Below are 141,514 nucleotides of genomic sequence, written 5' to 3' on the forward strand. Positions count from 1 at the left end.
TGTCAAAAAACAATTAGCAAGATTACTAACCTTGGATACAGTAGATCTGGTGAAGTGAAAGCCACTTTTTATTTGTTCCAGTGTTGTGTTGCTAAAGGCAGTATGCTCTGTACACGTAAACACCACGAATTTAATGTTAAAATATACTTACATCCTACCATCACATGTCATGGATATATTTATACCATTTTTTTACTAACGTCATCACAAATCTAGTATAACTACTGCGTGGGCAGTCGTGACATTTACCGAAAACTCTGCAATGTGCCAAATAAGTCATCAAAGATGTCAACACCTCCTAAACGAACATTTTCTAGCTCTCCAATATGTAACATGTAGCATGTTGTCCAGATAAGGAAAAAGTTCCTGACGGGTAAACCAATTTCAAATTCTACCGGATTCAGACTCAATGGGTAGGCTGAAGGCGATGATTAAAAGCGGAAGGCTCGTCACCTGCGCAAGCGCGGGAATTGAGTCCCACGCTAACAACACCCGCAAAGGCTCATGGGCAGACGCTTGTTTGTAAACAATGACACGCTATGGCCATATGACGCAGGCGCCGCTGACGTCTCCCCGCTTTAATATGTGAAAAAGACTTTTGATTATGGAAACCAGTAGATTAATTTGATTGCAATTTACTGTCCTAAATTTGTGATCAATAGGCCACTAGTCTGCCTGAATTCTAATTATCATTAGCATGTGATTTTTATAATACCACATGAATAGAATCTGGTTGTCCAGTCTTGAATGACAAGCAACAGCTTCCTACCCCAGTATATGTCGAACAAAGCCTATACACAATAAAATAACTATAATGTTGTACCGAATTATGAACAATTTCTTATAATGATACTTATTTTATTAATAAGAACTTATTTTAATAAGTAGGAACCATCAGTTACAGATGGAGGTCTGTATGCGCTCGAGTGCTAACATTGTGTTATTATACGTCTGTCACTGTTGCGCCATAAGTTACAGTACTGGGTATTTTCATCCTACCATATTAGGAAACGCGAATTCAAATCATGGAACGATTACGTGCTTAAGCGTTCTCTAATAATAAAAAAACATGGCTGCCTCAAGGGTTTGACCGGACCCCACACAAAGAAGTTACCTATATCTGTAAATCTGTAAAAAAAAAAAACAGTACGTGTTCGCATCAACCTCAGCTGGGCGACGGTCGACACTCTCGCTGTACTGTCTTCGGCATATTTTGCAGTATACTCGAAATAACCTCATAATGGTATTCGAAGTATTATTTCTCTGCCACAGAAGCTTTGTGTACAGAACATGTCACCTACGACATTACGGACTACCTGGGTCATGTCAAATCTTGATCAAATAGTCTAGTAGAAATACACAACTTGCTTCCCATTGGGCTTGTGCATTTAAAATCAGTCATTGTGGGAACATGCTCATTTTTAAGTACACTGGGAAGCTCGGCAACGTGCAGGCGAAAGGCAATGTATTCAAATTCAAATCCCTCGTTGTTTATGTGTTCAATCATTCATACACACTCATTTTTGTTTTTGTGGCTCATTGACTACACGATATGTCTGTTCAAACTTAATATCGTATTGTATGCCCTTTCAATAACAATGGCGGCCATGTTTGGCATTTTTCAATAATGATGAGGGCAATCAATGAGCACAACGACACGCTGACATTGGCAATATTAATATGCATCATCCAAATTGCAAATGTATCGCGAGTGACGCATTTGTGAAACTATATTCCAAATTGTGACGATTATTGTACACTCAAATCATTTGCAGCTCGTCTTTTGCATCATCCTGACCGTAAAATAACTGATTATAAACAGTTTGTGACGATCGTAATAATAAAATGATTCCTAATGCTAAAAAACATGCCTGTGATCACAATGAAATTTAAAAAAATTGTTATCAGATACGTTATATACGTAAGTAATTTGCATACAAATATATTCCCCACTTGAAAAATGGGTTTAAACAAAGAAATCTTGTTGGTGAAAATAAAAAAAACAGAAATGCACAACGTATTCGCTACCACATGGCGAACATTGCAGATCGTTAGCTCCTACTTCATGAAATGTTGATTTCAACTATAAACTGTAACTAAAACAAATGCATGTATGTAACCGAGACGGAATGGCGTGCAGATCATGCAGTAAAAACCAACAAGCTCGCCTAGTCACCTAGAATATCATTGGTATAGATACACCAAGATGGCGACCACAGAAACACTTCAATCAAGTTTTCTAGATGAACTGACGTACTACAAACACATGTAGAAATAATTTAGTTACGTGTATTGCGCTATTTACAGTAATAATTGATCAAGGGCGCATATTATAAATTATAACCAACACAATAGCTTTTTGTATCTATGACGGGAAAACACCATTGGATAATGAAAAAATAACAATAAGTTTAATATAACCTCCAAATTTTATCAATACACTGTTTTAACACTCTTGTAGGAAGGAGTAAGGGTCACAAAACTTGTGGACGATAGTTTAATGTTTTTCTTAAAACAGCAGTGTCAATAAAACTATATCTTGTTACAATAATCTTGTAACTGAAAAAAACACATTACCTGACATTTCCAAAGGTGAACATTTTCTCTCATGTGTTATTCAATGTTCATATCATTCATAGTTGAATACAACCATGACTGTCGCACACACAAAAAAAACACTTCTGTTAATAACAGTAGCACACATCAATTACTTTTACCCGCTGTTCCAAGTTCATATTACTTAGTAGACTGGAACGCCTAAGCCTTATAGCATCAGTATTGTTACAATCATCAGCATGAAGATTGAGATTACCAGTAATTAACAAATTACGAGAATACAAGCAAAATGATTCAAAGCGTGAAGAGAATTTGGTCAAAGACGAACTAAATTTTATTTTGGGCACAATGGAACAAGCGTTTCTGTACATTAACATTCTAAAAGAAAACTATAAATGGGGACAAATCATAAGACTGTTTTGTACTATACTCAATATTTTTTAGCTTTAAAGACCCTTGTGCAGCACAGCCAAACTCCCACCACAACGATCATATGATGAACATCTAATTTGTACCCATATAGAGAGAAGTGATGTGTCATCACCAGGTTTTAACCACGTTTCTGTGGCTACACAAATATCCACCTGCTTTGATTTTACTAAACTCAACTATAGAATGAGTTTTATTCCTGATAGACTGAGTGTTAAGAGTACATAAAATCAGGACAATGCTCATGTGGATAATATGATTCCTCGAGTATAGATGGAAAGTCGGCTTGATGAACAAATCGCAAGAATAGATTTCTAGCAGCCGACTGACACTTCCTGCCAAATACCTAGCCTAATATCTCTCCTGACACATTCCAAAGTCAGTTTTTTCCTGTTTGTGTCCACCATGCCCTCGTGAACAACATGTTAGCCTCATCGAATGACTTGTATGGCCTTTGAATGGGTTCTGTCTCTCGGCTCCGAAAATGTGAGTTTCGGCCAACCTGGTGAACAGTTTCTTGATAAGGCGGGTCAATACCATAATTGTGCCCTTAATTGTCTTCTAGTAGATATACGTCAACTAAACAAGATGTTATCAACAATTACATTACTTCCATGAACAATGTCACGACAGTTATTTTCAAAAAACTTGATAAAATTATAAAGAGATATTTGAAACATTTTAACAAAACTCATCTAGCTGACCAAAAAAGCATATTACACAAAACATATCAACCTTTATGTGCAATTATTATATTGTACTCAGACCTATAACAGGGTTTTATAAAGTGTTAACGAGATAACATAAACCGAGTGAGTATAGGCAAATGAACATATTTAAAAACATACGACATGGGATGGAAATTTGAAAACACGGCAGAGCGCTTTTGATGTGCTCCCCGTGTGTATCCGAAAATGAACAGTGGTAATAAAATTGCGTGGCTTTCAATGTTTGAAGTCCGTTTTACCATTGAATTCTGACGAATATTGCCACAATCCCAACCAAAATCACTAGAAGAATTGTCAGTGGACGTCGTGTTGAATGGGTCCATTTTGAATCACTGCAAATTAATATTGTCCCAACCAGTCAATAAACCCGTTATACTAATTATTTCGTTACTCACCTAGCAAATGAAAAAATGAAACCTGAACTATTCCCATTGTAAACCACAACAATCATGAACCTTAGTTAGAGCATATGGAGAAACAAAAAAAACAAAAAACGTTTGTTCATAGTCCACATTGAGAAAAAAAATGTATGCGAGTGTGTTATATAAGCTCGTATAAGCTTATCTGATCTGTAAGGTCGCATGGTAAGATTCAAACATTTACTATTTCGTATTTTAATTCCTTAAATTTATTCTATATTTGTATTCATTACTTCCACTAGATGTGCTCTGACGTCCATAAAAACTATATAAATATATCAATGACATTTGAGGGTAAGTATTTATACTTTATTATTTTGCATTCTTACGGACAAAGCGTGTTGTTGAGTAGAAGGAAGAACTGTAACAAAGACTGGAGAAGAAAGTCATTTCATTTAAGGTACTATAGCTATAGTTAGTAATTTTGTTTTATTCATAACTATCTTGTATTTGTGAGTATATAATATACCTTCCAGTGTGACTGATCTCAGGTTGCATCCATGCATGTTTTTGTCAAGGAAAATGGTGTTGATAATGAATATCGCTTTGAAGGAGAATTGTGCGTAATATATTTCGAAAAAAACTGTGGATGAGTGCATCATGTGTCATGATACAACTTTTTAAGACCCTGCAATCGAAATCTAAAAACATGTGTCATATTCATCTCTTCCACAAATGGCCACTGGGATTTCGTTGATTGAGTCACGTGATTTCGACCCTCAAAAATGGTGTCATTTTCTACTTTCATTACTTTTACTGTCCTCTGCCCTCTGCAACCATAGCATTTTTAATAGCGACAGTGATGACGGTGGGGGGGGGTCTCGAGGGACAGAGACAGAAACAAGTCATGTCGCGGTGAAAATTATTTGTTAATACATGTATTGTTGGACTATCAAACTGAAACGCACAATGTGTTGAACCTAATTTTACTTAGTTCAAAGAATTCAAGCCTTGTTTCAAGTTCATATTTTAAAAATCAAATTTCGCCTATAATTTCTATAAACTGGTAACTGCAAATGCAATAACCAGATTTCTGTTTTTGTAAGACAATCTAGTTATGCAAGATTCGAGGAGTCAAAAACATCACCCCACCTAATTAAACGTTTTTTTTTTCAAGGGACATCATATCACAAAATAAACGGGATGTACTGAACATCGTTATTTGTAATGACAAAAACGTATATACAATCGGAATGTCATGTATAATTATGAAAAAATATTTTTCATTCTTATGTTTTTCCCATCATTTCTGACAGACAAGATATCACACAGTGACCAATAAAAAAGATAATATTAATGGGAGTGGTTAAGCTGACACCTGACTTACGAATGCGTTGCTTAATTGAAATAGTTCTTATTTAGTGTTGTCATGATATTATGCAAACATTCTCTTTGAACAGGAAATGAACGCGACAAATATACGCTGAACACAAAATAAAGTTGCCTGATTGTTGAAAAACACACATATATCACAGACAATTTAAAAAAATAATTATAGTTGATTTAGGTCTTTTCCCTATGTTGAATGATTAGTATCCACAAGCAAAAACGTCGCTTATGAACATATTATTTAAAAATGTTTGTGATTAGTTTAAAAGATGAGCGTCACACCTTTCATGTCAGTAGCTGCTACTATATAGCTATATACACATCGTCAAAATGTGTTTGCCTTTTGCAAGTAGTGTCTGCCATAATGCTACGTGATATAGGATATTAAACCCATCAGTAACTTAGGTGATATTAAGACCACAGAAAATAGATAAAATATAGTAGACCCGCTGTATTCATTTTCACTGGCATATTTGCCACTGAAGATGTTAATAAACATGACTATTCATCTTATCAAAATGAATATACATTATAATTGTTACATCAACAAGATAAACGAACTGAGTACTACTCAGCGGTAACAATCGGATTCTTTCCCATTTTCTGTGGTATAATACAATAATATGGTTATAAATGTCGGCTACATCTTTTTGAAACAACATTGAAACTACTTTTCTGTGAATGTATGCGTTTGTCCTTTGAATATAGCAGAAGTCCTTGAAGGTTTTTTTTTTTTCATTATGAGAAGGGCAGTTCTGACACAGTCTTAAATAGGCAATATCACTTTGATATGTGCGTATCCTTATTATTCCACAACTTCTCCGTAGTTGTGTCCTCGAGTGTCGGCTCTATTAAAGTTCGATTGCCAGATGATTAAAAAGCGCATCTACACCCTTTTTAATGTAAGCTGCGTTGTTTACACCTTTGTCTGTGTTGCCTTGGTAACCAAGAGTTTCTACTCTATTCTGTCTGCTTAAATAAACTACATTTTCCACCAATACCCATTACCTACTTCAATACTCGACCACAATGCTTATCGTTCTCGCTTTTTTGGGTGTCGTGTCGGCAATGGTTGTTGACTGGACGGATGGTATCAAAGTTGGTTTCATTACTGATAAAGTCATAAGTAGTTTTGACTATTATACTAACTACGGTGCCATAGTTATTGCATTGGAGAGGATCGAACGTGAGAAGCTACTGCCTGGTACTTCGATACGGTACGTATGTTGAAAGTGTCGAGAATTCTTAGGAATCACTGTATATATAGCATGCGTTATACATGTATGGTAGACGTACGTCTGTGGACATAATACCAAAAGGGCAGTCGTTAACTACGCAACAACCAGTGTCGCCTCTTTGTTCTATGATTTGTGTTTCGGTGTATACTATATAGCACATCCCATCCGTCACACAAACCGATTGAGTCTACCGATACGTGTTTATTTCATGTTTCTGTTATTATCGTCTGTTGGTCATATCTCATCGCTGTTGAAAAAACATAAATTGAGTGTATCTGTGCAGTTTATTATTGCGTTTGCCAAAGATAGCTTGTATTCGCTACGGTTAGTTGTTAAGCCATATAGGTAAAAGTTCTCATTTGAAATGAGTTATATGTCGTTTACATACGCGTGCATAAGAACTCTATGAACCAGTGAGATTGAGAGTTAAACATGCGTGAACGGAAACGTTTTTCGATGTCAATAAATTTGAAAAGCGATGAAATTCAAATGCCGAAATATATATCCTTCAACGTTTATGTTATTTTTTCTGTTGCAAAATTGGCTGTGTTAATTGGCTGTGTCCGTTTCTATCGGATTATTGTGGCAATTTCTTCCAACCACACAGCGAAGACCATATACAAGTAGAGGTACTGCCAATATCAAAACCGTTTCACTTGATCCTATGCATGTTATAATTTTCTTTACGGATGCTTTATCGTAGCTCTTCACGTTTTGAGTGCATTTTTCCAAAACATATTCCGAGTATAAATTGAAAAATTTGTTCATTTTTTTAAATGAAGATTCTTGTATAACCACATTCATTTATTTATAAAGAGAAAACTGTTACAATAAAAATGCCTCAGCGCTGACAATACAGTATTGGAGTTGAAACGTTTTGAATCAAACTACGGCAGCTAACACACGCAATTGGGCGGCATAATCGTACAAGCATTTCCATTCCGTAGAGATGGCTTTGCGCATATCTCTCAGAGACATCAACTTCAAACGTTTGGCCGTGTGCTATATACATTGCTTTACATAGTTTACTTTAAATATTGTAGTACATAACTTTATAGCTCTGCATAGTGTGAATAGCTTAATACCTCGCTTTGCATAATTTTATGTGAGCACCAATAACTATTGATAAATTGTATAATTGACGAACGCTCAAACTATTTGTATTGCTTTTATAAAATGTTTCGCTGCTGTACTGACAGATCATGCCGAGTATCACAGGAAATGTTCATCAAGGAAAGAATTTTGAAGACGATCGTTGAATACAAGCATATCGATTAACAAGGGGTTTACCAGCACTCACTTCTAATTTTTAAAAACCTAATACTGTTGTTGCTAAAATATTTTATTATATTTGTGTTGATTACAATTTTAAATTCATTTCAGTAATGAACGCCCATACTCTTTGCATATGACTGGTTATCATGCTAGTAATGGGAAATGTACATTGATAGTTCCACCTTGATATCATTAATATTATTACCGTTACTGGGCTAATGTTTACATGGGTATGCTGCTTAATAGTTCAAAACACGGCCGTTGATATTGAGTCGCAATGAGGAGTCGGTAGCATACGCGTTATTCTATTGATGTATATGTGTGTGTGTAGAGGGGTGATAATACGAAGAAAAATAAAAATTGCTAGTAGACGAATAAATATATACTACTCGCTAAGTATAATAGAGTAAGGCCATTAGAAATAACTTCCCTCGTATCGTTTCTACTATTCTGCTATCAACAGAAGAGAGGCGCAAAACATGATTCAGATTTATACAGCAACTAAGTATTATTGCAACATGCGCAAGTGTATATCTGAGCGAAATAAATTGACATGATAGACGTTGTTTAATAGAGTCATCATGAGAAAGATATTGATTGGATATGTATTGCGCTGTCTGTGTCGACAACGAGTAAAATTGACTTGCTGCGGTCAAGTGATGACTAGCTGTACGCCGGGAAACTACATGAATACAACTAATACTTTTTGGAATGAAAGACGTTTATTCTATTACATTAATGTTATGATATGTGGTGTTTCTATCAGATAACAATTGAATCTACGAATGTTTTGAATTAAAGTAGAAACGTTATATAGGTCTATAGGTTCACTTAACTTGATAACTGACAGATTTGTTTTACAATCACTGGAGGTCATTCTTCATTTTACAAAGTTAACTAACTATACATGTTGTAATAAACGTGAACACGCCAAATGAATTATACTCATCTACGGCTATTGTTTTATTCGTACAACGAAACCCGTAATAACAAAAAAAACTCCCATTATGCATGTAACTTCCAAGTTATACAGTTGTTATCAATCGTCAAAACGACCATATCTTCTATGCTCCATCCGTATTTTTAAAAACTGTCGGGTAATTGTGATAAAATTACCTACCGCGCACTAACATATTGTTGCCGTTATGTTTTACTACATGTAGTTTTGCTCGAGGATGATCACAATCATTGTTCTGTTACGCTATATAAATCACGTCTACCGAGAGACGAACACAAATTGTTGATTTAGACAAGCACGCGTAATAGTACATTGAATGAATTGAGTAAAAGGAATTTTAACAGTTCTTGAAAATACGTGTCCGTAATTGTGTCAGTTCAATAACAGAAACTTCAAAGCTTAGAAAAGCTTGTATGAGCTGCGTTCAAGCTATCGGATTGTATATGTGATATTTGTATTTGTGAGCGCGTGATCAAGACATAAAGCATCATATTCATTTGTTCACTGATAATATCAAAATTCTTATGTGATTCAGTAATATATTTTTTTTTTTTACCATTACCTTATTTATGATTTGGAAACATGATTTCTAATTCAATTCGTTCATCTTTACACATGGACATGGACATAAATATAAAAATCTACAATGCGCAGAAAAGTTGAGTAAATTAGAAAAGGTGTTTCCCGCAATGCTTTACAACGTGGGGGGTTTTACAAAACAAAATAAAGAAACTGCCCGCGGATGATCTGTCATATCATTACAACAAGTCACGTCTAGCGCGTGCAAGAAAGAACACATCGATTTAGACAGCACGTGGAATAATACTTTGACTATGAAACGAGTTTAAACATTTCCAATAATAGTTGCGTTTAATGTCCGCTGTCAAACGAATACCTAATAGACACGTCACCAATTATGCCATAGGTGGCGAGACAAAAAAAACAGTATGCGCTGTGAATCGTACATATCGCGACGCAAAGCAATACAAAACAAATGAATGATTCTCTAAGTAAGATTAATTACTAAAAAATAACACCATAATGATGTTTATGTCAATCGGCGCATGCGTGGAGCGCCCTAAATCGGCAGGATGCGTACTGGTATCTGGTATCACAAGAAACAGAAATTGTCAAATTTCGTCATAAATGCGTGAAATATGGAAAAATATATGATTTATATTTGGACAAGGTATTTTGTATTTTGAAGTATGATTTTCGGCAGCTAAAAATGAGTGCATATATAGTGCAGGCTGATCAGCCGGAGAAAAAGTATTAGTGATTTTCGGGGTTTACATTACTTACTTACTTGGGCCCTTTGGCCCAGTCAGACCACTGTACTCGTCTATGAGCCTTCCCTCTCAGATCGTGCCAGCTGTTACTGATGCTCCTCATCTCTTCTTCAGTGTCCATTCTCCAGCTGTTCTTAGGCCTTCCCCTCTTTCGCTTGCCCTGTGGGTTCCAGGTCAGGGCTGTTGTGTGATGCTCGTTGGTGGCTTTCTGAGAGTGTGTCCTATCCAGGGCCATTTTCTCTTGGTAATCTGGCTTTCCACTGGTTCTTTTTCTGCTCTTGCCCACAGCACCAGGTTGCTGATCTTCTCTGACCACTTGATCTTAAAGATCCTCCTCAGACAAGTGTTAATGTTAGTGTGCTGTGTTGCCTTTGTTGTTCTCCAGATCTCAGATTTGACATTAGAGAAGATAGTAGTTGTACGTATTACACTGGACGCCCAGACATTCCTCAGCATGATGAAAGCTGCCCTTGCTTTCCCTATCCAGGCTGTAACATTCTTATCCATGCCCCCTTGTTGGTCTACCACACTTCGCAGGTATACAACAAACTTAGTCTTCTTCACGTCTCCCCCTCCAAGTGTGACTGGTGTACTGTTTGTAGTGTTGATTTTCATGAGTTCATTCTTCTTTCTATTAATATTGTCCTTTGCTGATTGACATTGTGTCCAGATGAGCTGTTTTATCCTGTATCTGGGAGAAGTGCCAGGTCATCGACAAAGTCTAGATCCTCTAGCTGTGTCAAGAGTGGCCACTGGATCCCATTGTTCGTCTTTTTCCGTAGTCTTTATGATCCTGTCAACAACCAGGAGGAAAAGAAAGGTGACAGTAAGCATTCCTGCCTTTCTCCTGTCTTCACGTCAAAACTTTCTGTCAGCTGTCCTGCTTGTTCTATCCTGCACTTCAATTACTAGTCCGGGAGCCAATTCTCAAAAGGGGCCTAGAAAATGAGTTAGTTTACCCCGTCTACTGGCAAAGGTTTTACTATTTTATCTGATAGTACTACCCTTGGGGGGTATCACCTGGGTGGCAGTAAAACTTTTAGGGTGGGCATAAGGTAGCAACAGGGTATATTATATAGGGGGCTGTATTCACAAATATACGTTTTCACAAGTTTTCTGCCGATTCTTTAAAGTCTAAATATAACACACTTATATAGTTAAACTTAAATTTTTTTCAAAATAAACTTTTATATATACAACTTCAAAATCAAATAAAAAGATAAAACTACCGGATATCAAAATGCATAAAATTTGCATACTAATTAGTTATTCATAAAACATAAGAAGACATGGAATTCTCATGGAATACATCAAAGAGGATAAAATTACAATACGTGAAAACGCATATAATTTGTATATTAATTAAAGGAAACTTAATTACCTCTTTCACGTATTTATATTTAAATTTACAATATCAACTTGAAACTTGTTTAGTTATACTATGATATTAAGTACAAATACAAAATCGTATATAAGGATAACATAAAGGTAATAAATGTGCATAGAATTTGTATACTAATTATACTAATTAGTGGAATCATAAATCTAAAGAAAACATTTGCTTTTTTTAGACGCAATTTTGCAATTATAGCATGCAAATAATATGTGTATTTTCTAAAATAAAATGTTTACATGTGTTTAAATGGGGTGATTTGGAAAATCGGAGAATAACAATATATTTAAGCAAAAAACTATCTCTATTTGACATTAAAATACCATGTAAAATCTTATGTGAATTCTTAATTACTTCGCTAACCTTTTTAGTAACACTATAATTTGCAGAATATTTGCATAATTATACTGAGTCTCAAATATAATGCAAAATGCAAATGACAACAGCTATTCTTACAATAACAAATCTGTGCACATTTAAATAAAATAATGCAGGTAGTTTCCAGCAAAATGGTAATGACAATCAGTTTACTTTAGTTAGTTTACTTATATAATTTGGAAACAATTACTCAATATCATCATTATCAATATAAACCGGTACATTGGAACAATTTCCATCACAATTGCATGCTACAGTGCATGGCAATGTAACATGTCTACAACTACACCTTCCTGTACAACCTTTGACACAATTACAAACTACAAGTTCTACAATAGTCTCTGGTGCTGGCTGTTGACACATCAGCTTTGCTACTAATCTACCCTCATCATCAACAAACCAGCCACTACCAATAGGTGAAGGTATTTGAAGTGTGAGACTCGTAGCAAACTTCCAAATGTGGCACTGGTAATTAACACGTTTAATGTTTTGTATGGCTGCACCATCTGTTGGGGGAAGTTTTGTGCTATCTAGATTTTTCTTTGTGAATAATTTGTATCTTAGCTGATTTAAATTTGAAGATTTCTCACCATAAAATAACTCAATCAACAGTTTGGCTGCATCTAAACACTCATCATCAATATGACATGGATGTGACCCAATACCATTTAAATTGTGTAACAAATTGACATTGGCTTTCAGGGCATTCAGCGCTTTTTTCTTTCCTATTCCTGCTATGCTACTTGTGGAGTCGCAACCGGATAATGCATGCAGCACTGGCAGTAGATCACATAATCTGGGACCAAGATTAGCTACGACACTATGAACAGGGATAAACCGCCTCTGCCTACCAACACCTGTATGAAACCACAATTCATTTACCATGAGAGAGGCAAAATGATAGCAACATAACACTGCAACATCCGTGTCTGGAGAAAGGAGTATCACACGCTTTTCTTCATCAAATCCATGTATAAAGTATGCACAATGTACAAAGATTCCACTGTCAGCCTCTTCATGGTCAGTATTCAGTGATGGGATCTTCTCATATCCTGTGATGGTAATCTTTATCGCTTTTCCATCATGTTTACCATGATATAATATTGTAGTATCTGTTAGGTGATGTGGAAATATTTCACACCAATCTTTGACTAGGAAGTTCAGGAGGTTTATTTTATTCTTGCTACTAGAAAGAAAGCTCTTCAGATTGGCTGGCAATTTTGTTTCTCCCACCCCCCCCCCTTTATCCGAACTTCTACAGTTTTAGATTGACTTCGTCTGTCTGTCTTGTTATAGAGTGCTTGACATCATATCTATCAGGTACGACATGAACTTCATTTGCATATTTATAGCTGTATAGTATTTGTTGTGCAAGTGCATCTGAGAGATCACCAAATGTCATATTTGTTCCCTTGGACATCATTTGAATCAGTGCTAATAAATCGATAATATATGCAGAATATTTTTCTGTTTCTGGTAGTGAATCAGTTGACTCACATTCAATTTCAAGCTCTTTCAAAAGGGTGCTTTTGCAGGTCTTTCGCAATGTGCCATCCAAATTGGCCAAGAAGAGTGGAACTGGAGCCAGTTCATAGGAGTGAATCTCTTGCAGATCGATATCCCTTTGCTCAGACACAACTACAAGCCGACTGAATATTTCCCTGTCAATATTAATGGTTTTCAGTGCTTGTTTCTCTTTGGTAAGTTTAATTGGTTTTGTTAAGCTTGAAAATGATTTGACATTAGATTTCTTCAATGGCGCCCAAAAGCTTTTAGTCCCTTCAACAAGTCTTTCCTCTATGAATGTTTTCTTCACAATCTGTCCGAGAGTCTTGGCCATGAGTAGAGATGATGATATGTTGTCTGGAGCAACAGTTCCTGTGGCAATATTAATGAGTGACAATCTATCACCATCAAACAAAAAAGTATCAAATGGATTTATCATCTTCCCAGTGATGCACTCCTGGATCATGCAAACATCTTCTTCATCTGCCTTAATACGTGATGAACCAAGTTCTTTATGAGTATGTTCTGTTGATTCTATACCACTCATGCATTTGAAGGCACTTGTAGCAGCTGCCATTATATGAGCTGTCAGGGCCCATCTATTGCGAATTTCATCTGAGCTAGACACACCAATAATACCACCTTTAGATTTTACATCTTTGTTCTGTGTTTGCTCTAATGCCATATCTGCTGCAACAGCAGTAAATGTAGATGGGGATCGGGATCTTTGAACAGCATGAAACCCATCTTCCCTGAAGGCTTTGTTAACTTCTGGAGCTGTAGTTGGCAATAACTTCATATCAGCTATGTAGACTATCCCCCACTTGAAATAATTCAGATGATCAAATGCAGCATCATATTCTATCATATCATTGAATGCTGCCAGATGCAAGGTCCAATTAGACATTCTATCCCCTCTAATGAAATCAAGAAGAAGCCACACCATGTCTATATATTCATCCCAGAAACAGAACAGAGCAGATTTCTCACACTCTGATGACTTGAATCTGGTAAATAGAGGATGTAGAGTGGAACATATGGCATGTTCCTTGTTGCAATTCGTGAAGAAGCTCTTGTTTTTTTCTGTTTCAGTTTGAGTTCGATGTCTTCATCTAAATGGCCATGATTGTCAAGCCATTGACTGAACTCTTGCCAGCGTAATCTTTCAAGGGCTTCTACTGTAAGCTTGTGTGCCCTCACACCTCTATTGTAATGGGTTCCACTTGTTATCTTGGATGCAACAGAACTTCCATAAACATCACTCTCTAACCATACATCTTTCAAACCAGATTCTGCCATCCTCTTGCCAATAACAGCAAGGAAGTTCTTGCTTGGCTTTTGCATAAAGGTCTTTATCAATTGTAATTACCGGATTTTCTTGGTGCAAATCTCTTCTGAATGTCTTCTCTAGACAAGTAAGACATGTGTACACAGTTGCCATGTCTTTCACTGATGCTGGGATCATAGGAGGAAAACCTATCCTAGTAGGTTGTAAGAATGAATTTGTTACTAGTGCATTAAATCCACTCCAACCTGGCACCATCTGTGGTTCTCTAACTACATTTACTTCAAGCATCCTTGCTGGTGTGTTTCTTGCAAAAATCCAAGCAATGTCCAGCTGACGGAAACGTTCACGTTCTTCACCACATTGAAGAAAAAAGCCCAACTTAACTTGCTTGACAATTGTTGGAATTACTTTCTTGTTCCCCAACCTGTAGTCATACAACTTTGTGGTTTTCGACTCCAGAGTTCTTTGCCTTACACGGGAAGTGGTTAGAGGCTGGTGCATAAGCTTATCTGGTGACAGAGCAAATCCTGATTGATAGAAGGCAATACTCATAACATGAACAGAATCTCTTCCACTTGGTGTATCCTGCAGGAAGTCTGCATTATCTGCAGCACTTTGAACAAATGTTCCTGGTATGATGTTACTTGGTAACACAGCTCTGTAGTAACCACCTTCATCTTCAAATGCACCAGTAACTCCAGCTGCCCAGCTTGTGTCGATTTGTTCACACTCCCAATAGTTAATACTGTGACCATGACGGTTAAGAAGAGTAATGATCTCTTTGCCATTAACCATGTTTCGCATTGCTATTCCCAATCCAACATTTTTGGGCATTTTTTTCGACCAGTTGAATAGGTAGTAACTATATCTTGAGCTATACTCAGCACATTTCTCTCCATGTTAATCTTATGTATGTCAACAGAATCTTGGCCTGTATCATCATTGTGTTGAGTAAACTGGCGCTGAGGCTGCATTAACCAGTGAAGAAACATCTTTAGCTTGTTTGGAACCTGTTCATCAGCTGTCTTCATTGTTAGATCAGAGATATTCAGAGGCTGTATTTCAATACCAGATGTGTCTTTCATTTCGCTGCGTAAAATGGCAGCTGCATGGTACAAAACCTGTGTAACAGTATCCATTCCAACACTTTCCCTGTCAGTGGGTCTGCAAGAATGTTGATAAGTTCTGCAATGTCTAAAGAGAAGCTACAAACAAGTTCACTCCTATTTTTCTGAACTTGAGGATAAAATAGAATTGCATCTTTAAATTTGTTGACAAATCGAGTTTTCAACTTCTGCGTCCTGTATTGTTGAGCTGTTTCTTTGTCCATTCCTTGTGCCACCAGGTGCTTTTGAAACATTTCTAGAAGGGTATTCATCTCAAACGCTCTGTTTTCATGGATAAGCTTTGATTCGACCTCATCAATTAAGCTTTGAAATGCAGCATCATATTCCAAGGATGTGCTAGACTTTGTAGATGATGGTACAGCTATGTATCTTCGATAGAATCCTCGATGGAATTTTGCCTCAAGTGCAACTAGATCAACACCTAATATTCTTCGAACCATAATGTCATCTTTTCTGTATTGAGCAGCATTTAAAAGCATTTTGTGGACTTGTGTTGTCAAGACCTGTGATGTTTCCCGCTCTTGTTTACATTTTGCCTGTTGACAAACTAGACAAAATGACCAATTTGTCACAGTACGTGAACTTCTGGTTTGCAACCCTATATATTTAGATGGACCATCCTGGACTTCTGAACTAGCTCCACTTAAGTGAGAGACATTTCTACTGCTTGTATAACTGGCATAGCAAGCTTTGTGCCATTTTACATTCCCCACTGAGAATCATTTATTGGAACTCTCTGGTTCAATACGTTGAAATATTTCGTCATTCCTAATTCTAGCGACTTCTAAGAACTTGGATATCGACTTAAAACTCCCACTCTGTAGTTTTTGTCCTGTTAGGTCCTTTTGGCATTTCACACATTTGCTAAACCTAGTAGATTGTCTACTTCGTTTTGCATTTAGCTTTATTCCTGGACTTGTTGTGACATCCTGGTCCATATTACTTGCTTTTGTTCTGCTCTACAGCTGCCTATAAAAATCTTGTTTATAACTTACTTGAACCTACTCTATAAAAGCCTGCAAAAATTAATACAAGGAATCTTATATGTAACTTGTACTTATAACAATAGCCAGTAATGTTTGCAAATGAATATTAAGCAATAATATGACATCTGGGTTTTACCTTTAAAAAAATCATATAGTAGCTTTGTTCGATAATTGCACTGCACCACTAATAGGGAAATCATTTTCACCTGAAAACACATGTATTACAAATCTATCATAAAATAAATATTGCATGTATACTAAACTAAATTTACCTAAATCACTACAAATGAATATGTGGTCCAATTGCCTGCTAATTGCTATCTACTTCCATAAAGAATTTTCGAAATAGAGTATCTTGTTTGATAATTACAATGGACCACTGAAGGAAATTATGTCATCTAAAACAAAAACATTACCAAAGAATTATATGATGAACAATAAAAGCATTCAAAATGTCTGCACTTGATCGATGCAATCAAGAACTTGACAAAATGTGATTGTAGACTATTGTATGTATTTATTCAATAGAACAAGATACATAACTCAAATGATATTTAAAATGCAGTTTTTAATGTGTATTTTCCCCATTTTGGGGGAAATATGCGTAGTCTGTTACCATGGTAACGACAATATTATATTTATTTTGATCGATATAAATATGCCTGCTTATGATCCTCAGTTTAACAACACACATAACCTATAATACTCAGTAACACATTAGAATCCTTGAAAAAAAAATATATTATTTAATCCGTCTTTGATAGGGATCAATGGTGGGTCATAAGAGGGTCTACAGGCCTTATGCCCACTTGGACAGTTATACTGCCACCTGTACAATAATGTGCAAGGTCCATACTACACTTTCGCACCATCAAACCTTTGCCAGTTGGCGGGGTGAACGGAAATGAATATTGGGTCGCTGGCTCCCGGACTATACATTTACATTACCAAACTAATTATATCATTTCCATTATTTTGAGCAATGGTAAGACCCTGTACCGCCCCATAAACATCCATGTATTGACGAGAGTAGATCGTCAGGTCCCTGTGACCTGTATGTACGATGCCAGTGAATTTAATTCAAACAAAGGAAACTACATCTATGTATATAAATACAAACGGATAGAGAACATTTTATTCGAGCACAAAATGTGACAATTGTCTCACTCTCAGTGATGATAAGGATGTTTAAACCCACTTTAAATATGCCACACCTGCCACATATCGCCTGACAATATGGATAGTCGAGAAAAGCGTTGACTGAAGCATTGCAAAGGACTGATTTGTTGTCGACCAGCTGCAGTACAGTGCCCTGAACAGCTATAACGGCTTATATCACAAACTACGCTGACGCAGACAATATGCAAAGCAATGAATAGCCACAAACATATAAAAAAGTCAAACACATTGCAAAAAAAACACATAGGCAAATAAATACAAAATTTCTAGAATCCTTATTTGCTCCGAGTAATCCAGAGTACAACGAGATGAATCAACGCTATAGTCCGCCATCTTTATTTTAATATTGCATGCAACCATTATCATATGGGGAAATCACCTTGGGTGGGGGATTAACACCAATGATGTTTTAAAATGTCTTGATCAATAAGAGTCTTAAATACAGGTTAACAGAAAAAAGGATGCCTAATAACCAAGCTTATTACGTGCAGAGAACATGAAATCCGTCCAAACGATCCGCGATCCGCGATCTGCACGTAATAGGCTCGGTTATTAAGCATCCTTTTTTCTGAAACCCTATGTTAATTAATTTCGATTCACGCTGTTGGATCTCCAAGTTCGTATTCACGAGTTATAATAACTTTACACTATGAAAAGTGTACTTTTAATAATCATTCATACTTAGATTACTGTCAACTCAACAAATTCTCGTTTTATTAACAGGGTTGTGCATGGGACTGGCTGTAGTGCAAAAGATACTTTGTACGCTGGAGTGGAATTTTACTACCAGGAAAATATAGATGTAATGATTGGTTCCCCTTGTTCCAGTGGTAAGTATATGTTTATATGTCATACATCGAAGTTAAATTTGCCAAGCAGCGCATATTTACATTTGCTAATTAATATCAAACTATTTGTCCTGTTTGTGGTCGTTCAGTCCATAACACTTTATCAACGGCACCTCTTATCGCTTTTTGCATCTGCAGCAACACAGCATAATATCCCAGTGTAAAAATTAGACAAAATTGTAACAATTCATAATGCACAATTTAAATCTGCCACAAATTTGACTATTGCACTAAACTCAACTAAACTTTATAAAACAGGACATAACTGAAAATTATATTTTCAATTACCTGCCTGCCAGCATGCATGCATGCAAAATGTACCAAAATGTAACAACCCGACCAGACCCATAAAATGTGAACGATAATAAGAACATTGCAGTGCAGCCAGTCATCAGCCCTCATGGTTTATCCAGACATTATACAGCAAACCACGTATTTCCTATAAAACATTATCGTGACTAACAAGGCGAAATCGTGCATAACATAAAAAAGACACTGATAAGATATAGAGGGCAGCATACAAATATAAAAATAATGTTTATCACAAAAACTCCTATAACCAAAAATTCGATATTGGAATTTACATAACATGTAAAACCAATTCCAGTAATCTAATTGGTCAATGCAAGCGGATTTTTTACACAGTGGCAAACAAGCTCAACATTCGCCAATATCTCTTCATAGATTTACACTATATATCTTGAAGCGATTTAATTCTTTAAGTAATTATATTATTTTGCATATTTCTGTTAGGTAGAAAAATGTTGCATATACTTCCAGCGTTTACTCGCTCGCTACGTTATTCATTTGAAACAAACGTATTAATGAATAAACAATCATATTGCGTAACCAGCCACCATACACACTCGCATGATTACGCTTCTGTGTTTATTGTGCAATTTAAATCTTTGAATGGGATATATAAGATAATAATACATTGTCAGTTGCTAGGAACAAATGTAAAGTACTGAACTCATTCAATAAACTGAATGTGATGAACACTTCATGAAATTTCCTGTTTATTTGTATTAGGAAACATTCCACTGGGACTTCTTACATCACAATGGAATCTACCTCACATCTCGTGGGTATCGACAAGTCCAGTTTTAGCCGACAAGACAGTGTACACAACGCTGGGAAGAACACTGGGATCCTTTAGTAAAATGGGACCGGCATTTGTTGATATCTTTCGATATTTTGGTTGGAATAGAACGGTGCGTATACGATGCAACATTGTGTTAAAGGGCCCTCATATCACGCGTGTGAGCAATTTATGTTGATAAACATTGAGCACGAATGTGAGTATTGATCTAGAGACTGAGGCTCCTTGGAATAATCGTCGATGCGTCCAATGAATTACGGAATTGAACTTTTGAAAAATCTTTTGTAATTGTAGTTGATTTGTGGAACACTACTCAAAGTCGAATGTTCGTACGGATCACATATTTCATGCATGCGTGCTACAAGTTATCAATTATACACATTCACTAGTATTTGTAAAGCATTTTTGGGTTGTATTTAAATAATATATTTCCTATCCACTTATACATTATTATTTAGAATTGTAATACAATTATGAAACTATACTGGTGAATGACATGAAATTATAAACTCGCCTTACATACGACTATTTTTAAACTTATTTTTTTAGTGTTAAAACTGTACTTCCTTTGTCTAGGTTATCCTGTCATCGGAGGATGCTGTGTGTTCGTATTCATCAGAAGCAGCAAATGGTGCCCTGATCAAAAACGGAATCAGAGTGGTTGATTATGATACGTTTACTTTGGACATTACCGACAGTGAGATGATAAGACTTTGGAAGAAAACGAAACTTGTTGGCAGAAGTGAGTATCTCATTGCGGGTTAACCAATACAGCTGTATCAGACAAAAAATGTTGGTCGTACAACGCCTTCCAGTTTCTGGTCCCCAAAACCTCGTCAAACAGGGTTGGGCTATTATAGAACGCAACCTATACAAAGACGGGTTCGGTCTGGTAGATAACGTAGCCTCTTTCACGGGTGTCTTGTAGTCAAAGGTTCCAAACAATGCGTATACTATTTTTGTTTCTTATATAGGTAGATTTGTAATGTAATTGTATATTTTATTGAATTCTTCCATCTTTGTTTTTTGTACAACAAACAGTTATCATATTCTGTGCTTCTGCCGCGTTGGAGCGTCATTTCTTACTATTGGCACATGATATCGGCATGTCAAATGGGGAGTATGTGTTCCTAAATGTTAAATTACTTGATGCTGATCAATACATCCAACCCTGGTTTGCTGGGGATGATCGGGATGGAGACGCAAGACACATATATGGGTCAGTGTTTCAGGTAAATATAAAACAATAATCTGATTGACAATAACAAATAAATAACAATGAGAGGATTGTTTTAAATATTACAAACCAAAATATTTTATTACCATAAAACATTTGGCGAAATAAAAATCGTTTTTTTTTTTGTAATTACGTCACACTGAGAGACATAAACACTTTTTTGGTTGATTCATTGTTTGCGCCTGAAATGTATTTTCCCCAGAAATGTTCTTTTTATTACTTCTCAGATTTCCTACGCTAAGCGCGATAAAGAAGAAACGTATGCGTTTATGAAGGAAGTTTTGAATAAGTCTGCCGGTAATCCAGAGAATATTACTGTTGACGCCGGTGTTGAGATATCGGTAAGAAAATATAGTTTATATATAGCCTCAATTCTGTTGACAGGCATTAGACTTAACACATAATAGTATGTAGATCAACTGTCTAAATAATTTTACAATCGGAAGTAGTTTACCGGAAAATGGCAAATTAGGTTGAAAATATTAATAGGGTAAGTTACACAGAGGGTCTATATCAAGTCGGGTGTAACGGCGTTATAAGTATTAGTGTTATAAGTATTATTACAGCGCAGTTATCTTCAAAATATACTCTTCTACCTGTATGTCAAGATTTTGTCGTGTTCAAAATATGTTACGTCGATAAGTTTTTGACAAAAGTAGTTACATATGAACACATAAGCGGTACACAAATTCCAACAATTACACAATATTTGAAAACAGTCTACACTAACAATGAAGTCGTCGCATTCGTTGACTTTCTCCAGGCTAGTCCATACAGTCCGTTCCTACACGATGCGATGATTCTGTATGCAATGGCTGCAAATAAAACCCTCGAGATGGGAGGAGATATCCGAGATGGGGAATTGATGTTTGACAACATGAAGGGTATTGTATTCAGCGGTAGGTTAACGACACGTTAGTTTTCCACCTCGTGTTATTTTATCGGTCGTCTTTAGTGTTCAGTGTCGTTGTTCATGTGATTAAAATACCCTTAGACATGTTTTCCTGTTCTTGTGAAACTTGTAGTTATGGATAAACATTACAATATGTTGAGGTCCAAACTTAAACGTAAATAAGATTTTCAAAAATCAATATTTTGACAATACAAAGCTGGGATATATCTTTTGGGGGAATCATTTCTAAGATAGTCTGCCATAGCACAAACATTGTAATGGCGTTGGGTCGATTAATTTGGCACTGGTTTATGTTCAGATTGCGTATAATTAGATTTTAGTACAGTGACATGCAAGATGAATATAGCATATGCTTCTGATCTGACCATTTTGGGTTGTAGGGAAGTCCGGTACCGTGGTGATGGATAACAATGTTGAACGGGAACCAAACTATTGGGTGAAAGATTTGAGATCCGACGGTTTTTTTGGGACCATCATGGAAGTTAGTGTCAATGTAACAGGGCAACGGGTAAGAAACCATTTGTGTGCGCGTTGTAGGCAATGAGAATTATGTATGTTGTTTTATCTAGAGTTCGTATATTGTCAGAAAATTCAGCAACACAATCTAACCATGTTTCAAACCATGCCATTAATATAGAATTGTTGAACTGTACTTAATGATTACATGTCATTGCGTTACTGTACTGGTTAAATGCATGACTATAATGTTTACAGAGCATAAACGTATTTGATGTTCCTATATGGGGGAACGAACTCACAGATCCGCCACCAGACACTCCAGTATGTGGTTTTCTTAATGAATTATGTTCACCAGATGAGATCGGTAAGATATTACTTACTTATGTTCTTTACTCGTATTAGTGTAATGGAGATTTGAATAGGTGTAAGTAAAGGCGTTGAGAGTGATGATATTTATTCAACTGCAGTCGCTCATCAATTAAATTATTGTGATTAGAGATCGCCATGTTCCTAATGAGATCGTAACACACTTCCTCTATTGTGAATTAATACAGTTCGTATACTGACTAATTAGCTCCATGGAGGTAGTTTGGCCTCTTAAATTTCATCCAACAAAACAAGACAAATGGATTATCTAGCAGATAAACACGCGCGATTACAGTACACTGATGTCACTCAACCCTTTAATGACATTTTATGTTACAGAGACGAATCTGAAAATACTCATCATTGTAGTCATCGTGATGTTTCTGGTATGTCTGGTCGTTGTGGTATCTCTCTATTACCGGTAAGTTTTCTGTTAACGTTGGATATTAATGTATACGGCTACCGATGCAGACGTGAGTCAATTTGCATCGTCTGAATTCAACAAACAGGGCCCGGAGGTCGATATTGGTAGCCTCGTCATACTATATTTGTGAATACGAATAATTATATCCGCGTGTTTTTTGGACTGTCAGTGTAATAGTCGACATTTCGCAGTCTAGTGGAATGCCCCATATATAAGATTTTGTATTCGCAAGTTTAAAAACTTAAGGTAATTACAAATGTACACGTAACAAATAAAACCAGAGAAAATGTGTCGACCATTCATAAACAATCAGTAATCAATCATTAACAAGTAGATCCCATATATACACATGTTTAGAAAGTATTCTAATAACATAATATCATTAGAGACTATATATGTGACTGACACAGAAAACCTGTTATACTAACGTGCTGTATTTGATTTATCCATGCCACGACACTGTGCGCGACATGACCATGTTTTTAAAATGATTGGCTTCATATCATCCATATACTGGATGTAATAAATTGTAGTATATGGTGTATTTTTCTTCTTTGATTAATGGTTAGTGATTGTCTTACTTACTAGATGAAATAGGGGTCCGTATTTTGTATTATATGGTGATGTGTGGTCTACTATATTTTCGAGAGCATATGGATCGATATATAATAATATTAATGCTATGGTATATTTCATTCCATGATTCAGGCGTAGGAAGTTGGAGGAAGAGCTGGCAAATACACTGTGGAAAGTTCGGTACGATGAAATCGTATTTGACAAGACTAGAAGATTTGGCAGTATGGTATGTTGTCCTAGCGCAGGATACAATTACTACATGTCTTAGCTTTCAGTTATTTGAAAATGGGTTGTAATGAGTTGTTGGGAGATACATTTGCATAATATACTGCTTTTTGACCACAATTTGCCCGACTGTCGTTTCCTGTGTATGCTGTCTTTCTTCTAAAATGATAAACCTAAAATGCAGTAAATGGAGAATAGTAAATGCGTATATGATCAAGTTTATCAAGAAGCAACATTATGGTTTCTATAAAATTGAACACAACACTGTCTTTTTTCACACTAACAACTGCCATGGGTGCAATGAAGGTGAAACAAATAATAAAATGAAATGCAACTTCAAAGGAAATCTCGAAGATTATTAAGAGAATTATGTATTATCTGTCAGGATAGCTTGTGACCGTCTTCTGTGAACTTTAATCCCGTACATACATGCATATGATCTAGGTGATATTATCTGGAGTACACTCATGCAATTCGTGCACCATCGACTTTTTCCTACAATATTTTGCTTTCACACAAATTAGCACAAACCTGGTTTGGCACCGTCTTTGATTTCGACGCATAAGCATACCGTTGGTATTGCTAGGGCAACAAAAACGCAGTTTGTTTCTCGTTTGCGTACCTAGCCCCAAAACGACCGCCTCAAACAATTTGTGACTTGATTTGATTTGAACTAGAATCTGGTAGTATTTATGCAAAATGTTTACAATGTAATGGCAAAAAACCCAAAAGTATTCAAAAGAAGCGTAAATTGTTTGAATTTTAGTATAAATACGAAGTGTAATAAATAGAAATACCTCTAAATATGATATCTAATTTCTTGTTAATATTTTGTTTAAACATGCACAAATATAAACGCCTCGCCGGCTTTCAAATTCTCATGAAACCAGAAACAAATTCATGTTATTCTTGCTTGCTTCATGCTTCTTCTTTTGGCATTGACAGGTATTTAATTATTCGTGTACTAAGACACATGCCATGTTTTTATTGCAGGCAAGTGACCTTAGCTTACAGAGTTTGAAAAGCGATAAAAGATCGCGCTCTTCACAACTAAACGTACCAAGCATTGTGACTGACCAGATCTTCACAAAAACTGGACTTTACAGAGATGCCCTAGTAGCTATAAAACGATTGAACAGAGAAAACATTGTTGTCGACCGGGAAGACTTGCTGGAAATAAAAGCTGTAAGTTATGATATTGGTGATGTCTTTGTCTCGTTGTGTCGTTGACGCTCTTCCACTGCGGTGTACCGCAGTTGTTCCAATGTAGCATTGCTTTTCTCCCATTTGGGTATTGCAGCGTACAATGATGCTCCCCGATGTGCTGTTGCAGAGTAAACACGACATGTCTAAGTCTACAGTATCTGTGCTACTGGATGACACTGAACCTCACTAAATGCCCGACAATATTCGCCGACTAAAACACATATCTGTCAATGTTAAAACCGCGGATTGTTACCACGATACGGAATCACATTGAAAATGCGCTATAGAGATCATTGGTTGCTTGATTTTTTTTCTTTTAGTTGCGTGACATGCATCATTTGAATGTTAATGCATTCATTGGAATCTGTCCAGATGAACCTAATGTATGTATACTGACACAGTATTGTCCTAAAGGAAGCTTCCAGGTAAGTTTTGAAAAGAATCGGAGATCATATTAAATGTACAATGAAAGAGATACAACGTCAACGGGTAACACGGAAGCTAATGGTTTGATGAAAAAGGAGTGCAATACGAAGAAAAAAACACACATAGCGAATTCAAAGTGCATAATTATACTGGATTTGTCTCCGTGAAACCCTCTTGTATTGTTAGCACTTACAATCTAAATCTAAATTAAATATAAAGCGTGCTTTAAATATTATTACTTTCACCTGTACGTTATAGCATTTTGCAAATATAACAAAACAGAAATATATTCAGCTTCTCATGTTTACTAAGTAAATGTAATTTTTATTATTCGTAATTTTGACGATGAGGAGCAGTTTCGAGATGTACTCTGACCGCGTTCTAATTGTAACAGGCTTGATTCAATGATATTGAACGTATGCAAATGAGGGCTTGGATGTTCGGCAGATTGTAAGTGTTTAGGGTAAATACAATGTATTTTGTTTCAGCAGTCATATTTAATATTTGTGGCTGGCCTCTGTTACTGTATTGTGATTTTAATTTCTGGAAATAACGCGATATTAAACGCGACATTTCTTTTTTGTAGGATGTTTTGCAAAACGATGACATCAAGCTTGATTGGTTGTTTAAAACATCCTTGCTGACTGACTTAGTTTCGGTGAGTCTTGTTGTAAAACCTTCTGGTGCACGCTGCGCCTAGAACAAATACAAAAATACATCAAGAGAAAACCTGAAAACAACGACATACTTCTAACCCGCTTCACGCTGTGTTGAATTTGATACAATGGATTCCCATTGCTGCCTATTTTATGCCCCTACCATCGATATTTAATTACACAGAAGCCATTTGTTTATACTCGTATATTTTTTAGGGAATGGAGTACATACACAAGTCGAGAGTTGGTTCACACGGCCGTCTAAAATCATCTAACTGTGTGATTGACAGTCGATGGGTTTTAAAAGTCACAGACTATGGATTAAATCGATTCAAAAGTCATACTCAAGATGATGGTGATTATGCTTATCATGCAGGTGAGATATAGTTCATAAAAAGTTATTTATCATTACCTTTCTTTATTTCCAAAATGCATTATTAATATAAAAATACAAGAAGCAAAACTTCGTGAGCCGCGCCGGTCAGCAACTTCTTTTCCCAAGTCCTACTTTCTCTCCAATAAAACTGTAATGTGTACCAGAGTAAGCATGATATCAGTTAATGACAGCAGCCGTTGGCATGCTCACGAGATTATCAGGGTGGTGTCCCAAAGGATAAGGCACAATTAGTAAAGAATGTATGAAATTCTTGTAATATGTAATTTCTACTTTAAACATGCAAGTTGTTGATTCTACATAATACTGCAATGTCGTGGGAATCAAACGTTCGTACGTGATGTAATTATGGAAAAACATGCCATCTCGTATGTGCTGTGCCCAAGACCAGACGAGGAGATCCATATGGGCGTTCATAAATAATGTCACTATGGTAACATTATTCATAGACTTACAAGCCTTATTTTGTGTATGTTCAAGGTACTTATTTTTTGTTTGTGTTTAACCAACTTATATCGGATCAATGATGTTACCATATCTGTATATTATATAGCTACGCAGTGTTTCCGACTACATGTATTTAGGGTTCGTACAAACCCTTCTTCATCACATGGAAATAAACCAACAAAATATCTTTTTGTCAATACAGTTGAATGAAATCTCAATTCTGTGTTTAAATGCCAGACTATGACCAAACAAGGTTGCAATGTATAACATTTCTCTTATGAGAATACCCATAATGATTAACAACACAAAGAGTATAACATTGAATCAGAAAATGCACAGAATTTGAGTTATATTAAATTTAAAAATAACAGTTCGATACGCGTTATTTGTCATCACCGCACAAAGCTGATTTGCTTAGAACTCATTTGCAAATATACTCGAAGTTCATGTCGGTTAACAGTGTCCAAGTTATCCACTTACTTTAACCGAATCTGAACAAATGTTCAGTTAATTAAATTAAAATATACATAATTTGCTTTAGAAAAGTATTTTTCAAAGTTGTCAAAGCATTAGATTATACTATGAATGACTGACTAACTTTGTAAATTGACCAGAAATGTTGTGTTCAATGACGGATAATTGAATCCGTTCAAGCCAGAAAAATTATTCAAATATTTACCAAAAATAAATTAATAAATATATTTAATTTAATTTTTCTTCCCCAGTACATGCTCAATATCCGCACTAATGTCACAAAAGTAACTAATATATAGCTAAAAAACATCCAAGGTACATATATATGGACATCAAAGCAATTGGAGTAGCGGCTTTTAAGAAAAAGTGGATAATAACATTTTAGATAACTGACTATACCTGAACAACTAAGTATCAAAGCAATTTCAAGAAGATAGAAATAGCATTTTGTTTAGAAAAAGACAAAAAATATGCGCTTAAAAGTCATCGATATTATCATGAAATAAGCAAATGTGACAGAAGTACCTCAAAACAATTGTTTCAAAACAATTGAGCTGGTAGTTCTCAAGAAATTAACAATAACGTAAGGTAGAGATGCAGGATCGTGGACACATGGGAGTGAATATTTTTTTTTGCTTTTTATTATCCAAAAAGGTTTGGCTATAGACTTTTGAAATTTTGTAGAATTGTGAATAGTGGAACATACTCATTAAACGATTTTTAAAATATAGATAACAGGTGCAAACATTATCTTTTTTGAATGCTTAGCAAGATTTAGCAAGGCTGTACATAAATAAAAAAAAACATGGTGAAAAAAGAAATGACGGGATCTCCATTTTAATTATGAGCATTAGCAAACTTCTTAATGAGTGAATTGTTATGCAAATTAGCAATTATATCAGCTTCTTTTTAGTGCACATCCAGAACTTTAAAAAAAATAGCTCCTAGACGCTTTGACCTTTTGTTTTGAAATTCTCACAAATGATTGACAATGTGTTTATCTTCAAAAAGCCGTCGGGCATTGTTTTTAGTTGAATAGTGTTACAGCAATCGTACAGACAACTAGCCTGGGTGTTAATTTATGCATACTCTTGATGTAGTGAAATTTGAGCTGCTGCCCTACAAAATTGACAACTGGTAGACAGTTTTCAAGACGGTACTTTCTTCATAGTAAACAGATGCACCCATAAACCAATTTTGACAGGAAACAGAAGCATGGTTTAGAAGCTAAATTTTGTTTAAATCACTTTTTTACAAAAAAGCACATTTCTGTGCATATTTCAAACTATAGTGTCCATAAAAATAAAATACTAACAAAACTTTAAAATTCATACAATAAGCTTTCCGAAAATATAGTTTTGTGGACAAGGGAGGTCATCTTGGTTTCCTAATAAACTAATTAAAATACCTGTCAGGTAAACTGCATCTCTACCTTAATTTTATCCAAAATACCATTTTTTGTTATTTTATTCAAAATGGCAAAAATATTCACCAAAAATAAGGAATTGAAGATATCATCACGAAATGAACAATCTGACATGATACAAAGTATAAAAGTAGTTGAGCTGGTAGTTTCAAGACGGGGTCGGAAATAGCAATATTACGTTACTGGTGACAAAATGTACTGAATTGATGTTTCACTTTTAAGAAGTAGTCTATAAAGTGTTACAGTCATCTCATCGCGTTCTTTTCAATAATAGACTTGTATACAACGCATGTGAAATACATTATTCATTTACACGTCGCTGCCCGACAACTGTAACACTTCAACGTGACTTACTCGAGAGTGAGTTTAAAGTTTGTTTTAACTTAGAATATTAATATTACATTCAATCAAATTACAGGCCTGCTGTGGACAGCACCAGAAATCTTGCGTAGCAGCCAACGTCCGCTGAATGGCACGCAGAAAGGAGACATATACAGCTTTGCTATAATCATCGGAGAAACATTGACAAGAAGTGGACCTTTCGACACACACATTCATAGTCCCAGAGGTAAAACTACATTTTGATAGGATATGTTTAAAGTGAACAACATTGTATAGAAGTTGTCCACCTGTTTATGTGGTGGAACATTGTTTTTTTCCGTTTTGCCTATTCAACAAATTAATATAGAAAGTAGTTCAAATCAATAAATTTGCTGTTCAATTGCCCTGGGTTCAATAAAGGCCAATCGCATCTGTGACGCGGACATTGGTGCTGTTGTAAATACAGATACTTGTTAATTTCTAAATAGCGACTGACTACCCAGTCAAGCAGATTTGCATATTTGAATGATATTGCTCAACTAACTGGAAAGACGGTTGAACATATGTCAGGCTATATCTTGTGGCTTGGTTTTGTGTTATTTCGTTTTCAGAAATTGTGGAATTAGTTAGTAAAGGTGGTACGCCACCCTTCCGACCAGGAACAATCGCAGCTGGCAAAAATACAAAAGAGCAATTCAGTATGATATCTTTGATGCAGAAATGCTGGGACGAAGATGAAAGTATGAGACCCACGTTCCGGGAAATTAAGACGACACTGAGTATTATAACACGTGGGAAGTAAGTTGTATCACATTCAGAAATATGTACTTCTGTTATTCCCTTTCATGATTCTACTTCGTCGTGTTTAGTAACTTTCGTGGAGACGTTAATTATGTTGATCTAGTATGGTGATGCAGTATTACTTGCTTAAGTGGTTAGTACTGATATGGTAAAAATTTGAACCTGCTCGTGGTCAGTTTATATGTTATTATTGGATTTGTTTCGTTTCGTGCGAATCTCAAAGTGTTACGGATACGTAGGGTGCTTGTTACAATGTTAATACAAGTGTGCCGCCAGTACACTTTGGACTTTATTTTATGAAGCTCAAACGCAGCAATACCTCGTTTTTATACTGTTAGAGACTGTGGTTCTTGTTTGACATATTTTACATATGTGAGCTATATTTATATAGCTTGAATAACGCATTTTTGTGAAGTATTCTTTTGATGTAAATCAGAAACGTGGAAATTGTAATTTATTCCAGACACGTTTACTTAAAAGGGATCCCATTCACACTTCAATATATAGGAATATTTTTGTTTTATATTATTATGCTAGGAATACCAATATTGTAGACAACATACTAAACATGATGGAGAAATATGCCAACAATCTTGAGGACATTGTTGAGGAAAGAACACGGATGTTGATGGAAGAAAAGAAGAAAACTGACAAATTGTTGTACAGTATGCTCCCGAGGTATATTATTATGTATAAAAAAACAATGAACTGATTTTGCTGTATCAGAATATTTTGCGAAATGACCCAGGATGATTTATGCCAAAACGGATTTTTAGTCTTGAAATATTTTATTTAGTATTTAATAATTTAAATATGAAATTTAATTTCTCTTATTATATGAAAAATGGCCTAAATTTAGACAGTCACAATTTACTCGAATGTTTTAACGATATTCGTACAATATCATATATAAACAACTTATTTAAAGCTCTATAAAGAATTTTGAAATTTTCTTTAATAATGAATGTTACGGACTTCTCGATAGCACCCGCCGAAAGTACCAATATTATAATTGTTTGGGGTTAATATTTCATAAGGTAAAATAACAGAAATTACAGAAATTTTATACAATATTACCTCAAACAGGAGCGTGGCAGATCAACTTAAACTCGGCAGAAGAGTAGATGCAGAATTATATGACCAGGTCACGATATTTTTCTCCGACATAGTTGGATTCACCCAGCTTGGCGCTGAAAGTACGCCTCTCCAGGTGAGGAATGTGATTGTCTCTTCGCAATGAAACAAAATGACGAATGTGAGCAGCATCGTGTCAGATTTTCTATGAGGTCACGAGGCGGAGTCTTCCATATAGAGCTTTGCTACAGAGCTAAGCAAAATGGTGACAATTATTGAAATTTTCCCGCTATGAACCTCGTTTTCAAACCCCCCCCCCTCCCTCTAAGAAATGCCGCTCAATCGCTTCATACTTGAAATTCGTAATTGTAAATAGGATAGGGTACAATAGTGCAAAATAATACTGTACTTTATTGCTTACGTTAACAGCTCGCAGTGCATTATGGGGGTATGCTGTAACGCTTATTTCATCTGTCTTTGATTTTTTTGATACCGTTTATTGGAGCAGGTAGTCGACTTTCTTAATGACTTGTACACCATGTTTGATGATACAATCGTCCACTTTGATGTATATAAGGTAAGCAAGCATGTAAATCTTTGTTCAATATTTGCAAGTGTTAAAATGTACCCATCTAAGACGAATTTCTATTTATAATATTCTTCTAATGAAATCAGGCACAATTACCTAACAAACTATTCTGAATATTTAAGCATCATGTCAATCAGCCTTACGCAAATAATGAAAGATCTCCACTGTAAACAATGTCCCATGATCCGATCGCATTTTTCTTGAACTGTTGCAACTCTAAATGGCATGTATCTGTAATATCTCATATTTTTCAGACGATCAAGCATTTTTTTAAACGAACGAACAAAAATATATATCATTCGTATGCAATTATTGAAAGCGCTAGATTTCTCCATAAAAGCATTTTTGATAATTTTATGACATAAACTATGCTAGCATTTAGGACACATATTTTAGAAATAAATATTCTCTCCTAATAATGAATGAATGAATATAAATATGTGCCTACTAATTTGGGGAAACGAAGTTCAATGTTAATTTTTCGTTCTTTGAAAATATGATCAAATATTAATCTCGTCTTGGAAAAATAAAATATGTAAACCAGTAGTTGGGGTGGTACAGAAACAAATCTTCCTCGCCCTCAAAGAGATCGCGGCGTCCAATATGTAGTAAACATGCATTCACTAAAATATTTTTTCAAATATGTTGGATTTTTTTCACACAGATTGAAACTATTGGTGACGCATACATGGTAGTTTCCGGCCTCCCCCAGCGAAACGGCAGGCGACACGCGGGCGAAATAGCCAACATGGCGCTAAATTTGCTATGTGAAGTAACAAAATTCAAAATTCGGCATCTTCCCGGCAGACAGTTACAGTTACGTATTGGTATACACAGCGGACCTTGTGTGGCTGGTGTTGTTGGTCTCACCATGCCACGGTTTTGTCTCTTTGGTGACACGGTCAACACGGCATCACGAATGGAGTCTTTTGGGCAAGGTAAAATAATTCATTTTGCTTTTATTAAGTTATTTTAAAGTTAATCTCATGCAAGTAAGATCGCCATCTAAAAGACAAAATGGGTCATTTATATAAATGTAACGAAGATTTTCTTTTCGCCATTGTGAAATTCTTTCGTTTTTTGGGACGACAAAAATGTATGTCCTATACATCCATAAATAATGTTCATAATTACCGATTACAAAAGAATATTACAGAAAAATAATAATTTGATATATTCTCTATATTTTTGCCTCTTATTTGTCTTGAATTAAGACTGAAAGAAGCTGAATAAAATCTATGTAGTGTGTTCATCAACTCATGTATGAACAATAACTTCAATAAATATGATTACTTGGCGAAAATACTGTATTTCCCTGCATAAAAACGAACGAATTTCACAATATCGGAAAGTTTTTATCGCAGTGTTTTATAATTTCCCAACACCAAAAAAAACGCATAATTTCTATATTGCTAGTTGGCAGGCTGTGTTGTTTTTCTCTTGAATTTGTTTTTTGTCAGTTGGTATTATAGGCACACATAAACTCTATGCATCAAATAATATCAAAGCTCTTCGGGTTTTGACTGTTTTTTTGTTTTTGTTTTTTGACAGCTCTCCGTATTCACATTAGCCCATCAACAGCCCGTGCATTAGAAGCGCTTGGTGGATACAAGATGACACCCAGAGGATCAGTCAATATTAAAGTATGACAATACATCAACTTTCCCGCACTATTAATAAAACTGCTAATAAGCTAATTGTATTGAGTGAGTTATTTGATTGGGCGCGCCAATGAGATGGCGCCACCAATCAACGTTGCTGTATCATAAATGTGAAGGTCTGGGAGCACATCACAGATTATAACAATGGCTGTGTGTAGGCTTTGCGCGTTAGCACGTTCCGAAATTTCTTATTCCAACTTTGTAAGCAAGTGAATGAAGGCGATGAAATGTCTAAATATTTTTTGCAAACTGTGTCTTGGTAAACTGACAAAACTGTCGATACTGATAACATATGGATTTGCCCGATCCGGTCTTCGTTGCAACACAGACACTAAAAGGACTTTGGTTACAATAAACACATCATTTCCCTTAAATGCTTTCTTTGATTGTCAGTGATCTCGTTCACAGAGAAAAAGCGTTCATTTCCACCATTTTAATGTTATCAAGTAATGTGTCATTTCTATCGCGAGTTCTGATTGGGTGATGCAAATGAGCCGAAGTGAATCTTATAATCTTTTGAGGCCGTGCATATATTAGAATGATACTTATTCGAATATGTTTGTTGAACTCGAATTTCACATATCATCTAGTCCGATATTCAAATACGCCAAAAAATGATCGTTCATTTCGTTTTAGGGAAAAGGGATCTTTGATACTTACTGGTTAGAAGGAGGAACTGGATTCAAAAAGACACTACCAAAATATTCAGTGTAAGTGTGATGTTTCGAGTGTTGAATATCTCTATGATATTCGCACATACCACATACAAAATCCATTTTGAAATAAATATAAGTTACGTATATTGTGAGTCTACAAACTCGATAATAAACAAATCCAGTTTTGCATTATAAGACAAAAACAGTTTGTATGATCATTTGCAGTCGTCTCAGTTTGTACATGAATCGACTGGAACGTGTAAATAAAGAGCTAACACTGCAACAACACTAATTTATAGTGTATGTTTTTTTTTATTTCAGAGAAAACAGTGCTTTATATGATAGCTCCGATGACTCGGTTAACCAGACGTAAATACATTAATGATGAATATATGAACTTTCATCTCAATTACAAAAAAAAACAAAGAAATAAATTAACCTCCATTTCATTTCGGACATCAAGAATTTTCTCATGACTCTCCCCTTAAACTGTTACCATTTGTGCACACTTTGTTGGTTGTATGTCAATTTTAAACATTTACTTTGTTATGTCAGTAAAATAGTATCTCGCCTATCAGTTATAGGTAGACAGACCAGTAAGTCTCACTTGCTGGCGGCAAAATATATTCCAGATGTAAATGGGTGATAGTAAATTAGTTCATAGCGTCGATTTTGTTTACATCTGCAGTTTGTTACCTTTGAGCAATTCAAATGCACATACTCTATTGTAACGTTCGAGTAATTAAGTTTTATACAGTTTTTACTCGCAAGCGGAGCGAGCTTATAATGATTGATTCTTGTAAATCAGATTTAATAATGTTGCTTTACTAGTTGTTTACACCTTATGTCATTGAATAAAAACAATACTTCAACCTATTTTCATTCTCCAGAAAATAATCGTCCGAGTATTGAATTTAAGATGACTAAACAAGTATTACATGTAACCCTCGGGGTATATGAACGATGTGTCCTTTATTCACTAGTTGTCACATCAGGGTGCGAAATATTCTTATACCCTTATAATTAAAATATAATGCCATTTTAGCGACGTGCGTCAAATAGAGCAAATACGTAGTCATATTATTTGGCAGCCTCCCACTGCCCAATGAAAATAATATTACATTCCTCCCTACGACAAAATACAACAACGTAAATATGTTAGACTGATTTTGTATTTAATTTAATTGATTTGCAATGTATGTCTCTTTGGTTGTATGTACAAGTTATTTATTTGGTGTTCTCAATATGAATTATTCCCCCTCCTTTTTAAGAAGCAATTCTGAATCAGTCCTCGTAATATATATTCATATTAAAATGTATACAATGATAGAGAAGTCTTCGATATCAGTGGTTCCTAGCTAAGTTCTATAAACTAATAGCAACATTAATTGTAACAGTGAAGCTCTGTGTCATATGCTACAACTACAGGCGGAAGATAATGCGCGTTTGTCAGATTTATCGACAATGTTTTCATATAGTCAATAAACGCAGCCAACATCCCAATATATTAGTGCTATATTTATTGATACATTAGATGCTATATTTTTAATACGAATTACAATACTGAAACACCAGCTCCCCCAAGGCCGACTAACAGGTTGTCCATAGATCGATAGAACATTGTGACTCTGCACATTCGAATAATTTGAAAAGTTTAGCATTAATCTTGACGAGTGCGTGTGCATGATTAAAATTACAGTATTTAATTTATCAGATATATATTTGCGTTGTGTAATACATTTAAATTGAGCAGACTTGTTGGTGTTTGCTATAGCACCAGTCTAGACAAAGCATGCCTAACTGGTGTGTGAAATCACGGTAGCGATTTTCCCGTCGACTTGTATGAGTTGACTCTAATTGGTCAAGCTCGTGCACCCACAATCCTTTTCTGTTTTGATTGGCAATCGTGCCACATTATAATACGTGCATATATATACATTCATCTTCTAATCGGGATAGCCTTAAACGTTAATCTCCTATCAGCTAATCCAGTGCGTTTTTTAACCACAACAAGATACCGCCGCCATTACTCCTATTGGTATCACCACCATCATGAACACGACAGACTCTACACCGAACTATATATTATTATATATAATGATGGGCTCAACACTCAGTTTCCTTTGCATCAATTGGATCTTCAGTATATGCCCGAAGCCGAAGGAAATAATACCACAGAGTTATAAATGGAACAACGTCGCAACCTCATTTGTACATGCATCGATAGTTGGACCGCTGACAGTGGATTGGTATTATACATATATTTGTTTTCATGAATCTAAACGTCTCCACAATGGAGAAACACGTCTTTCACTATTCACATTTCCACTGTTATTGATAAACGCACGATTCTTTCATTTATATTTAAGCTGGATGACAGCACAAAGTATATTTGCCATTCTTTCATGTATTATTGATTGCAGTCTTTTTGACTAAGTGGATATTTTGTTTACATTACACTTATCTGCGGGGTTTCCCGCATTCTTCAAAACAACATGCTTTTGAAAACAACAGAAAACATAATCAATTGCAGTTTCATGTCAACCAGCATTTCCAATTCACTAAAAATAGCCTGCTTGCCAATAATCTCTTTTTGAATACATTTTCTATTTTGAGTAAACATTCCCAACTATTTAGTATAAACAACGAATTATATATTTGTTATTATTAATTGTTTATTGCACACATTTAAATTACTACTTTTGCATATTGTTCTTCTAACGAATACAAATAAATTAGAAACATGATATGAAACTTACATAACGCATCATGAAAATACCACTTTCCAGTGATGGAAATATTAGTTAAGTTTATTAAATCCTCATTATTGAACAATAACTATGTAAATTACATGCATATATATTCACAACGACCAACTATACGAGTCTAATGTTAGGTGTTTTGTTACCAGTCTCATTTCAGATCCTAGTGTATTAGCTGATTTATACGATAGGAATTCAGCGAGAGCGGAAATGGTAATTGCATTGCTCTTAGGTACGAATTCTAATAATGTGAATGTGTGCGTTACATCTAACATATCTTATATTATTGTACATCTGTCACCGTAGCGCCTTAAGTTACAGTGTGCCGTAATTTTGCGGTATTGCACTTTATATTTTAATTCTACCTTATTAGGAATTCCAAATATGGGATGTTTAGGCGTGTAAGCGTTTTCTAAAAATACAAACAATCATGGCAGCCCCCAAGCTTTGCGTGGCATGGTGCAATGTGGCGTAGTAGTGTGGTGTGGTTTGGTGTCTAAGTAGTGTGATGTGGTCTGGTCTGGTCTGGTCTTGTGTAGTGTGGTGTGGTGTGGTGTGGTTTAGTAGTGTTGTGTAGCAGTGTTGTGCATTGTGGTCTGATCTGGTGTGGTGTAAAGTAGTGTAACTCACCATGTTTTACACTAGTATTAACTAACATTGTATAAATCAGATGTAAAATAAAAATAATACATATCCTTATATTCCTCGTTTAATTTAGATTATTATTTTATTTATCGAACTATGTCAAAGTTAAATACACACATTCCTGTTTTACCTTTTATGACTGTTTTATTTCAGGATATTTTGTTTATGACATAATCGATCACATCAGACACAAAAAGCTAGCAGATGTGTGGCCGACTATATCACATCATGTAATTGTAAGTACCATTGTATAGTACATCATTAATACGACAGTTGAAATGCACAGGTAAGGTTCCATATTGGAAACACGCCATCTAGCGTACAACATGGGTTTAATAAAACACTTTGTGTTGATGCTCATATCAGTCATCTTGACCAAGTGATTATTTACTCATACTGTTAGAATGGGTAATATCTTTTGAAAAGGTTTCATAAGCAGCGTTATAAGTATGTAATTATGAAAGCATTGACGAGATATGAACTGAGTTATCCTAATGAGCTGACTCTTAGTACGCTTTAAAATGATTATTGCACAGTGGAGCGGCACAGCGTGAGCCACGCCAGTCATGTAAAAGTTGTCAGAAAGTTGCGTGCCTTCATTTTTGTCTGGAAAGCGGACGTCGAGATGAACTTACCAAACTGGATGTACACGATCCTACTTCCGCCATAGAGAGTGACTTGGTTTGATAATCACTATATGCAATACTTTATCTGATTGGTTGACTAATTAATTTAGTTGTTTGAGATCTCACGAACGGGATCTTTCGTGAAAGTTGTTCAGATCAGTGGGTGTTCGCAGTCAGAATAATAAAGAGAATAGAGTTATAGACTTTAGCCACACAAAACTGATAAATAGCGTTTGTTTGTATAAACTCACATAGTGGTGTTTTCTCGGTGAATGTGGATATGTTATTGGATAATATTATAAAACATGAGGACATTGAGACTAGGGGGCAGCCATAGCCATTGGTTAACGTCGTGAAAAGATAGAAAATGAATATGGCACAAAGAAGCTACAAAATTGGTTACATAAACATGACATAAGCTTTTTATTTGGTAGACATATATTCTCACAGTATAAATCAGGTCACGATGAAATCCCCATGAAAGACACTTGTAAATCATGTGTTTTAAAAATAGCGCGACGTATGTCGGGAAACATGTTTTTTTTTAAATGCTGACTAGGCTGGTTGCAAATTCACCGGTGGAAACAATAAATGGCTTTTAATATTTTTGACATATTTAGTGTTTCGAATTAAGATGAAGCTGTATGTATTCTACTACATAGTAATCGTAAAAGCCCCAGTTCTTCAATCAGTTATCCAACCTACTTATACTAGAGTACTTGGACCACACATAGGCTATATGATTGTCATAGACGTTTCTGCAGGATGCCATCACATATATTCACCCATTATAATGTTATGTGCTCATATTTCCATACAGCCACGAAGTGAGAAAGACGACAATGCTATTGTGTAATATCTAAGCCTGTCACTCCCATTTCAAATACAAAATGACACAAATGGTGTAGTTTCGAGTTTCTACAAATGATATCTTCAGTAAAAGAGCCGACATCTTTTGAAACTATCTTATTTTGGACATGCATCTATTTTTATTTTGTTATAGATTGTTTTTGACGTGTTGGTTAACATTCAGAAAAAATAAAGCATTTTATCATTTATCAACAGGCACTCTGGGGTCAAGGAACGTTTCTTTTTCTGGTGAAGAAAGCTATCTACTATCAGATCATTGGTTCGACGAGTGAGATGAGCAGCATATTTTTGCACAGTCGACAGTTTTTTCAGATGTGTGGCATTCCGTCCAACAATAGTTATTACAAGGCAAACGCCGTCATTAACATTATAATGGCATTCGTATTCAGAATACTGTCAGTATCCTACATGGTAGGATGGCTAGTTGTGAATTACGATGATTTGCCATATTTTGCTATTTTCATGATGACAGTAGTTGTAGGTTTTCTGTTACTTTTCAATATTTTACTCGTCAAAAGACTGCTTATGAGGGACATTTTCAATGCTGAATGGTTTGGTGATAAAAAAGATAAACACTTGTAGGTGCATGATTGAACCTAACATTACACATATGAAAACAAACATGGAAATTCACGTAAATGTTTTTCACAATCATAATTTTGAACTTGAATCACGTTTAGTATACATGAAAATGTCTATGTCCACTCATGACAAATTTGCATAGTTCATGTCTACTAGTGCAAAACCAGAGCAGATTTGTTCAATATACGTTGTTGGTATCATTGTAATATAAAAACAATGCCTTATTTTACCTTGTGGTATTATAAACAATGTTTGTGTCAGACCATTATTTTGTGGTTATCGTAATAAACAAACTGATTTGAAAAAAAAAAGTTCTTATTTATTACACTTTTTGTTAAATAGTTTCCATTCACTGTGATCTATTCTGAGTTGCTTTTCTGCAAGCGTCGACAGTAATATACGACATCATGTTGTCTTCAAAACCGTCATCTTGAGCTATCCGCTATCTGACACTTTTGTATAATGACGTCAGCATTAAAGCACTATCAACATTATCAGAATAGATTTTTTCGGAATCATTTATATCTATAGATATTTCTTTGGGAATATATACAATTTAATTAATCTAGAGAGACGTTTTCCCTAATTACGTAAACAATACAGTAACAATACAGTAACGAAGTGCTTTGGTGAAGTCGAACTGACGTAGATTGGCGAACGCAGTGTTGTTCTTAGCAATAACTGTGCTTGGTTGTGTAGTCCTTTGTCATTCTTGGCATTATTTGTCATTGACGGTTACAGATCAAAAATAGGCGTCGTAAACGGTGGTCAATTTATCCAAATATGTCGACGTAAGATTTGTCGCCAGAGGCCTAGAGTTCTATTTATAGAAATCGGCGTTTACTCATTGGTGGGCGAAATAGGATAAATCATCTCACTACATCATAGATGTTTATATCCAAAGTTGACATGAATTATACTAATGAATAATACTAATGAAGGTGACACATTTGATAAACTGTTATGTCTCCTGGGAAATGAAAGAATTGAATTTAAATTAAAATTTAATTATTAATAAATTATTTAAATTTATTTTAAATAAACAAATCGTTGGTGATCGTAATGTGTGAAGAACACATTGCTCGTTTAAATAATACTACGTGATACACGGCATTATAAGTTAATTACATGTCTAGAAAGGGAGGAAACTGTTCATCCTTTTTTAATCGAATTAAATTCAAGTAAGGTGGACGTTTACATCCACTCAATCAATATTCACTATCGGATCATCGACGTTATCATGGAAATCACTGTCGTTGTGACTGTTTTCCCTGAAACAAAGAAAAAAATAGTCGTGGTTTGTTTATCATTACAATCATATTACATATATCACTTCGAACAAGATAGGTGTTTTAATGTGAGTATAACAGGGATATTTAAATATAAAATTCGAGTTGTCATACTTACGATGAATATTTGGGTAGTGCCTTGTCAAACCCAGTTCTTCCTTCCAGCCAGTACGTTTTTGTAATCCCCTTCCCCTGAAAAATAATGAACGGTCTTTTATTCATTAAACGTGATACTGCTATAATCAAGCCCTATATTTAGGGGAATTTAAGTGAAAAACAACCTGACTTTGAAATAGAGTGAAGTGAGTATTTCATGGGCGTGAGCTTTTAACTTAATTTAATCACTGATTGTCGTTATCCAGTGCCAAAACGTTCTATAATAATGGCAGCGGGGACGCATTTAGTTGACTGGCAACGCGGTGGCCAATATTACACTTACACTTAAAAGAGGGGCCTTCACAGTTCGGCTGGTAATTAGTAATCCTGTTGTGTATTCTCATTGATCGTTTCATTCAGATCGCAGATTACGGTACTGAAACGTCGCAGCGAATATAAAACTATTTATGTTTTCACCAATGTGTACTATAATCTAACAACCCCGGGGCATATTATAAGACAATTAGACGACAGATTATTTGATAGTTATGTTAATGGGTGTTTAACGGATGAGACGTTTGGTGAACAACATGATGACTACAAGTTACTTGCGCCCAATATAGCATTCACAATAGATGCTGGGAACCGGTGGACCGAATGAGTATCGTAATCGCGGAGTAGTGAAATATATGTTAACATACTTTGATATTGACTGATCCCCTGGGTGTCATCTTGTATCCACCAAGCACTTCTAATGCATGGGCTGTTGATGGGCTAATGTGAATACGGCGAGCTATCATTTGGAAAAGAAAGTCAGTAAAAAAACACGAACATTTTAAATAAATAAATAAATAACAACTTCAAAATAACTTGATAATGGCAAATGGCGTGTTCGTTACCTTGCCCTAAAGACTCCATTCGAGATGCCGTGTTGACCGTGTCACCAAAGAGACAAAACCGTGGCATAATGAGACCAACAACACCAGCCACACAAGGTCCGCTGTGTATACCAATACGTAACTGTAGCTCTCTGCCGGGAAGATGCCGAATTTTGAATGTGATTACTTCACTAAGCAAAGTTAGCGCCATGTTGGCTATTTCGCATACGTGTCGTTTGCCGTTTCGGTTAGGAAGACCGGAAACTACCATGTATGCGTCGCCGATAGTTTCAACCTGTGTAAAAAGATACAAATATCAGAACAAGATTGAAAAGATTTTCAAATATACACCGAAACTTCGTTAGAAAGAAGAAAAACATGCGACACGTTTTCGCTAGGGTTTTTAATTCAATACGTGTTTTGAACGCTCTGTCAGAAGATATAATAAAAAAAATATTATTTGAAAAGCATAAACAAGTCACGTCTCTTGGATCTCACTCTAAACGAGATCTCAGCGGCCAGTAATCGCGTCTTAGTTGTATTGACCATTTACACGCCGAAGCCATCTTCCACAAAATATACCATCATCGCTTTCTTTCAACAACTCATTAAATACAATCAAGGGTATACAATAATACGTCAACATTTTGTTTCAGGTATTTTGGGGTGAGATAATGAATATTGTTTCATCCAATTTTTTACATGGGCACATGACATATACTTGTTAGCTTTTTTGAACAATAATTGAGCACTATTATTTTGTTTGAATAGAAATTCCACGTATCTGTCTAACTAATCATTCCTATATTACAGTGTTGATTCCGATATATAACGAACGATATATTGACATATATTCAACGTAAATTTCGCTGCAAATCATGTAATACAGTGCCTTTCCAGGCAGTTTCATGCGTTCAGATGTTCATTCCGAATTACGACCTTCGAATTCCTCACATTTATTAGTTGATTATACTATTGATATACTAAGATATGATTGGTGAGAAAGGTCCTCTATGTTAGTTGTATCTCACACATTTCGTCATTCAATTTTGTCTTATTTTCATTACAAGACTTTGTTTTATGAAACAATAATTAAACATCGTGTGTGACGATGAGGGCGTTCTACTTAAATTTTCTTATAGATTTACCAGTTTTTCTATCTGAGGGCGCACTTCATCTCTGCAGCCATTTTATGTATCTCTTGTGAAGTGTCGTTCCCATACAATTCTTTTTAATTTACTGGTTTCCCCATGCTATCTGATGTTGTTTTCTACAAAATTTGTGTTCGGTAAGCTTATTGATTCTATTGGTTTTAGTTTTTTCACAAAACTAACATATTTTTCGAATTACAAAACTTTGTTTACATTGTCGTATTTTACAATACCGTCTGCTTGATAAAAAAACTTTTTACGATTTTTGGCTATATTTTCCGAAAGAAAAATGTTCTTACACTTTTTTTTCAAATATTGAGTGTATAGTCACTCAAGTTTTATTTGTCATTTTTATCTTAATATTGTAGTCAAGATATTTACACTACCTTTTTATTTCTATGACAGGAGTGGTTTGAATATTATTTCCTTATGACATATTGTGATTTATTTCTAGTCTGTGTCCTGTCAGGGTGAGTTTTTATTGTACATTGCGTACTTAATACTATATTATACTGTTATTATACTTGTATAGACATCCAGTTTAGTTTACTCTTTCAGTATATCTTGTCTGACACAACATTTGTACATTTATTTGTATTTTTATTGTATTTACATATATTTACATTTATATATACATATATACACGGGTTTTGTTTTGTTTGCTTTTATATATGTAGAATCCTGGAATAAAGAATGCAATACATGTGATGTGTATTTTCCTACATCACACATGATCGCATGGATATAATAATATAATATATAACAAATTCAGAAACAAAAACGTCCCTTGACCTAATTTAGAATGCTGGCTTACCTTGTAGACATCAAAGTTGACGATTGTGTCATCAAACATGGTGTACAAGTCATTGAGAAAGTCGACTACCTGCTCCAATTAAACGCCACCATAAAAGTAATTGAACATGAAATAAGAATACTCCGTATTAAAGTTACTGCATGCTGTTCTAACAATAACATAAATACTATACATCTGTTACTGTGTCGTCATAAAACATCGTGCTACAATATTTCCCTATTGCATTGAGTATCTGAATCATATCATATTGGGATTTCCAAATTCAAAATATGGAACGATTACGCGGCATGACGGATATTTTTTTTGAAAATAAACGTTCAGAGCAAGAAAGCTCCACTAATGTTCACCATCTTGCTCAGTTCTGGGCATCCTACACCAAGCGTTTGGATCAGAAAGATGCATAACAAAGATACTGCAAAGTACTAGTATGTACTTAGAGGATCACGTGAACATTCGCTACGCGCCTGTTATACTCTTGCAGTATGCCTTCGAGCTTAATTTGCGGCATCATCGCAATAACCTTAATTTATATCTGTCAACAATTGTATTGCCAAAAAAGCAACAATTCAAAAAATAAACAATGATGTGGTGCATAATTTGGTAACTAATATATATATATATATATATATATATATATATATATATATATATATATATATATATATATTATATATATACCATTACTAGTTACCGGCCTCTTGTTGCTTGATACGCCATGACACTTGAGATGAAAACTGGTTAAATAAAAATGTTGTCGCTCATACGCGCAATTTTGTTCTGTTGCCTTCTACTGCATATCTCACCTGAAGAGGCGTGCTTTCAGCACTTAGCTGGGTGAATCCAACGATGTCGGAGAAGAATATTGTGACCAGGTCATATAATTCTGCATCTACTCTTCTGCCGAGTTTAAGTTGATCTGCCACGCTCCTGTTTGAGGTAATATTGCATAAGTTTTCTGTAATTTCTGTTGTTTTACCTTATGAACAATTAGCCCTGAACGCCGCACATCTTGGTATGTTCTGTCAGCGGAGCGGGTAGGGGAGTTAGTTAAATTCATTATTAAGTGGAATTTCAAAATGCGTTTTTTCAATAGAAATAAGTTGTTATTGAATGTCAACAGGATTAACATTGAGGGTTATTAGACGAATTTATGTGTATACCTTGGGAGCATACTGTACAACAATTTGTCAGTTTTCTTCTTTTCGTCTATCAGCATCTGTGTTCTTTCCTCAACAATATCCTCAAGATTGTTGGCATATTTCTCCATCATGTTTAGTATGTTGTCCATAATATCGGTATTCCTAGTATAATAATATAAAAAATAAAATTTACATATAGAATACGTTAAATAACCAGCATTCATGATTTAAATCAAATGAGTATTCTCACAAATCGCCAAGCTGAAATTTGGTAACTCCGGAGGGTAAGAAACCAAGAACCGTAGTTTAAGAAGGATCGAACCACTACGTCGTCGGCACAAATCACTGATTGCATCATCATTGTTATGCTTATTTTATTTATATTTAACGTCTTCACGTAGGTTGTTTTACACAATGAAGTTAAAACATTCCGGAGACGTTTATCACCAATATAACTTTATTTAAATAAAATAATACTTGCTTCCCACGTGCAATGCTTTGCAGTGTCGTCTTAATTTTCCGAAACGATGGTCTCATATATTCATCCTCGTCCCAGCATTTTTGCATCAAAGATATCATACTCAATTGATCTTGTGTATTTTCGCCAGGTACAGTTATATCAGGTCGGAAGGGGTTTCTACTACCTTTACGAACTAATTCCACAATGTCTAAAAATGAAATAACAGAAACCATGCCACACATTTGTATTGACGTTATGAGCCAAAATATACAGTTTTGTTCTCAATACACCTTTTTAGTTAGATGCGCCCTCAATATCGTGCGAATATAAAACTCTGTTTGACCGCCTAGTCGCTAACAAATCCCGAAAAACAGTATTTGCATGTACGAAGAGACATATATGTCGATTTGAACAGCGTTCACGCCATGGTGTTGACCCTGGGACAATTGAACAGAAAATTTCTTACTACTCAGTATATTGTTGAATATGCAACAAATTGCTGTTCTTCGTAAAACCATTGAGAAAACTGTATAACGAGGATTGCCTTGGACGGGACTGGGTTTTAAGGAGTAATTACAAAGCTCTGTCATTGTTTAGCACCGCGAAACAAATCAGTAATAAACAAATTATTGGCTAATTAGATTTATTTTGATTATCGTATATCATGTACTGGATCCGTTGCACCCTCATTGTCACAATATATCTTTATCAAATGTAGTTTTACCTTTGTGATTATGATTTTCCGTATCGAAAGGTCCACTTCTGGTCAATGTTTCTCTGATAATTATAGCAAAGCTGTATACGTCGCCTTTCTGCGTGCCGTTCAGTGGACGTTGACTGATACGTAAGATTTCTGGTGCAGTCCACAGCTGGCCTGCAATTTTAATACAATAAAAGTGATATCTATAGATAACATGTGTATATAAAGAGTATGGAAATCAATATACCCCAAGAGTTTGAAAGAGAGCAATTCTGGTCAATGGGCGCCGCCATTTTGTTTTTATTTAAGAAATTATGTGAAGCGAAACGACTCATTCATGATAAAACATCTTCTGACAACGGATTTTAGATAGTGTTTAGAGTCATTTTGATCAGCGACGAAAAACGAATCGTGCTTGGCGCCATCTTGAATCCCGCTCAACGCGTGAATTAATACCCCGATTTCCGCAGTTCACGCATTCAACGTTCTATGGTTACGTTAGTTATACTTCTATTGGGTCAATGAACTGCTCGGCTGTGCTTGCCCGCCGGGCATTGCCTACTATGTAATAATATTCAAAGTTAAAACAAACTTCAAATTTACTCCCACGTGAGTCAAATAAAGTGACGCATTAGTACTACTTCTCAACGTAATATGTTAATGGTGCTTCACATTATTTTGTGTGATGCTATCCTGAATCCCGCTCAACTCACGCGTGAAATAATTATTTTACTCCCGCAGTTCAACGGATCTGGTTGCACGGGTGATCTGACCCAAGGAATGTTAGAAATTATTTTAACGCCAAAACATTTATCGATATGACTATTGCTTTTTTTTTTAGTTTTTTGTTTTTTCGTTTGTTTGTCGTCAATAAGATGTAATGCTTGGTGAGTAAACATAATTCAAAACGAACGTTATTAGAATTTGTAAATGCGCCCAACAGAAAAGTATAGGATACGCTGAACTGTTTGGGTTAAGACCATTGCATTACAAATATAACCACACCCATATTTTAGAAACTATGCTCATTTTTGCAAAACCACACCCAAATCATAACTCGATATTGAAACAATCACTCTATGGGAATGTTCAGACAACAGTGTAACAATTTGTGTTCCCGTATATCGATATTTACATAATTGTTTGAACTAATGTTAATTAAAATACAAACATATTGCGAAATATTTGTTAAAATAGCTCACCTGTAAAATAAGCATAATCGCCATTATCCTGAGTTTCGTTTTTAAATCGATTTAAACCATAGTCGGTGACTTTCAAAATCCAGTGACTGTCAATCACACAGTTAGATGATTTCAAACGGCCATGGGAACCAATTGTCGACTTATGTAAGTACTCCATTCCCTAAATATTTTACATAGAAAACACTCTAACTGTATAATTATATATTAATGAGAGTAAGATAAAATTAACCGGATATTCCCGTTGTATGAAATTTACCTTATAGACCACATGCCTGGCAGCGCATCACTTTAAAATCGCTTCAAATGATTGATGCTTTGATACGCACCTAAATATATTTCCCTAATAGTGATTACGATTGAATAGACACTTAGGTTTGAACAGAAGACTTCAACAATAAAACTCACCGAAACTAGGTCAGTCAGAAAAGATGTTTTAAACAACCAATCAAGCTTCATGTCATCGTTATGCAAAACATTCTACAAACAATATTAGGTTATTATCGTGTATCATTCGTTAACGAATGCAATTTGATGGGAAGCTTGGTTTAGAATGAATAAGATTGCCACACAGCACTGTTATGCAGTCACAAATATGTAGCTTCTAAAACTAAAAAAACATGAACACTAGAATCATATATAATCAAATCTGTTACAATGAGAACGTAGTCAAAAGCATTTATAACCGATTTTCAACATCAAAATTAGGAATATTATAAATAATACATAAAAAAGATATCCACGAAAACTTGCGAGCTTGTGAAGTATATTAATGAAGAAGAGACAGTTTGATAATTGGAGGTGCATCATCTAAGACATAGGCGGAATGTTATTTAATGATGACACCGTGGCCAATTGCGGACACCGAAGAAGCGGGTACGTTAACGTTCTACACTTATTGTTTAAACGGGTTTCAGGCAAACATACATTTTAAAGGTGAAGTCATCTTCGCCAGCCAGGGAACGTTTGTTTCGGGTCACCCTCAAAACTAACCCTTGGCATATTGAACCACTACAGTGTGTATTTGAATAGGCGCCTTTAACGACAGCCGATCTTGTATCAACCTACAGTAGAGCGAATTGTTTTAACAGGCGACCCAAGCGGAATAGATTACGCAGTCTTTCAAGATAAAAGCCTCATCGATCACCAAAACAATGCAATTGAAGCATTACTAGTATATACATTGTTGGCCATCAACAACATTTTCAAGACGTTTCATAATGGAGTAACAATTCCACCATACCCATATTTAGAATAACTCCCTTCTTTCTCGGTAAATCTGAAAAGCAATCGATCCAAATTGTTGCTTCTTTAACGAACATGTAACCTGTTCACATACTCCTGACAGTATATTCTGATCGTTGAATGAGCGTGTACATACAAGTAACCACGTGTCGTTCGCAGTTATTATTTTTCTTATTCACGCAAGTAACTAGATATTGACCGCGTCTATTACATGACATTGATATCCTACTTCATGTACTCTGTCGACAGCTATGTAATTTTCTACGTAATTTATGATCTGTTGCTGCGCCCGTAATAAATAGATTGTCAGGTTCATATCTTGGATTGGTTTTATAGCTTGACATTTCACTGTAGTTGTCGTGACTATTTATATATTGGTCAACGATGTTGTGCAGCATATCTCTCAGATAGAGCTTTATTATTTTCGTAGTGTATGATTCGACCACTAGTTCAATTTTGACCGATTACGGTCTGCGTTCATGCGATTGTACCAAATATTTTGCCCCTGCTTTATATTTTAAAAAAAGCCGAATTAAATTACACATTTTTTGTGTAGGACCATCTTGCGTTTCTATTTTCTGGATTTTTTATAGGACGCATTTGTATCCCCGTAAAAACCCAGTGTTTTATTTTGAAAATGTATATTTGTGTGTGTTTACAATGTACTTAATGTTCACCAAAAACATTTCCAAACACTAATGTTTTGATAAAAATACAGATGTTTTATAAAATAATACATGTTTTCTCAATTTAAACTGCGTGCTTTTAATTAAAACAATGAGTTTTCATGATGATTTACAATGTATTATAGTATACATTTATTTTATCTGAGTTATTAATTTTTATAGAAAGGCGTTCTGTGTAAACACTAACCTGGAGGCTTCCTTTTGGACAATACCGTGTTAATATACATATATTAGGTGCATCTGGGCAGATTCCAATGAATGGATTCACATTCGAATTATGCATGTCACGCAACTAGAGAAAAAAAAACAATGATTTAACTGACAATATGCAAACTGTGTGGTGGTGTTATGATGCTATTATCATTGCACAAATTAGTATATTGTTAGTTTACGTCATATTCTCTGGAATAACGTACTTGTGACTCCGCAAAAATGTGTAACATTAAAAGATATGCGGCCAGCCATAAATGATTGATGGTGATGTTCAGTGTCACCCAGCAACGCATATACTGTAGAATATTGTATGTCATATTTGATAAACAACAATGTGATTTTAATTCCTTAACATTTCCGAATTGTAAAAAACGTTGCATTGCTGGTTTAGCAACACAGAGTGGGTCAATCACAATAACACGGTGGTAAAAACGAAACAATACAATGATAAAACCACAACAACACAGGGGAAGAACCAAAACTGTACAACACAATGGAAGAATCATAGCAACATGATGAGGACAGCAATTCACAATGGGCAGCCAAAATAAGGCAACTGTAACGTACAGTGGGAGCGCCGGAGTATGACTAGCACAACACCATGCCTGGCAACCGAAATACACTATAGTGGACAACTGCAATGTACACAAAAAAACAAAGAAAAGTGGAACAACGACAGTGAAACAGTGTGGCATTTACTGTTACCATGATCATAAACTTACATCTTTCATTTCCCGCAAGGCTTCCCGATCGATAACAATACGTTCTCTGTTCAGTCGTTTTATGGCTACCTGTTCATTTCTATAAAGTCCAGTTTGTGTAAAAATCTGTTCGGCTGCTATGCCGTGTCCGTTTGGTAAAGTACGTGAGCTAAGTTCACTTATCTGCAATAACATACATAGCATAGCCTGAAACACATGAATAAATAAATATCTGGCAATACTAAAGTTGCATGAATAAGCAATGAATCGAATAAGACTCGGTGAAACATGATATATTTGATATATTTGAACCTGCACACATGTTCAATACCTGAAATCTACGACACGCATAGTGGTCGTAGTCTACGCTAAGACAACATACCCCACTGTCGAAACTTCTGATGCTGTTGAATACAATTTCCTCATACCGAACTTTCCACAGTGTATTTGCAAGCTCTTCCTCTAGCTTTCTACGTCTGAATCATAAAATGAAATAGCAAATACGATAGTATAAATTCTTCTGTGCACATAAGTCATTACACTTGCATTTTTATAAGATATATGTTTAGGATACTTTCGAAACATGTGTATTCAGAATTACAGACATATAACCACGTGACGTCATTTTGTGTCATACTGAGCGTGATCCAATATAGTACGTGGTTACAAACATTTGTGGCATCTATAAGTATAATAAATGATGGTCTTTATGATAGCAATGCGATCTTGTTGGATTCACATAACTTACCGGTAATAAAGAGATAGCACAAGTAACAGACATACCAGAAACATTACAATGACTACAATGATGAATATTATCAGTTTCGTCTCTGTAACATAAAATATTAAAATTCAAAAAACATAACATTAAAGAGTCAAGTGACATCATGATACCGTAATCGCGTGTGTTTACATTGGTAGATAATGCTTTTCTCTTGAAATGTCTTTGTTGAATTTCATGTAAGACGCCCTACTACCTACGCATGTGAACTGGCACACAGAGATATGTTGGACAGGATAATTAAAGTGTGCTACGATTGTGATTGGAAGGTAGGAAATGTTCGTATAGACAACTATTTGTTGGTATAGTCATTCAGCATTATAGAGTATAGTAATCTCAAATAAATAAAGTACTTTTACTGATGCACAAAAGCTGTTACCTACACTCATTTACATTGCAGATAAACTAATACGAGTAATATGTTGAATAACATAAGTAATATCCTACCTGTCTCATCTAGCGGACATAACTCATTAACAAAACCGCATAATGGAGTGTCTGGTGGTGTATCTATTTGTTCGTTTCCCCATATAGGAGCATCGAATACATTCATGCTCTGCGAGAATAAAATAAACATTTAACTAGTTGCATTTCTGCTCGGAGTTTATGAATTCGACAATTCTGAGTTAATGAGACGGTTTGGAACGTTGGTTAGAATGCAAAATGGAAACCGTTAGTTTTGTCATTCCATCTCCGGAAGTAATGGTCTACATTGTTGAAAATAATTGCAAGCCAGTGCAACATAATTGAACGACATTTTTTGGATACAACTTGCATGACAACTTGGCTATTGTCCCTTGCCCGTTGTCCTGCTGCATTTACACTAACTTCCATGATGGTTACAAAATAACCGTCGGATCTCAAATCTTTCACCCAATAGTTTGGCTCCCGTTCAACATTGTCATCCATCATCACGGTACCGGACATCCCTACAACAAAGATGATCAAATTAGATACTCTGCCTGTTTACAATCACTGTACACAAATGGTTGGTATAATTATATATAAACTGAACACAAACCACGCGCCCATGGTCACTCGTCGCAATTGACTCGCCTAACTACACCAAATGAAGAAATGTGACTCTTCTAGCTACACTATTTAATCTGATTATAAATGACCCGAAATATTGAGACAGACATAAATGAGTCGAATGAACTTACACCATCACAATTTCTGAGCTTAAAAATGATTCCCTCACAGGATAATGTACACTAGCTATGTATTGCCAAAATAAGTATATTTGTGGGACATGTCTAATCGAACTTTAACATATGTAATGGTTATTCATAAGAACAGGAAATATGCCTACGTGTATTGTAATCAGTATGACAAAGACAGGTAACACTAAAGACGACGGATAAATGGTAGACGACTAACGAGTCGTTAACCTACCGCTGAATACAGTACCCTTCATGTTGTCAAACATCAATTCTCCATCTCGGATATCTCCTCCCATCTCGAGGGTTTTATTTGCAGCCATTGCATACAGAATCATCGCATCATGTAGGAACGGACTGTATGGACTAGCCTGTAGAAAGTCAACGAATACGACGACTTCATTGTTAGTGTACACGGTTTTCAATTATGGCGTAGTCGTTTGTAGTTGTAATTCGTGTACCGCTTATGTGTTCATATGTAACTACTTTTGTTAAAATGAATTCCACTCTGCAGATAATGAATTATAAACTTTGACGTAACTTATTGTGAACATGACAGAAACTTGACCCACAGGTACAAAAGTATATTTTGAGACAAAGAAATTGAGAATACATTTATACGGCTTTGATAACTGCACTGTATTATGAGGTTATTGAGAGGATACCTCAAAGTATGCACGAAGCCAGTACAGCGCGGCGTACTGTCTGAGTGACCTCAGATTGTAACATTATTCATACAATTGATCTACATTACCGTAATAGCTATTCTTCAACATTTCGCAGCCACCTGACGGCTTTGGTAGGTGTATAACGTCTGTCAACAGAACTGAAGCAGTACTATAATTTCTTACCGATATTTCAACACCAGCGTCAACAGTAATATTCTCTGGATTACCGGCAGACTTATTCAAAACTTCCTTCATAAACGCATACGTCTCTTCTTTGTCGCTCTTTGTCTGGGAAATCTGAGAAGTAATACAACGAAAATTCCTGAAGACAATTTCAGGCACAAATAATGAATCACCAAGAAGGATTCATGTTATTTTAGTTTCTTTTTTTAATGATATTAGCATAATATGATTGTGCGTTATACATATCGCAGTACACAAGCATAGGTACATGTACCAGTGCAGTTTTTGGATTTCATCTAGTCAGGGTTTACTTATCACGAGCTGACATTTTCCGCATTCACCTGTCGTGGCGCATCTTCATTTGCATAGGTTTTATTATATACCCTGTAAAAAAATGTTAATGACAGTGTCTAAGTCGCAACACCCAGATGTTATACATACTATTCCTTGCTGCATTCCAAATACGACGAAAACTAATATATCTGTGAGCTATGATTGCAATACGTTTGTTTTGGGAAAAAACGTGGATGATTGTTCGTATCAATGTCGACATAGTACATCTTCTTGTTGCACTTCTGTGGGTGTCACTCACTATCAACCTCTGGAGCCAGTACATGCATGATAAACAGTCTTGTAACCTTGGTATAGTTAATTATTATAGATGCTGCTAATTGGAACAGTATGACTATTGGTAACAGACTAGATATGGAACATACTAGTATTGTACTTAAAATTTATCTTAACAGGTCATTCCAGTTTGTATTTACAGGCTGCTTGCTGATTTAAATAGCTACAGTTGACTTTGACCTTTTCACTGCATTTCAGACATTGGACACTGCATTGAAAAATGTTTCGAAAGTACTTGTACTCGATCAGTGCACTGTTAACCAGTTTTTTTTTTTCATGATATTTATCATACTCTGTATGTACACTGTTTTGGTATTTTATCTCGTAAATATATTTCTTGAATATTTCAAGACAATGTCTGGTACATGAAGATTAATTTGAACATTTTGAACGGGAACTGTGTATTTTTCAATGACTGCGATTGTCCACGCTGTGATATGGTATTTGATATTGTTATTTTATACCATGTTTTAGTTTTCGAATCCGATTTACAGAAATTTGACTACCTCTGTTATTTAAGCAAGTGCTGATATTCAACCTGAATTAAAGTACTCTCCATTTATGCAATATGCACCAGCTTCTTATTGTATACTCAAAATACTGAAAAATCTTTCGACTTTACCAGTAAATAAACTGAAAAGTTCATTAAAAGTCTATAATCATACTGAGTTTCCCACCTTTCATTTTTGCCTTAGCACCTGTAGTTAACAGTTTAACATTTCCCTGGTAATAAATTCACTTCCACAAAAATTTGTTGGTTCTCAAATAAATGTCAAACTAACTTTATTATAAATCCCCAAGAAAATCCGTAGTGTTAATTCACTCTCAAGCTGGAATTCTGGCGGCAATTGATGCATCATAATGACCATGTTTGCTGATAAACACGATAAACGTGATAATCGTGATCGCGTGATAAGATTATTAATCGTCTGGTGTTCACGAATAATAACTTTTTATTGTTTCAACATATTTCTGTAAGGAGTTTTATACGTCTAGAAATTCCCCGAATATTTTGTTTAATGCGAGCGAACGAATTAGGTCCTTATCAGTCGATATCTTGCCGCTCTAGCGATGAATAATCGTCCACGCGTATTCATCAGCCTATACACTCAGCGGATGAGTTTTTTACTATGTTTTGACGACTTAAGTTTTTCTCTTTTAGTTGCTTCCTCGAACTCAATTACCATACCAAGTATGTTTTTGTTTTCGACTGCTAAATGTACAATTTTTTCAATCTTACCAGTAAATCGTCGACGTCGTCGATAACCCTTATCTTGAATGAACAAATTGACAGAATACAGTGCCAGTGCCAGTGATTCGTAATTGTCTAAATGTATTGAAACCCCGCTATTGCCATCCTGGAGCGAAGTGGAGAATCAATGCCTGTCGTTATCTTAGAGATGGCACCTAACTATTTATCATTCAATGTGCCAGCTCATGATCAATGTGACGCAATTAAACAATTGAATATGTCAAGGAAAATGATTTGGGTTCGCCGAATGTATTATGGTACTAACGTTTTTGGTTTGTAATTTTCGAAACAATATTGTTCAATTGTTTTGTCAATCAGATTATTGTGTTATACTTGCCTGAAACACTGACCCATATATGTGTCTTGCTTCTTCGTCCCTATCATCCTCAGCAAACCAGGGTTGGATGTCTTCATCCGCGTCTAGTAATTTAACATTTAGAAACACATACTCCCCATTTGACATGCCGATATCATGTGCCAATAGTAAGAGATGACGCTCCAATGTGGCAAAAGCACAGAATATGATAACTGTTTGTTGTGCAAAAAACAAAGACAGAACAATTCAATAAAATATACAATTACATAAACGCATAACCACGAAGGTTGTGTTTGAACTTTGACGAGTTTATGTGGTCAAGAGAATGGCAGGCGTTGTACGACCAACAGTCTGATAAACTTCTATTGGTTAACCCGTCATAAGTACTTACTTCTGCCATGAAGTTTAGTTTTTTCCCAAATTCGTATCATCTCATTGTCGGTAATATTCAGATGAAGCGTATCATAGTCATCCACTTTGATTCCGTTCTCGCTCAGGGCATCATTGACTGCATCTGATGAATACGAACACACAGCATCCTCGGATGACAGGATAACCTAAATATAAGAGATATAGTTTTAATCCTAACAACAAAAACTTAAGTTTAAAAATAGTCGTAACGTAAGTAAGGTGAATCTAAAACTCCATATCAGTTAACTTATCACCTTTACTGTTACAGTTTTATCAGCAAAGGTTTACCATTGCATTTCAATTGTAATTACATGATTCGGGGAATATATGCTAATTCGAAATGCATCACTCACAGATCCAAATCCACCAAATAATTATTAGGATTCGGTACACATTAGATTGAACCAAAAGTGCGTTATGAATAAGAATCCCCCCGCTCCACATATGCGTTTTTTATTGACTCGATCAGTAAACGAAATTACGGATCGAATGCGAGTGATGAGTGTTTGAAAATCGCTTCAAAAAACATCCTCGATGATGTCTAGGCATGTTTGATAATCATATTAATTGTATTCCCTTGATATAGACAATAAACTCAACGAATACCCATACACATTACAGTGGGCCACCCAATGTTGGTTCTCTCATATTTTGTCGTCACACCGGAATTTTGCACATGCGTGACACGACGACCACCGTCTTTTAATCGTCGTATACCTACCGTTCTATTCCAACCAAAATAACGAAAGATTTCAACAAATGCCGGACCCATTTTACTGAAAGATCCCAGTGTTCTTCCCAGCGTTGTGTACACTGTCTTGTCAGCTAAAACTGGACTTGTCGATGTCCACGAGATGTGAGGTAGATTCCATTGTGATGTAAGTAGAGCCAGTGGAATAGTTCCTAATAAATAAATATATATGCATAATATCTCATAAGTTACCCTAGCATATATAATTGTTCTAAGAATATATTTCAAAATAACCTGTTTGTAATTTACTAGTTTTCGGTCATCGCACGATGCAGCAATTAGCCATTTTCGTTGTGTGTTTATGTGAATAGTGATGAATTAATTTAATACATATAATACAGATATTGGTGCACGAAGTGTACACCCAAAACGCCATTGTATTCAGTGTGAATTTGGATGATTTACTATTATTTTCATAACTATTCATTCCGGTATGTCATTTCCGTCTACAGATATCTAGAGATATTGTTCTCGAGAAAAAAAAGAACTGACAATGTAACGCTGTACTATTTCCGGCTATTCTGCAATATACAGTTGGCTTTATAGTCCAGTCAATTTATGGTTTGACCCATCACAAATTGCCACAGAAATAATTTCTTCACAATACATTCCGAGGAGGTGCGTAGATTGACATACTAAAAGTCTAGGAAAATCTAGGCTTCCAAAATATACCTAATTTGCATATATTCAAAATGGCCGTTTGGTACAATTTTACAACATGGAAAATATAACTATTAGGACAAATCTTTAATTCTAGCCGACATTTTTCAGATATTCAAGTTGATGCGATATGGTTTAGTGTGTGTGAATGTATGTAATTGTGAAACATTTGATTGAATAACAACCATTTAACTAAATCCAATATGGCTGTCAAAATAGTATCATTTAAATGTGCAACCTCGAGCGGCCCCTCAGAGTCTGTTCCCTGTATTGACTTCGTTAGCCACGCCATGGGTTGAGGGGGAACATCGATCCTAGTGACCTGATGTTCAACCCCCACCCCACCCCAACCTCGATCCTGAAACAGTCACTCTCGGTGGAACTGTCACTTCCGGGATCCAGAGTCCTGAATTCGGTATTGCTTTGGATCCCGAAGAGTGCTGGATGTAGGGGCCGCACAGATGGTGTTGATGGGTGGACCTTGGTCCCCCACATGATAGAGGCCTATGTCCTTAGGGTAGGCCAATTTTATGCTCAACCTTTTGCACTGGATCAAGTGCTGCCTGATCGAGTGGTGTTTGAGACCGGAGCCAGCAGAGTCTCGAGTCAAATCTCGCGCCCCGAATGGATCCTTTGATTCCTCCCCGACCCGGTAACACAATTTTTTTTAAGTTCGGTGGGATGGGCAAAGGGGTGGGCGCGTTCATGAAATATTTCGACCAGTTACTCTGAAACAATCCACACACTGAGTGGCGACCCTAAACCTTCGAGTTGTGGCCAGCCCACTGGAACACCGCAAGCACTCTGAAGCATCAATGGCGAAACGCACCAGCCTCCTAGACCAGTAGACACAGCCAGTGGTGGGACACCACACGGCTAAGCGGAATATCCTGCAGTGTTATCTGGCTCTTGTGGCAGGGGCTGCCTCTGTACAGTGGAATGCGGTTTTGGCTGTTTTCACTGGCCGCACCACCGCCTCAGTTATGCAGGCTGGACCGCCCCCACCATCTTCGTTTTTGAGGATGAATGAAGCAGTCTCGATGCTTCAGGATCCCACTGACCAGTTGGTACAGGTGAGACCAGCGAGCCAGTTTGGCTTTTGCCATGGGTAAGCGGTAATGCCTCAAGCTGAGAAAATGTAACAACTGAAGTCGGCACTCAATGGCCAGAAGTAGCCAGTAACGAGAAGGGAAGAATGGCAACACGCCCCCTAGGAAGAAGGAACCAGGTGGTGGTCTTCCCCATCTTCCAGTGGGGTCACCTACCCAGCTCGCAGGGGAAGCAGGTTTGATGCTTCCTCTTGCGAGAAGGGGGAGACACATATGTTCGGCAGGAGTTGAAATCTATCGACTTATACAGGTCTCGTGGGGTCTCACCTCAGTAGGGGAGAGATCACCCTGATGTGGAACCGCCAAATTAAGACATCTCTGTCGCACTGATTGTGCTGGTTCAGAGGCAGTGTGTAACCAATCCCTGGACTCTCCAGGTGTCGAACATGGTTACAAGATTCCATTGCAATCTCCACCCCCTGGCACCAGCCCCCATTCAGGGCACTACCAGGGGACCCCACAAAGTGGGAGCAATCTGACAGGAGGTGGATAGTTTGCTTACAAAAGACGCTATACGCAGGATAGGGGACCTGGCGTTAAGTTCGGGCTTCAACTCGCAAGTATTGATGGTTCCAAAGACTACAACTGAGACTGCAAGTGGCTGTGCCCCGTTCTGGGCTTAAGCAGACTAAATCAGTATGAGCTTCTTGGAAACGCCGAGCACCATATTATTCTCTGTGCTCTGTTTCTACTGGTTATCCTCGCTAGATTTGAGCCATACTTACCCGCACATACACCCTGTGAGTCAGCGAGTGCGGGGTGCTCCCCTTCAGGTTTTGTATGGCTCCATACATATTCACATATGTGTAGAAACAGGTGGTGCTACTGTTGCACCGGTACACATTACATCGATACACATCAACGTGTACCTAGATGGCTGGTTGCTAAACAACCCAACAAGCGGTGGTTAGTCAAACAGTAAGGCTAACACCAGATTTTCTAGACCCGTTGTGCTTCCTAGTAAATCGATCCCACCCTCAGCCAACACAGTTGGTGTACCTGGCCAGGGAGTTCAACACGGAGGTGGACTTGGTATGGTCACTGCAGGCTTGTTGCCTAAACGACCTAGCCAAATGCCTAGTCAGCATTCCCTCTGTGTCCCTCTGAGAACCAATGCGGTTTGCAGGGTAGTTCCCCCAGGCTGCGTTACGCGTTAGCGAGGGATGCCTTGTCCTGGTGGCCAGCAGGGGATTCCCTTGGATCCACTCGCTACAGCTATGGCCCCTGCATTAGATTCAGGACTGCCATATTAACTGGCTCGAACTGAAAAAAGTGCGCTTAGCACTACTTCACTTTCTACCCATAGTTCAAGACCACAGAGCCTTGCTTCACACAAACAACACAGTGGTGGTCTCCTATAGCTACAAGGAGTGGGGACCAGATCCCCATCGTTGTCAGTCCCAGCGGAGCAAATTCTCCTTTGGCACCTGGAATACAATGTGGAGCTACCAACACAGACTACGTGGAAAAGAGATTCATGCCATACTTTTGTTGGCCAGACAGCTGACTTTTCATCCATCGTTTGAATGAAATGGACTTGTCCTTTCAACGATTGTTGGCTATAGGTCAGCCTTGTCACTGTCACACGCAACGTAATATTACCGTAATTGGTATAGTACAGGTGTGATGGTTCAAATACCAAAATGGCAACAGTAACATAAACACTTCCCTGGCGGCGATGATAACATACGAACACAGAGCCAACAGATGAGGTTTCAACTGGTACTGGTATTATTATACATCAAGTACAATAACGTGGTAAAACTCCACTACTAGATAACTAGGTACTTAAACTCCAATACAATTCAACGAGATCTCCGATCTGAACTCAGTGCTGAACAACTCCCCTATATATACCCCCACTGTCTATAAATAGACCATTACATCAGCATACATAATGAGTCTGGAACTTACTACAAATTTCTAGAATGTTCCATTACCTTATATTGCGTCCTACAGTGTTCTATTACCTATTCAACCAGTTTCTAAAAAATATCTAGAATATTCCATCCAGACACAGTACGGTTCTAGAACATTCTCAGTGGCACGGAAATGGTAAATAAGTCGTATGCGACAGTCACCCACCATTGAAATTCTCTGGAGACGAGGCTAGCCGGTTGTCCTACCATTAGGAGACTGTTATACTGTTTAATCAGAGGCCTAGAACCAAAACTAGGGAACCAACCAATTGGAACTTATCTGTTGTGTTGGCAGCTCCAAGCAGACTGCCCTTTGAGCCTCTCCGATCAGCACCACTCAAACTGTTGATGTGGAAAACAGTCTTCCAACTCACCCTCGCCTCAGGTAGGCGTCGGGCTGAACTTGGGGCCCTGTCTTTCTTGGACTGGTGTTTCGCCTTTATAGACAATCAATTTGTGATAAAGACACGAATCGTGTTTCTCGCCAGGAAGCAAATCCCAGGACGCGATCCACAACCGATCGTCATTTCTATAATGACTGACAAGGAGCCAGCACCTGAATTTCTATTGAGCATAGTGAGATGCAACTGCTCCACAGACTGTCGCAGTATCAGATGTACCTGCAAAAAGCACAACCTTGAATGTTCTGCAGTTTGTGGTGGATGTCGAGGATCTTGATGCACAGATGTAGTTCAGATATCTGATGAAGATAGCAATGACGATTAGCAATTACATTAATCAAACAATAAACTTTTGGACAGAATTTTAGCTATTTAATGCATTTTTTTTAAATCAAAAATATAGTTTATAGATTTGAAAATTAACGTTTAAATGGTCTATTATGTATATACATGTAGTATAGCAGATTTATAGATCAAACCAAGGTGTTTCATTCCTCTCATTTTTCTTTACCCAGGAAACCATTTATTTACATCTTTTCTGTACTGTACGATTCTGTTTAAAATTGTATTCTAGCATCTTAAACGTATTACTTATGCCACATAGAAGAGAAGCCGGAAGAAAAGTTACATTAAATATTTATATTATCGCGGCCACATTGGATTTATGCTAATTTTCCAATCAACACATTTGGCACTCTCAAACCGTCTCCGACTCAAAACAGTATCATAGCATCATGAATTTTTAAAATTACTTCATCTTGAATTAAAGTAATGTTCAAATAGTTATATTTCCATGTTGTAAAAATGTGCAAAACGACCATTTTGAATATATGCAAATTAGGTATATTTCGGAAGCCTAGATTTTCCTAGACTTTTAGTATGCCAATCTAGATACCTTTCTGAAAAGCACTGTGAAGAAATTATTTTTGTTGCAATTTTTGACGGGTTGGCCCCTCTTTTTTTGCTAGAATTACTGGACAATTAGCTTTGATTTAAAGCAATTGAAATGACACGTATACCTTTCTAGTTACTGTACTAAGTGAACATAGTTACAATGACTGAAGATTTGTGTGTATTCTTACGACGTTTGTGCTAACCACTGTTTCTTCCCGTGCGTGAACGCAATTGGGTCTATCCGATAAGGAAGCCTATAAGATTAGTTTAAATCTGAGCAAGTATCACGTGTTATCTGTACAATACTACTGTCAATTTTTAATCCAAGCGTAACATCATTCCGAAAGTGTGTGGGTGAAATTAGCATACCATACGATGACATCTTTACCATATTGGTTTGTAAAGACATGCACAGACACCATTTAGTTTTCTAAATTTTTCGCTCGTGTATAATCTCTAGTCCAGAGATGTAATAAGGATAATCCTGAGTTCGGTGGCAATGAAACCGACCTCTGTAACACTGTGTTTTTTTTTAAGACGACATTAAGCACGTGTCGTAAATAGTGTTAATCCACAAGCTGCCTAAACGATTATCGTCGTTGCATTGAAGAATGAATACTGTTTCATATTCACGTTTCTAAGGACCAGCCATTATTTCGCTTTAACTCAGTCAAAACATTGTTTAAGCCGGCTTGAGACTTACTATTTGCTTTTCAATACTGGCTTATAAAGTCAGAAGTGTGAAACGTGGCGGGTCTCAACATGTTATTTCGGCTCTGGGTTTTCTGTTTTTGTATAGCAAGTGTAGGTGTCTTAAATCGTCATCGAGTATTCCCAACTAATTTGAGGCGTATATTGCGCAAAAAACTTCTATGTTTTTTTATTAATGGAAGCATTCGTTTCAGTCTTTTGAAATATTATACTCTGTTAAAATACGAGTCGAACACCCGAAATGCATTACGCAGGCACGATGATAATCGATAATCGTGCAAAATGTTTAGATTTTCAATTTGTATTAAGTTTATATGCTATATTTTCTGTGGATTCTTCCCTCCATTAACCGAACCAAGCCGGCCTCGTAGTAAAATAACAATAACAATGACACTGAAACAATTTGTACAGGGTGCAACTTTGTCATTGATTGCTGTATCTAAACATGGCTGATTCATACCCGACAAAAGATGTTGCAATCAATTATCAATACCATCACCTGTTTCATTTGTGATTGTCGATAACACAGATTTCCGTCTACAAAACATAATTCACGTGGATAAGAAAACCTTCTACATGCGGCATAATGTTTCTATGAAGCGAGAATTTGATTTGCAACTTGATCATCTTATCCAAATTAAAACGCGGTTACATGGATCCTTAATATATATTACTGCAACGACTATGGTCGTTTGCGTCCGAGCGCAGGTGATCATTTGCCCGACGTTAAAAAGGCAATTTATCTCAATTAATATTTGTATTACATGCCTTTAATAACATAAATAACACAAGGGTTATATCTTAATGTTTAAAAGTAATTCTTTTGGTAAAAGGTGCATTTTTCATAAGCAGTAACAACATTTTTACATGCAATCGCGTTAATCGCATTTATTGATGGTGAGTGAATTTGTATGAGTCACTTTAAAACTGCCTCGATCCACCCCGGACTTATTACACTAAAGGTGTTTGCCCCGGTTCATGTCCAGGTAGTTTAGAAAATGAAATCAGGCCGAGGTGTGGTATAAATCGGGTTGCTTATGCATTTTAAAAGTGGATTGGATCAGTGGCTTATCACTGTTATTCCCACACGTGGACGTTGGGGCCTGTACGTGTTGGGTTACAAGTAGAAACAGCAAATATGTAACTATATTCGTAGTATGACGTCAATACAGACATATAGTAAAAAACGAGGAAACGTGCCCGCCAAAAAAATTGCTAAATAAAACGAATGTTATTGCTCGGGTAATTTTCTAGCTTAACTGCCTGACATTAAGATATAATAATTTTATATAATCCGACTGTATTTTTTTCAATGACGTTAGAAGAAACAAGCGCTTGCAAAGTTTTGTAATAATCCTAGCTGGAGGCGATGAATAACGCTATTCTGAGAATAATCACGTGTGTTTGATGACGTATATAGAAAGAGATTATATATTTATTACATGCATATTTCCACAGGTACAAACATGAACTGGCGGACAGTTGAAATTAGTACTATTTCTAAAATAACACATTACGTACAGTACATTTGGCAATTTGAGGATACGTCAGGATAGCGTGATCATCACATAACCAATGACAGCGTTCTGTGTGAAAAAGTACTAGTACGATCCAGTGACCGAGTATCACTAACGGGCTATCCTTGTTGGATGTGAAGGTAAAACAGATTATTATTGGTGTTACTGATTGATAGAAGAGTGATCACTCGATCGCTGGTGAAAAAAAAACTACATGTAATGTGTAAACAACTCACGCAGCGCCGTTCGCATTTCGTCTCTTCGAACGATATATTAAAACAAAGATCGCATTCAAATTGAAATCGCAAATATGTGTTTCGCAGCGCGTCTTTATCAGAGACGCCGCTTGAACGTGTGTACAAGAACAAAAGCGCCACTTAATCACTTAATGTCCGGAAAAGTCGTAAAATATAGTGATTTTCCATTTTATCACTGTAAGAAGGGCATATCATGATGAAGTTATATTCATCTTCGATTTCTTTGTCAGCGCAAAAGATACAAATTCACGACGTCAAGAATTAAAATTTGCATATAAAATCTATAGTAGTAAAGCTATAACTTAAACACCAAATAAACTGTTAATACATAGGGTGGTGGGAAAAATACAACTACTTTTTTATATTTATTGATTATTAAAATCTTCCTTAAGTTATTCCAACTTCCCGAGGTTGGGCACCATAGTGAGCACCATAGTGGCACTAACGAATTGAAGGACAACATATCACTTTTACAATGTATTTTGTAATTAAAATGTAAGATATTGTGGTAAAAAGATGCCAAATGCTCGTAAGTGATAACATGACACAACAACACACAGAACCATCGATGTACAGTAGTAAATCCTGCTTTTATTTCATGATAGGTTGAAACAACACAAGTACGTGACCATCGTAAAACACTGAAATTTGTTAGTGACGTTAAAAAGAAGATTGAAACCAAATGGGGCATTTAAGGATAGGAATTTTGGAAACAACAAAAAACAAGGACCAACGATTGACACCACGCACAGCCGGAATCGTAGTCACCACAATGACGCCCTCAATAGTTCGACAAGGAATTAAATCTTAACACAAATGAATAAAGACGACGGTAATGCAAGTTTTTCAAAACTTATTTAAGGTAGAGATGCAGTTTATTTGGCTTGCTTTTTAATTGAGTAATTAGACAATGAAGATCGTATTATATATCCAACATGTTATATATTTTCTGAAAGCTTATTATACAAACTTTGTAAAACTTGTCTTTATTTTAAATATCCAGAATGCGTTTTTGATTTTGGGTCAAAAATATGCTTTTTTGGACAAAAGTGGTTTAAAAAAAATTAGCCTAAAAACTTCAAGTCCGTTTGTGGGTAAAATTACATCACTGGATACTTTGGTATACTACTAATTCAAATGCGTCCACTCATCTCTCTAACGGCTTTCAAAGTCGCACAGCATGACCTCAAAGTTCACTCTTTTCTATTTTTGCATAATTTATATATCCATGTTAATTGCGGACTTGTTATTTTTGTTCCACTCGCCGTAATAAACTGTCCGGACGCATTTTGAAGGGGGAACACCTTGTCAATAATGTGTGAAAATTTCGAGGCAAATGGCCAAAGCGTCTATCAGCTATTTTAATTTAAAACCCAAGAATTCACCAAAAATAGAAGACGAGAAAAAGGCTAATTTGCATATTTGCGCGTTAAACCGGGAATTACTGCTTTGTCATACTTTGTCATACTTTCTAGACTATTGAAAATGAAAGTTAACGTATAGACATAGACATTTTATGTAAAATCGTTGGACCAGAACAACTACTCTTGAATATATAAATCAGAAACACGTCATTCATACCAGTGTTTTGATGGGGTCGGTAAAAACACGTGGCAATGCCCAGTAAATATGGCGTCATCTCATGAATTATTAAACAGGGGGCGGTCCTAGGAAGGTGACCTTTTATCACGATCAAAACATAATGGCTTCTCTTCGATGTATTTTCAATAAAAAGTCTACGAGTATTTCAGAGCCTATGGTTTACCGTGAAGAGTACAAAGTGGGATATTAAATTATTTATCCTTGATGATTTTTATGTAGTATTGAGAACCAACTCCAGGAAGCGAACGCACAATAATGAATAATCGCGTAATCCTAGAATCAAAACTCGAGGCACAGAAGTTTTGTTCATCGTTTCCAATCCCATTTTTCCCACTGCAACATATTTGTTAAAAGAAATATTTGAATTCTGTTCGTTTTTTTAAGGAGGCATTTATATATTTTTTTCCGATTTTGGCAACGCCTTATTCAGGGATTTTCTAAGACAGTCGCAGACAATCAGCGCACGGATGTACGTACAAAACATGCTGTTGTACTACCGGCGACGGTCGCCTGCAAGAAGAGAGCTCCAGCTTCTAACGTAAAAGTTTTAAAATTTCGACCGGTTTTAAATAATTAGTGTTGGAAATCTGACATGTTTTAAGAGTGCAAAATTAAGGTGCATTTTCGAGCGGTCAAATTTTTCTGAATAGAAATCGGCAAATGAAAAAAAATAGGAGTGCTAAACAGTGTGCTTCGTCAGTTTAAAAAAAATGGAATGTCCGTCAAATTGACGTAAACTTCCCCATTTTTCACGGAAAAAGCAAAGGTCGTGGCCGAGTTGCAGGCTAAAAAACTCAAAAATCAAAACAAAATCATCAATCAGTAAGTATTATGACAAGGACAACAAAACATCAGACACTGAGAAGCGGTCAGCGCGTCAAAAGAGTTGTTAATGTATCAAGTTACCTCTCTCTGTGATTTATTTTTCATTGAAATTATTTGGTTGTTTTCAATTAATTTTAGCGTACCTCTGCAATTTATTTTAGCATTGTCAGTTGTTTGCTTCATTGAATTAAACGGAGTTCGTCCGGTTGCAAACAAAGCTGTCTCGCACCACCTGGCAAAACTTGCGAATGATCGAAGTACAGGTACCCATTGGACAAAAGATACACAAAAGTTTGTATCTCCCCGACCCAGTGCAATATATCCGGTTAGAATCAAAGCTCACGTGCCCCTTATTTGAGGGACCAGATTCTGCCGTAAATTCGGGATGGGATTTAAAAAAAAAAATGGGACTTTTAAAGTGTATTTTGACGTCATTTTCTAAGTTTTACCGTAGTCATTGACGCCTATTCAAGAGTATGATGTTTATTGTGACTAGCGTGAATGGGTAAGCTTCGTTTCGACAATGAGCAGTTATCACTGTAAACAATGTTAAATTATTCTTCACATGCTCAGTTTATTTTTTGAGAACAATTATTTAAAAATAAAATCTCTCAGTCAATCAGAAACTCGGATTCAAGGAAAGTCATGTTTGGACGCTCACATCGATTTTGTTTTTTGTTTGGTGGGCTGATGCCTTCAGTGTAGCTTTTGCCTCTTCCGACATAGAAATCATCTGAATCTTCTTTCTACCTCTCTTTCTTTTCACACCATGCATAATGTAATGATGAAAATTAGGAAAAAACGCTGAGGAAATATAATGTTTGGTTTGCTAGCGAGCGAGAACTGATTTGAGATTAATTGCACATGCACGTAATTGAATGAACTATGACCCGTACAATCTCGATTTGCATATTGTCAATCAAAGGTCCTGTTATTTGGTTACTCATGCAAATTAGGCAATTGGACATAAACATTGCCACGTGTGAGTGTTTTTTATTTTTAACCAGAAAATAAACAGCAATTTTAACGGTGTTCCAATAAGAATTCATTGGTCAAATTTTCACAGAATGTTCTTTAGATAAAAATCTATATAAAAAACGAAAAAAACTATTTTTGATTGAAATTCACAAATAAACTGCATCTCTACCTTAAATGAACAATGTGATTTATAAAGCTAGTGTAGATCTGTATTTGAGGTGATTGCTTTTTGCCATTTCTCCAATTTTCCATTGGAATAAAAAATATCCTAATTCTGATTGTGAGTGCCTTTTTTATTTCGTGGCTTGAGTATTTTTGGTTTTTCCCTTTTAGTTTTTTTCATTGTTTTTTCTTTGTAACTGTTTTTCTGCACTATGTTTAATGATAATGATTCCAAGCAACTCGTTTTGTAACATGAACTTGTTTGCTTACAAGAAACTTGGATTTCGAAAAATAGAAATATTGGGCGTGCTGGTGGTTTTGATCGTTGTGATACTATTTGTCAGCGTAGAAACCCAGGTAGTTCTAGGTAACAAAGAGGAGTGGCAGTTTATTGAAAATAAACTTAATAAGAACAGTTTCAGGATGTACTAGATAATTTAATTTGCAAAATCGACAAAGCAATTTGTTTTCCAAATAAAGATCCTTATGTAGGTTGTATTTATACATAAAAATGGTTTTGTTTGCAACGTTTATTGTTATCAAACAGAGGAAAAAGTCACACAAAATTACTCCAAAACAAATTCCTTGTTTCTCTGCCCAAATATATAAAACTTTACGGTTAACAAATACACCCAAACTATAACATTTTGCATTGAAATACGTATTTAGAATTGGGTATGTATGTTGCATTATGTGTCTTATAAATTGTAGTTTAAATATAACTTTAAATTAAATGATCGTTAAAATAAGAAAATTATATAGTTCAATACAATGTTTTCCAAAAATTGTAACATAATTCTGACTACTGTCTTTTATTATTTGTCTATGAATCTAGGACAAATATAGGAAAGCAGCTCATATGTTGCATCCTCTTCAAATTAAATATATTTGGGATTGCTAAGCCAACTTTGAAACCAATTTGCATCTTTTTAAAAATAGTCACATTGACTGTTACTAAACATTAAGCAGCGACTGAAAAAAAAGAAATCAAATCAGCAACCAATGCTGAGGATAACATCTGCATTGAAATAGACAAATAGATGCACATCACTAGATGCACTTCACAAAATGATCAAAATAGAATATTACCCGGGTAGTTCCCCTGAACACTGGAGTGAAATCTTATTCCTATTTCCAAATCTGGATTCAAATCAGACCCATCAAACTACAGAATAATTGCTGTACAGTTTCTGAAATGAAACTGACAGAAATATTGAGTGTAACATCACCAACTCACATTACGCAGACATTATGTTTGGTCGAAGAAAGCTGATTTACCGTTAAAGGTTGTCAGCGTTTTCTCAGAGAGTCTCCTTTAATTTGTGACGAACAACATTTTCTGCTCAACAAGATATTTTGTGTCATTTAGGCCAAATTATGTTCGATGTGATTACTTGTAACAAGGAGATAATGATCGAACATATCGGTCGTAGTCGTGTACTTAGCTAGCGCTGATTACCGGTACATGAGTTTCGCACAACATTTCCGTATTTGTAGACGTCGTATACCGACTTTAAGTGTTTCTATTTATTTCATCAAGGTAATCGTTGTGTAATATACATACATGTGGGTTTCATTAAAATGTTAATTTAACCGAAAAGTGTTGTTATATTGCGCTTTATTTAGGTGTGATTGAGACCCAGTATATCCTGGCTAATTCCGTCCATTTTCTTCACTTTGTTCAATTTTGAGGCAGCGAAAACAGACGGCAGAGGCACCTGGGGTTTACCTAGTGTATTGTGCCGGTTTTGTTTGCGTGTGCGCGCATCAGGAGTAAATATCGCGGCTTATGAATATCTGAAAGTCGTCCGTAGCTAGTTGATACCTGCAAAAACTTAAATGTGACAGGGATTATACGAGTCAATGAGCCTGTGTTGAAACAGTTACGTGTGAATAGAGAACAATCTGGATGCTTTCATTGAAAACTTAGGCGGGAGAAATATTACAATGCAACGTTTATTCGTTATAATACAAATATTGACCCAAGCCTGTGTCTATATACAGATTTGTCGGCTCTTAGATAGTTGTTGTGAATATCACGGCTTTCACGGCTTGTGAAATGTCAGCCTATCGCCCGCAGCTAGTCGATACCTACACAAAGCTTAAATGTCACAGTAATTTTGGAATGATGAAACAACTAATTTATTTTTACTGAAATTTGATAAGCTAAACGGAAAACATCAAAAGTATTTTCACTTGATTTTATTTTCGTTCAATGATTCATCTCTTCGGCAAAAATATGTTTCAAGTTATAATATAATACTTTACAGTATATTAGAATATTATAATGCGTATACTCACCACTGGAACAAGGAGGGCCGATTATTACATCTATGTTTTCCAGGTAATATAGTTTCACTCCAGCGTATAAGCCATCTCTGTCATTACAGCCAGCCTCAAACACAACCCTGTTAATAAAAGGAACATAGGGTGAGTGTGACAGTAACTTAAACTATATATGCTCAAACTTGCAGTTTTCGGATTAACATAACATTTACATATTGCCGAGAAATGAACGCGATAGGTCGACGTAATACAAACATCACATCTGTCCATGTAATTAAAAGTAAGTTATATATTTTTTAAATAAAAATAAAAACAAACAATTCATGTAATTCCTAAACCTATCAACAATGTCACGTAAAGAGAATCCAAGCTTGTCGTACGCTTCAACTCGTGATCAAAACACACACACACGGGCGCGTTTGCCATCCGGATTTTATTGAAACTACTCCATAAAGAATATTCACTAGTGCCCTCTGTCGTACTTTGATGCCGGAACCCCATTTAAATCCCTGTGTCCGGTCAGTACGGTACATGAGTGCAGTAAGCATTCATTGTACAAACAAATAAATCTAAAAAGGCGATCTAGACATTTCTATATTGGGGAGTTGTAGGGACGTTTAATGTCCCTATACCAGACAATGACAGTGTGGTTTTTGGATCACAGATGATAAGCAGTATACATCAAGTCCATACATGCTTGAGAATACATAAGCTGAACATTTAAAACAATCATGTCATTTTGAAGTGAAATCTAATATGCCTATTAGTTCATTATTCCAGTTTACTGACAACGACTACTATATTTATTGGATGTTATTAACAAGTAACTGATGATCTGAAAGAATTTTCCGAACATGAATTTACAGCAAGTATTACAAAACGATAACCGCTAGATTCTGAATTCTTTGTTTGTTTTTTTGAGATCATCAATTTAACTTTCATCAGGTTGGTATTTCAAAGTTGCCAAAAAACAGGTATAGTAAACAAATAGTGCGCTTGCACCAACTGCGCCACCACCAGGCAATCACTAGATACCCTAAATTCAACGTGACCATGGATGGTGATATCGGTCCGGGGAACCTTTAGCGCAGGCACATTGAACAATGAAATTTAGAAACACATGAAGCAAATAAACTAAATATTGTACTTTTACAATAGGTTTAATAGGTTTAATATCTGCATCAGCGCACGTATGAAAATATCGATATTAACTTGCCGTCCAAATAAGTGACTTCCAGCAATGGTTAACTTGATGTGTCCTGTACAGTAAGTGTCGTGTATATTTCCATCGTCTGAATAAGTTGTAAATTAGTTGTGATGATAAATCTATAGTATGTTTACCAAGTAATATTACATTCATTAAAGTTAGTGTTGTAAGAGCTGTTGTACACACTATATACTCACAATTTAAGACAAAAAGAATCCAAACTTATAGCGATTTATCTTTTTCTGTGTAACATCTTGTGTATTCCGTAATAAGAAAAATTATCATTTTTGTGTATACGGAGTACAATTGTAATAATGGTTAGAGCTTTTTATTAAAAATTAGTTTAAAAAAACTGTTCACAATATTACAAAAACTGAGTATTCATTCCATAATTGGAATTCACATTTTTAATGTGATAGGATGCAGATATTGCGTGCAGTGTCGTGACAGGAACGTTATAGTATGCTCTATTTCAAGGCGAAATGGTGACATGAGTATGTTATTACACAACCGGCGCCACTCGGCTATTGATTTTCGAACTTACGTAGAGATATGTGTGAAGCGCTGAACAAACTACCAATCGGTCTGGCCTCAGTCGGCCAAGGATTGAAACTGCGACAAAGAGTTACTGACATTTGGTGGCAGTACGTAAGAAGATTTGATGTACACTGCTAACTAATCCAATGCGCTGGAAGTCATTTGGCAAAATACTGCGCAGGCATGAAAAATTCAATGCCTGCATGGCGCCGGCAGTATTGCAATGCTATTCTTGCAGGAGCACTTGTGATTCAGATATTTGGGAGAATCTTCACAGCAAGAGGAGTTCAATAAGTTGCATTGACATGGGTGGAACACTTTCTAGTTTTTATACAAACATGAATGCTGAATTGTCAAGGTAACCATTAGCCCACACTTACAACATAGACAATTGACATGCACTCATTATCTTTCACACCTACTAAACAGAAGAGAACGAAAATAGAGCTGTGCCTCTTCTTTTTTGGAAGCTATTCATCACTAATGAAAACGCTCAACCGAGAGCTGATTTGATGTTGTAGTCATACATCCAAGGACCACAGATAATGTATGATACTGTGTTTCAGGACAGAATGTTCAGTCTGTTCGTTGTTAAGGTGTCAACATATAAGTTAACAATAATAATTCCTAAATTCTTAATATTTTGTATATGTCAGGCGGATCTATTGTTTAGTAATTATGTAAACCCACTTATATACCATTCATGTACACTCTGTGTTGGATGTCATTAATGATGCACGTTGTTAATAAGGCAGTAAAATTGGAAAAATATAGTGACATACTCTTCTTTGAATAGTCCCTATTTTACAACTATATATCCTGAATCGAACAGGCTGCGGTAATCCTAAATTACACCAATAGAAAAATGGAACTAACATATCCAATCTTAATAGAAAAGAAGCATGGTGTTTAATTATTCAATTTGATATATAATTGGTGTTATACTAATGGGTAGGAAGAACATATCTCGTTGTATTGCATTGAGAACGCGGTAAATGCAAATCGCATATATTTCAAAATCTCGCGTTTTCACATATTTCTTTCACTTTACCACGAGAATAAGCATCATTTACTCTTTACTGGGCTAGCGCAGTAGCTCATTCCCCGTTTTCCGAGTTTCTCGAATAAAGGCATATAATTGAATATAACGCGAGTTGATTTCAATGCAGTCGTACAGAATCATTGTCCAAAGTAAGGTATCATGCTTGTGTTTTGTTTTGCGTCGCGGCATGTACGATTCCATTGCAAGCAGTTTCTGGCTTTCACCTGAAAACTAGGTTCGCCAACTGTAACACACGAACGGTTAGGTGTTTTTTAGGGGGCAAGGGGGTAGCTGGTACAGTTTTACGGGAAAATTATTTTACATTTTACGGAAAATTAAAAAAGAAAACCTAGAAAATTCTTGTACGTATCGAAAAAAATGATACATTTTTACAGTGTACGAAAACAATATTTGATTGATTACGTTGTACGTCTAGCCTGTGATTTCAGAATTACGGAATTTATTTTTTCAATTTACGTTGTACGAACAAAAAAATATTGCAATTACGTTGAACAAAGATAACCATTGCCCTCCCCTCTTTTATAAACCGTAGTTTGAAAAACATTAACCGCACGCATTTGCGATCTAGAACTGCTCAAATTAGTTTTCTACGCAGTTAAATCGCTACCCCGTGTACCTATCCGAGCTTATTCATCTGGCACGCGTAGTGGTAAAGTAAATTATAATCGGTGCGACTACTTTTGATACGGATGTTTACTGCACATATCTGTCACGCTAAACCTGCTTGAGAATCGTACAAGTAACGCTATTACTCAACAGCATCGCAGAAACGTGGTTGAAGCAAAAAGGCGCAGTCGTTTTGAGGATCGACGTTGATTCTGTTTGGGTTGCTTCCATACAATGTACTACATGAATATAATTATTTGACATAATGCATGCCTACTGGTACACAACATCAACTGACAATAATAATGCTACCTACCTTGGGGATGATATGTGCATAAGGGTGATTTTATTTAATAGGTTAATTGCTTAGAAAGGGATATTTAAAGTGCCATTTTTATACCACATTTCAAATATAGACTAACAGACAGACACTGCATTCGGCTGCATACGAATGTCGGGTCGCGTAATCGGGGTGTGTTGTTATCGACAAAGAAAGAAAGAAGATGACAGGGGTCGGAAAAACTACAGTGGGTTTATGATAAATACATAAATACACGTAGAATAATATACTAGTACGTTCGCCAAGTAGCCATAATTACAGCTTCGTATATTTTTGAGTGAACATACATATCAAAATATTTTTTAACAATACTAGCTATTAAGAAAAGAGTTCTAACAGTTTGTTACTTTAAAAGAGTATTGTATATTTAATGAATAATTGTCGGATTATCAGTTTATAAAATAATATGTGATAACTATAATGCATGGAAAACAGCTAGCGATTATGTATTTTCTGTTTAATGAAACTATCAGCCGAATCAGATCAGGTATTGTACATTGCATGACGCGGCACAAAACGTGGAAATTATGTAACGTATAACAAAAGTTTTTAGTAGTTTTGGCATCCAAAATAAGAATATTCTTCATTCATGTGCGGATAAACTGGCGGTAATAAATGTTAATTAACGATGAAGCATTTATGGAAAAGATATAGAATGTTCTAAGATGTTTTGAATACGCGTTCATAAATTACGATCTCGTGATATTATATATTTATTTTGCTTTAAAAGCTGCAAAGCGGTTTCATATCTCATAAACTATTTATCAAATTTAGTAATTTTCATTTGCGTGGAACAAATTTGTTTCGGCATATTAAAAATGTTTAAAATGATGATGTTTAGGTTTGCCTCGCCAGATTTTCACCAATATTAATACATCATTATCTAAGTGTGTGATTTTGAGCAATCTATGTTAACGTCTATTGATTGATATTTGCCAATTGATTTTCTAATTGACTTGGCTAGACTTTATTTTTCTACTTCTGTACTTATATTTATTTTCAAGTTTCATCATCACCGTGAGTATCGTAATGAAGTTTTATTGGACATTATGTTGATGTGTTTACAGGTTTACGCAATCGACGTACCATGTTTCTGGCATAGTCATCAGTTGTACCGCGATGATGAGTATGTCTGTATGTAGTGGTGGCACGGTACCGTGTTCACTATTTATTGTAATATATGCATATTTTTGTGTCTGTTATTACAGGTGTACAGTATTTCATGGGCATTTAAATTGATTTTCCAATCATTCATGTCAATTTAAATGTTGAAGAACGTGTTTGATGTCTATTTTAATATATTTGGATCGTTGTTAGTCATTAAATACAAATTGGGTGACAACGCATCAATGATTAACATCAACTGATCAGAAAAAAACAATATAAACGTACTTTTGCTCGTATGTTTATTTACCTTACTCTTGCGATTGCTTTTTGAAATTCATGTAATAATTCAGAAATCAGTTACTTTCCTTTTTGGTTAAACAAATTAAGCGTATTAGTGAATATATACGAGTTTTGTTTTGCCTTTAGATATGTACAAGAAACAATTTATGGTACTAAAACAAGCGTCCAGAAAGTAGAATGATAAAAAGTAGATTACTTTGAGCCGAATAAATCATGGTGACCGTAGATCAATATAAATTCTTGTGGGGTGTACATGTTAATGGGAACTTATTTGTTGAGTTAAAATTTTAATATGGAAAATTGCTTTCAGTCACATAGTAAAACAAATATCTATAGTATTCAAAAAATATATATTTTTAATTAATTATATTCATAAATGTTATGTGCCTAATCAGGGGTATGGTTTATGATAAACATTTATTCAATAAAGGCGAATATTCATCCTACGTGGATAAAATCTATACAATCCTCCAAAGCGAAATTAACGACCTATCTGAGCACTACATTTTTATATGTTTGCTTATGGTGAGGATATGAAAACCAAAACGCAAATCACGGCGATTGCATGGCTTCCCTTTTGATATTTCAGTCACGGAGATCATCAATTATATATATTTACGCACAGGTGTGTAGTGTATTAGATATAGTGATTGTAACACTCGACAGTTCAAACGTACGTACCTTATCGATCTACCATGTAATAGATTCTCGCGTTCTATCTTCTCCAATGCAATAACTATCGCCCCGTAGTTGGTATAATAATAGGCGAAACTACTTTTGCTGATACTAGTAATAAAACCAACTTTGATATCATCTGTCCCGTCAACAGCCATCGCCGACACGGCAACAAGAATAACGAGTATGGTAAACATTGCAGTCGAGTGCAGAAGTCAGTAATGAACCCTGGTAGAAATTGTGGCTTGTTTAAATACATAAGAAAGAGTAGAATATTTTAGTTACCAAGACAACAAGAATAAAATTATGAAAATGAAATGAGTGTGCGTGTGCGATGACATAAAACGTGACGTGTTTTTTCTTTTAATTATCAGCCAATCGGCGTGTAATGGAGCATGCGCAGATCCTCGTGAAAATGACCCTGCCTCGAATGCAGCAAAACATGTTTATGTGGAGAGTAGAAACTTATTTATATGTGTAAATTATAGGAATGCAACCGATATTACAAGCAAATAACGTATGTTAATTAGCACAAACTAGTGAGCTGTGGTCTTTCAAAGTTATGAAATAATGTTTTGTAACATATCTCCAGCTGACAATATATACAATTACATTTTAAAATAATTAACTAATGAAATTAAATGAAACCAATTGAGCTTAGTTGGAAATTTTCATCAAATATTCTCACAGGTGCAAATTTATTTATAAAAGTATTTATACTTCGGGGAAAACACTTACAATGAATATTAAGAGCGTGGGTTTCTGACGTGTTAAAAAGCTTCAAATGTATAAAAGCTTAAAGAAACAGATCAAACTTACGACTGATGATACTGTTTTTTACTAAACTAGAAATGAAACGAATACTATTGTATAGGTTATAGATTTTGGCACGAACCACATAACCATGCAAACCAAGGCTAATATGTCAGTTGGAGCAATACTCGAACTGTCTTCTAAATGAGTATGTTTTACAGTGTTTAAATTTGTTCGAAATGTAGAAAAAGTAGAAACATAGATAACATTGCTAGCACATTTATTCCATGCTACAAATATGTGCAACTTTGAACCTTGACTATTTACAGCGTGTGAATGATCTGTTAAGAAACGCTCTGAAGCACTTACTTTTAATAGATATAGGGTGTAGAATAAATGGATAAAAATAAATGTAATGACGTGGTTATTCTTGCAGTGTTATATCAAATGTTATATTCGATAAAACTCAGTGGCCCAATCGTCTGAATACGAGGCATTGGAAAACAAAATGTGACAAATATTGAAGGCGAACAGACATGCAGGTGTAACCTTCAGTTGTTATTGCATGTGTATCCCGTTGTAGTTCTATGTTGGAAGTTTTAAACCTTGTAAATAGATGAATCCATTAAAACAATATGTGCATACGTGCTGTTGTGCGATATTATTAGATAATAATTACCATAATAATCCCTGTGCGCTATTTCTCCGTGCAAAATTTGACAATGTGCATTCTATTGAAATAGCCACACTTGTTCGCGCGAGTTAATAACTGTACATACAAACATACCGGTGTGACTTTTGTGTTACTCTAACCGGGCGGAGTCCGAAACGGAGAATATGGGTTTAGATCCTTGCGTCTGTGCATCCGTCACCGTCCATTGTTCATTCTCGAACATGCTTTTTGCGATTTTGTTCAGAGTAGATACAAAGATAAGTCAAACCCAATTCAAACGACAACACTCATGGTGGAGTATTTATGCATGTCGTGATTTGATTTCAAATTCGAAGTGTTTTGCTCGTTTCTAAAATTTATTTTTTTACATATTTGACTTCAATTCAGTACAAAGGCAAACAATAATTCGCTGAATGTTGTCTGCAGTTATTTTTTGTAGTCGCTACTATTTCTCTGAATTGTCTGTGTAACCAGATTGTTTTGTTTTTGTTTATATGTTATGTTCTGCACACATTTTCAGCAGTTTTAAATGTACAAATTCAGAATCACCATCATATTTATTGTCTGTAATTCTTGGGAGAGAAAGATAAGGACACACTTATATAAGTTGAAAACGATTTCATCGCTGCTGCATGAGTTATAGCACCAATCTTCTCTGTTTTCATATTTTCATGTTTTACAATTCGGTAAAAGATAACATATATTTGCATTCAATTTCCTCTACTGCAGAATGAGAATATATATAATAGCAGTCGAAAAATAATCTGAAGTCACAGTTTTGTGATATTTTAATCCTACACTAATACTACAATAACGCCATAACCAACTTCACATACATTCAACCGATCTGTACCTGATAAAAACAATTATGATTAGTGAATTTAATGAATGTTATGTGTTGTTGTTTTTTTCATTGAATACAGGGCACCTAGTGATTCAGCTTGATCATCAGGTATGTATTTATGGCGACGTTTTAGTTACTACTATTTTCCAATCCAAAATTGAACTGTTTAGGGTTAACAATGAAATGTAACGTCTCAGTTTGTACTCGTTGATCTGCGCAACAGCCAAAGTCGCCATCTTTGTTTATATGAGACCCATATATCGCATGCGTGGCGCGGCGACTACCGCCTTTTTTTTTGTTTTGTTGTACAGTCATGTCTTTGACAACATTGAACAAGCACTGAAAGTCAATTTAGTTAATTTTCTAATCACAAAAGGCCACAAGAAATCATGCAGCTTCTTCATATAACACCAACATTTAAAATGTGTTACGTATTGCGCGCCCTCTATCGCCGATGTTATTTTATTTGCGAAATACTCTACAGAGGGCGCGCGTCAATCAGCTGGTCATTCTATCAACACTTGTATTGTACATGTGTGGATGCGCTTTTTAAGTGCGGAATTTTGCAGCAGGTAATCGTTAAGGTCACATTCACTACAGGGTACAAATACACTTAATCGAATTAGTCTAGTACTATTTCAGTCTAGCAATGTTGACCGATTCTTAGATTCGGCAGATTGAAGATCATTCCCACAGATTATCCACAGTGTATCCGACACAAAACTCTCCTGTTGAAGTAGCTGCGGATCCGTAGCTCTATCTTGCGACTGACAACTGTTTTACCTTTTTCTTTATTACTTGGACGTCTTCTTTTCAAATTTTGTATTGTAAGTCGAATATACCGACGATCAAAAACGGCCCTCAGGGGGCTATGATTCCACAGCTACTGTTGAAGTATAACGGCCGAAGTTGAATGGGTCGACTATTTGAATTATTGTATAATTAATATTTCATTTTACAGAGTCTAAGCCATTTGTTATTATTTTTCCCAGCTGTCTTGATAGAGAGAAATCTCCGTGTATGCATGTAATGTTCAAGGCCAACAGATGTTGACTTGAGTTGACCCTAAGGTATTCTGGATCAGGTCACACTCAGGTCAACCCATCAGGTAAACAGACTATAAACCTCGAGCAATATTGTTTCAATGAAAAAACTAAAAACAGTGGTATCTTTTACACATGGAGGTGTTGCCACATGTAAATTACAGAGGTGTTTCTATATATATATATATATTTTGAATGGCGTTCTGTTGAATAAGATCGTGCTTAGGGACGACGTCAAAAGATCGATGTCGGATAAAAAACTTAATTCCTTTAGTTTTGTTCCAACCCCCCCCCCCACTGAAACTTAATTGATAAATATTGGTTATGGCGTCAGACTACATTCACCATTAAATACAAATTTATAATCAGACAGTAGTATTGGATAGCAGTTGGTTGTCGAGTGGGTGTAAAAAGATTTTACAAATGCATCTCATTTGACGCACAGATTTACACTCGAACCAACAATTTTTCTGTTTTTTTCCTTTTCGGTTATTTCTGTCCATGATTGGATAGAAAAAAAACGAACTACAAATACTCCAAGATTTTTTTGACTTCATTAAAAAATAAAATCGTTTTTGTAGGATGGAAACTTTTTGAGGTCAAAACCCCCCACCCCCAAACTAAAGGAAATAAGTTTGTTATCTGACATCGAACTTTTGACGTCGTCCCTTAGTGTACACCACAATTCAAAAATAAGTGGAAACAAATTGAGTGATTCAGTATACAACTAATATGATTTTTATATGCACTTCTATTGGATATAATTTATAATTTTCTACTGTAAAAGTGGATCCCATTGTGAGTATACGATTACATTTTTCAGCACATTGTCAAACAGATCAGTTTTTGCTCAAATTCTTCTCTCTAATAAATGGCTTTTTGGATAATCCAGTATAGAATATCAAAATATCCGAAAAATATTCATTTTACATGTTGGTACAGTTGAAATAATTAGTAGGGGGAGTCGGGAGCTAATAATCTGTGTTAGCCATTAGCCATTAGTCACATAAGCCAATGCTAAATGAAATCTAATGTGGCTAATATGATCTATATTTTATAAGCCTCATTAACTACTTAAAGACTGAAAGTACATTATTATGCATTCCTGCACTGTGACATCATTTATTTTTCATTTTGCCAAACCAGCAGGCAAATTCCTGATAACCTTTGCACTGTCTCATTATCTGCTGCAACAATGTTGTCCAATAAGTTGTTTTATCAACAGGAACACATACATTTTGTACGTGACCTTTTAATGTCAATACTGTAAAATGACTAATTTTCACTGGGTTTAAATTCAGGCATATTCAGTGGGTTTTAAATTCATGATTTTATCATTTAGTTCATGTGTTTTATGCTAAATTTTACATATTCACTGGGTTTTAATTTAGCGCATTTTCCAGTCAGCGAAATAAGCAAAATTAAAACTCAGTGAATAATTAACCCTTCTACAGTAGCATTGCCAACCAATCACTTGCGGATTCACCCATTCATGCAAAATGTTAACATTTGCCACATTTTATAGCACAAGGCATGATGTAAGATAATAATGAACATTGCAGGTTACCAATATATAATACTGTAAAATAATTTATTTTAGCTGGAATTAATTTTCGCTGAATAGACTTTTTGGGTGTTTTGTATGGATTTCACTGTTTTTTGACGAGTTGAATGTAAAATATAGGGAAAAAACTATATTCGCTGGATTTTTTTTTCACGGAATCATTCCTTCAAACAAAAATAGCGAAAATTAATTCCAAGTGATAATCAAGTATTTTACAATAAAGGATTTTTAACATACATAAAAAATTACACTTATTAATGTAAATTTGAAACAATTATTGTTGTAGAAATGGACATAATAATGCGATTAAGCACGATATCAAGACACGGTGTACGACATGCAAGCAGTCAAAGCAGGCAGCGATTGGTGATTCTCGGCAGTGGATGGGCAAGTTACAGCGTACTCAAAAATATCAACAAGAAATTGTTTGATGTTGTTGTTGTGAGTCCACGCAACCACTTCCTGTTCACACCGTTACTAGCAAGCACTACTGTGGGCACGTTGGAATTCAGGTGAGTATATGATAAAATCAGGTTGCCAGTGTAGCTGTGGAATGTAATGTTTGGTTTGGTTTGTCAATTCTGTGAAATGAAAGAGAGAGGTGATTTTATAATTGACAATCACATACTTACTTTTATAGTTTAGAGCTAGGTTAATTATTTATTAACAAAACAATACTGTGAAATACTTTATTTTAGCTGGAATTAATTTTTGCTGAAAAGACTTTTTTGGTGTTTTGTATGGAATTTATTTTCACTGATTTTTGTTGAGTTGAATATGAAATATAGGAAAAAAAGTATATTCGCTGGATTTTATTTTCACTGAATCATTCCTTCAGCGAAAATTAGTTCCAAGCGGAAATAAAATATTTTACAGTATATCGAAATTATCTTCTGTGGGACAGTTTAACTTCTATGGTTAAATGAGATACACTGCATGACAAAACCACTTGTTTCTACATATGTCATGGATTGTAAGCAGTTCATATACTTTTGCTATATCCTTCACTTTATGTTGTGATGATTTTAGAACTGATAAATATGTGACCTTTTTTTTACCACATCCATCGTAGGAGTATCATTGAGCCGATTCGTAACACAGGTTTTCGTCAAACAGATCACTATCACCTATCTCATGCTGTTGGACTAGATATCGAGAAAAAGGTGATGTAAAAGTAACAGATTAATCATGATTTTTTGTATTACAAAGTCTGCTTAGATCATGTATTACATTGTAACCTCTGTTTCCGCTACCTTCATTGTAATACAAAGTCTGCTCAGATCATGTATTATATTGTAACCAGTGTTTTGTCTACCTTCATTGTATTACAAAGTCTGCTTAGATCATGTATTACATTGTAACCAGTGTTTTGTCTACCTTCATTGTAATACAAAGTCTGCTTAGATCATGTATTACATTGTAACCAGTGTTTTGTCTACCTTCATTGTATTACAAAGTCTGCTTAGATCATGTATTACATTGTAACCAGTGTTTTGTCTACCTTCATTGCAATACAAAGTCTGCTTAGATCATGTATTACATTGTAACCTCAGTTTCCGCTACCTTTATTGTAATACAAAGTTGCTACTATTGTGTATTATATTGTAATTGTGTTTCCATTACCTTCACTGTAATAAAAAGTCTGCTAATATTATTCATTACATTGTAACCTGTATTTCCACTACTTTCATTGTAATATAGTCAGCTAATATTGTGTATTACATTGTAACCACTGACTCCTCCCACTTCATTAAGTCTACTTGTAATATTGACTCACTGTTTTCTCTCTCACTTCATTGTAATACAGTCTACTTGTATTATGTATTACATTGTAAACACTTACTGTTCCCACCTCATTTTAATACATTTACTTAAATTATGTATTACATTGTAACATAATTTTTCTCTGCTTTATTACATGTATTGGGATGTATTCTGTATTACAATGTAACCACTAATTCCAACCACTTTCTTGTAATACATGTCTATTTGTATTCTTGTATTATTACAACGAGATTACTCCTGCTTCACTGAATTTTCTATCACATTGCCACAAATGATTCTACACGTCAAATGATTTTGTCGACTAATTTATTTGGAACTCCATTAGTTCTTATATCTACTGATAACTGGCAATAGTTCTGAACGCATCTTGATGTATGATAATTTTTTTTACATATATTTTTAATTTTAATAATGAGACTTTAATATTTTATATTGTAGGTTGTAAAATGTGCAAGTATGCTGTTATCAGATCATACCTATGATGTAGAGTATGATAAACTAGCCATTGGTGTTGGTGCATTGCCAAATACATTTGGTGTGCCTGGAGTTGAAGAGTATGCATTCTTTCTTAAGGTAATTAAAAAGCAGCTCTATAATACGCTATAATACTGTACCATGCAGCGTAACACAGCATTTTTATTGGAGGGTCATGGTCGGTATGTGTATATGTGCTGCTCAGTTATCAGGTAACGAACATGATTGCTTTTAAATCAGCAATATTCAATGTTTTCTCACATGTGTATACATGGATGAGATTATTAATAATTGTCAATTTAAAATAAGGCCACAATGATTGGAAAATGGTCACATGGTAACATCATGAATTTGCTAATTATACTTGAACAATTTGGATTTAATTACACAACTTTCAGTCTTGTTCAGGCAAAGACAGAACTAGAATACTAAGTACTATTATAATATCAGTTTGCATCCAATTTGTCCATACTAACATATATACATTTTTTGTAAGGTGTATGCCTGCATGTTTTGATTCATTTCATTCACATACAAGTAGCCAATACATTCAACAATATGTTTTGCCAGATTTTTGAAAAAATGTGTTAAATTGGTATATAACCTACATTATATATGTCATCGTAATATTCTAATATTTGAACATATTTAAATGTCATTGATTCATTGAGTAATGGACACTCATTCATTGAGCGCCAAACATTGATACATTGAGTGACAGATATTCATTCACTGAGTGACAAACATTGATCCATTTGGTGATACACATTGATTTATTGGGCGGTGTACATTGATTTATTGGGCGACACATTAATTCATTCATTCATTGAGTGACAAACAATGATTCATTAGCTGATAACGATTCATTCATTGAGTGATAAACATTGATTCATTGAGTAATAAACATTGATTTGTTTAGTGGTGGACATTGAGTGGTCTACGTTGATTCATTGAGTGAAGAATATTAATCTATTGAGTGATACACAGTGATTCATCAAGTGATATACATTGATTCATTGAGCAATAAACATTTATTTGATTTTTTATTATTTTTATAGGAGATAAGTGATGCCCGTAAGATACGAAACCGGATCTTAGACAACTTTGAACTAGCTCTTGAGCCTGGTGTTGATGATAAAAAGCGTAAACAATTATTGCACACTGTTATTGTAGGAGGCGGACCCACTGGAGTTGAGTTTGGTGCTGAACTTTATGATTTCATAAAACAGGTAAACAATAATTACAATGGTTGAAATTGTTTATTTCCACATAAAAATAATGGGTGGATTGATGGTTTATATATTGTTTCTAATTGTTTTCCAAAAATCTTGAAGAGCTGCAGGTGTCACACGCAACGTAATATTACCGTAATTGGTATAGTACATCAGCATACATAATGAGTCTGGAACTTACTACAAATTTCTAGAATGTTCCATTACCTTCTATTGCCTCCTACAGTGTTCTATTACCTATTCAACCAGTTTCTAAAAAAAATCTAGAATATTCCACCCAGACACAGTACGGTTCTAGAACATTCTCAGTGACACGGAAGTGGTAAATAAGTCGTATGCGACAGCAGGCAACATAAACCCAAGGAAAATACATAGAATTCTGCAAAACGACCCAACAATATTTTGGTGGGGAAAATTATGGCATTTAAAACGTTAATCAGTTGTTTGTTTTGTATATCTATCTCAAGCTTTTCAAGACTGAAACTTTACAACAATTGTACACATTCATTTAGCCGTCTGATGTTAAGCTTGCTAATACATAGTATAATGCTAACTTACACCAAAACAAAGCACTCAATTGTGCTTAACTGGAACTTGATTCTTGACGCTTGCAGCGACAGGTTTCAGTTCTAATATGTTCCAGCTAAAATATCAGAAAACCAGACTGAGTATATGTTAAGAAAAATGATGTTATTTCTATTTTTTTATTTTAGGATGTTTCACGCTTATATTCAAAAGACGAGGGTGATGTGAGCGTTACATTGATAGAAGGAAATCAGATATTAGCGAGTTTTGATAAAAGACTACAGAAGTATGCTGAGAAGAAGATAAAGCAGAGAAGTCAGATGAAACTGTTACAGTCTGTTGTCACAGGTATGGGCATACCACGCTGACTCTAATTGTATCTATTATCACTGTGTTATGATGCACTACAGAGACAGAATTTCAGATTGTTATTTGCAGACTAGGGATAGTTGGCTAATTTTCTTTTAAATTTGCATTACTACTTTGTATGACCTAAATTAACAGATTGTATATCCTCTCACGGACTCCTGGAACCATCTTAAAGGTTTAGGATTTTATACAGTTCATGAGAAATCGTACCCAACAGAATCCTGAAATCAATTTTAGAAACACTTCTAAAGTGAAATAAGTGGCTGTGAGTGATTACACCTATAAAAATTGTATTTGACTTGGTGATTAAACGACTCAACCTTCAGTTCAGGATAGCTTCAGTGGTCTTATATTTTAGGATTTATTTAGAATAGTAATCAGTAGAAGATGTTCTGCATATAATACAAGGTAGGAATGCATATCTTGGGTAGTAACTAGGGTTAATGAAAGAATTTATTTTATATATGGATTTTCTGTATTCTGACAAGTTGACTTTAGGCACTATATGTGATTTTGTTGGTAAATGTTTCTTAGACATACTTCACACATGATATACTACATGATAGGTTAACTACTGGTGCACGCTGTATTCTTTAGATTTAATTCAAATGGCCCACTAGTGGCCATAATGGTTTTATTTTCAATCTAATTTTGTGTTTTCAGGGTCTCAGTTAGATTTCAAAATTCATTCTAACAAGAAATGCACGTTCTTCATGAAACTAATATACACCCAGCATTTGTCTAAGTCTTATTATGTTCACCCCCCCCCCCACGTCACCTTTTATTGGTTTTAACAAATTCATTGATTCAGTAGCAGCTTTATATCAACTTATATCATAATTATCTGTGAGTTTCAAAATAATGAAAGTTTTTCCAGAATTGCTGTTTTTTTAAATAAATTAATCAATAATTTATCTTGTCTTTTCTAGAGGTCTCATCAGAGGGTGTAACACTGATTGATGGAACATTTCTACCAGCAGGATTAATTGTATGGTCTACAGGACTATCACCAAGGTGAGCTGTGAGAAAAATGTGTACTGCCCCCATACAGCTAGCTGCAAAATATCATTTTTTTCTAAAATCTAATTAATATGCTTTTTATTCACGAGTGAACTTGCCTAAATTGAATTCATGTGGACAATAGAACTCATCGTTTCACTGGAAATTACATAAAAAGTGTATATATTAAATTATCATATGAGCAACTGTGATAACTGTGATGTCCTATGGTTTTAGCTGCAGTAATATTGTTAAGCCCAGCGTTATTTTTTTGACCTGGGGTTAACGGATAGCTACACACTAAGCACAATGCTGAATCCTGAGTTAACATTTTTTCTGCAATGTTGTCGTTTTTCATAACTTTTAGATATAAACTCATGTAATCATTAATGATATTGACAACAAAACTACACAGATTTGTAATATTTTACTATTATACAGTTGTTAAACGTCTTGCTTTGTGCCCATTTAATATCTTCTTGTGATAATTTTCATGGTACATTTGCATATTAATTAAAAACGCTACTAGTATTACCTGTAATAAATAGTGTTGCTCAATATTGATACATTTTCGCACGTACACACTCACTATAAATACTGTTTCTCGCAATATTACACTTTATCTCTGTTATAAGTCACAAATTACTTCTAATTACAAGTGAAAACTAAATTCCTTTGACAATTGCATGTAATGCTGGTTAGCCATTCTCTTTATCAAAAAAATAAATCTCACTTGTATACATGTACTTCGTACTTCAGCTACGATAATAACATCTCCTAGTTGATTGAAAGTAATTGAACAAGAGCTCATAGTATGGTCTATCTTTTTAATTTTCAGACCATTTATCAAAAGTCTGGATCTTCCCAAGAATCGCCAAGGCCAGCTAATTACTGATGCTTTTCTCAAGGTCAAAGGTGATCCTACAGGGTGTATATACGCAATAGGAGACTGTGCAGATATTGAAGCAAATAACTTACCATGTACAGCTCAGGTAAATAAACCCTTTATGATGTAAAATACAGGTAAATAAACACCTAACCATGTACAATACAGGTAAATAAATACGTTATTATACATGTATACACTAAACGATGTACAATACAAGTAAATAAACACCTCACCAATGTACAACTCAAAAAAAAACACCCTACCATGTACAGCATGGATAATAAGCACCTTAATCATAAGTATATGCCTTGCCATGTGTCATAGCTATTTGATATGAAATTTGATCAAAAATAGCCGACTTGCTATTTGTTTTTGTGGTATCCATGCCAGTTTCTCTCCATGTGCGATTGTAATCACTAAATTTAATCAGTCTATGTACTTCCATGCATACTGCATTAACACACAGATGATTCATGGAACCCTTTGGTAGACTTTATTTACATGTGCAACTTGTATTGTACTGAACATTGGGATCAATTACTGGCAACAAAAACAATGCAGTGTGTCAATATGTAAATCCATATCTAGAACATAGAGTTCATCTATATGCTCACTATTTGTAAGGTTGCTGAAAGAGAAGGTCGATACTTGGCTGAATTATTATCTGATGTACATAGCGGCAAAGAGACAAAACCATTCCAATATCAAAGCATGGGAATGCTAGCATACATTGGGAAGTACCAAGCACTGACTGACACACCAGCTGTCAAAGCACAAGGTATTGTGGAACAGTTTAACTGCATTCATGGTTTGATAATTTTGAAGAACTTGTGAGTGACCGCGACTAGCTGTCTTACGATTGAATGCTACTCAGCGGTAAAAATAATGTCAATTTCTTTAAATTATTTTTACATGTGTTAAATTTCATGTAACGAGGATAAAGAAAGTAAAATAATGTGGTGTCACTGTATTTGGATCTGAAAAATCAAAATATTTAGTGAACGTGGCATGTTCTGTATTTCAGGCATTTTACATGTATCATTGTTTCCTATGACAACATACATCTCAAATTTGGGGTTGGTGACATAGGGTAACAAAAATGATGTAGTGTTGAATGTACTTGTTCATGTATAAAAATGACAATATTTTTTGTGAGTTTCTAATGTAGAAATGTGTTTTTATTGTGGTCTATGATAACCACTGCTAAAAATGCCATTTTATGCATGCCATTTTTTTCTCAAAAAACATATTGACAGTGAATTAAGTCTTATATACTGTAAAATAATACTGAAACGAATAATTATAGACAGATTTTGAAATGGAATATTGTCGCTTAAAAATTAAGTTACTGTAACAGTAAATGTCTGTAATATCTTGTTCTCATATGACCCTGGCCTCTGCAGTTGTCACTTCTCCATATACTACATTGTATTTCTTTGATTCTTTTTAAGGATTCCATTCATGGTTACTATGGAGATCAGCTTATTTGACTCGCCTTGGTAGTTGGAGATTACGTATGCAGGTGCCAATGGATTGGTTGAAAGCATTGCTATGGGGAAGAGATACGTCACGTTTCTAAAGAAACAAACAATGTACCATTTCAAAAAAGGAAATAATTATTAACAATTTATCAAGAACTGCTGCAAAATATATTTAAAGATTTGACATTCAAATAAATTAAATCGACATGTCAGATTAATTTATTGAATTCATTATTATAATAACATCATGCCATAATATTTTGCTTATATACAGAAATAAAGACAGCTTCTGTGAATTTTTTATGAAAAAACTTTTTTTTTTAGAAACAAAAACTAATCATACATTTTAAAATATTGCATTATATTATTAATACTACCATCGTACAAATATTTACTGTTAATTACTATTAAATTTTGTAATTTACAATATTGATTGTTTATATTCTTTTTTGTTTCGTCCAGAGATAATTTGTTTAATATATATAATTACATATAAGCAAGATTATAATTAATGTTATATATTGTATATATTAAACTGCACTATTTCATCTACCGAATTTGCTCTTAGACTATTTTTATGCATGATGGTGGGTGGGACTTGGCCATCAATTTAAAAAAAACATTTACCAGTAATATACAAATCATACCATTGTGGTATCATCTTTGTCTTGTATGATTTTAATTTTCATAGAAATTTGCCAGTGTTGTAGTTCTAAGAAAATACCAACAAGTATGCGTTTTCTGAAATATTTATATTACATTAGAACACATGGCAAAAACCAGAGACAAGGAAATATATTTTGGTAATCCCTACATATTAACTGTATTTACCTGTATCTAAGCTTTCAGATGATGTATAGGCTAATATAGCAGCATGCTTTTACAGTATTGTTCAATTTTTACCACGTTTTACCCCATTTATTACTTCACATGACAAATCACAACATAACACAGTTATCCTGATGTTTTTATTGTATTGCACAATACATTTATTTGTAATAACTTCCATTAAATATATGCAATGTATCTTTTTCATTGATGAAATGAAATTATAATTGCACAAAATATACCAATATTTTTAATAAAAATAAACACTGTTACAACAATAAAGCCACCTGAGCAGGACTATCACATAATGAAACAAGCCATGCATGGCAAAGTCTCTGTTAGTCATCAAATTTAAGATATATAGTTTATAGTCAGGGTCCCATAATATCTAATTTATGTACAAAGTTTAAACAAAATTTATCTATAAACAGAGAGACATGCTTGATTTCGATGAATTTTCAGCACAAAAATAGCTGCCATTCGGCCATCTTGAATCAGATTGATGTGCATATGTATAATATTATGTATGAGCTATGTGTGAAGTTTGAATTTAATCTGTCCAGGCATGTCTAAGATATAGGTCCGAACGCAAACACGCAAACATGCACGCATAGAGGTCAATCCATCAGTTCTATTTTGCAGACTGTCACCAGAGGATAAACCATTTTTGAGAAGTCAGGAAAAAACAAATGTGTCATAGTTCTTTTTTTTTGCTTAGAAACACATTTAGTGTGTGATGCTTCAGAGTTCCAACTCTGTCACGGTTATTTCTGTCTTGTTAAATTCACTGTTGAGGAAATCCTGAATATCTGTGGTAGCATAGAACTTAGCTGCATGAATAAGTCTTCAGATATAGACTACAAAAAAAAGATCATACATACAAGTCATTTTAGCAAAAACTGGTTAATAGCCTGCAAATGAATCTGCACATACAGGTGTTATGCCAGGACAAGTTAAAAAAAAAGCCTTTTTGGGCAGGCCAAAAATTAACATTTCTGAATAGACCACTTTCCTGGAAGTCATAGATATGCCACTGAGCATATGAACATGCCGAATATATAATATGCTTGTGGGTTACCAATCAACGTGACCAATAAGATTCCCTTTTACAGAATATCAGCAGACTGACATATTTGTGTTTGACACCATGACAAAAGCAGGCGTCTTGCATGCGAAAAATGATCTATGTATTCAGGCTGGTTTTGTACAAACTAGACATTAGTGGCACAGTCGCAAACTTTATACAGAAACCAGAGGTACATTTGAGTCACATGGTCAAGATTAAGTTGTTTCCTCACACTCACTCAATTTTACAAAAAATCATAAGTTTGGAAAATTGTGACATTTAAGGATCAGATCATAGGTCAATCTAATCAAATAGATTTTTACAGTTACCTTGGGAACAACAAACTGTATTGTTCTTGAGTCGTTGCCACCCCATGTTGTCATTTCCATCATGAAACCTTTGACACATTTGAAGACCAATTCAGCTCTCTTTAAACACCACGCTATTGTCATCTCCTGAATAAAAAATAAAAAGATATTTATTGCTTGAAAGATGGTTTTACAATAAGGCAAAATATAATGTTTTCTGGTTTCTAAGCTAGTGTGTGTGTGACACAGTGAAATTACTCCTCGTCACGAAAGTCTAGTTTATGTTTTTAACTGTATAATAACAGTTTTGTAAAGAAATTATCAATTGACCAAGAGAGATTGGGTGTTCACAAAATGATGATGAGAATAAATTGCCTTTCATCTGTCCATAATACGACAAATAACGTAATTGATGTTGTGTTGATATCCACATGTACCAGTATGTTGTTTCTGAACTGTGAAGAAAGTTTATGAAAAACCAGAAACAACAGATTTTAAACTCAACTCCCATTCAAGTCATCAGTGATTCAGATGCTCACCGAACATCAGCAATATTTGCTGAAATTACTAAACTGATATTTTTTCACAATTTCTGAATTTTTCATTTCAAGCAAATGGCCCAAGTGTTTTCTGTTACATTTGATGTTTTACACCCAAAATACGGCGAATAATTTGAAAATTTTATGACGCTAGTTGCCATTTTGAACAAAAGGTAATTTTGAAACAACTGAACTGCTGATTATGGAATTGACACATATAAGGTGATCTTTAGACTAGAAAACTCCAAACTCATCTTAGAATAATAATTGTCTCAACTCGATACGTAATAATTTAACAAATCAAAGCCTTGCTCATACAATGTATTCTGAACACAGAATCAGAATCAGGCTTGAGTCAGTGTATTTAACAGTGATAACACAAAAGAATATCTAAGGTAGGAAATTATTAACACTTGTGAATAACCCAGCAACATCTACAGTGTAATCATGAAATCACTTCCCATATGAATTACAGGTACAGTAGCTTATTGCAACCAGAGATCTCCAAACTTGCCAATTCAACTCATAAACTTGCCTCTGACATTTCATAAACAAGGAAGAGTGGAATAGTCATGTTCAATACATCATGTTGTGATGCACATTTTAATACATTACGTAGACCAATAATAGTGGGATGTCTGGAAGAGATCTCAGATGACCGGATATTCTCATCAACAACCAGGTGAAAAACTGTGTGAATTTCAGCCAAGCTGGAATGACGAGTGATGTAAAAATCACCTACAAAGAATTGAAAAATAACATAGTTGAACTCTGGTGACTTTGCCCTTTGTTATATAATATAATTCCCTTTATCATAGTTTGATTCAATATAAATATGCATTGTCATAATTAATTTTGAATACAAACAAGTTTTGGGGTTGAACCAACAGTGGGGAATCAGTCTACCGAATGTCCTTAAAAGATGTAAATATCTTACAAAAACATTGGTGCCTTATTTGTTTAATTATTTTAAGGGACATAATTTCCAGCTTTATTCAAAGTAATTCAGATATTTTAGTATAAAAACAAATGTCTCATTGCAAAAAAAAGTGCTGCATTTAGATGTGAATAGATTCATAAAACATGTAAGATAACAGCAAATTTTAGCTGGCTTTAGTCCAAGTATTTTGTACAGGTGTCTGTCAAAATTAATGATTTACTGAGACAAATATGAACTGCCTCATTGTGTGACTACTGTATTATATGAAAAGTAAAAAAAAAAACACCCTTTATGAATAGCTATCATGTTGCAAGCTCTGCTTTGTATGCAAATCAACTTAAATAGTTAGTTGCTGTCCAGTGGAGGGAGAAGTCAACAGTACTGTTGTCTCCTGAGAATCTACATCTTCAAACACTGCAATCTTTGAAGTGCGATTTTTAAACTAGTATTATAAAAACTATCATTCTGTTCTAATAGCTGAAACATATTCCTGTGAGTTTTCATTTGTCGAATGAACTGTTTGTCAAATACAGAATACATATATTTTAGAATAATTTTCTTTTTAAAATGTGGATGAAATGTTTTGCTTTTAATGTATTTTTTATGTATTGTTTTTGATTTGAAAACTTTGAACTAAACAGATTTTCTATTAGCTTCAGATCTTGATCAAAGTTAGGCACCCAGTTCATAGGAGTGCTTATATTGATTTTCTGACATCTTGTTTTCTGTAAAGATTTTATTGGTAGGTTTGCAAATGTGTATCAGACTGTGCAATCTCTCCATGAGTTGGTTTTGAAACCCAGTATGGGATTCTGAGATACATTACCAAGGATATTATTACAAGATAAATCATTTGCTTCATTGAACACATACAACAATGCATTTTTTCACTGAGATCAGTGACCTTTGATGTGTATCACCAGTGATCAGTCAAGTAGAAACAGTCAAAATATTTTATCAGATTTTCTCAATTTTTGCATGATATTTTCATACAGGACATCTGTTGTTCAAACTCAGGGAAGACTTTATACTGATGAATAAGGTGACCAAGTTTGATACAGTTTGGAATAGAATTAGTAAAGTTATTATGCACACAATAACAATTATTAACGACGACGACGACGACGACGACGACAACGCCGGACAAAATGTTTCCCTTAATATACCTTTCCCTTCCATCTTTGATGGTATGGGCAAGGTAAAAATGATTTTCCTGTATAATCAAAGGCAGGTTAGTATAAGGGTCTGGGGGCTAGGTTGGTATACAATCCCATTGATATTAAAAACACCACAAATTAAAATTTATGTAAACAAACAATTGTTCATGTGTTGTATACGATGCATGGGACCCATATCAAACAAGACAACTACTGCGGTGCTTTGATGTAAACATTGTTCCTTACCAGCTTGTAAGTTTGGTGATACTGCCATATCTGTGACAGACTCCACTTTGCTTGCCTCTGTGTTTTCACCATCACTTCCAGATGCTGAAAAACATTTGAATATAATCACTCATATATACTGTACCACATTGATTGGTCAATACATCATGTGATCATTAATAAATATTAATTTTTGCATTCGTATTTGCATTGCTGCCTCAAGTTTCCCTAAGCGATGTAGCCATGACCCTAGACCTTTTTCAGCTATTGATTTCGCCTCTCACTATTTTTTGCCCAAACTTCCTGACACTGCAAATAGGAGTGATATAAACTTCCCAAAATGCCCCAGTTGTGACATCATATAGCAGTGTAATGAAAAATGAGGCGCACCACAAAATCACTCCAGGAAATGTTATTACTTGCCTCTAGCATTTCATTACTATTTGGTGTTGTCAAAAAAATGTATCAACCTATTCAATTGACCTCAAGAACTGCTCATATGGTATGTAACAGGGCTGCATGTCCAGGTACAAATTAGCCAATGAGAACACACCATTGATTGCACAGTATTACATGCATAACTTTTGATATTCACCTTGGCCTTGGCCAATACATGTAGTTAAGTCAGTAATATCTAAAATATATATATTGAAGAATTGATTTCATTTGTAATTTATAACAGTGTTACAATTAATGTACATGTGGGAATGTGATTTACAGGTTAGCATATTTTGACGCTGATTTTACCTTGAATATCTTTCTTTGTCCTGTTTTTATTTGCCTCTAATACATGTTGTTGTATAACTCGAAGTTGCGTGTCAAGATCGGGAAAATGAAAATCAGTCGAAAGCTGACAAACACCAGCAAAATCTGTGCAAATATAAAGAAATACATTGGTAAGACCAAAAATAAATTATCATTAATGCATGCATGCATCAGTTTGATACCACTGCCTCTGCACACATTTTTTTTTGTTTTTTGGGGGAAATGTTGTTTTTTTTCAGTTTCAGAGGATGTTTTTAATGCATGTATTCAAAAGATTATTTAATAAATGTTAAATGCTGAACAAATATGTTGCTGTGACATCAGAAAAATCTTAGAATCAAAAACAAATTTTTCAATTTTCCCCAGGATGAAAAGCAAAACATTATTTGGGACTTAATTTGTCATATATACATGTACATGAAGTGGTTTGGATAATACCCTGAAGAACAATACAGAGTTTACTGTTTAGATCATCATTTCAGTCAGCACTATTAGCAGCCTAATTATTCCTAGATTTTGTCATCCTTCAATTAAAATTGGCCCCCAGCTAAGGTAGTGAATGAAAGAAAGAGTAGCCATAGTACAAAGCGTTTTCTTTGTTTGTTATATACAACTACATGTGCTTATATATATACACAATGTAAATTTCCTGTGAAAAAATAGCATATTGCAGAGAGAAACAGCGTGTTTATCTACCAATCAATTCTAAAAAGTAAATATCCAATGAATGTAAAAAGAATTATTTACCTAGTTTAATTCCAGTATATGAATTTATTCTGTCATCAACCAAAAGTACTAGACCACTTATTGAATTAGAATACAGTGACATAGCGGTTTGTAGTCGCTGTGGTGATGGGACGATGGAATTCCTACAGAGAGATGATATATTATAAATTTTCTCCAGTAGTTTGACAGTAATTTGACCTCTTACCCAAATGATACAATTTGACCTGTGATTGTGTACTTTTAGAAGCAGTTAGACTTGTGACCCATGTGATATTGGATGCAGTTTGACCTCTCACCCGAGTGATATTGGATGCAGATTTACTTGTGACCCAGGTGCTATTGGATTCAGTTTGGCCTGTGACCTAAGTGTTATTTGATACAGTTTGACCCTATGACCCAAGTGTTATTGGATGCAGTTTGACCTATGACCCAAGTGTTATTGGATGCAGTTTTACTTGTGACCCAAGTGTTATTGGATGCAGTTTTACTTGTGACCCAGGTGCTATTGGATTCAGTTTGGCCTGTGACCTAAGTGTTATTGGATGCAGTTTGATCTATGACCCAAGTGTTATTGGATGCAGTTTGACATATGACCCAAGTGTTATTGGATGCAGTTTGACCTGTGACACAAGCATTATTGGATGCAGTTTGACCTGTGACCCAAGCATTATTGGGTGCAGTTTGACCTGTGACCCATGTGATATTGAATGCAGTTTGACCTGTGACCCATGTGATATTGAATGCAGTTTGACCTGTGACCCAAGTGATATTGGATGCAGTTTTACTTGTGACCCAGGTGCTATTGGATGTAGTTTGGCCTGTGACCTAAGTGTTATTTGATGCAGTTTGACCTGTGACCTGAGAGAAAACTTACCCCACAATAAGAGTTTTGTGTCGACAAAGATCCAACACATCAACACACATCAGTCTTAAATTATGCATGGTTTTCATCTGGGCACCTGTAAATAAATAAAAATTGAATAAATAAAATTTATAAAATTAAATAAAAGTTTTATAAATAAATAAATAAATAAATAAATAAATAAATAAATAAATAAATAAATTAATAAATAAATAAATAAATAAATAAATAAAATTAAATAAATTAAATTTATAAAATTAAATAAAAGTTTTAAAAATAAATAAATGAATGAATAAATAAATAAATAAAAATAAATTATTGTGCTGTATGAATGTGACTGTGAAATGCATGTTCAAAATGAAAGTTATTTTACCTAAATGGATAGTAAAACTTTCTTCCAGTCGGCTTTGCTGTGATTGATCTTCTTCTACTCTTTCAATTGGAACTGCATCTGATAGAGTCCTTATACGCTGCCTGCAAACACATAGAACAATTGAATTGCTGCTCCTGGGCTAAATCACAGCTCCAAGCCCAAATATATCTGATACAGACATAATTATCTAAAGCCAGGGATACCTATCTCCAATGTAAAAATAATAATATTTAATGTATGTACATGTACATGTATGCCCATTCAACCTATTAACCAACTTATGAATGCCCACTCAACCTACATGTATAGATGCCCATTTTACTTATGATCTATCCTATGGATGCCCATTCAACCTATTACCTAACCTAGGGATACCCATTCAACCTATTATCCAATCTAGGGATACCCATTCAACCTATTATCCAACCTATGGATGCCCACTCAACCTATATAATCATATTGTGTAACATTAACTTACACAACTACAGATGACTGTCCATTAGGTGACGACACCATGTCTTCGTGTACAGTAGATACCCATTCACGAAACTCAGAACGCTGCTTTTCTTGTAAAGAACTTAACTCACTCGCCCATTTAGCCTCCAACATCTGAAATCCATACACATAATAGTAGAGTAAGTGGAAATGATGGGTTATAGAATAACAACAACTAAATCCATGCTCACAAAAATTCATTTTCTATGAAAAACAATAAAATTTCAGCCAAAGGTTTGTTGTCCTATTGCAGCACCTTAAAGACTGAAAGGTAAAAAATAGTATATTTCTTTTTGCTGATTCAATGTTTCTATCAAATGAAATGAAAAAAAAAAATATTTTGGACTAAGCAAAACACATACAACTGACATTCATAATTTAAAAACTAGTTCGGGTACACCCACTTTTTCTGTGGGGATTAAAAAGTTGATCACAAAAAACAATTTATCAACATATCTGTCCTACTGTCTATATTCGTCAAAACCATCAATAAGATTGTTAGCTACCATGAAAAAGAATATTCAGAAATCCAGCAAGAAGGGTTAGGTTACTGTAATGTTCAAAATTCTTAAATAAAAATATATGGTCACTGAACTAATTCTTCTACAAAACTACTTTGAAAATTGATCAGAAATACATGTTTTGAGTAGCTTACAATCCAGTTCCTATGTCAGAAACATTCTATAATATCTCAAAATTTTGTTTCGTGACCTACATGTATGCTAAAAAAAATATGTAGTAATCTTTTTGGATTATTTTGCATATTTTTTCTTGAAAAACACATTCTTCTTTCTTTGTAAAAACTTGAAGAATAACTTGCATAAATATAAATCATCACAACAATTTTTTAATGATTTACTATCAGTGTATTAGGTTACATTTTGTGTTCATTCTATATTCTGTATTCACAATTGGCTGCAAATTGTCTTTATTGTTTATTCATATTTGTTTTTGATTTGTTTTATATTTTTAGAAAAGTTTTTTTTTTTTTTTTTTTTTTTTTTCCTTTTTAGATTATAGTTTTTTAATTTCTTTCTGTAAGACACTCTGTAAGGATTTTATGCGTCTAATGAAATATCATATGTGATCAATAAAATGCTATTATGGTACATGAATGTACGTGTCTTTCCCAACCTGCACCATGACTATATTCAATTGTATACATTTTTACCTGCGTATCTTCAAAATGTTTAGCTGCCAATAAATTAACTTGTTCATCAGTATAAGTCGTGCCTAGTCTCTTAACAGCATCTTCCATTTTTTCTCTTTGCCTACAAGGATTTTATAAGGTACACACGTATAAATACATAGTGTTGATTAGCCAAGAGTGTCACTGATATTGTATGTGTTCTTTTATCACAACAGTATATAAGTTTGGTCAGTCAGTAATGTTTTATAAAAGAAGGATAGCTACTGAGTCCAAAGGAGCAAAGCAATGACACTCATTGCCCTCCACGAATACAGATCTAACTGATCGCAGTGTATTAGTATGCACATGAAAAATTTATTCTTGCAAATACCACATGTTCTCACCGATATTACCCATAAATAAAAGCTGATACCCCGCCCATGGGCGATGTTTCAAATAGTGGGCGATGTTTTGGTCCACACATTGCCTGACTGAACCAACTAACATTTTAACAGACCCCACGTTTTGCTGACTGAAAGTTAATTTGGAAAAAATATCAATATTAAAGAAAGTTTATATTTTTGCCAATTATTCAAAATCATCACCTGCTGTAACAGCAAATTCGTGTTGATGTACGTGTTCTAATTAGCTTAATTTAGCATATAATTGGTAAGCATAATTCTGTAAAATTAAAATTTCTCTTTTTTTTTTTTGACACTGGTACACATGTGATAACAGGATTATCATGTGATATTATTTATACATAGAGCAGAATGATACTCATGACATTACTTGAACTTACTATTCTATGAACAAGTGACGTATCATGTGATGTTTTCATAATAATACACAACTAACCTTTTTTGTAGCTTAGTGAGGTCCATATCTCTATGCGTTATAATTTCCTCCACTGCGGCAGCATACGAGTGGTCCAGGTTTAATAGCGTGTCCAATGCAGCGGAATGAATCAGTTGATGGTAGACTTCACCAAATGCTACTTCATCATTTGACTGTTTTGCAGTGGCATAGGATTTATGTTCCTGGTTTGAAAAAAAAAATGTTATCAAATTACATCATTTGTTGTTTCAGATGTTAACAACCAACCAAATTATGAACGTCTTCAACCAATCAGAATGTAGACATTTTCAACATATCAAAGTGTACATGTAAATATTGTAGATGGTGTCAACTAATAAGTGAGTAGATGGGTTTAATATATCTTGTGTTTCTTGGAAGTGAGAAGCTTTGCTGCCAGCCTATGTGTCCTAGATTTCCAATTTACATTATATGGTTCAATGGTTAAAATTGAACTTAGATACCTAGTGGTTTTGTAAAAAGAATTTTATTGTCTGTTTGAATTAATATTTTGAAAATACAATTTTTCTAAATGATATTAATGGATGAAGTTGAATGCCAAAAATTAATTCAACAATTTGCATAGAAAATAAAATTAGAATTTCCCGTTTAGCCTCACAGTAAAAAGCTGGCAAAGAGACACACAAGAAGCAAATAAGGTGATAACAAAATGAATAGAGAACACCTATAGTTATCTAGAGGGGCATATACAACTGAAGCGGGGATGGGAGGGTTAGGATTAGAGTTACGGCAAGTGGTGGGGTTACATTGGAAAGTCTTTGCAATTGAAATTATTTATTTAAATATGATTTGTTATTCAAATTATAATCAAATTAAATAAATATAGACTATATACATATATGTTTTTTCTTTATTTACTTCACAATCTTAAGGCACATTATTTTGATTTAATAATTTAATATCCTATATTTTTGCTGTCATTGGCTGCTAAATTTGTGTCACATTTAATATCTGTAAAATTAAATGCGGATATCATAGTTTTTGTTCCAAATACTTTTAATCTTTTCACCACAAGACTTGCCCAAATTATTCTGCACTTTATTCTTTTATTCTTCAATATTTCTGGAAATGAACCCCAATTTTGGAACCCACAGACAAAATTTGAGTCAATTTTCAGGAATTACTCAAATAATTTTGCCATTTTTGTCCCAATCTACTGTAGAAGAGTGCAGACCATTTTGTGAATTTGTGATGAAAAGAGGGAATTGGTGGTGAAAAGGTTAAAGTGCCTGTGCAATGCCCACTCTCACGTTTCCCATTTTAGATCTGTGTCCCACTGAAATGGGCAGTTATTGATTTTTTTGCTGAAAATGATTACTTGTATCCAAGTAAATTTGGGATATTTCTCGTGTTGTAGCCACGCCCACCTATCCTGAAACTGTCGACTGTTTCCGGATTTGTGACTCTCGCCGAAAGTGCACCACCAAATGAGCCGTAATAACACTGGTCATTCAGTATACTTTTAAACGATATACATTTTTCGGTCTATTTTATTTTTTTTGAGAGAGAGTTTTTAGATGTTGTGTTGTGGGCAGTTGCAGTGAAACGTATAGTCATAGTGTATGTATTCACACATTTCTAATCGATCCGAAGGTGCGACATCAGTGGACGAAAGCCACTTAACCTCAGATTCTTTTTTTTTTGGAAAAACTGTCCTCGTCCATGAAAAAAAAACTAGGTTTAAAGAGAAACGCCGACAATGTAAACCTGGCGCAACACTTTTGAAAGAAATAGATTCCGGACCAGCCCATGATCACTGAGGCGGATTTCAGAAGAGAGAGAGAGAGACGTCCGGCAAGTGTTTCATATGAGTTGACTTTTTTGCGATCCTGATTATCGTTTTATAGAGACCATTTAGTCCCTGTTAAGTAAAAGGTAGCAATAATTTGGCAGTGACATGAAAACAAAGCATCAGACAAACAGGAAATTACTCAGCCCTTACACACTGCTAATTGTTTCAGTGTACAAACGTGCACCAGTGTCGGTGACGATCACGGTGACCAGCTACAACAGAACGGACATATTTCGCATCTAACTCAATCCCATGCAACAAAAATTGATACTATGTGTTCATTATGGTCCATTCTTCCTCGACGAACAAGTACATAAGTGACAATTTAGTCAAAGACGAGAAAACTGTACAAGAAATTTGCCTTATTTACACGTATCGGCAATGCAAGCTGCCATGCTGATGTCACAAGGGGAATTTATGTATGCAAATAAGAAGCTAATGAGGAGCCTCGTTTTAAAACACACAAAAATAAAGTTGCCGTAGACTGAGTTTAAAACACATTTTTTCACTTAAAAAAAATAATTCATGCTTAGAAACATAAAAAATAATAATATTTATGTATCAATGGATAATGTTAGGCATGAAAATAGTAGCCAATTCACAGGCACTTTAAGGCTGATCACTATAGTTTCCATGTGAAAACTCCTACAGCATACAAAATAATGATATACGTGTAATTAAATTTATTTTCATTGACCAAAACACAAATAATGAGCATGCAATTTTCAACTTTTTTTATGTTATTTATTTTTATCTGAAAATGGAACTTTATCAACGTAACATAAAATGTGTTATCAACAGGCTATTATTTGTACAAACATCTATGCATCTATGCAAAAAGTTAATTGTTAATGATTCTAACAGTAATGTGAATCTAACAGTGAATGTGAATTTCATACACAATGTTGCAATACCTGTGTAAATGCAGTATTCCATTTATCAGCCATCTGTCCAATATCAATACTTCCATCTTCTATCTTACTAATCAAGTCTGCGGCATTGTCATCATGGTATTTAGTAGTTTCTTCCGATATAAATTTCTCCAGTGCATTGTGGAGATCTGAAAGCGTATAATTGAAATAAATATTGTCATCGTATTTTCACAAATACATTTTAATGAATAATTACATATTTTACCATATGTGTGTTTTCAACACTAGGAATATTTGATCACAACATTGAATTCCTTAATTACTTTTAATAATTTCAGTTTACCTGTCAAATTAATTTTTCAGTTCTTAAAAACATTCCCTTGCCAACATCACGACAGTCTCCGAAGACAACAAAACGTAACTCGATCGTTTTGTGATTTGAAAATATAATCATGAGTACCGGTATAGAGTTCTATGAAATTAAAACCTGAAGAACATTTCTGCTACACACAGCTCCAGTTATTAGTTAAACGTTTTTAATTGGTGCTTACGGAGCAGAGCATCGTTTTAATTAATGAAATATATTGCACGTACATTGAAATAGGAACAAAACGGAATGAGATGCCGTGAAACTTGAATGGATATGTCGTAGAGGGCGCATACAAATCAGGGGCAACGTTTTAGCGTTTGTTGTTGCCGGGTTCTGTCGGTATGCCCATTTGGCATTTCTAGTGAATCTATTAGTACTTCATTTGTAATAGCAATAAGCTTTTTTTAATTCAGCAAGTTTTGAACTGCAGCTGCATTATGCACCTCTAACATGGCACAAACGATCGATTCGGCACTGCACTCACCTTTTTCCACATAGCAAGGTAAATTGTGGGCGTTCACCAGCCTTCCTACTAAATCTCCGACGCTAACTGACATGGGAATCGACACCGGCACTGTTAGCCTACACACGGAACCCTTAGCACCGAATGAGAACTGGAACTCCGACTCTACTGTCGTCATATTCAATCTATAGCTCCGATGGAAAAGATGTCGGAGAAAGGAAAATAGTAAAATCAGGTGACCGGCGTAGGTCACGTGAAAAGCATGATAACATGTGTCATAGGTCGTATGCGAGAAGGTCACAGGTCAACTCGCACCAAAACCAACTCGCACCAGACCAACTCGCACCAATGCTAACTCGCACCAATGCCAACTCGCACCAAACCAATAATAATAAACCAAACCAAACCACTAATGTATTGGGCGATTTAAGATTTAACTATTCTAAATACCTTAACTGGAAGCAAAATTACATAAGATTTCCCACCAGGGTCGATAAAATCGACAATTTCCAATGTCAACCGAAAACATACGCCGCCATCTTGTTCTTGGCGTAAAACTAGTTCCAGTATTGTAGGTTCAAAAAAAGGTATTTGTGTTGAAAACTGCAGAACACCATAAATTTGTAGGCGGGTGTCGAATCCTCGGTCTATGCGACTTTTCAGGATTAATTCGATATAAATGCAGTTCTTTACCGGAAATCGCCAGTCCGTTTTCTTTGAGTTTAAAAATGACCTACAGTAGGGTCGGCATGGTTAGTCAGTCGCCGGTACCTTCGCCTCTCACTCATAGACGGTTGTACCGGTTGCCGCTGATTAACTAAGCAGACCCTACTTTAGGTAATTTTTTATTATCCAAGAAACGTCCCTAGCAACAAAGGGACAAAGCGAACCACACAAATGCTTAGAAATACGATCGTGGTGCGAGTTGGTTTGGTGCGAGTTGGCATTGGTGCGAGTTAGCATTGGTGCGAGTTGGTATGGTGCGAGTTGGTTTTGGTGCGAGTTGGATCGAAATCGAGACAGGCGTGTGTATGCGCAAGTTCACTCATCAAAATACACGTGCTGATCGTGAGGGTTTATATTACATTAATATTCATTACCCATTCAGATTGACTAATAATAATATTGATCTGGCGTCAAAATGACTGGTTATATTGAACAAAAATATCAACGATTACCAGTTACTTCCGATATACATATTCTTGAATACAACGCCCTCTACCGTTATAATACGGAAATACTTTTTTTAAAGTAGAAGACTACTCATAAATCCGGCTGATCTGCACTGGCTCGGAAGATGAATTCTGATTGGCTAAAAAAACAAAAAACTTGTGGCGTTGAATGCACGTTCATTGTCAGTATTGTTATGCAAATTCAAACTAGCTAATCATTTACAACCTTCCGAGCCAGTGCAGATTAGCCCCATAAATGCAAACACATAGAATTTATTCATTATGTGATAAATTGTAACCCCAGGCATTATAAAGATATTGATTTAAAACAAGTTGGGGTCACCTGGCTAATTTTCGGGAAAAAATGATGATTGTATTTTAGTGGATAGTGAATTTTTGTCAATATTATGTTTTTACGATTGGTTCCTATGGCATACTAGTAGATGTTACCTCAAACTGTAGCATGGTGACATAGGCTAAAAATCATATATTGTGAATGATGGGGTATTTTTTGTTGTCCTGAATTATTTTTTTAAAAATCTGGGTTTTAAAAAAATTATTCTTTCTTTAACACTGTGTTCAATTATCTAAAAATACCGATTAAAAATATTTCATGTTGCCATATCATGAAACAATAGCTGCGTGGTTTTACATAATAAAGCAATGAATATTGTCATGTGATTCCAAAATTATGAGTAGGCTTAACGAGATACTTCTACGCGGTGTTTCACTTCTCTATTCACAGCGTTTTTGGTGGTGACATTGTCCATATAAAAATCATAAACCGGGCTTGTTATAACCACCCAATTTGACTACATAACATATTCAGTCAAATTTCGAGAAAGCATTTTTTTGCAAACATGATGTGATTATAATACTATCAGCAATAGTCAAAATGAGTTCGCGAGCGAGCGCTCCGCTGTTACGTCTCATACTGTCGTACTGTCCAACCCCTATATACCTGGAGTTCAGGAAAACGTTATCTACCCATTAATCATAAACTTGCACATCATTGTCTTGATAGCAACAATTCTCGACGTGTCACAAATAATACAAGGTTATTGCGAGAATAGTGTAAAGTATGCAAAAAGGCAATACAGTGATCAACCGACGCGTAGGCAAGTTATGTTCGGTGTCCCACAAGGGTCACAACATGTTCTTCATTCATTTATGTATTCATTTATTTATTTACTTATTTACCCCACGACATTACTCGAAATCATATACAAGATCACTGTTTTATTCAGCTCCAGCAAATTAAACCTATTTCATGTTGAGCAGTGGTGTATACCTTTTTTGAAATTGAAAGATATTAATATATATATATATATATATATATATATATATATATATATATATATATATATATATATATATATATATATATATATATATATATATATATATATATATATATATATATATATATATATATATATATATAACATCAGAAGTACATTACTACTGTACCTCTGATAACATACATGTTTTTTTCGACTCCTTTTTTGAACATTAATTTTGCATACCAAAACCTCATGAGCCTCATAAGTAAAAATGAACTAACTTTTAGTAAAGGTTTTTTTTTTTTTGCTCTTACATCCAAATCCTGGTAATAATCAAGTGGTGAGGTTCATTTTCGGGCCACAAAAATACCACTTGTGCCACCATAAGGTGGAATAGGCTGATCTTCAATGGTGAAATAAATCCACGAAGGTTTATTTTATTAATTAATACAGAACGCTTTCTTAACGTATTTTTCTTCCTTTAACGTATATATGCAATGTCATGGGAGAGGTTTTCATACGTTTTACAATAATTTAACTTCGGATGACGCCAAAACCCGTCCAAATGCAGGTGACTCAAAGCATTTCAGAATGCTTGCTCATGCACTAATTACGCAGGAAGAGTATTATTGAACACCGCTTTAACGTTGCTGATAATTTCTATGCATAACATACAAAATATGCATGACGAGATGCTGATTTGTTCGAGTTACGGTCATCGAGTTACGAACATCGAATTACGAAAACATAGAGTTACAGAAATGACCACGCCCATATTTTAAAACCACGCCTACTTTTGTAAAACACGCCAAAATTGTAACTCAATGTTCAATTGTATATTTTTGTTTTGTTAAACTTTCAAATTTATTCAAACTTCGAGATAGTAACTCGATATTTTCGTTATTGTTCAAACATCCACATAGCATCTTTCATTTTTGACCACGCAATAAGATTGCTTGTTTCATCATGTCTTATTCGATGTTTTTGAGTTGTACTGCTCAATTTTTTTGTTACCGATTGGAGCACTCTCATTTTCTGTTTCTGGTTGGGCTACTCACATTCTCTGTTTCTGATTGGACCACTCTTATTCCTTAAGCTTGTTTCTGGTTGGACCACTCCTATTCTCTGTTTCTGGTTGGACCACTCCTATTCTCTGTTTCTGGTTGGACCACTCCTATTCTCTGTTTCTGGTTGGACCACTCCTATTCTTTGGGGGCCACTCTCATTCCCTGTTTCAGATTGGACCACTCTAGAGTCTCTGTTTCTGGTTGGACCACTCCTATTCTCTGTTTCTGGTTCGACCACTCCTATTCTTTTTGGGGGGTTGGGCCACTCTCATTCCCTGTTTCAGATTGGACCACTCTAGTTCTCTCTGTTTCTGGTTGGACCACTCCTATTCTCTGTTTCTGGTTGGACCACTCCTATTCTTTTTTGGGGGGTTGGGCCACTCTCATTCTCTGTATCTGATTGGACCACTCTCATTCTCTGTTTCTGATTGGACCACTCACATTCTCTAATTCGACCACTCTCTTTCTCTGTTTCTGATTGGACCACTCTCATTCTCTGTTTCTGATTGGACCACTCACATTCTCTGTTTATGATTGGACCACTCACACTATGAATAATTTAAGCACATATAAATACGTGACAATGATTATTTATTTCATAATAATTGCATGTACAATTATATCATCGATTTAGCAACTGTTCATGTAAAGAGTACGATTATGAAGAGGCTGAATTGCTCGGAAGTTATCTTTCATGTTTTGTTCTAATTCATCTTTCAAACCACGGAATTTGTTCAACTGTAATAAAAAAAACAATAGTATATGATGTCATTTCGGTTATACTAAGTTAAAACAAATGATTGCGAAGTTCTTTTTAAAAAACTAACCAAATCCTCAATCGTCTGTCGCTAGTTTCAGTATTATCTAATAAACATTTATGATATTGAGAAAGAATGTATGCAAATGAACACTGTTTGAAAGGCAAGAACAAGTGCCGTCACTGTGGCTTCGAGATATCGAAGATCAGATATATTAACTGTAACTATGTGCAATGCGCGGTTCTCCAACTGGCATCATTTAATCTAATTCACTCCCTGTCCCATTATAAATCCAGCCCTTACCTGATCTTCAGACAGTTTGATGGTATTGACGAAGTTAGTCCAGACCACGCCCTCAGAGCATGGTGGTGTAGTCAGCGAACCGGAATAACGGTAATATGCCGACCTGTCTTCTGGCAATAAAGACTCGATACTGAAGGGAGTTTCCAGCTCGTGGGCATCGCCTGCAATTTATCACAATAAAATACATAAAATAGATTTTAAAAAATCATTTTTTAACTATCCGAAGAGATCATGATTAGTTGTAAATTGCATAATTATACTGTCTAATTGTAGATACTTACCATCCTCTTCAATATCTTCGAACAAATCCAAGAACGTGGAGAAGGCTTCGTTATCTTCGCCTTGAAGCTAGAAAGGTAACAACGAAACATGAATCAAATAGGCCGTAACAATGACTGTGCGATTTGTCAATCCGCGCTGACGTAGTTTACGCGTTGTTACGCCGCTCCAACGAAATGATACGGAGAAGATGCCAGATTTTGCCAATACCAACACCGTGACTGCGTAATTATGCCCGAGAAATGTAATCAAGATGTTCGGGTGTTATTGATAATGTTTGCAAAGTTTTGAAGAATGATATATTTCTTCACGTACAGTTTTATTGAGAACACATACACACATTCTTATAATGAATTTAAATATTTCTTTTTCGCAATTTGATTGCAGAAATACATGTGCAATGACATTGTGGCGTCCAATCTCTTGCAGGTCACATGGGAACATATGTGCCAAGTTTGAAGGTTCTTGCTATCTTGCATTGAAGTTCTATACCGAACATACATAAATATATACTGTGACCTTGATTTTTTATTGTTGACCAATTTGTTTCAAAAATATAACCAGGTGTTGAATTTAAACGTAAATCGTGCACATTAAAGTAAAACCGTGAGTAGAGAGCATGGTATAACTACGTACCTCAATTAGAAAAGCAAAAACGGCCAAACCATCAGGCTCTCCAGTGGCCTCTGTGCCACTTGAAAATCTGCTGGTGTCATATGTTACGATGTGCATCTGAAATTACAAATGTGTAACCAATTTATTACATGTATGCAAAGTATATCCCCTGGATGCACAAATTCGGTTTGATCTGTATTCAATTGAGCTCACTAACATTAATTAAATATTTAATTTAAATAACCAATTTGGTACGACTATCGGGGGGAAATCTTCTCCTCTAATGGTGTTCTCCACACGTGTCAGGGGGAATATCGTCTCGGCTCTATATCTCGTCCCCTCGAGGTACGGGATCGGGAAAGTCACTTAAACTTCACTGTCAAATAAGACACACACAACGAAATACGTTTCAACTCTCGTCTTAGTCGGTCAGTCGAGCACTCTATAAGACACAGCGTCCTGGGGAAAAGTCCCCAAGACTATCGCAAAGCTGACCCAAGACTGCCTCTAGACTTCGTCAAGACTCGCCCCAAGACTCTCCAGGTTTCCCCTAGACTCCTCTGTCCTGGTGTACTCGCCAAGACGAACTAAAAACTCTTTATTCATTTTCGAAACCTTAACCAATTACAAAGCAGTAAAAATACTCTAGGGGTAACCTTCAATCATACAGCCAATCGCACTAAGTACTGAACACGTCATATCTTTTGATTAATTGTTCACTACATTAATAATTGCGAATACTAACTGTCAGAAATAGTAGTCCGAATAGCGACGGTTATCTCGTAATTAGTTCCAAATCACTGAGTCGAGTTCCGTCCAGAACCTCGCCTAAACGATGACAGACATAACACAGCCATTCGCTAATAATCAACTAATTAAGTCGATTAACAGATACGCAAAAACAAATTCATCACACGACTGACGCCCAACGCCTCATTTATGTCGATTTTAAGGTTACTGACTTAGAGTTGTAATTGAACAACATCTTTTACAGATATTCAAGTCATGGAAACGCTTCATCGTAACTAAAGGTGTATTATTGATCTTGCCGTGTACTTGCCTCAGCTGGGTGTGCTTTGGAATTCATGTAATGTTCCGATCCACGTTCATCTGCATTACCCCAATGGAAATGGAATTGGTATGATTTGTACGTGGCTCCAAGACCTCCACCACTTATCAAGTAATCACCAGTCAACAACATTTTAACTGCAATAGTGATGTGAAAAAATAGCCAGTATAGTTGTAGCAATTTATCATAACGACTCACAGCTCCAAAAGCTGTTTAGCTCAATAAGTCACATCAACATATTAAAAAATACATTTCAAATAATGATTGAGATTGAGAAGCACAAACGGAAAACAAAAAGTACAGTCGTGCCTGTCAGTTCAGTCTTTAGAAAACATCTTTTCAGTAAAAGTTGCTAGAATTCTCCCTTGACTCATTGACTACACCACACTTTGCATTCGGTATTGAACATAATTACTTTTGACGCAAGTCACTTTTTCTTATACATTTGAAATCATCAAACAGGAAACGGTCGTCTTATTATCCCAATGCATAGTGGCGAATACCCTCACGTAGTTAGCCATCAGTTACTGCTGTTACTTATAAACAACTTGTTCTGTTAAAATATTAACACAGACGGAGTCGGTGTCTGTTACCAATCTTGTCTGCACACGCCAACAATAATTCTCAAGACATTTCCTCTTTTAATTAAAGTTAAATTAAGATTAATTAAATTATCATTGTCCTATTATATAATCTCCACAATTTAATTGATTTTGAAATCCAATTAGTATTGCAGTGCTCATTTGTAAATTGACATTATATTTTAAGTCGATATCCCATTAACTGAGAATCGGGACAATACTGACTTTATACATTTTTGTATAGGTCGAAAAACAACTGTTTTAAGTTTTAAAATAAACGCCCAGCGCTCTATTTGCAAAGTTATCATCTCAACTATAAACCCGACTTCTACATTCACATGTGCTCCACCACGCCTAACTACTAAAAGTGATTTGGTTAGCTTGAAATAACAAACAAAAAGCTTCACAAACATTGTCCCTTTTTCTAGTTAATAAGCGTTTATAATATATCAAACAGGTATTACCGTAATGTCCGGTATTTTTCAATGTCATGGTAGCGCCCTCTGGTGGAGTGTCGCCAAATCCGGTGAATTCAACCTCACCAAAACAATTATCAACTGATTCACTTTTTTTCAGATCAATTGGTGACTGATTCACTCCAACGCAATTCATGGTACTCTGCCACCACTCGTCTGGACCTAGAATTGCAAAATAGAAAAAAAAAACATTAGGAGTTTCTCACAATTTTGTGTAATCCTGCGTGTGTGATATATTTTCTAATATCATTGGTTTGCCCTGTCAATGAAAAGTGTGAGTATAACACGGCTAAGGTCCTTATATTGTTCGTGAAAGCATGTACTTACCGAGTTCTTCCGCCACGTAAAAATGATATCCCCATGGTGTGCCTGAAAATAAACATAACGGAATAAGATGCTATATGTATACGATTGAGGTTCATAATGACAGTACGCATCACACTATGTCGATGATACGTACTAGTAATTAAATGCGCATGCGCTTTATATGTTGATGGTACATAGCGTCTCAACATGTCATATTATGCTATGACGTAATTTACTAGCGTCGTTTTACAACGAATAAAGCAACGTAACTATATGTATTCGTTATTTTAGCATTGTTCCGTGGTTTCACAACTTGTAAAGAAACTTCTTGTCATATCGGGCCCGATTAATACGGACAGATCAACGGACGATATTTACCCGGACATATGATGGGAATTGCTACGTATTGTAAACACGAGTGGGTAAGCGTACTGAGTGTACTGCCTGTATCCAGAATCCTAGATCTTAGCTTGAAAATGAAAATTTGCCTCATTATAATTGATCATGATACCGACTATTGATACAACTATTTTTATACACAACTTAGCATTGTATTACGTATAGTATATTACGTAAAATATGTTACATAAATTAGAGGGCCTGTCAATAATGGACAACTAATAATAAAAACCTTCCCTAAATACGTCTGGTCTAAAAAATAATTTACCGAAACAACTCAACAGAGAAATTGCTCCACAATTGTCAGAATTGGCGGGTGCATCTTTTTTTTTTAATGGAAGCCCCGACTGGTCGTGTTGCTAAATTTGACGATCTTAGACGAAACATACCTTTTTACACTGTATACCCGTCTTACTAAAAGTGACAATAGATTCGTTGTAGTGCTTATCATCTGTTAAGCATATGTGTCCCACAGCAAGTGTTATGTTCTGTGTCGTAAACGTATGTATACGTCACAGCTACTATTAAATACACAAGTTCTATTACATTTCGTTTGATATTTTTTTTTTTGTGCGGGATGTATGGGCTTTTTAATTTAATTATAAATAATAATAGTATTATGAATGAGTTATTGTTTACCTGTATGTCACATACACCTTTTTCTATATTTGACTGCGCTGTAATTGTGAACATATGGCTCTCGTTGTGACTGTCTGAGTATCGTGACAGTGCTTGTAGAGAACTGTCTTCATTATACCAAAATAGGTATGTACTAAATTATATGCCCAATAAAAATCACGGGATCGTATTTTTCTTATCTGGGATGTGACGTGATCACCAGATACACCGTCGCCAATCGATCAATCAGCACGAATGTCTCAATAACCCCTGTATTACGTGACATGTTCGCCTGTCTGTTCGAAGCGTTGATCCATAATTAGAAAAACGATATGCCAGCAGTTATTATTATTACGTCACGGTGACAACTGTTATCGTTGATGAATTACTACAGTGCATTTTGCCAGCTGCAGAAAGTGTGTATTTTTAATAAGTTCGATATTATGAGGGCAATCGCCAACAATTTCCGTAGATTTTAAATAGTTCTGATGTCGTGACCGTGATCGTGATAAACGAGTAAGTAATGATTGTTGACATTGTTGTTTTATAAACAAATAATTTATTGAAAACCATCTGTGGTCTGTATCTACATGTGTCAATACATTCCCTGTATTTGCACAAAAATGACAATGATATTATATATTTGACAGTATCATAACAGTTACAATTCTTTAGTGAAAATAATCTGCATCAACCATGGAAAGTCTCCTCCGAATTATCATTATATTATTCATATTTGATGAATTGGAAAACTAATTCTTTATTTAAAGAATCTCAATACAATTCTAGATCACAGGTCGTAACGTATTTAAAAATCTGAAAACGTAACACTTATATTACTCTGTAGCAGTATAATTCTAAGTGGGGTACGTGTGGGTGGAAGTGGGGCGATTTCAGCCTCAGTAAAATTTTAAATCCTACTTACCCGACCCTGAGCTTCTCCTTGAAGGTGCTCCATGTGAGCTGCCCAACACTGCCAACACGATCACAATAATGAAGGTATTCATGGCTGTATCCTTAAACTGTGGAAATAGTCGAAAATCTGTAGTTATGTAGACTTTTCGCAAACCAGGGGACCGCACTCCCACAAAGATTAATGCGTCATGATATGGGTGCGGACCCCCAGAATCGAAAATAAAGATACTTTAGTGTTTTCGTCGGCTTGACAAATTACTATGACTAGATGATTTGAATCTAATAAATACTTGACACTGACATTTACAATATTTACTACTACTTTGAGTGTAGAAAATTGGTAAAATTATAATAAGAAAACTAAATTATACCATAAAAACACAAAAAGTGGGCTTTGATTATAAATGTATTCATAACAATTTGGAAATGTCGATCATCAGCTTTCATTGAAATTCAAATATTTAATTGTGATTGGCTCAAGAGATAAAAATTGTTTACGCCCAATATGCGTGCGCATGTCTTCACTGCGACTTTCACTGATGAATAGATATTGTTAAACTATCTAATTAATATTTATTAAAACCGACATTTGTGCCACAATTACAATTCAAATGGTAACCTTCATTAATTTATATTATATTTATAAAAAATGAAGTTATAACTACGACAGCTGTATGCCTTCCACTGCAGTGACTATAGTTTGAATTTAATTAAACCGCGCAGCTCTCAAGTGACTATCATGCTAAAAGAACATTTTTTGAAAATCTTATACCATAGTACGCTGACTGTATCGCGTGACAATTTACGACTTTTGGTGGAAGAACGCATACATTCCTCGTCTGCTCAAAATCCGGATAATCTATAGCGATGATATCATCGGAGCTGAGGACTGTCCTCCTCGCACTTCATGCTCGGTCTAGGGACCCTAGCCGACAACCTCCTGTGAAATAAACAGGGATTATGGGAAGCATTCGGAAATGTTGAGTTGTATGAGTGTATATGTCGGCCACAAAATGAATATGATGGTCCAATCACATTTAGAAAAATAAACGTGTCAAAACAGATCATTACAAACATCTGTATACAATATGACTTACCGCAACGATATACCAGTATAGCTATAGTTGAATGCTGGGAAAATGTGTTTCCTTCGCTTAGTTTCGAAATAGAGATTTTTGTCAGAACGATGTTGTTATAATTTGTTGGCTTTCCTCTATCAAACGTGTATGTTTTATATAAAAAAAAGGTTTTGTATATATAAAAATTAGGAAGTGCTATTGCCGATTAGAAAACCTAAATTTTAACAAAGACCCAAAACCCTTCAAAGTTAAGTGTTCTAGAACATCCTTAGTGGGGTTAGGAATACCGATATTTAATTGTTAAAACATCGCTAAAAATGTACGTTACTCTTGTACTGCTTGTCTGTAAATAATGATTTTATTACGCAACATATAACTAAGCCATTTCAAGTTGTTTGAAAACTGGTATACAGTTATCATGTTTGTTAGCATCTTCGTTTTACCGGTAGTATTTCGAGATAAGAATCATCACGAATAGCATATAATGAAGGAGACATCAAATATGTTGTGCCAATGTGTGGAATTGGTTTTTACTATTAAGTGTGGACGAGTGTCAAGTCGCACCTGCTTTTTACTGAACACGTATGACATAATAGCAATTACCTTGCTCATTCAGGAATTTAATGTTTTATTAATACATCTATCTACTAAATATGTAACACACATTACTAAAACAATTATGTAACGTACATTTCAAAAGATTAATAATACTTTTTATACTATTAATTTGAATTCCGCCCGGAGTCATTTCTCGCATATGCCGTGACCAACAGTATTCAAACTTTATACAAAGCCCACCATTTGATCAGAAATGGATGTGGGATGGTGGCCGTTTTTGTTCATCAAATTTATTAAGTTCGGATACTTGTCCAAAACCATTTCTATGCCGATTCCTCATATATCACCTCATTCTCTTTAATTTTGTACACAATGACTATACTCATAGATAATACCTTAGCTTGTGTTATTTTATAATTGTCTAAAGCTTCTAAAAATGCATTAAAACTTTGTATCAAGTTTAAGGTTATATTGGATTATTCAATCCTAGGTTGATAAACATGCAATATATTTAGAGAAGCATATGCGCTGAAAAATATTTTACGATATGATTTCATCATAGCTGTTTTTGTGATGCTTACAAGACTTCATTCAAACTCAGTACAATAATTCTACATACTGGATTTTGGTTGCCTATTACATTTTTTAGTGATTCAACCATATATGCTTAGCCCATTACAGTAAATTACCAGCAATAGCTGATCACACCATAGCTCTATATAGCATAAATAAACCACACTCCTGGATCGCTGCTTGTGACGAACTGTTGAATTTAAAAGCACAACGGGGACTTTGCACAGTAGACAGATCGATACGACACAATATTAAATAAGACAGCAGCACCTCATAGTAGGGAAAGCCAGTGAATCTGGTAATTTGTAAATGTAACTTTGTAATTTGTGTCCACTTTTTATCTTTCACTGTTATCTTTCATCATTTCTGTTACTGTCTTGCAGTTTGTAGCGACCTCATACTGCTGCTTCAAAGTCAGTGTTGTATCCATAAATAAAAATAAGCATTGCTTGTAATTTTAGAAAAAACTACTTATAGCACTTCTAAATAAGCATGTCGGCCATTCTAACAAATTATAACATATTATTATTCTTAAAATATGCATTAGATACACAATTCTGTGCAATATATACTTAGGCACTGGTACGATTGTATTTAAGGGTTTTCAAACGTGTCCTAATACGCTTGTTTTTTTTTCAACTGGCTGAACACGACTAAAAAATGGATATCGTATTTTCGTCTTATTTACTTTGTCTGTGTTAAATGAATCATACCCTAATATTAGCATACTGCCAAGATGACATATCAATGCACAGGAAATAATAATTGCATAGAATAAATGTAACTTAAAAAATATACATACATAATTTACAAGCCAGCCAACAAATGCCCAGAATACAATCTATTATGAGTTGAACTACCCTTATGTTACTCAACTAGACTGAGTATAACGTAACCCGAAGGACACGTCGGCAGATGTCAACCATTGACACCTGACATTGCATCACATGTGACCTGGCCATTCATGACAGGTGAAGGTATTGGAATTTACTAAAATGTTTGTTATTCAAATTAAAAGATCCATGCTGGTAGTAGGATTTTTAAATATTGTCCAATCAGGTCAGACGCTTTGAGTCAAGTGACACGTAAAACAAAATGAATTGTCTCGGTCAAGAGATCTAGAATCACACAAACACTTCCATACTTGGCTTGAAAACGCACCTTGTCTAGTCATCGAGACTGGTGACCATTTGGCCGGCTCCTAGAGGGAAATTGGTTATACTATGCCATAAACTACTACAGTTTCCACTATCCTCGGTTAGTCTCGCAATTGTGAAATCAATCGACAGTAGCGTGTAAAAAATGACCCATTCATAGACGTTCGTTCGAAAATCGATGAATTCTATAAATCAATTACATCATACAAAGACATGCGTGACATATAATGATGTTATGACGTATCAGAATATGTGATCGCCATCTATAAATAAGCAAGTAGGAGCACAACAGTTTTAATTAAGTTACTTTCAACATATCGCCCACTCTGGCATATCTGGCATACAACTCAAACCAAACTACGCATCGGTTTTTTTTTATATTAACTGGCTTATCCGGCTGCTTTTGACAATGACGGACGACAGGTGTAGTAAGCTTAAAACAATTTATTTTGTTTCTATTGTGTCACAGCTCTCTGTCGCGGTAACGTACATTTCAGTAACTTATTTTTTATTCCATCTACGTATATTGTACCCAATTGCCAACGACAACGTGTTCCCCCAATATAAATATAAATACATACTTAAACACAGACGTTAGTTCATAGAGCAATTTCCCTAACACACATACACGTTATAACCAAAATATGACTTGGGACATTAGTCATATTTATAGAACATAATGTATTAGAAGTTAATGTATAATAACATTCTCTAATGTATATAGTGTCATAAATAATTAATTATCATATATAACAATCGTTAGTATTTGGACTCAGTGATCCCGTGATATCGGTACTATTAAGAGCAAACACATGGGTGCTAGTATATAAGACTAATACACGGAATATGCAACAACTCCCATTATCCTTGCTCGTGTGGTTAGACGTACTTCTGGCACATTCGTTATGTGTTTTTTTTTCTGCAGGGCTGATCACCCCTAAACACAAATTAGTTCGTCTTAGACGACTGAGTTATCAAACGGCATGTATATACAACATTACATGTGCTCGCTATATATGCCAGACATCGTAAAGGATCGATCTAAAAATAAACCCTTTCCCCCGTAAAAAAATAAGTAGGTGCAATTGGCATTATAAAATCCGAAAATAAAAATATAATGTATAGTGTGTAACATATCCGTTGAGTATTATAAGGACATCCGAGATGAGGTTTGGAATACACTTGTGTATTTGTGTAAAACAGCATTGAAAAATATACGTTATTCACGCGCAGGAATTGAGTTCCAAGCAGTGGCGAAGCAGTGATCCTGCAAAATGTATTGGGGAGTCCAAGCTTCGCTTAAGGTATACGGAGCGTAAATCGCAGAGAAGCTATGCGTAATCCAGATGATATGAATCGTCATGCGTTTGGGGGACATGCCCCCCCCCCTACCACCTGGATCCGCCACTGGTTTCAAGCGATGATACAACACACGCTAAAAACGCAAAGTCTAATGGGTAGACGCTTGTTTGTAAACAATGACACGCTATAACCGTCTCGAGGACCCCCCCCCCCCCGCTTTTAGTGCAGATTGTCTGTAATTTTATAATATACAATGTTGGATAACTAAACTAAACCCACATTTAAAAAACATAGCGTATTTCATCAGCGGACATATTAAGTGTATAGTAACGTATATTTCAGTAAATTTTGAGACAGTGGCATTTATTTTCCGTTTGGAAAACGCGAAAATGAGTCAACAAAGCCCTAAAAACATTACTCGTATCGCTAGTAAACATTACAAATATACTATACTATTATATATGACTATTTGGAGTGTTATTGTGATGACGAGTGATAATGATCACCGGAGATACCAGTTGCACGCTGTCAGATATTCAGAATTTGTCATTGCAGATGAGCGCCACTCAAGTCCACGCTTCTTATGCTTTTGTTTTATGTGCTATTCCGTGGGCCTGTGATGGCACTGACTTAGTAAGGATTCAGTTATAACTTTATGATGTAATACTTTGTTGCGTTATTTTGTTCTTGAAATTTAGTTCTGCGCAATGGTATATGGTTTATAAATATATGGTTATGTTTGCTCGACCGTTTCAGCTGACACGCACATTTAACGGATATATGATTTGATGACTTTCCGTGGTTATCTATAAATTATATGCAGGACAAACTAAAACTAAAATCATTGCGCGACTCCACTGTCTGACCGTTGACAAAACAATATCTGTTGAGTAATACTCGCACAGCATTATGGGCAAAGGTGTGCATTGTAGCATGCATGTTGGTGGCGCATTGAGATGAATCAAGTCAAATCACTCTGTTCTCTGGTTTTCAGATGCTCCCGCTACTAAGGGTATTTAGGTGCGGGTCAGGGATGTTGAATACTAGGTCAGTCTCGTCTCAGTGCAGTTTTCTGTCTATAATGTTGATCACGAAGTTATGAAGGGTGGGGATAAGTGTTTGTTTTTTATCTGAGCAGGCTAAAAGATGAACCTGGAGTGAACTTGCAGTTCACCATATGTTATTATGTTTTAAAATAACTTTTGTGATAACCAGAACGTACCCGAGCAACAGTAACTAGCGTTACGCATAATTGGTTTGCTCAAAAACGTAGCTACGCTTGCAGTAGCGGCGGGGGTGGGGGGTTATCGGCCCCTCGAAAAAAAAAATGGGGGGCATTGCCTCTTCAAAAGCTGAAACCTTTGTGTCAGCAAAATTTGCCTCAGAATACAAGAAATAGCGTTTCAGAGGGTCTTGATTTAAAATTTCTTTAAGAGGGAGCACGCCCCGGACCCTCGGCGCAAGGTTAGTGAGTAGATCTCGCCCCCATGCAGTATTTCGTGCCGCCGTCTCTGGCTTGTTTACCAATGGCGGGTGCTGCAGACGCAAAATGTTATAGCCGATGGTAAGTAAATGTGTCGATTAAAACGATTGGGGTATTAGTATTAGAGGTTGATGCCCTGTAGAAACAGTAAATATCCTACGAGTCATTATCCCAATACTGAGGCAATTGACGTTTTTTCCCTCCCCAAAATTGGGATGGGGAGAACAATTGATAAGTTCCACCTCCTAGATCTGTTTCAGATCTGAGTTTAGAAACTTACGAGGCTGCGCAGCAACCAGCAACATATCTCTAGAAATGGAAGCAATTCATTCTCGGCAATGAGGAGTCAGCTTTGCCATTTTTCTTACTTATGTGTTAGAATTCACCAGTCACATTTATGTAATTTCGATGGCACATCATCATTACATCGGGTTATGCTGATTCAACCATCCATCGCTATATTGTAAGTCCATTAGAGACCGCTGAGAGTTCATAGCATATTGTTGATGACACTAGGAAAACTCTATATCTGCATAAAAGTTCAAGTACATTCTGTGTGGGCATCTGGTGCAACTCTCGCTGCCAACACATGCATGGAAGATAGATACTTGGAAATGCCAGTGGAGGGTCAGATACTGCTACAGATGCTCATGTTGTTGCTTCATTGAGTAGTCGCCTGTCAGTTCCCAAAACGCATGTCTGTGGTTATGAACTTTAACTTATTTAAGAGAATGTTGTACTTTGTTGGATGTGTAGAGCCGAGATAAACAATAAGACATATTGTTTATCGCGTTTCGAAGTATAGTGTTAAAGTATTGTCTATTCATTATGACGAAACATGGTGTCACATGACTAGGGGAATTTTATGTGTGGGGATTTGAATACCACTCTCGGCCATTTCTAATTGGACAACTCTTGTTCTCTGTTTCCAGTTCGACCACTCTCAATCTCTGATTCTGGTTAGCCCACTCTCATTCTTCGTTTCTGGTTGGACCGCATGCATGCTTCGTTTCTGGTTAGACTACTCTCATTCTTTTTTTTCTGGTTGGATCAATCGCATTTTCTGCTTCTGGTTTGGCCACTTATATTCTACGTTTTTGGTTGGACCACTTACATTCTCCGTTTCTGGTTACATCACTCACATTCTAAACATATCCGATTGCACCATTCTTATTCTCTGTACCTGGTTTGACCACTTACATTCTCTGTTTTTAGTTGGAACACTCGTGCGATGTATAATGTCAGCAGATATAAATGACAATGACATTATTTATTTCATAATAATTGCATGTACAATTATATCACCGATTTAGCAACTGTTCATGTAAAGAGTACGACTACGAAGAGGCTGGATTGCACGGAAGTTATCTTTCATATTTTGTCCTAATTCATCTTTCAAACCACGGAATTTGTTCAACTGTAATAAAAACAATAATATGATGTCATTACGGTTATACTAAGTTGAAACCAATGACGGGAATTGAAAAAGACAAATCAAATCCCCCCGAGTGATCTGCTCGTCTAAAATACATCGATATTGAGAAATAATGGATGCAATGGAATGCTGTTTGAAAGGCAAAACAAAGTACCGGCTTTCTCGCTCTCAAAAAGATTTCGACGATAAGGTATATTCACTGAAAGATGACTGGTTCTCCAAAGTAGCATCAACATAACCAATTCCTTCCCCCATTATAAATGCTGATCCAGCCCTTACCTGACATTCAGATAGTTTGATGGTATTGACGAAGTTAGTCCAGACCACGCCCTCAGAGCATGGTGGTGTAGTCAGTGAACCGGAATAACGGTAATATGCCGATCTGTCTTCTGGCAATAAAGATTCGATACTGAAGGGAGTGTCCAGCTCGTAGGAATCGCCTGCAATTTGTTACAATAAAATAAATGAAATAAATTTTAAAACAATCATACAAGTGTAAAAATGGCTTTATGTTGTTTCTTTATGTAATTGAACAATATACCAGTATTCTGCAGTTAACAACTAACGTAAAGTCAAAACGAGAAAACAAATATATGGGATAATGTTATTGGTCTCGTGTTCATGTAAATAAACTCAACATTTTACACCCCACGGACACGTCAGTATGTGGGCCATATATTATATTATATAGTGAATAGTGACACTTACCATCCTCTTCAACATGTTCAAATAAATCGAGGAACGTGGAGAAGGCTTCGTTATCTTTGTCTTGAAGCTAGAAAGGTCACAACGAGAGGTGAATAGACCGTAACATTGATTGCGTGATGCGATTGGTCAATCAACGCAGACGTGGTTCACACATTGTTACGCTGCTTCACAGAAACTTGACAAAGCCGTCACCCATCTTTAAACTGTTTCCACATTCTTAAAATGAAGCAAATTAATCCTCCTGCAATTTATCGCGAAAATACACAGTCGTGACGTTCATTCTCTTTCAGGTCACATCAAGAACAATCGTACACATTCAAGTAAAGTCCGTGAGTAGATTACATTGTGTAGCTACGTACCTCAATTAGAAAAGCAAAAACGGCCAAACCATCTGGCTGTCCAGTGGCCTCTGTACCGCATGAAAATCGACTGGTGTCATATGTCACGATGTGCATCTGAAATTACAAATTTGTGTAATCATTAATCACATGCTTGCAAAGTACGTTCCTGGATGCACAAATTCAGTTTTATTTGGATTCAATTGAATTCACTTTTATTAATTAATTTAAAAATCAACTTGGTAGGGACGAGACTCATCGAATCACTGAAATTTATTACGCATTTGTGCAACGTAAATATGTCCAAGGAACGCCGCGTTCGTAATGTCGATTTGGAGGTTATAAGTCAATATCAAAAATCCACATTCTAAATGTCACACAGAGTCGTTTACAGACATCTAAGCAGTCATCGTAAGAGGGCGTGGCATACGCAAAAGGTATACTAGTGGTCTTATCGCGTACTTGCCTCAGCTGGGTATGCTTCGGAATTCATGTAATGTTCCGACCCACGTTCATCTGCATTACCCCAATGGAAATGGAATTGGTATGATTTGTACGTGGCTCCAAGACCTCCACCACTTATCAAGTAATCACCAGTCAACAACATTTTAACTGCAATAGTGATGTGAAGAAATAGTCAGTTGTAGCAAATTATCATAGAAACTCACAGCTTAAGAGCTGTCCAGCTCAATAAGTCACGTCAACATATTATCTAATACATTTACAAATAATGATTACAAAAAGTACAACTATGACAGTCGCCTGTTCTCCTATCTCGATGTGGAATGTAAACAGCTTCGGGCTGTAATTCGGATTGTTCAGTTTTATATACTGCACACAGACGTAGTTGGGTTTTGTTACGAACCTCATGTGTACGCCATCAATGATTAGCATAAATTAAATGAACATTGTGCATCGTTTCATACTAATTCTAGTTATATTCAAATAATTGATACATTTCAATAGACTGAATATATTCGGTCGAAGCCTGTAAGTGCCTGGGAAAATTGCAGTGGTCTTTTGACACACAATTTTGAGTTTCACAAGAATCGTGACAATACCTGCTTTTGCTGTGTATGTCGAAATGCAACTGTTCCCAGCTTTAAAAACCAGGCCCTCTATTTACAAAGTCATTCCGGGCAGTATCCGAATAGACAAAGAAACAGTCCAATAAACTTATAATCGACTTAAATATCACCTGTGCTGTAAAACTGAGTTCTATCCTATAGCCCAACACGTCAAATTGCCAAAACGAAATTGTTGTGGTGTAGTTAGCTTGAAATAACACTAAAAAACCGCACAGACATTGTTCCTCTTTCTAATTAACCAACGTGTATAATATATCAGTCATTACCGTAATGTCCGGTATTTTCTAATGTCATGGTAGCGCCCTCTGGTGGAGTGTCACCAAATCCGGTAAATTCGACCTCTCCAAAACAATTACCAATCAATTCACACTCTTTCAGATCAATTGGTGACTGATTCATTCCAACACAATTCATGGTATTCTGCCACCACTCGTCTGGGCCTGGAATTGCAAAATAGTAAACATCAGGAGTCTCTGACATGTTTGTGTAATCTAGCGTGTGTGATATATTTTCTAAAATAATTCGTTTGCTTTGTCAATGAAAAGTGTGGGTATAACACGACAATGGCCCGTTCAATGTTCGTGAAAGCATGTTCTTACCAAGTTCTTCTGCCACATAGAAATGATATCCCCATGGTGTACCTGAATATAAACATAATGCGGAGTTAAGAACACAACAGAGGACGATAATTACACAGTCATATGCTGAAAATGGCTACTTATTTTAAACACGTGGGGGTAAGAGTATCGTATATCGTGAAAGCCTGTCATTATTAGGAATCCTCTCTTAGCTTAAACATAATACCAATGTATCTAATCATTTACAACATCACTGCCAAATTTATATTCATGTGTATTTTTTTATCTTATCTCAAGAAAACTCATCGGGTACCACATTTGGTCGTAATCAATACGAGTTTTTCAGCGCGTATTTCAATACATTTTGAAGATTATCTCATGACAATGTCTTCAGCATATGACAATTTAGGAGAACTTAATATTTTATTAACATCAGTGGATATTATGGTTAGCCCCTTGTAACAACGGCTTACAAAGTATTCTAATCGTTAAAGCATATGACAGAAACCAAATGCTTGACGAACCCCGATACACGGGAATAAATTTGATACACGGCCAACTATTTTTATAAACAACTTAGCGTTGTAATACATGTCGTATATTACGTAAAATATGTTACATAAATTAGAGGACCTGTCAATACGGTCAACTAATAATAACCTTCCCAGAATACCTTCAATATGGTTAGCAAGTCTAGAATTAATTTACCGAAACAACTCAACATAGACATAGCTTCACTGACAATAGTCAATATCTTTATGTGCGTCTCAATTTTTTTCGTGAAAGCCACCATTGGTCGTTTTACTTTACGATTTGCAGTTCTTTGTATAACATTACTTAAGTTTACGAATTTGTTTTTATTTGTATCACATACACCTTCCCTATATTTGACTGCGCTGTAAATATGAATGATGGCTCTCGTTGTGACTGTCTGGGTATCGTGACAGTGTTTGTAGAGAACTGTCATCATTATACCAAAATAGGTATGTACTAAATTATATGCCCAATAAAAAAGCACGCGATCGTATTTCTCTTATCTGGGATATGACATGATCGCCCGATATATTTTCGCCGTTCAATATATCAATATCAACATTAGCTAACAGCACCAATGTCTCAAGCGACCCTTGCCTCACCCTTGCATTAAGTGTCATATCGGCATGCGTGTTCGGAGCGTACATCCAAAATTAGAAACTATATGCCAGCCGTTTATTTAACGTGACAACTGTTATCGTGTTTGCATTACTACACTGCAGTTCGCTACAGGGAGTGTGTTTCTAAACAATATAATAAATTCGATAGTATGACGGGTAATCGCCGAAAATTTCCGAAGTAGATGATTTTAAATATTTCACATGTCATGACGCCACTGCCAACGGGTTATCGTGATAAACGAGTAAGTATTGATTGTTGACATTGTTGTTTGTAAATACGAATGATTCATTGACAACCATATGTTGGAACATGTGGTATGTACCTTCATGTGTCATAATATGCTTTAATACATTCCTGGCACGAAAATGAGAATGAACTTAGTTACAATTTTAGTGAAAATAAATAAAAAGTCTCATCTGAATATAAGTGGATAATTATATCACTCATATTTATAGAATTTACCCGATCATGGGTCATAAGGTATTTTATAATCTGAAAACGTAACACTCACTTTATTCTGTAGCATTGAATTTCTAAATGGTGTAAGGGTAGAATCCAATCGCGGGTGGAGGTGGGACGATTTCGGTCTCAGTAAAATTTAAAATCCTACTTACTCGACCCTGAGCTTCTCTTTGATGGTGCTCCATGTGAGCTGCCCAACACTGCCAACACGATCACAATAATGAAGTTATTCATGGCTGTATCCTTAAACTGTTGAAAATCTGTAGTTATGTAGACTTTTACGCAAACCAGGGGGCCGCACTCTCATAGGTTCTTATTAGTGCGTCATGATATGTCTGTAGACGCCCCTGAACCGATTGTTATCGTCGGCCAAGAAAATAAATGTGACCAGATAAGTTTAATCCAATCTATTTGACACTAATAATTACAATAATGTGAGTTTTCATTAAAAAATCGGTAATTTTATAATCAAAAAAATAATGATACGGTGACAAACACCAAGCTGAACAATTGTAAATGTCGATGAGCTTTCAATCAAATTCTAATATATAGTGATTGGCTCAAGTGCTTAGCATTTCCTCTGCCCATTACGCCGACTGACCGAAAGCAATAATAACCACGTTACAGTTAATATTACTCGCTGTCGTCACAATGGTTCTTATAACCATGAATGTGTTGGGATGCATGTCCATGTTCTAATAAACAGGTTGGGCGTCTTGGGCAATACCACTATTTAAGTTAATCTGTATCATGCCTAAGTTTGTGATGGGTAATGACGTATGAGGATAATTCTTTCAAACGCGTTCCGAACGCTGGATGTACTAGTTTTTTGTAAATGATTGCATTATTTGATTGCGCATGTTGTTTGAATATGTTGACAATAAACTTTATTCAACTTGTGTATATTTTTACGAAGATAAACTGTCAATAATCAGTGTTTGGAATTTCTCAAAATTGTGTATTAGACTTGTTACCGGCGTGGACGCAATGTTGCCGTCTCTCAACTAAAGAATAATGTAAAATACATGTACTTCCGTTCCCGTCCAAGGTAAGACCTACCGGTTTTTACTGTTAAATGTGGACAAGGGAGGGTCAATTTCTTTTATTTATTAATGGCAGTCTTGTACTGATCACGTATGATCATGCTCAATCAGAAATTCAATGCTTTAGTATATTTATCTACTGAATATGTAACATACATATTCAAACACGTACAAATCTAAAATCATACGATATTTGTAAACATATTTGGTAGTTAACATTAAACCACAAAATGTACTCACTTATAATCGGATCACTATAAAGTTAGTTTTTAACACATGTTTATCATAAGTGATGAAATGTCCGATAACCAAATTATGATATTAGTCATAATTATAACGCATAACGTAATTTAACAGCATACAGATTTACTGTATAGTAACGTACATTTCTATTACTAAACAAGTTATTTTCCGTTTTAGATTGTACGAAAATGAGTTAACATAAATCTTGCACAGTGTGACGACCACCCCCTAAAAAACACTACTCGTGTCGTCAGTAAACATTACGAATATAACAAACTAGAAAATGTGTATCACTGTTTGGATCTTAAAATTCAATTGAAAGTTAAATATATATTTGATTATGTGTTCTACACTTCTAGTAATTATAAAATATTGCCAAAGTTCAATGACAGATTGAGGGATACCAGTTGGATTATATTATCATTGATCATCATTATAAATCCTTTTACTAATCATATCCTCTTTATTATTCTGCTTTCTCTGTGCCCATCTCAAGAATATGAAAGACATTCACAATCGCCACAATACTTAACGCTACCTACTGTAGCTAAGGTACCTTACCGCCACCCTGCAGTATTATAGCCACATTCTGGATAACTGTGCGTACCAGCACATTAAGCCCAACAAGCCAGCACTGTTACCAAGTACCATGCGAATAACTCCTCGAGTTCTCTTGACATCAGCAGCGTGGATCTCTTGATGATTGCAGCATCTTACCATCTACCCATGGTTTCATGCCCATCCAGGCCAACAATATACCCACTATAACCACTGGCGAATGCACCAGTTTAAACACTATTAGAACATTATCTAACATCAACGTGTCAGCAATATTTTCTATAGTGTTTAAACAAAACCACAACTCCTATTGTCTTAATACTGAGCGGGCAATTGATGCAAAGTTATAGGATGGATTAGTTTCACCTCTTAAGTTAGTTAACATGAGATATGACCAAGCTAGTGGCACATGAGTCGTTTCTAGATAAAAGTCGATTGCTTTCTGGCCAATAACATCAAAATTGTGTTACACCAGAGCAAAGGAGATTGTCAAGCGTCTCCGTTGCGGGTATATGTTGTAACAGTCACTGTCAACGCAGTTGCGGGTGATAGATGTTAAAAACGCTAAGGCCAGTGGAAGTCAGATATGCCAAAGATGGTTATGCTGTTGACTAGTTGCCTGTCAGTTCCCAAAACGTAGGTATGTAGGTGTACGAGCATTTACTTGCGATCGTTCGCTTTTATCTATGTGACCATGAACATCGCCTTATGTAAGTGTGTATTGTATTTTGTTGGATGTGGCGAGTCCAAATAAAACATTGTTTACCGAGTTCCGCAATACAGCTGTAAAACATTCTATGTTCGTGATGGAAAAAAAACACATAAAGTATGGTGGGAGAGGCAACATAACTAAGGGTATTTAAGTGGGAGAAACAGGTTTTAGATATCAGACTAGGCTATTCTCTTCACAGTGCCGTTGTCAATTTAAATGTGCAATTATTATATTTAGTTTTTGTGTAATTTGTTTGTTTGTATTTTGTTGTCACAAGGACTAACACCTTCACCTGGGCACGCCAATAGTGCAATTGGTGAAGGTTTGCAGGAATGTCCTTTAAGAATGATTTTTATTCCTAGTTTGTCGTGGTTGATCGGCTTGCGAGTAACATGGAGTGTCGTTTTTGTTAATTATTCCGTTATTTTGAATTTTCTCCCCTAGTCATGTAAGTTGCATTGTCAGAGCGTCAGTGTTCGATTTAGATAGCTCGTGCTAGTTTTTTGCGAATGTAGAATCCTAATTCAATGCTAATGTTGTTTTTCAGTTTTACATTTAAGCAGTAAACATGTGCAGTTCATGCAATGTAATATCAACCATTTTAGTCTACTTTTAGTCTACTACTTTGTGTGTCTTAGTAAATAAATGGTTCACTGCATTGCATATACGTGGCTTCACCTGACATTTCTTGTTGGACCTGTGCACCCTTTTCTGGCTGGACCACTCTCATTCTCTGTTTCTGTTTGCGGCACTCTCATGTTCCTTTTCTGGTCAGGCCACTCACACGATGAATAATTTAAGCACATATAAATAAGTGACAATGAAATTATTTATTTCATAACGTTTGAATGTATGTCATCGATTTAACAACTGTTCATGTAAAGAGTACGACTACGAAGAGGCTGGATTGCACGGAAGTTATCTTTCATGTTTTGTTCTAATTCATCTTTCAAACCACGGAATTTGTTCAACTGTAATAAAAACAATAATATGATGTCATTACGGTTATACTAACTTGAAACCAATGACGGAAATTCATAAGTGATCTGCTCGTCTAAAATACATCGATATTGAGAAAGAATGGATGCAATGGAATATTGTTTGAAAGGCAAAAAACAAGTATCGGCTTTCGCGCTCTCAAAAAAGTTTCGACGATAAAGTATATTCACTGAAAGTCGACTGGTTCTTCAAAGCAACATCACTAAAGCCAATTTCCCCCATTATAAATGCTGATCCCAGCCCTCACCTGATCTTCAGATAGTTTGATGGTATTGACGAAGTTAGTCCAGACCACGCCCTCAGAGCATGGTGGTGTAGTCAGTGAACCGGAATAACGGTAAAATGCCGATCTGTCTTCTGGCAATAAAGACTCGATACTGAAGGGAGTTTCCAGCTCATATTCATCACCTGCAATTTATTACAATGAATACATTTTTAAAAAATCATCTTCTAACTCCCCTAAAAATCCTGTTTAGCTTCTAAATTGAAACAACACATATCCTATTTTCGTGTCTGATTGATGGACAGGACTTTTATGAATTGAAAATGTAATAACAATGCAGGGCGCGTTTTGTATTTATCTTTACTGGTATAACAAATTGTTTTAGGAATTTCTACAGTACCAGTATTTTTCACGGTGGAGTTAACAACTAACGTAAACTCAATACGTGAACAAACATATGGGATAATGTTATTATAGTCTTGCTTTTATGGGAATAAACAAGACATTTTATACGCGACACGTGCGTTTGAGACCCATATATTATTATATTATAAAGTGGTTTAGTTCTAAAGGTGTGAATAGTGATACATACCATCCTCTTCAATATATTCGAACAAATCGAAAAACTCGGAGAATGCCTCGTTATCTTCATCTTGGAGCTAGAATGGTATAAACGACACATGAATAAAATAGTTCGTAACATTGATTGAGTGATGTGATTGGTCATTGTATGCCGCTTCACGGGAACGAGACAAAGCAGTCACCGATGTTTCAACTGTTCCAAAAATAATGACTATTTGGGGATATCATAAACACTCTACTGGTCAAGCGTCATATATTTTTTGTGAGAAGCAGCACTAGATAACACCAACGCCAGAACAGAGCCATAGTTATTTCATTCTCTGAGGAATTTGTTTTCATTCCGGACGGAGTTGCCAGATTTGGCAATATCAACACTGAATGGTCAAGAATTACAAAGCACACTTATTTTATTGCGTAAGCACATAGTTAACGTGACGTTCGATCTCTTTGCAGGCACATTCACATTAACATGTGTGCGAGGTTTGAAGGCCCTACCTATCATATCATTGTAGTTCTATACTGAATAAACAAAAACACGTTTTGTGGCTTTGTTACAAAAATGTATCCAAGTCCTGATCCAAATCATTCATATAAGTTCGTAAGTGTATGGTGTAGCTACGTACCTCAATTAGAAAAGCAAAAACGGCCAAACCATCTGGCTGTCCAGTGGCCTCTGTGCCACTTGAAAATCTGCTAGTGTCATATGTCACGATGTGCATCTGAAATGACAAATTTGTTTAACCATTAATCACATGTATGCAACACACATCCCCTAGATACACAAATTCGGTTTGATCTGGATTAAATTGAACTTTATTTTATTTTAAAGCATCAACTTGGTTACCATAATATAATACGCGTTTATGCAACGTAAATATGTCCAGCGGACGCCGCGTTCGAAATTTCAATTTGGAGTTTATAAGTGAATTTCTAGACTGGCGCAGTCGAGGCGATTATCTTGTTTTTGTAGTTTAAATCAAATAACAAATGGAAATGGAGAAATGGAGGTGTTGGCACAAAATCACCCTGACTGGTTTATTCTGCATGGCCATCTATCGACACTGCAGGAACCCGTCGATTTTTTAACGGGTAATTATGTTAATGAGTGTTCTGATAGACAATCATCTAAGCCAATCACAACGTCTTTTCGACTGACCTCTGATGGAGAAGACGTCGGCTGATTGTGGTAGCCGATTTTTTTTAATTCTACAACTAGTACGCTTTTTCCACATTGTGATGAATTAGAAACGACGACTACGACTCGGAAAAACTCGAATTTCAACGTGCCGCCATGTTGGGTCTGCAGTGTAACCTTTACCATGTTGACCTCATTATGCACGTATTTCCGGGCCCACCTCATTATAATATGTGCATTCATGACTGTTTAATAGCAATGAATTTCCTGCAGAATAAACCAGTCGGGGTGATTTCGCGCTAACACCTCCATTTCACGATTTTTTTTAATTTTATTTAAACTACAAAAACAAATTAATCGCCCCGACTGCGCCAGTCTAGTCAATTTCATAAAACACTGTTCTTGGAAGTTGATATATTCTAAATTAAGTACTAAATAGAGTTGTACTTAAACAGCATCGGTTCTGACATTTAAACAATTTTAACGTCAGAGAAATGCTTCATCGTTGCTTCATACAAAAAATGTATTATTTTTCTTGTCATGTACTTGCCTCGGCTGGGTGTGCTTCGGAATTCATGTAATGCTCCGATCCACGTTCGTCTGCGTTACCCCAATGGAAATGGAATTGGTATGATTTGTACGTGGCTCCAAGACCTCCACCACTTATCAAGTAATCACCAGTCAACAACATTTTTACTGCAATAGTGATGTGAAGAAATAGTCAGTATAGTTGTAGCAATTTATGATAGCGACTCACAGCTAAAGAACTGTCCAGCTCAATAACTCACATCAATAAATAAAGTATTATATTTACAAGTAATCATTGAGAATGAGAGCCACAAATGATGATTACGGAAAGTAAAATCGTGTCAGTCAGTTTCGTCTTTAGAAAAAGTTTTTTTCGACAAAAGTTGCCAGAATCCCCACTTAACCTTAACAAATACGACCAAGCGTATGTTCAGTCGAAGTTAAATTAACACCAATTAAATAACCATTGTCCAAATCTATAGCCTCCATAATTTAATTGACTTTGAAAAGTGCAATTCTAGTGTCATTAAAATTGGTGATAAATGTCAATAGCCTGGACATATTCGGTCGAAACCAGTAAGTGCCAGGAAAATAATTATAGTGCTCATTTGTTTATTTGGCACTAAATTTTATGTTTCCCAAAACCCGATATCCCATTAATCAAGAATCGCTACAATACTGACTTTGCTGAAATTCGAGTGGTAATAGAATAAAAAAGTAAATAATGTAATACACCTCCCAAATGTTTGTACTTATTGACTCAATATATCATCCCACACGTCTAATTGCCAAAACAAAATTGTTGTGGTTTAGTTAGCTTGAAATAACAAGCCTCACACTCATTGCCTCTCTTTCTATTTAACCAGCGTTCATAATATATCAAACAGGTATTACCGTAATGTCCGGTATTTTCCAATGTCATGGTAGCGCCCTCTGGGGGAGTGTCGCCAAATCCGGTGAATTCAACCTCACCAAAACATTCATCAACTGATTCACTTTCTTTCAGATCAATTGGTGATTGATTCATTCCAACGCAATTCATGGTACTCTGCCACCACTCGTCTGGACCTAGAATTGCAAAATAGAAAAAAATAGGAGTCTTTCACAGATTTGTGTAATCCACCTTGAGTGATACATTTTCTAAGTTCATCAGTTTGCCCCGTCAATAAAAAGTGTGGGTATAACACGGCATGTTTCGTATATTGTACGTGAAAGCATGTACTTGCCGAGTTCTTCTGCCACGTAGAAATGATATCCCCATGGTGTACCTGAAAATAAACATAAGAGAGTTTAATTAAGATGTTGTATACATATACGATTGAAGTTGACAGTGCGTAAATGAAACGCATACACTGTATGTTGAGGGCACGTATCGGTAGTTCAATCCGCATGCACTTCATATTGATGGTACGTACCAGTAATTCAAAGCGCATGTACTTTATATTGATGGTACGTACCAGTAATTCAAAGCGCATGTACTCTATATTGATGGTACGTACCAGTAATTCAAAGCGCATGTACTTTATGTTGATGGTACGTACCAGTAATTCAAAGCGAATGTACGTTATGTTGATGGTACGTATCAGTAATTCAAAGTGCATGTACTTTATGTTGATGGTACGTACCAGTAATTCAAAGTGCATGTACTTTATGTTGATGGTACGTACCAGTAATTCAAAGCGCATGCACTTTATGTTGCTACGTGCCAGTAATTCAACATGCCAGATTATATTACTTAATTTACTAGCGTGGTATTGCAACGAATAAAGCAACGTAACTCAACTTGTATTCACATTTTTTTATGAGAAGTGGTTTCATAAAAAATAGGATATAACGGGAATGGCTGCTTATTGTAAACACAAGGTAGTGAGACTATCGAGTGTAACGGTAAGGTCTTTATCTTAGCTTAGCTTAGCTTAAAGAAATGATTTGTTTTCTTAACATGATACCGAGATGCATTTAATCATTTACAACGTCCTGCTCGTCAAGTTGTACTCTAGTACATTTCTGGTATTAATTCAAGAAAAAAAGATTAATATTTTAGTCTTATCTGAAATGACCTCATTTTACCGTAATCGGTGCGTGATTTTCAGCATTTGGGTGATTTCTCATGAGAGTGTCGTCCGTATAAAACATTTTAAGAGAAATGTCTACATTATCGCCGCTTAATATCTCATTAACATCAGTGGATATTATGGATAACCCATTGTAACAACGGATTACAAAATATTAAAATCGTTAAATCATGGCACAGACATCAAAGGAGACAGATCTTCACCTTGACGAACCCCGACATTACACGAGAATAGATTTGAAACAAAACAAACTTTTTTTATAGATAACTTAGCATTTTAATACATATCGTATATTCCGTAGAATATATGTTACATCAATTTGAGGATCTGTTAATAAACTAATGATAACCTTTCCTAAAGCCACGAGTAGTCGTGTTACTTGGCGATTTGTTCTCTGTATAACATCGCCGGTGTACGAGTTTACCTATTTATTTTTATCATATACACCTTTCTCTATATTTGACTGCGCTGTAAATATGAACATATGGTTCTCGTTGTGACTGACTGTGTATCGTGACAATGCTTATATAATAATTATATACTAAATTATATGCCCAATAAAAATCAGGCGATTGTATTTTTCTTATCCGGGATACGACATGATTCATCGATATAGACCATCGCCGATCAATATCAACATTAGCTGACAACACCAATGTCTCAAAAGCATCCCTGTTATTTCGTGACTGGTCGGGCTGCGTGTTCGGAGCGTTGATCCAAAATTAGAAACTAGATGCCAGCAGCTTATTTCTCGTGACAACTGCTATCGTTGATAAATTGCTACATTGCTGTTCGCTGCAGGACGTGTGCATTTGTTTTCCTTTCGTAAATAATATAAGTTCGATATTATGAGGGACAATCGCTAAAATTTCCAAAGTTGGATCTTAAAAATTCCGCCAAAAGGCTATCGTGATAAACGAGTAAGTATTGATTGTTGACATTGTTATTTGTATATACGGATGACAACCATATGTTGGAACATGTGGTCTGTACCTTCATGTGTCATAATATGCTTTAATACATTTCCGGAACTTGCACGAAAATGAAAATGATATCATAAATTTGACAATATCACAACAGTTACAACTCTAATGAAAATAAATGAAAGGGTAAGAATCAGCATCAACCATATCTAGTGGGACTCGTATTTGAAGGATTGGTGAACATATTCGCCCTTTAAAGATCCTTAATGTAATTCCCGATCATAACGTAACACTCAGATTATTGTGTAGTATTATAAATATTAGTGGGGCATGGGTACAACGGGTGGACGGTTGGATTTCAGCCTCAGTAAAATTTTAAATCCTACTTACCCGACCCTGAGCTTCTCCTTGAAGGTGCTCCATGCGAGCTGCCCAACACTGCCAACACGATCACAATAATGAAGGTATTCATGGCTGTATCCTTAAACTGTAGAAATATTCGAAAATCTGTAGTTATGTAGACTTTTCTTCTACAAGGGGGCCGCACTCCCACAGCGGATGGGCTATTAATAGTGCGTGATATAAGTGCTGACCCCGGCGCTTTGCTTATAAACGTATTCATACAAATTTAGAAATGTGGATCCTCAGCTTTCATTTAAATTCAAATATTCAATAGTGATTGGCTCATGAGCCAATTGTCTACGCTCATTATGCGCGCGCATGCCTTCACTGCGACCCGGCTCCACTTACTCCGAGATGAGGCGCCTGTTGATTAGATAATGTTATGTAATTAATATTTATTAATATTCATTGAAACTAACGACGATGTCACAATTCGGGCTTGGTCAATTTACGTTCTAACCTTCATTTTGTTTAGTTTATAAAAAAATAATAATAAATATTTTTAAAAGTTGTTAACGACAACAGCTGTATGCCGTTCACTGTAGTAAATATAAAGTGGCTATGTTGAAAGAACATTCTTTATTAGGAGCCTTATACCTTACTACACTGGCTAATTTGAGTGTCGATCTAAGACTGTTGATGAAAGAACGCACACAATCTTCGTCGGTCGACTGACCGAGAGCGATAATATCCGCCTAAAACAATTGCAGTTAATATTACCCCCTCAGGCTGACATCACAATGTTTCTTACAATCATGTGACGTTCATGTCCCAATTAACATGTCGGGCGTCTGAGACAATGCTCACCATTTAAGTATCATGTGACGTATGAGGATAATTCTACAAACGCGTTCCGAAAATTAAAAGTACTAGTATTTGTAAATCATTATATGATTTGATTGCGAAATTGGTTTGAATATTTCAACAATCAATGTTATATAGCTTGTGTTAAATATTTAAACTGTCAATAAGTCTTTGGAATTTCTCTGTAAATTGTATATTATTGTAAGGGGCGGTGGTCGTCGCGCCACGCATGCGCATGATGTCGGTATCATATAAACAAAGACGGCCGCGCCACGCATGCGCATGATGTCGGTATCATATAAACAAAGACGGCGACTTGACTGTTGCGCAGACCAACGCGTAAGAGAAGTGTACTCATCGCACTTCATTTTCAGTCTAGCTCTTGTGAAATAAACAGTGAGCAAGCAATGTTGAGGAAATTGTGTTGGCCTCGGTTTCGATCATCGTAATAGCGGGAAGATTTGATGGCTGATTAAACACCATGTCAAAAAATATCTGTACGTAATATGGCCACACAGTCGTCGGGTTGCAGCGACAATTTTCGATACACTGCAGCTGTTGATCATTAGGAGTCTACTATTATAGTCGAATATTGTACTGTGTATTTCCGTCGCCCAGTCGCGAGATAGAATGTTTTGTCAGAACGATGCTAACTAGGGGCTCCAGGCATGCTCCACCTTAAACATTTTGAAATCTAAACCCTCTGGAACGCTATTTCCTGCCTTTTGAAGAGCAAATTTTGCTGACACAAAGGGTTTCAGCGTGATTTTGGGAGGGCGACGCCCCCACCCCAACATTTTTTTCGAGGGGCGATCGCCACCTCTGCCCCCCCCCCTGTGTCGCCGCCACTGGATGATTAATAATAGTGGATAGTTAAAGGGCGGTGGTCGTCGCACAGCGCGTGTTCGAATTTCATGTAAACAAATATTATTTTACACGCGTTGTATACGTCGCTTTGGTCCAACAGCGCGCTGCTCGACGACCACCGCCCTTTAAATTGCGTTTTATCCAAGTTGCTGTTAAAAGACGTAAAGGAATGTCGTTCTTACAATTTGTTAATTACAAATAATGGTTTGTATGATATATACATGTAGAGCATATGTTACAAAGCTACAAGTTTCGATATATATGCCGTGACAATTTTCTATTTACTTCACTCAAGAAAAGTTAATTGTAGTAACATTATACACAGCAACCCGCACTTTTTAGCTTTAACGCTAAACTCTACCCATAGTTCATTTCGATAATGTAGTAAAAGGAGAGGATGTCATGTATTATCAGCATTTTTAAGAAACATACTGGCATATGGTAGTCCCGATATTGTCACACAGGACAACATTTGAATACAAACAAAAACAACCCTCACACGCACTTGAAGTTGAACGAACAAAAAGTCATCGTCAGGGTGACCTTAGGCACGGTGGACCTAATTATGGTTTTTCATTACGATGGCAAACATAAATTGAAGTATTTCTGAATATTATCACCCATACATACAGGTAGTCATAAAGGTTTGGGGGGTACCTATGGCGCGCGCTTTACTAAAACCTGAGACAACTAATTTATAAGATGTATGAGCTTAAACATTCGCCTCGCATACACGCTCCAATATACTCCATGGTAGTCAGTGACTTCTGCCCAGCATATGTCATAACAAAATAAACAGACAACACAAGCTGTTTGTAGTGGCGTATTTTCTGGGGAAAAAAACAGAAAATAAACATGTTACAGTGGCTTTTGTCTTTTGAATAATTAATTAGCATATATATATGTAGTTGGACGCAGCAGTCCTGTGATACTGTGACTGTTAGAAACAATTCTTGGTGGTAGTATATTCGACTAGAAAACAAGCAATGTGAAGCTATCATTATCCTTGCTTGTATGATTGAATATCTTCCACATTCATTTTTACCGCAGCGGATTAGGGTGGGAATGAATTGCATGTGATCGGCTAAACTCCCCCACACCCATGATGTATATACATGATTACATCTGTTGGCTAAGTATAGCAAATACAACGGGTCTAACATCAGGACACCAATAAGACCGTTCTAAAATGAACGTGTATACAAATACTACCTCCTCCAATGGAAGTCAAAGTTAGTTAAAGTATGGAGCAAGTCGGGTGCACACAACCACGGGGTCATTGCTGCTCTCTCTGTTGCGAATTCCCCCTTTTCTAACTCTTGCCCCAAAAATATGCATGAGCTCAGAAACTGCACGTCATGAATAAATTAACAACTATATGCTCGTTCTGTTTAACATGCTAGGATTTATTACCGTTATTATCATTGAATTGTGACGTAATTTGTCCCACTTTATGCGTAATGTCTTAAGTATCTTTATTGTAATTTGTATATACCACTTCGTATATACCGAGGAAACGACCCTGATTGTGACGTCAACAATTCGTGTGTAGGTACGGCTTCCGGAACTGTGCCTAATGCTATTTTGCTGGAAGATTGTGAGTTACAATGTGTGTGGTCCGCGTGCAAACGAACACAATCAATCTTCGGTTTCAGATAGTTACGTCATATTGACGTCACTGGAGTGCTTTATTACGAGAGGGCTCAACTTGTAGAAAATGTGTAATAATAAACATACTCACTCTTTATTTTTAACTTTATATTTTCGTAGAAAATATACAACGCTTGTTGGACTTAGTATGGCGATCATCTCTGTTTTACCATCATGTGCTCTGATCGACGAAACTGTACATGTGTCAATTATTGTTCGTCACTTGACTCCAAATCAGCCAATCACGTTATCTGCCACCTGTGTGGATGAGAGAAAAGTAAAATGGAGCTCCTACGTGTATTACAATATGCCGACACAGATGTCAGAGGTATTCACCCATTATGATTCACCTTTATCGTACGGTGGCCTTAAATTCTTGCGTTCCTCGCATCGCGTTTGCATTAATAGAATGAAAAGGCGGTGAACCATGCGTATCGTACTGTCGAAGAAGACTCAAACACGCGAATTGGAAAGCAAAGTAGTCAGTAATAGCGCATGTTAAAGGTCGGCCATTGATATATTTTAGGACTTATGCATAATCTCAACAAATGTCACACATTCTGGTACTTTCACTATTATTTTTTCTTCGACAAAAAAATGTGTCATTACCATTCAATAATTACAGTTTAAACATGGCAAAATTAATGTATAATATTGGATATCATTACTGTTTTTGAACAACAGTATCGCAATAAAATACAAAGATATAACACTTTCAGGGTCATGCATTAACTTGTATGTGAAAGTGTTATCCTTGCACTGGATTGAATGCTCCTCGTACGTGACATGTGCTCACATTTCGTCTCGATATTTGTCTTTTATGAATATGTTTAGTTAGTATCAGTGAACACTGAGTGGTGTATATTCACTGTCAACTTATTTTCAGGGGTCAAAACTTGACAAAATGACATTTTAACAGCGTTTTCCATATATCACAATTGTCTGCGTTGCCTGCGTTTATTTCCTTCGACTTGAGCACCCCATATTTTGATTCAATTGTTTTCATCCCTGGAACATGTAATGTCAACATGTGACATTTTATTTTTATTTTTTGTATACAGATGGTCAAGCATATGAAGCATTTTATAGCTTGGTGTTTATACCACATGATTTTTAGACGTAATGTCACCCGCAGAGTCATAAAAAGTAATATCTTAGTGTTTAAAGAGCGGCAGTCGTCGTGCCGCTTCCTGTTCGATATGGTACTCATAGCGACGTATACAACTCGTGTAAAATACATTGTTTATTTACATGAAATTCGAACACGCGCAGCGCGACGACCACCGCGCTTTAATGCATGTCTGTTTAATACCGGTGAGCATCATCACACCAAATGAAATCCTGTATTAAACAATAAATATATATATATATTTATAACATTCTATTTATTTCACATATTGCCTTAGCAGTAGACCAGCCAGCAATTGGTGGATACTTTACTGGGATAGAACCAATGGGGTTGTTTTGGAGCATGAAACCACATGCGATCAAACCTCTCACCGTTTACGTTCGTGTGTACAACTGCTGTTGTGATGTATCACTTAGCAACGAACAGAGGCCATCATGCATCACACTGACGACCATCATGATTGGGAGGTGAAACTTGAGCCCAGTAGACAAACAAATACCCGTTCGCGGTAGGCATGTTAAAGGTGTACTGTTCTTCCCACCAGGTTAGCAAACACAGAAGCTTACAATAGATATTAAATAATGAGACGTGTTATCCAGTCATTGATGCACCCAGTAAGTGTTAGTACGCTCAAAGCAAACAAAAACCAGGAAACTAGATCGCCAACACACCTACCCGTTACTCAATCTGTTGTCAATAATGACATCCCAAAATGCAACTCGTGGGTCGATTTTCCACGATTTGAATAGTTCCAGGGCAAAATCCATTTTTAGAAGATTTGTACCAACTGTGGCACTGTTACCAAGTAACATGCGAGAAGCTTTCCACGTCAGCTACGTGAATCTCTTGCTGATTTCTTCATCCAACCATCTACCCATGGTTTTATGTTCATCACCCTGGTCGTAAACATGTATCAATATGCTCAACTAAAGCACATTTTAGCCCCACCAGTCAGCAAATACATAAACCTTATCCTCTTGCGATACGACTGATTACCCAGCCAAGCTACTGTTAAGCATGGAAGTCACGGGCATATATCTGCTGCTAATAAAAAGCGCAATTAACAATCGCGTAATTCGATCTCTCGTGAATGAGAATCCTAAATGAGATCCAGTACATTAATTACATTGAAGCTCCATTCATCAATGTAGTTACTTTTGCTAAGCATATTTGGTTTCCCATTCTTCATATTTGGTACCCAGTCAGGGATTAGGTATGAACCCATACGTTCATAAGTATCCGCAATACTCAACGCCACCTGCTGCAGCTCAGGTATCGTACTGCCGCCCCGGACTACCGCCCTGCAGTATCCTAATCATACTCTGGATATCTGTGCGTACCAGCACATCAAACCCGACAAGGCTTGTCCTGTTACCAAGTAACATGCGAGGAACTCTACGAGTTCTTTCACGTCAGCCACGTGGATATCTCTTGCTGATTGCAGCACCCAACCATATACCCATGGTTTTTGTGTTCATCACCCTGGTCATAAACATGTATCATTATGCTCACGCAATGCACATATTAGATTTCCCTGTCAACAAATACATAAATTTCATCCTCCTGCATATACGACTGATCACCCTGCCAAGCTACTGTTAAGTTGGACAGTCACTGGTACATATATGCAATTAACAAGAGCCGAGTAATTCGACAATACCTGCACTGCTAACAAGTAACATGCGAAGAATTTGCCCCAGTTCTCTCTACGTCAGCCACGTGGACCATCTACTCAAGGATTTGTGCCCATTCAGGCCAACAGTATACCACCTAATACGACATGCAGATGCACCAGTTAACACAAAACTAGGACTTGGACATTGACTATCATCAACTAGCAACGCGTCATCAATATTCCGTGTTTAACTAGATCCATAACTTCTAATGACAAATTGTCAATTTTAATCACAGTCAAATTAGCACCTTTAACCAAATATGAGTACTAAAATCGTGTACGAACTCGCACTGCAAAGTCTTTACTGGTCGCATACAGCCAATCTGACCAACGAATGCTGCCTGTGCCCTCGCTTCCCATGTATACATACCCATATTAAACATGCATCAATATGCAATGCACATTTTAGCCCCGCTACTAGCGGATACAAAAAAATAACTTTCTTCATATACCATAGATGGGCCAACCAAGCTACTATTAAGCATGGCGACCACTGAAACTAACAAATAGCCTCTACGAGCGCAACTGGTTACTCAAGTGCTAGCGCAGAGGCGCCAGCTATGACATCCAGATACGGGACAAACGTGATGCCCTGCAAGCGCCACCACACGATCCAAATCATACCAATTTTTGCGAAAAAAATACGGCACCGTGGAAATACCAACACCGGTAAAAATATTTGCACATACAAGAAAACTTTACAAACAAAACCAAAACACTGATGATCCTGACAAATCTCAATACATATACTTCATATCGAATGTAAGCAAACAACTACATTTTTACAAATCATCAACAAAATACAAACACAAATTCAATTCATGCAGTCCAGTACCAACATACGCTTACATACAGCTGTTAGTGAAACATGTGAACATTTCGTAACAACCATTATTACATATGTAATGCAGTTTATTTTGATTCGTCCCTGAAATCAAAATCGGTATTTCCACACCCCATATGCAAATGAGGTCTGAGAGCAAACAAAGTAGTTCTTTCACGAGTACCGTTTTTCGAAACGTAGCAAAAATAAACAATATTTAGAAGTATGGTATTTTTCCTTTGGGATACATGAATATACTTGCTGAGTGAAATAAAATATGAACAACAGTAATGGTACTTTTAGACAGTCACTTATTTTGACTAAAACTAATTTGAATATCACCCATGCAATAATGTTTTCGGTATTTTCACGGTCGATATGCAAATGAACATGGTATTTCCATTGGCTACCGAACTATTTTTATTTTGTAAACACATTTTCGTCTGCTATTTTTGTGCGGTTCAAATCGTTCAGCCACATTTTTGGCATATTAGGTGTACATCACATGGAATACTACGATTGGGAGAACTTAAAGCGCGGCGGTCGTCGCGCGGCGCGTGTTCGAATTTCATGTAAATAAACAATGTATTTTACACGCGTTGTGTGCGTCGCTATGAGTCCCATATCGAACAGGACGTGACACGACGGCCACCGCCCGTTAATGTATGTTGACCACTTGGAAACTGAGTTTTATATACCTTGAAGGGCTCTCGGAAGATCCACCCGCAGTAAAAACAGCGATTACTATGGAGCCGCAACCCAACCATCCACATCGAGATACCAGGAGGTTTCTGCTGGCGACGTTGCGGCGTTACTCGTTTCCAAATACTCATTTCTGCTGCATTTCTGCTGCACTTTCACGAGCGAATACACTCGCTTCGCTCGTGAAAGTACGGCCACAGGATACACCGCATCACTCGTGACTAATTTTCACACGCAACGAAAGCCTTGGGAAGGGTGTGGGGTTCTGTCATTTTACAAAGCAACTTGTTAATTTCGCCCATGGCAAACTTTGTATTATTCATTGCTAAATTATTGTTATGATCGCTAAATCGCTTATAACGGGGTCCTAATAAAAGGCAATTTGTACCTATTAATAATGACGTTCAAAACATATGATTTAACACCTGTTTGCCTCTAAAATAGAGTGAACCCATGAGCCTACCAACTTGTGACGACTCATTACCTGCTGCAGAACTAGGCATAGCAGTTCAACTTTCATACTCAGTGTGCCTTAGAGGGCGCACTC

The 141,514-nt window shown here is 35.8% G+C and overlaps 8 protein-coding genes across 10 annotated transcripts in view; 3 read left to right on the forward strand and 5 right to left on the reverse strand.

Annotated features, from left to right (window-relative positions):
* The window catches only part of LOC100371751 (uncharacterized), a 6,965-nt gene extending 6,823 nt beyond the window's left edge, over positions 1-142 (reverse strand). Inside the window, exon 1 of the mRNA XM_002730345.2 lies at positions 31-142. The gene's annotated coding sequence lies outside the window, so the exon portion shown is untranslated. The remainder of the gene's footprint in view (positions 1-30) is intronic.
* A 16,327-nt stretch (positions 143-16,469) lies between these two features.
* Positions 16,470-34,732, forward strand: LOC100373545 (atrial natriuretic peptide receptor 1-like). The gene is made up of 24 exons (XM_078007576.2): positions 16,470-16,486; positions 18,802-18,908; positions 19,959-20,140; positions 20,605-20,770; positions 21,070-21,260; positions 21,493-21,606; positions 22,029-22,164; positions 22,559-22,686; positions 22,893-23,001; positions 23,343-23,424; positions 24,136-24,229; positions 25,222-25,413; positions 25,755-25,859; positions 26,447-26,518; positions 26,733-26,892; positions 29,676-29,825; positions 30,190-30,376; positions 30,917-31,057; positions 31,466-31,589; positions 31,962-32,030; positions 32,707-32,980; positions 33,594-33,685; positions 34,340-34,413; positions 34,681-34,732. The coding sequence occupies exons 1-24, from the start codon at positions 16,470-16,472 to the stop codon at positions 34,730-34,732; spliced, it is 3,018 nt and encodes a 1,005-aa protein (XP_077863702.2).
* A 1,640-nt stretch (positions 34,733-36,372) lies between these two features.
* Positions 36,373-40,155, forward strand: LOC146733784 (TLC domain-containing protein 2-like). The gene is made up of 4 exons (XM_085491588.1): positions 36,373-36,608; positions 37,271-37,353; positions 37,920-38,002; positions 39,458-40,155. Exons 1-4 carry the CDS (start codon positions 36,412-36,414, stop codon positions 39,842-39,844), a joined length of 750 nt encoding a protein of 249 aa, XP_085347714.1. The 5' UTR covers positions 36,373-36,411; the 3' UTR covers positions 39,845-40,155.
* An 893-nt stretch (positions 40,156-41,048) lies between these two features.
* On the reverse strand, positions 41,049-75,878 carry LOC102808238 (atrial natriuretic peptide receptor 1-like). Its single transcript, XM_085490950.1, has 24 exons — positions 75,727-75,878; positions 69,901-70,007; positions 56,535-56,716; positions 55,794-55,959; positions 55,424-55,614; positions 53,208-53,321; positions 52,592-52,727; positions 52,025-52,125; positions 51,644-51,752; positions 51,164-51,245; positions 50,747-50,891; positions 50,437-50,622; positions 49,689-49,793; positions 47,979-48,050; positions 47,574-47,733; positions 46,396-46,545; positions 45,693-45,879; positions 45,233-45,373; positions 44,876-44,999; positions 44,073-44,141; positions 42,129-42,402; positions 41,931-42,022; positions 41,252-41,325; positions 41,049-41,115 (listed from the first exon to the last, which is right to left on the reverse strand). Exons 1-24 carry the CDS (start codon positions 75,876-75,878, stop codon positions 41,049-41,051), a joined length of 3,186 nt encoding a protein of 1,061 aa, XP_085347076.1.
* A 2,605-nt stretch (positions 75,879-78,483) lies between these two features.
* LOC100373395 (NADH dehydrogenase-like) lies at positions 78,484-88,973 on the forward strand. The gene is made up of 11 exons (XM_085491589.1): positions 78,484-78,562; positions 78,983-79,098; positions 80,884-81,109; positions 81,670-81,760; positions 82,821-82,955; positions 83,915-84,085; positions 84,802-84,961; positions 85,912-85,996; positions 86,820-86,973; positions 87,495-87,648; positions 88,322-88,973. The coding sequence occupies exons 3-11, from the start codon at positions 80,886-80,888 to the stop codon at positions 88,447-88,449; spliced, it is 1,302 nt and encodes a 433-aa protein (XP_085347715.1). The 5' UTR covers positions 78,484-78,562; positions 78,983-79,098; positions 80,884-80,885; the 3' UTR covers positions 88,450-88,973.
* A 906-nt stretch (positions 88,974-89,879) lies between these two features.
* Positions 89,880-102,407, reverse strand: LOC100373245 (FERRY endosomal RAB5 effector complex subunit 3-like). The gene is made up of 13 exons (XM_085491590.1): positions 102,159-102,407; positions 101,347-101,492; positions 98,623-98,804; positions 97,807-97,906; positions 96,619-96,749; positions 96,141-96,241; positions 95,780-95,864; positions 94,927-95,048; positions 94,162-94,284; positions 93,436-93,519; positions 91,628-91,830; positions 90,575-90,700; positions 89,880-90,036 (listed from the first exon to the last, which is right to left on the reverse strand). The coding sequence occupies exons 1-13, from the start codon at positions 102,313-102,315 to the stop codon at positions 89,944-89,946; spliced, it is 1,653 nt and encodes a 550-aa protein (XP_085347716.1). The 5' UTR covers positions 102,316-102,407; the 3' UTR covers positions 89,880-89,943.
* A 3,826-nt stretch (positions 102,408-106,233) lies between these two features.
* Positions 106,234-112,093, reverse strand: LOC146733785 (carbonic anhydrase 9-like). Its single transcript, XM_085491264.1, has 8 exons — positions 111,989-112,093; positions 110,068-110,109; positions 109,729-109,902; positions 108,675-108,820; positions 107,636-107,731; positions 107,002-107,068; positions 106,721-106,881; positions 106,234-106,397 (listed from the first exon to the last, which is right to left on the reverse strand). The coding sequence occupies exons 1-8, from the start codon at positions 112,068-112,070 to the stop codon at positions 106,290-106,292; spliced, it is 876 nt and encodes a 291-aa protein (XP_085347390.1). The 5' UTR covers positions 112,071-112,093; the 3' UTR covers positions 106,234-106,289.
* A 7,288-nt stretch (positions 112,094-119,381) lies between these two features.
* LOC100372799 (carbonic anhydrase 9-like) lies at positions 119,382-133,519 on the reverse strand. 3 transcript variants are annotated; one of them, XM_078007325.2, is made up of 8 exons: positions 133,306-133,519; positions 131,144-131,185; positions 130,812-130,985; positions 121,078-121,223; positions 120,633-120,728; positions 120,274-120,340; positions 119,845-120,005; positions 119,382-119,547 (listed from the first exon to the last, which is right to left on the reverse strand). In XM_078007325.2, exons 1-8 carry the CDS (start codon positions 133,385-133,387, stop codon positions 119,440-119,442), a joined length of 876 nt encoding a protein of 291 aa, XP_077863451.1. In that variant the 5' UTR covers positions 133,388-133,519; the 3' UTR covers positions 119,382-119,439. The 3 variants fall into 3 exon arrangements, with proteins under 3 accessions (XP_077863451.1, XP_077863454.2, XP_085347391.1); XM_085491265.1 differs by lacking the exons at positions 119,382-119,547; positions 119,845-120,005; positions 120,274-120,340; positions 120,633-120,728; positions 121,078-121,223 and adding exons at positions 127,262-127,421; positions 127,697-127,857; positions 128,265-128,331; positions 128,878-128,973; positions 129,940-130,085 and having other exon boundaries at positions 133,306-133,512; XM_078007328.2 differs by lacking the exons at positions 130,812-130,985; positions 131,144-131,185; positions 133,306-133,519 and adding an exon at positions 121,966-122,133.
* Between the last annotated feature and the right edge of the window lie 7,995 nt (positions 133,520-141,514).

Source organism: Saccoglossus kowalevskii, chromosome 16 (assembly GCF_978046115.1).
Source record: "Saccoglossus kowalevskii chromosome 16, keSacKowa6.1, whole genome shotgun sequence".
Lineage (NCBI taxonomy): Eukaryota > Metazoa > Hemichordata > Enteropneusta > Harrimaniidae > Saccoglossus > Saccoglossus kowalevskii.

Coding starts and splice junctions, on each gene's coding strand:
- LOC100373545 (XM_078007576.2), top strand. Junction 21,261..21,492: donor TATATGGGTCAGTGTTTCAG/GTAAATATAAAA, acceptor ATTACTTCTCAG/ATTTCCTACGCTAAGCGCGA. Junction 32,031..32,706: donor TCCACTTTGATGTATATAAG/GTAAGCAAGCAT, acceptor TTTTTCACACAG/ATTGAAACTATTGGTGACGC.
- LOC146733784 (XM_085491588.1), top strand. CDS start 36,412: ATGAACACGACAGACTCTACACCGAACTATATATTATTATATATAATG. Junction 36,609..37,270: donor GGACCGCTGACAGTGGATTG/GTATTATACATA, acceptor TTTTGTTACCAG/TCTCATTTCAGATCCTAGTG. Junction 37,354..37,919: donor GGTAATTGCATTGCTCTTAG/GTACGAATTCTA, acceptor GTTTTATTTCAG/GATATTTTGTTTATGACATA.
- LOC102808238 (XM_085490950.1), bottom strand. CDS start 75,878: ATGGCTGTTGACGGGACAGATGATATCAAAGTTGGTTTTATTACTAGT. Junction 48,051..49,688: donor GTCCAAAAGGAAGCCTCCAG/GTTAGTGTTTAC, acceptor TATTGTTTGTAG/AATGTTTTGCATAACGATGA. Junction 45,000..45,232: donor TTGTACAGTATGCTCCCAAG/GTATACACATAA, acceptor TACCTCAAACAG/GAGCGTGGCAGATCAACTTA.
- LOC100373395 (XM_085491589.1), top strand. CDS start 80,886: ATGGACATAATAATGCGATTAAGCACGATATCAAGACACGGTGTACGA. Junction 81,761..82,820: donor GACTAGATATCGAGAAAAAG/GTGATGTAAAAG, acceptor TTTATATTGTAG/GTTGTAAAATGTGCAAGTAT. Junction 82,956..83,914: donor AGTATGCATTCTTTCTTAAG/GTAATTAAAAAG, acceptor TTATTTTTATAG/GAGATAAGTGATGCCCGTAA.
- LOC100373245 (XM_085491590.1), bottom strand. CDS start 102,315: ATGACGACAGTAGAGTCGGAGTTCCAGTTCTCATTCGGTGCTAAGGGT. Junction 96,242..96,618: donor GGACAGTCATCTGTAGTTGT/GTAAGTTAATGT, acceptor ATGTGTTTGCAG/GCAGCGTATAAGGACTCTAT. Junction 90,037..90,574: donor TACAGTTTGTTGTTCCCAAG/GTAACTGTAAAA, acceptor TTTTTTTTGTAG/TCTATATCTGAAGACTTATT.
- LOC146733785 (XM_085491264.1), bottom strand. CDS start 112,070: ATGAATACCTTCATTATTGTGATCGTGTTGGCAGTGTTGGGCAGCTCA. Junction 110,110..111,988: donor AAGGAGAAGCTCAGGGTCGG/GTAAGTAGGATT, acceptor GTTTATTTTCAG/GCACACCATGGGGATATCAT. Junction 106,398..106,720: donor TCAAACTGTCTGAAGATCAG/GTAAGGGCTGGA, acceptor TTTTTATTACAG/TTGAACAAATTCCGTGGTTT.
- LOC100372799 (XM_078007325.2), bottom strand. CDS start 133,387: ATGAATACCTTCATTATTGTGATCGTGTTGGCAGTGTTGGGCAGCTCG. Junction 130,986..131,143: donor CTACGTGGCAGAAGAACTCG/GCAAGTACATGC, acceptor TTGCAATTCTAG/GTCCAGACGAGTGGTGGCAG. Junction 120,729..121,077: donor CCGAAGCATACCCAGCTGAG/GCAAGTACGCGA, acceptor TTGTAATTTCAG/ATGCACATCGTGACATATGA.